This window comes from Somniosus microcephalus, chromosome 18 (assembly GCF_052327205.1).
Source record: "Somniosus microcephalus isolate GS21.2 chromosome 18, FLI_Smic_1.0, whole genome shotgun sequence".
Lineage (NCBI taxonomy): Eukaryota > Metazoa > Chordata > Chondrichthyes > Squaliformes > Somniosidae > Somniosus > Somniosus microcephalus.
In genome coordinates, this window is record NC_141004.1 from 39,579,122 (window position 1) to 39,723,300 (window position 144,179).

Consider the following 144,179-nt stretch of genomic DNA (forward strand, 5'->3'; position numbering starts at 1 on the left):
CCGTACGTTAATAGAGACACTGAAGACAGGAGTTGGTTTCACAGGTGTTTACTGAACAAAGTCTGGAGGGGAACTAACTGATACAACACAATATACAGGCTTATATAGCCCGAGTGGCCATTACCGGCATTACAGTACACAGGGGGCTCTTAAAAGGCACATACACTACACACAGATCATCAAAGTGAAAGATATCAGTGCTGAATCATGGAATACCTTTGCTACACAGTGTCAGTCTAGGTTATGAATAACAGGTTAGTGTTATGTATTGTGTGTTCTCCTCCCACCTGTGGTGGCGCTGTCACAGCAGATAAATGGTTGGGTGTTCTCTTGGTTAAGTTTAGCTCTCTTTGTTCGGAACACTCCAGAACTTCCCTTTCCCTTCGAATAAAGCACTTCATGGTTGAATCTCTGAGTTCGGTGTTCTAATTGTGTCTAGGTAAAAAAGATACCGACACACCAGGTTAGATCCACTATAAAGCCCTCTACTCTGTTCCAATAATATGGCTTAACCTCAGAAGAACATACACCAGTTGTTTTCATTTTCCATTAGCTTTTCTGAGTATTATTGCCAATTTGTATCAAGGTGAAATAGAAGGTTCTGTGTTGAGTCTGTATATCCTGTTGCTATAAAATTGTAGCTAGGTCTTTGCAGTGGTGTTTAAAATGGAACTATGTCAATTGCTCCTAAAGGAATTTATTTTGTCTTTGCCTTGGGTTTGGGTTTTATGCATCACGCAACACTGTACAGAGAATAGCTGGCTGTTAAAAAAAATTCTTAGGATGTGGGCGACATTAGCAAGGCTGTATTTATTCCTCATTCCTAGTTGCCCTGATAAAGTGGTTGTGGGTCATACTGTGCGGCAAAATATTGCAATAAAAGGAAAATTGTTGATCTGGCAACATTCTAACCCGTTCACTTCAATGCGTAAGATCATGATTTTTTTCTCCATTGGTCCCATAGGACTGCCTTGTGAACAGAGATAGGGTTGGAAACAAGTCTAAATTGGAGCAGCCAAGTTATGGGAATTTTGTTGTGGATCGGTCTCTATTAGAAACTATTATGTCCGTGTATAATTGAGACATGGACTGCAGGAGTTGATTATAACAAGTCTTTACTGAATGGAGACAACCTGGAAACTGAAACTACAGAAGCCTGCTAGGGCCTTTTATACAGGGGTGGTCACTGCCGGTACTGCAGTCTGAGACCAGTTATTCCCTTAAAAGGTACATACACAACAATTCCTCCCCTTTTAGATAAACAGTACATAACATTCATTTAACAACTAAATAATAACTAATTACAATTACAATTACGGTTGCTAGATACATTGGTTGAAGTTAAGCAATTATAAGTTCAGTCTTTGAGGAGGCTTCCTGATTCTGTCTGGATAACGCCTCTTTGGGATATCAGGTTCTTCTGGCAAGGTTGAGTCGGGATCAATGTCGTTGTTTGATTCGTCTGCTTCCAATATCACCGATTCTGCGGTAGATGCAATTGGTACTTCGGTTTCATCGTCAGGTGTATCAGATCGTGGTGTGGAGTTGACGTTTTCCAGTGACTCTAGAATCTGGTCAGCATGGCATCTTACAATGCTCTCCCCAACGTCCACAGTATACATTAGAGGTCCTTGCCATGTACAGATTGTTCCTGGCTGCCATTTCTCTGTGCGGTAGTCCCGGGCCAAAACTGGTTGGCCTATCTTAAAACTCCTGGTCGGCCTTTCATTCATATTCTGAAACTGCCTGTTCTCCACATCTCTTCTGACGTTTGGCTTAACCAAATCCAAGCGGCATCGTAGTCTTCGCTTGAAGATCATGGCTGGAGTTTGGTTGGTAACCGCATGTGTCGCATTCCGGTAGGCAAACAAGAAGTTATCCACCTTGTGTTGTAGGGGTATATCTTCATTACACATTGCCTTGATAGCCTTCTTGAATGTTTGAACAAACCTCTCGGCCAATCCATTAGTGGCTGGATGATGTGGGGCGGATGTGTAATGCTTAACACCATTGTTCTTTAAGAACCTCCGGAACTCGTCAGACACAAACTGTGGTCCATTGTCAGAGCAAATCTGTTCAGGCAGCCCATTCCTGGCGAATATGGTTCGTAAGACTGTGATAGTTTTTTCTGTGGTGGTTGAGGACATTTTTATTACCTCTGGCCACTTTGAATGTGCATCCACCGCAATTAAAAACATCGAGTCCATAAAGGGACCAGCAAAATCAATGTGCACCCTTTGCCATGGAGATGAGGGCCACTCCCATGGATGTAGAGGGGCTTGTGGTGGGGCGTTTTGGACCTTCTGGCATCCTGTACAGCTCTTGGTCATCCCTTCGATTTCTCTATCGATTCCCGGCCACCACACAAACGCTCTGGCTAAGTTCTTCATTTTTACCCCTCCCAGATGACCCTCATGAAGCTCATTGAGCACTCTATCCTTCAATTTGGGTGGAATTACTACTCTGGATCCACACATCAAGGTTCCTCTGCACACTGACAGCTGTTCTCTTCTCGGCGAGAATGCTGGCAGCAGTGGTTCGCCATGTGCTGGCCATCCCTTCACCGTTAAATCATAGACCCAGGAGTGTGTCGGGTCATTTCGTGTTTCCTTTTCTATGTTTGCATTCGTCACAGGGAGACATTCGACTATAGTCGAGTGGAATAACTCCACTGGATCCACTGCCAGTTCTTCTTCCACCGTCGGCAACGGTAGGCGCGACAATCCATCAGCATTCCTATGCTGTTTAGTTCCTTTGTACTTGATGTCATATTGGTGTGCCCCTAGGAAAAGGGACCACCTCTGTAGCCGTTGTGCCGTCATTATCGGTACGCCCTTCTGAGGGTTGAAAATGGAGACGAGAGGTTGATGATCAGTTAGTAGAGTAAATTTCTGACCGTGCAGGTAGTGATTGAACTTCTCACCCCCCACACCAGGCTGAGGGCCTCTCTGTCAATCTGGGCGTAGTTACGCTCGGCTGAAGTTAACGAGTGTGACGCAAAAGCTATCGGCCTCTCTGAACCATCAAGGAATTTATGTGACAGTACCGCCCCAATGCTGTAGGGAGACGCATCACACGCCAGTCTGATCGGTAGTGGTGGGTTGTAGTGAGCCAATACTTCTCTTGAAGTGATTAGGTCCTTACTCTTCTGAAAGGCCCGCTTGCATTCATCGCTCCATTTCCATGCTACTCCCGTTCGTAGTAGGGCGTTCAGTGGATGCAGAATTGTGGACAAATTCGGCAAAAACTTATGGTAGTAATTCACCAATCCGAGGAATGATCTCAGTTACGACACATTTTCAGGCGCTGGAGCCTTAACTACCGCTTCAATTTTGTCAGGGGACTTATGCAACCCCTCTTCATCAATCACGTGGCCACAATACGATATCTGTTTCTTAAAAAACTCGCACTTGGGGCGATTGGCTCGTAGCCCATGTTCACGTAGTCTAGTGAGCACCTGCTCTAGGTTGGCAAGGTGTTCACTGTCATCTTCACCTGTCACTAGGATGTCGTCCAAGTAACACTGAGTCCCCGGAATCCCTTGCAGGACTTGTTCCATCGCTCTTTGCCATATCGCCGGAGCTGATGCTACTCCGAATACCAGTCGATTATACTGGTAAAGACCTTTGTGAGTGTTTATCATGAGATACTTCCTAGAGGATTCTTCAACCTCCATCTGCAAATATGCTTGTGCTAGGTCAATTTTTGTAAAACGCTTCCCTCCAGATAGTGAGGCGAAGATATCTTCTATCCTTGGAAGAGGATATTGTACTGTGTGAAGGACTGGGTTCACCGTCACCTTGAAGTCCCCACAGATGCGAACCTTCCTTGGCTCCTCAGACTTATTGTTTAATGTTTTTTTCATGACAGGAACGATGGGTGTCACCCACTCGCTCCAGTCTACCTTAGATAACATGCCTGCATTCTCCAGATTCTCTAGCTCTGCCTCGACGGCTGGGCGAATTGCATATGGTACCGATCTTGCCTTGAAAAACTTGGGAATTGCATTCTCCTCTATTTTTATCGAGGCGGTTACGCCTTTAAGAGTGCCCAGTTCTTGTTGAAATACCTCTTTGGCGTCAGCTAAGATTGTTGACAATCGTTCAGGAGTGACGTCGTCATCCTTTTTACCAGCCACTGTCAGTGCCTGAATGGAGTGCCAGTCTAAACTTATCTTTCTGATCCATTCACATCCCAATAACGGTGGTCCACCATCTTGCAGAATGTAGAGATACAATTTCTGTATTTTCTTGTTGTTGTATTCGACAGGCACCCTTATTTTTCCTCTGGGGTATACTTTTTGCCCCGTATACGTCCTCAAGACAATGGATGTCTCTCTCAAGGGTATGTGTGAGAATAGCCGCTCGTAGTCTCGTCGATTCATGACGGTTAGAGCTGATCCTGTATCCAATTCCATTTTGACTTGGGACCCTGCTATCGTGAGGGTGACCCAAATGGTTCAGTGATCCTCTTTTGCGATTACGTTGTGAAGTTTGAGACAGCTTAGTCTCTTGTTCCCGGATTCACTATCGCTCATCTGGTCTTCAGAACTACTGTCCGTCATCTTTTGTACTTTCCTGTACGGTTCCTTAGTAGCCTTTTTGTTGTCGTTGGTCTTCTTCCCAGACCTGCAAACTCGTGCAATGTGTCCCATCTTTCCGCATTGCCTGCATATTTTGTCCTTGGACCAGCAGTCCTTCTGGTCATGGTTTGTTCTGCCGCAGCGATAACATTTTGCAAATCCCCGTGTCATTTCATGGGTGCCGTATTCCTGTGGCTTTTGTTGTATTTCCGCAGCTCCCCTTGCTGCTGCTTCGTATGATACTGCCACGCTGAAAGCCTTATCTAGCGTCAGCTCTTTCTCTGAGAGTAACCTCTTCTGGGTTCCTTCACTCAGGAGTCCACAGACAAATTTGTCCCATAAGGTATCTGCCAGTCCTGCTCCAAACTGGCAGTGCTTTGATAGCTTGCGTAGTTCCGTAAGGTAATCAACATTGCTCTCATTTTTATGCTGATTTCTCCTGTGGAATTTAAATCTTTCTGCTATCAGCAGCAGTGTAGGATTTAGGTGTTCCTGTAGGATAGCAACAATTTCGTTAAAACTCCTCACCTTCGGTTTGGCTGGAGTAATCAGGTCCTGCAATAGGCCGTACGTTCTTGCGCCCATTAAATTTAGCAATACTGATGCCTTTTTCTCATCGGCTATTTCGTTTGCCTCACAATATACCTCGACTCGTTCCACATACGTGGTCCAGTCTTCTATTGCATTATCGATGGCAGTGATATCGCCAGTCTTTGGCATCTTGAAAATCTAAGATGGCGCCTCCCGCGCTTTTCCTTCTTCCCTGCTGAGTTAAGATGGCGCCTCCCGCGCTTTCCCGCCGCTGCCGCCAACGCTGTTGCTGGCGATTATATTTATTTTACTATCCTGTAATGGCGACGCCCTATGGTCTTCGCGCCTCCCCGATCGCTGCTGCCAACGCCGCTCTCCGCGGTATTTTTATTTTTCTATCACGCTTCAATATTTGCTCCGTTAATTGAAGAACCGTTCCCGTCGTGGAGCGGACCCTCTGGGACACTTCCCTCCCTCTCCTTAGGTCCGAACGCTGCCCGGCTTCGAAGCACCGGCCGCGCCCTGTGTGCTCCACCCTCTCTCTTTTTGCTTCCCGACTCGCTGCCCGGCCCCGTTGCAGAGCCACCCGATCGAGCTCTAGCCCGCCGCAGCCCAGGAAGGATCAGTGCACTACCTGCCAGCAGCCCGATTAGCTGGGAAACCAGAGACTGGAGAACCAAGCCTGGCTCTCGACAGTCTCTCCTGCAACTTTTCAATTCGATGATTTGGAGGGTGGTTGCCCACGGTCGATGCCCGTTTCTCGAGTTTCTTTGGATTATTATTTTTTTTCTTTCTTCTGGCTCCGACCTTCAATAACGTCGTCCGAGGTGCTGCCGAGTTGCAGGTAAGTTCGTTTCTTACTCGTCGCCAGTATTATGTCCGTGTATAATTGAGACACGGACTGCAGGAGTTGATTATACCAAGTCTTTACTGAATGGAGACAACCTGGAAACAAATAACAGAAGCCTGCTAGGGCCTTTTATACAGGGGTGGTCACTGCCGGTACTGCAGTCTGAGACCAGTTATTCCCTTAAAAGGTACATACACAACAGAAACTGTTTCACCATTGCTGAGACAATCAAAAGCATACATCCAGAGAAATTACTTTTAAAGTTGGTATCTATCTGTACCTAAAAGCTAGTTAAACTTGAAAGCTGTTACTTCAGTAAATATGGTTCCAGCATCTCAGTGCTAATGTTAAAAGTCATTCCTTAAAAACTAAACATGCACTGCAGCAGTTATCTGAACAAGTCATATCCACCCTTTTATAAAATGTAATTTTTCAGTTTTGAGGCACAAAATACCCCATCTTATGTTGCACACAGGCGTCAACATTGTGGCTCAGTGGTAGCACTCTCGTCTCTGAGTCAGTGGATTCACTCTAGGGACTTCAACACACTCCAGGAATTTGAATACATAATCTAGGTTGACACTCCAGTGCAGTACTGAGGAAGTGCTGCACTGTTGGAGGCGCCGTCTTTCAGATGAGACATTAAATCGAGGCACCGTCTGCTCTTTCAGGACGAAAAAGATCCCATGGCACTATTTCGAAGAAGAGCAGAGCTCTCCCCGCGGTGTCCTGCTCAATATTTAGCCCACAACCAACATTACTAAAACAGATCGTCTGATCATTATCATAATGCGGCTCGTGGGGTCTTGCTGTGTCCAAATTGGCTTCTGCCTTTTCTATATTGCAACAGTGACTACACTTCAAAAGTACTTCATTGTCTGTAAAGCACTTTGGGGCATCCTGAAGTCGTGAAAGGCACTATATAAATGCAAATCTTTCTTTCTTTTCCCTAATGTCCACCACACTTACTCTTTAGCCAGCCACTTGGAATCGTTGAAAGCAGTCCAGGTATAGCTGCCCTCCTATTATTCCTCTCACTTGTTGAGAACCACTTGATTTTCACTTGGCAAATCCTCAATGTCAGAGCATGGTTTAGAAACTTATGGGGGTAATTATATACACCAGCCTCGTCTTGTCAAGTATATGTGCAGTACACGGAAACACCAACCTAGATCAAATTTGAACCAGAAAAACAGCCCATTTTCCTTCAATGCTCAAAATAAATTTGCACAAATACAGATCATGTGTTAAAAGAAATCTGTGTAGGCATTTTTGTTTCATTTTTTTTTTAAAAAGTAGATCTATTCTCAGCTGTGGCTCAGTGGCTAGCACTCTCACCTCTGAGTCAGAAGGTTGTGGGTTCCACTCCAGAGACTTGAGCATAAAAATCTAGGCTGACACTCCAGTCTAGCACTGAGGGAGTGCTGCACTGTCGGAGATGCCGTCTTTCGGATGAGATGTTAAACCGAGGCCCCGTCTGCCCCCTCAGGACAAAAAAGATCCCATGGCACTATTTCAAAGAGCAGGGGAGTTCTCCCTGGTGTCCCGCCAATGCTTAGCCCTCAATCAATGTCACTAAAACAGATTATCTGGTCTTTATCACATTGCTGCTTGTGGGAGCTTGCTGTGCACAAATCGACTGCCGCGTTTCCTACATTACAACAATGACTACACTTCAAAAGTACTTCATTGGCTGTAAAGCGCTTTGGGATGTCCGGATGTTGTGAAAGGTGCTATATAAATGCAAGTCTTTCTCTTTCATGTACAGAAAAATTTATTTCCCAAGATATAAATACAGTTTCTAATTCATTTCACTGGCTCCCTGGTGGCCAAGTGAATTTATCCATCGAGTACCTGAGCCACGCAGACAATAAGAGTCTCAGGCTCAGTCAGTCAGGGTGGCAGTACGAGTGCTGCAATTGCCTAAATTCTGATCTTAGCAAATCCATGTACCAGAATGCAGAAATTCAGGGTGTGCAGCTCATTCTGCACTAAAACATTCCACTGGTACCACAGCCAGAAATTACTCTTTCATTTTTTCTCTTAAGAGCTAGAAGGACAACACATAACCACAGATCCAGATGCCACTCTTCAAAAGACAAAGAAAAAGACCATCAGCATTAAAATTCAAAACCAGTTTTCCCTGGATTGGTTGCTTTTATTTTTTTAACTTTGTACTTCTGCCCAAAATTATGAGAATTCCTCGAAATGCAGATAACATTTTCCAAGAATATATACTGCAGCTTCAATATCAAAGGAAAGAACAGGAAACTTGAACTAGGAAATGTCCAACAGATTGACTACCTTAACTTTCAGTAACCAATGGGCCAATAAAACCAATGCAGTCACTGTGCTCCAAGTAACTAATGGTTTTAAGGCAGGTTGGGCATAGTCATCGTTGCTACAGTCAGTCACTTTACAGATTCCAATGGGCTATTTAACAACTTTAAAGTTATTTTTGGATAATGTTCTGGTTAAGCATCCCACTTTATAAATTTTACCACAACACCCTAAATTATGAATAAAGCATTACATTTATTATTAACCTATAGTACACATAATTTTAGGAAGACAGAAGCAAACATAGTCAACTGGACCAATATACAACAATCTCGTCATCTCAGACAAAAGAAGCCAAAACAAAATTTCCTCTTTTTCAAAAAAAAATGGAAACTTTAGAATTGTATATTAAGTTCAGAAATTGAAAAAGAAACCCATTTTAAATGATTACTCAGGATTATAGTTTCAATTAAAAAAAATTCAGAAATACTTCCTTCAAATTTGCACTAATCAAAGATCTTGTCTAATTGACTAGTCTTTCACGATGTTGTTTTCAAGTGAAATAGAAGATTTGCTAGAAGCATACACCTTGGAATTAAGGGACAGATTTAATACGGACCATGTCTACACCAGCAGTTAACTACTTTTCCATTGGCCAGTGTTTCTTCCAAGCACCTCCAGGATAGCACGAGAGGGTAGACAGTATAGTGTTCAGTTCTTGTACAGAAAGAAAACATTATCTGATCTTAATCCTTGTTGAATGGTTTTGCTAAATATATTGTTCCTCTTAGGTTCTTCGTCAAGTTTGGACTGCTGATGTCATTTAATAAACAAAACATAAACACCCATGACAAGGCAAGTCAGTGCCACTGGTACATGAAGCCTCGTTCCTATTACTGCAGCTGTAAGGAAACATTGTTTTATTTAGTAATCATTCATTTTTTTCTTTACAAATACAATAAATCTAAACACATGGCAATTTAAAATATCATGTTCAGGATCATCTCAAATCCCTTTGGTGAGGTGTCCCAATGTAATGATGTTCCAACATGTGGCACGGATGGGTAGTATTTGGGTTCATGGCTGTGCTTTACCACACAAATAATTCTCAATCTCTGCTATGCCATGGGGAGAGGCACAAGAGGACCTTGGGTGTTTCATCACAAAGTGGCAGGAAAGATTGGTGGGAGTCACAACGGGTTACTCCACCCGCCCTCTAATGGTCTGCTCAGAGGGACATTGCCCTTCTCCTTGTCTGAGAACTATATGGTGCAAAGAAGATCTAAAGTCAGTAAAAAAAAATTAAAATATTGCTGGTCTGGGGAAAAGGTCAAATTCCAATTTAATTTTTTTTTAAAGATGATTTTAGTCAATGATTATTTAAATCACATTCCTTGTTCTTTTGTACAACAGTAATTTGTTAACCAATACTGACTAGTTTTAATACTCAATATGTCATACAAATCAAAAGTCACTATGGGTGTTCTATAATTTCTCTCCAAGGATAATAGTGATTTTACCATATTTTAAACCAGATTAAAGTTTCTGTTCATCAAATCTAGTATGCATATTGGTTTACCTTTGTAAAATACGCCCCATACCCCTTTCTTTTCGGAAAGTAACCATTTATTTACTCGTGGAACTTTCTTTAAGTATGCACAGGTGCATATGAAAAGCAAGCCAAAAACCAGGAGCCCATCGAAAGAATATACTGCAAAACATGAGGAAATTTGGTTAAAACTGAAAGAGGCTTATACAATGCATTTAAGGTACATTCTTTAGATGTTAGCAAATTATATAAAATCTGTATAATGTATATTTGACAGCATTATAATATGAATTCTCATACACGAGTAGGCTGCTTTTACGTATTAAGTTTGCAACACCTGAGGGTGTAAAAAAGCATCTAAAACAGCACACAGGATGCCGCCTCACTCTTTTATTAATGCTGCTGACTTGTAACACTTGTTAACAGGCAAAAGCACAAGTGAGGCACCTTGAAGAATGATATCTTGGTACAGGAAACTTTGGTTTATCCGGAGGTTGTATGTCCGGAATACTCGATCTAACGGCAAAAATCAGGAGCCGTTTTCGATAAGTTTTTTTTAGTTCTCGTTCTTTTCCCCCCCCCCCCCAGTCAGGCACTGCAAGGTCTGTAGCTATAGCAACAGCTTCAGCTCGAGACACTTGCAGCTGCAGCCGACTCTTTAGAAGCTGTTGCTAAGCAACAGTGTTTGTTGTCAGATACGGAGATGAAAACCTCCGTATGCTTCAACATTAACTTTGTATCTCCGGCAGTTTTGATAGATTGGCAACAGCTCGGTCCCGTCGGTGCCGGATATCACAAAGTTTCCTGTAATACTGGCTGGGTTATAACTGCCTGAGGCAATGTTGCTTCAGGCTTCAGAGGAAACTGAAGTGCCAGGTAAATGTGCCCACTTCACCAATTGCACAAATAAAAATATTTATAGGTTTGAGACGCAGGCCTGAGGCAAAAGGGCTATGCATCATAGTGGTAATGAGATTTTTTATAAAGTCTATTTAATAATATAAAACGGTATGTCTGGGATGCATTTCCTCTCCGTTACACTTAAATTTCCATGTACAGTAATACTTCAAACAAGCGTAAAGATACAAAGGCAGTCATTTAAAATGTACAAAGAAAATTTCCAGGAAGAGAAAATTCCAGAGCCTGCAGCCTTTCAATTGACCTTAGGAATCACACTTAAAAAAAAAAGACAAAGCCAGGGCTGAAATCCAATTAAGCTCAGAATGAACTCACCCAGTCTTTATTAACAGCAATTAGACTGTGTGGTCTTAAAAGAATACAGTCAAGATTCCTGTGGGAGGTTACTGCTAGAGGTTGGCTCCTAGTTTTATTTATTTTTCTCTGCCATTTATGAGGAGGAACAAACGTATGGTTTAAAAAAAAGTGTATGTCAAGAGTTCTTGCTCAGTGATTTAAGAATACTGTCACTGTAGGATTTGGCTGCCTATTACCCTCTAAATCAGGGGTGGTGTATGATACGATGGAATAACTTGTCATGTAGTAATGTAATGAGCTAAAGTTATTAACTCTGTCAAAGGTGTTGAAAATGAAAAAATATTTCAAATTATCAGGCATTAGCAGTTCTGTACCAACTTTTTAATTTAAAAAGGGCAACTATGCCATTTGGTGAATTGGTCAGTAGGAGCAGGAAGCTAGTCTAAGCCGTCAGTGACAGTGCAAAACATGGTTGTGGATACAAACCAGCTACACTGTATTCAAAGAAGTCTAACAATTAATTATCGATGCAAAATGCACTGTCGAGCAGGAGCTTTTGTTATAGTTGTGCTCGTGAAGGCTAGGTTGACTTGTTTTCTGGTATTTATTGTTTTACATTGCTAGCTGATCACCTATGGGATGCTTACGGTAAATCAGATTACATGTTGAATTATAACAACAGCTGTACTATAACGTGTAATGCACAATGTATTAACAGCCTGCTAAAGTGGAACTATGTTTAAGATAGCCTGTGCCTTTATGGCCAGAAAGACTTATTGCATAAATAAACACAGCCTGTGGATATTCAGAGTTTTACTGCTGTGTGATTAGGGAACTTTTCACAAGGTGTTTGCCACTATCTAAGCATCCAACATTTTAAGATTTGTTTTGTAACTGAGTGTGCATGCTAGACCTAATGGCCTGGATTTTGTGGTAAGAATATTTAGGAGTAAATCGGACAACAACTTCTGGCATCCACACACGCGCAGTTAAATGTGGAAATCAGGAAGTTTGCTGTCCGAGTTACTCTGCTCCCCCACAAGCTTCACTACCCCGGTACCATTTCAGGCGTGAATTTGCGGTACTTACTCACTAGATACCCACCAAACTCACCAGAAAAAGTTAGGGCTTGTCCTTTCAAGTGCAAGTGAATTTTTAACACCGTGGTAAGTCTTAATTACTGCCAAACAACCTCTCTGGCACTGAAAATTTACTTTTAAAAGCGTTGAGTGTCATTCCTTCAGATTTTAATTATTGTTGGAGATTTTTTTTTTTTTTTTTTATAAATTAAAAAAAAAATTCCTTTCTGTCTCTTTTATCTCTCTCTTAATCCCAGCTTTCTTTCCCTCTCTATTTAGCTTTCTGTACATTTGACATTGAATTAAATATTCTAACTTACACTTCCTGGCTTAGACGGCGTGTCTTCCTTGCCCTGTTCACACAGGTCCCAGATCCCCTGTAGAGGGTGCCGCCTTGATTTCGCTCTCTAATCACTGCAAGTACCATGCAAAAGCCCACAGAAAGCCACTGACCGCAAAATCCGGGGCATTGCATTATCCTAGCAAATTTCTCATGACTGCTGCTCAAAGTCAGGGCTGTTGTGCTATGTAGAACACAATGTGTTACTTTTCAGCAGCTGTATGTCTCTGTAGGGCTACAAAGTCTAATTGATAAATAAATACTGAGTAAGTGCATTCAAAGGTGACTTAAAAAGGTGCAAACATTGTCCAGTATATTGCTTTGTTCCTGCAGTTGCTCTGTAAAATCCAAATGTTACCTGTGATTTATCATCATTTCCCCCCGCCCCGCCCACAGTGTGACCTGCAAATTTCTATTAAACAGTGTGTGACATCTGAAGTGTGAGACAGGAAGTGTGCACCTAAGTAAATAACATTTCTATAATAATATAGGTTGCTATTGGCAGATCTCATGGTAATTTGCATCAATGCTAGGACTGTTGCTTTTTACAATCTTTATTTAATGGCCTGGATGTAGGCATTGGGGGAACGGTCCACAAGTTTGCAGATGATACAAAGATTTCTAAGATTGTTTGTTAGGATTGTAGAGAAGAAAAAAAAACACTGCAGAGCTTGATGCGATAGGAGAAGTGAAGAGACATTAAGAGGTATTCAAAACGAGACGAGATGGTGATAGGACTAGTGGAGACAAAAGATGGCTCTAGATTAGGTGTGAAATGTTCTGGCAGAATGAGAGACAGCTGCCATGTGGGAGAGAGAAAAAAAGGGGGGGGGGAAAAGGGCCAAAACAAAGATGTGGATAAAATATAAGCAAAAATGTAATGGGGGCCGGGGTTATGATCTGAAATTGTTGAACTCGATATTGAGTCCGGAAGGCTGTAAAGTGCCTAATCGGAAGATGAGGTGCTGTTCCTCGAGTTTACGTTGAGCTTCCGTGGAACAATGCAAGAGCCCGAGTACAGTGAGGTCTGAGTGGGAATGGGGCGGTGAATTAAAGTGACAGGCGACCGGAAGCTCGGGGTCCCCCTTGCGGACTGAACGGAGGTGTTCCGCAAAGCGGTCACCCAATCTGCGTTTGGTCTCCCCAATGTAGAGGAGACCGCATCGTGAGCAGCGAATACAGTATACTAGATTGCAAAAAGTACAAGTAAATCGCTGTTTCACCTGGAAGGGGTGTTTGGGGCCCTGGACAGTGGGAAGGGGGGAGGTATAAGGGCAGGTGTTACATCTCCTGCGCTTGCACGGGAAGGTGCCGGGCGAAGGGGAAGGGGTGCTGGGCGTGATAGAGGAGTGGACTAGGGTGTCTCGGAGGGAGCGGTCCCTACGGAATGCTGAAAGGGGAGGGGAGGGGAAGATGCGTTTGGTGGTGGGATCACTTTGGAGGTGGCGGAAATGGCAGCGGATGATCCGTTGGTGGGGTGAAAGGTGAGGACAAGGGGAACCCTATCGTGGTTCCGGGAGGGAGGGGCAGAGGTGAGGGCAGAAGTGCGGGAGATAGAACGGACACGGTCGAGGGCTGTGTCAACCACAGTAGATGGAAATCCTCGGTTGCGGAAAAAGGAAGACATGTCGGAAGCACTGGTGTGGAAGGTGGCATCGTCGGAGCAGATGCAGCGGAGACGGAGAAACTGGGAGAATGGAATTAAGTCCTTACAGGAGGCGGGGTGGGAGGAAGTGTAGTCCAGGTAGCTGTGGGCTTGTAGTGAATGTTGGTCAATAACCTATCACCAGAGATGGAGACGGAGAAGTCGAGGAAGGGAAGGGAAGAGTTGGAGATGGACCATGTGAAGGTGAGGGAAGGGTGGAAATTGGAGGCAAAGTGAACGAAATTGTCTAGTTCAGGGCGAGAGCAGGAAACGGCACCGATATAGTCATCAATGTACCGGAAGAAGTGGTGAGGGAGGGGATCCGAGTAGGACTGGAACAAAGTGTTCCACATATCCCACGAAAAGGCAGGCATAGCTAGGACCCATGCGGGTACCCATAGCAACACCTTTGATTTGGAGGAAATGAGTGGAGTCAAAGGAGAAGTTGTTCAATGTGAGAACAAGTTCAGCCAGGCGGAGGAGGGTAGTGGTGGATGGGGACTGGTCGGGCCTCTGTTCAAGGAAGAATCGGAGCGCCTTCAGGCCATCCTGGTGGGGGATGGAGGTGTAGAGGGATTGTATGTCCATGGTGAAAAGGAAGCGGTTGGGGCCAGGAAACTGGAAACTGTTAAAGTGGCGGAGGACGTCCGAAGAGTCGCGGATGTAGGTGGGAAGAGACTGGACAAGGGGAGAAAAGATAAGAGTCGAGATAGGAAGAGATAAGTTCGGTGGGGCAAGAACAGGCTGAAACGATGGGTCTACCAGGGCAGTCCTGTTTGTGGATCTTGGGAAGGAGGTAGAAGTGGGCTGTGCGGGGTTGGGGAACTATGAGGTTGGTGGCCGCGGTGGGGGGGGGGGGGGGGGGGGGAAATCGCCAGAGGAGATGAGGTCAGTAACAGTCTTGGAAACGGTGGTTTGATGTTCGGTAGTAGGGTCATGGTCCAGGTGGAGGTAGGAGGAAGTGTCGGAGATTTGGCGTTCAGCTTCCGCTAGGTAGAGGTCGGTGTGCCAAACAACAGCACCACCCTTGTCAGCAGGTTTAATGACAATGTCAGGGTTGGATCTAAGAGAATGGAGTGCTGCAAGTTCAGAGGGAGGTAGGTTGGAGTGAGTGAGGGGAGCAGAGAAATTGAGATGGCCGATGTCACGGCAGCAGTTAGCGATGAAAAGATCTAGAGAGGGTAAGAGGCCAGGGGGAGGGGTCCAGGTAGAATGGGAATTCTGAAAGCGGGAGAAAGGGTCAGCCGTGCGGGGGGGGGGGAAGACTCCTGGCCAGAGAAGTGGGCACGGAGACGAAGGCGGCGGAAAAAGAGCTCAACATCGTGCCGAGCTCGAAATTCATTGAGGTGGGGGCGTAAGGGGATGAAGCTCAGGCCTTTGCTGAGGACTGATCGTTCAGGGTCAGAGAGTGGAAGGTCAGAGGGGATAGTGAAAACGCGGCAGGGGGTGAGATTGGGAGAAGGGGGGTCAGAGGAAAGTGAAGGGGAAGAAGGTTCCGGAGGGGCGTTGGTGTTCAAGAGTTGCTGAAGCTTGCGATCCTTGACATCGGAAAGGAAGAAAAAAAGTTTTTTGTTGAAGCGTAGTGTTATGCATGCGGGCAGGACCAACACAAAGTATACTTACAACCTACAAGGTACAGAACTGAAGTCTGTTGAGAAAGAAAAGATCAGTGTTATAGTACACAATTCTCTAAAGGTTCATGATCAGTACCGTGAAGCGATAGCCAAAGCAAATAGGGTATTAGATTGCATTGCCAGGACAATTCTATGTAAAATCAAACACATCATTTTGTCGTTGCATAAAACTTGTCAGGCCTCACTTAGAATACTGAGTCCAGTTTTGTCCCCTCACATGGTGGGTGATATAAAGGCTTTGGAAAAGATTCAGAACAAGGTTACAAGAATGATAGAGAGCTTAAAACACAGACAGCACTGCATATAAAAAGGTAGCTGGAATACTAAGTAAAATTAATAATTGTCAAAATGGTCTGCGGGGCTAGTTTTGATTACCTAAGGGGGTTTGGAGAGGAATTTTTCAGATTTATTTTTCCCTAAATTGGCTTCGGGTTTAAAAAGTTTTTTTTTGCCCCTCAGGAGAGAACAGGGGTTGGTGGGTGGGGGTTGTCGTGAATCAGGTTGCTTAAGGCATTTCAATGGACCAGCTGGTCTTCCGCTGTCCATTGTTTGCATTGGGTCATATGTTCCTTAAACAGTACATCACCTAAATTCCTAAGTAAACACTGGGTCATTTCAGTCAAAGGTTAATGGTGCATCAGGCTAGCAGTCAAAACCCTGGCTTTGTTTATTGAAGCTCAATTAAGAGTCAGCAAGCAATGTGGCTCCACTATTTTGTGTTCTTAGAGTTTTTCTGCTCCTTGTAAATTATTGCCTTTGGCTCTTTATACTTTTCAAAATTTTTTGATGCTTTAGACAGTGTGAGATATTTGAAATGTGAACAGAGAAACTGAGCACATACATAAAGGTTTTATAATATTACAGATCAACCCATCTCAATTTAAAAGAAATCTTTATTCCTAAGGTTATGCTGCAAGTACATTTATGGTGGAACACGCGTCACTTAGAAAAAAAAATGTATCAAAGCAGATGTGATCTGAAAATAGTATCACATGGTCTGAGTAAAGCAGCACATGGAACCTATGTGCACACACCTCTTTTTACTGGCATTAGTTTACACAAAGTCCTGATAATCAGCGGCAAATTTTTCTCTGATCAACATGAAAATCTTGTCACAATTACCAATTCTTTTGTATGAACATCACAAAGTCATAGAATGTACTCACCATTAGCACGGACAGCAATCGTCAGCACAAAACCAGTAATAAAAACGCGAGATTACAAATAACATACCATAGTTGATTTCAACACTGTAACCAGGATCTCTTTCGGAATGAGTTGGTTCCAGTTGACACACCCGACTATGGCAGGTCAATCCACTGTGGCTGACTCAATAATCCCAGAGGGGCAGGTAGGGTTAACCTTTCAGGTTGATGACCTTTCATTAGACGAAACATCGACCCAAGACGTTAACCCCATCTTCCTCCCCACATGGAGCCTATTTTGGAGTTGACCAATGAGGGAGACATTGGGTTGCTCCATTATCAACAGAGAAAACTATTCTACAAGTGGCCCTTTGAGCACAGGCACAACTAATACAATGATTTAAACAAAGTCCCAAACAAAAAAATCTAAATCATAATGTTATCTAGTGTCAACCAGACACTCGATTCCCTGCGGTGCCCACTGATGGCAGGAGACCTGACCTGTTGAGTGTTTCCAGCATTTTCTGTTTTATTTCAGATTTCCAGCATCTGCAGTATTTTGCTTTCCGTATTCCAATACTTGAGCCAACCTGATCTGCAATTCTCCAGGGGACTGTTGATGATTTACCAAACAGCCTGAGTCACTGAAAGGGGCCTGGAGGTGTAAACTAGTCACTGGAGGCTTAGACTCCATCCATTCAGCTCTAAGTAATTCTGCAATCTGGTATTTAAACCGCTGGGGTAATGCTAGATAATATGCACCACTAGGTGCAAGCAGACTGACCATTAAGTTGCATGGCTTTAGTCTGTTAAACTTCAACAGCATTCTTTGCACATTCAGGCCCCTAAATTGTTGCAATCACGGTGTGTTCCTACAGGGAAGAAACATAGAACATAGAAAAATAGGAGCAGGAGTAGGCCATTCGGCCCTTCGAGCCTGCTCCGCCATTCAATATGATCATGGCTGATCCTCTATCTCAATACCATATTCCCGCTCTCTCCCCATACCCCTGGATACCTTTTGTCTCTAGAAATCTATATCTCCTTCTTAAATATATTGGCCTCCACAGCCTTCTGTGTTGGTGAATTCCACTGGTTCACCACTGAGTGAAGAAATTTCTCCTCATCTCAGTCCTAAATGTCCTACCCCTTATCCTGAGACTGTGAGGGGAAACATCCTCCCTGCATCCAGTCTGGCTAGCCCTGTCAGAATTTTATACGTTTCAATGAGATCCCCTCTCATTCTTCTAAACTCTAGTGAATACAGGCCTAGTCGACCCAATCTCTCCTCATACGACAGTCCTGCCATCCCAGGAATCAGTCTGGTGAACCTTCGCTGCACTCCCTCTATGGCAAGTATATCCTTTCTTAGGTAAGGAGACCAAAACTACACAAGTACTCCAGGTGTGGTCTCACCAAGGCCCTGTATAACTGTAGCAAGACATCCTTTCTCCTGTACTCAAATCCTCTTGCAATGAAGGCCAACATACCATTTGCCTTCCTAACTGCTTGCTGCACCTGCATGTTTGCTTTCAGTGACTGGTGTACAAGAACACCCAGGTCCCTTTGTACATCAACATTTCCCAATCTATCACCATTTACAGGAAACTTTCGATTTACCGGCACCTAAATAACCGGAAATCTCGGTTAACCGGCAAAATTCAGGAGTAGTTTCAGGTAAGTTTTACTTCATATTGTACTTGACTTCCTCGATCTGTTGCTGTGCAAGGGTGTGGCTGCAGCTGTTGCTAAGCTAGAGACGCTTGGAACTTGTGGCCATTGTTCTGAACCTGTTGCTAAGCAACAGGGTTTGTTGCTTTATACGGAGCTCTCAGCTCTCCGTATCTTTTACTATAGCTTTCGGTTATCTGGAATTTTTGATGAACCGGCACCACATCGGTCCCGGATAAAAAAAAGTTTCCTGTAAATAACACTCTACCTTTCTGTTTTTCCTACCGAAGTGGTTAACTTCGCATTTATCCACGTTATACTGCATCTGCCATGTTTTTTGCCCACTAACTCAACTTGTCTAAATCGCCATGATGCCTCTTTGCATCCTCCTCACAACACACATAGAAACAGACACGATAGGAGCAGGAGTAGGCCATTCGGCCCCTCGAGCCTGTTCCACCATTTAATGAGATCATGGCTGATCATCCAAATTCAGTACCCTGTCACTGCTTTCGCCCCATATCCCTTTAGCCTTAAGAAATATATCTAACTCCTTCTTGAATATATTTAATGAATTGGCCTCAACTGCCTTCTGTGGTAGAGAATTCCACAGGTTCACCACTCTCTGGGTGAAGAAATTCCTCCTCATCTCTGTCCTAAATGGCTTACCCCTTATCTTTAGACTGTGACCCCTGGTTCTGGACTCCCCAGTCATCGGGAACATCCTTCCTGCATCTAGTCTGTCTAGTCCTGTTAGAATTTTATAAGTTTCAATGAGATTCCCTCTCATTCTTCTAAACTCCAGCGAGTACAAGCCCAATCGACCCAATCTCTCTTCATACGTAATTCCTGCCATCCCAGATACCAGTCTGGTGAATCTTCGCTGCACTCTCTCCATGGCAAGAACATCCTTCTTCAGATAAGGTGACCAAAACTGCACACAATACTCAAGGTGTGGTCTCGCCAAGGCCCTGTACAACTGCAGCAAGACATCCTTGCTCCTGTACTCTAATCCTCTCGCTATGAAGGCCAACATACCATTTGCCTTCTTAACCGCCTGCTGCACCTGCATGCTTACCTTCAGCGACTGGTGCACAAGGACACCCAGGTCTCGTTGCACTTCCCCTTTTCCCAATCTATTGCCGTTCAGATAATAATCTGTCTTCCTGTTTTTGCCACCGAAGTGGATAACCTCACATTTATCCACATTATACTGCATTTGCCATGCATCTGCCCAAATCATACTGGAGTTTCTCTGCATCCTCCTCACAGCACACATGCCCACCCAGCTTTGTGCCGTCTGCAAACTTGGAGATATTACATCTAGTTCCCTCGTCTAGATCATTTATATATATATATTGTGAATAGCTGGGGTCCTAGCACCGATCCCTGCGGTACCCCACTAGTCACTGCCTGCCACTCGGAAAAAGACCCGTTTATTCCAACTCATTGCTTCCCGTCTGCCAACCAGTTCTCTATCCAAGTCAGTACCTTGCCCCCAATCCTGTGTGTTTTAACTTTGCACGCTAATCTCTTATGCAGGACCTTATCGAAAGCCTTGTGAAAGTCCAAATACACCACATCCACTGGTTCTCCCTTATCTATTCTACCAGGTACATCCTCAAAAAATTCCAGTAGATTAATCAAGCACAAATTACCATTTGTAAATCCATGTTGACTTTGTCCGATCCCGTCAGTTTTCCAAGTGCTCTGCTATTACATCTTTCATAATGGACTCTAGCATTTTCCCCACTACCGATGTCAGACTTACCGGTCTATAATTCCCCGTTTTCTCTCTACCACCTTTTTTAAATAGTGGGGTTACATTAGCTACCCTCCAATCCACAGGAACTGTTCCAGAGTCTATAGAATTTTGGAAGATGACCAGCAATGCATCTACTATTTCTAGGGCCACTTCCTTTAGTACCCTAGGATGTAGATTATCAGGCCCTGGGGATTTATCGGCCTTCAATCCCGTCAATTTCCCTAACACCATTTCCCTACAAATACGGATTTCATTCAATTCCTCCCTCTCATTAGACCCTATGTTCCCCGACATCCCACCTAGTTTCGTGTCATCACAAACTTGGAAATGTTACATTTGGTTCCCTCATCCAAATCATTGATATATATTGTGAATAGCTGGGGCCCCAAGCACTGATCCCTGCAGTACCCCACTAGTCACCACCTGCCACCCCCAAAAAGACCCATTTATTCCTACTCTGTTTCCTGTCTGTTACCCAATTTTCAATCCATGACAGTATATTACCCCCAATCCCATGTGCTTTACTTTTGCACACTAACCTCTTATGTGGGACTTCATCAAAGGCCTTCTGAAAATCCAAATACACCATATCCACTGGTTCTCCCTTATCTATTCTACCAGTTACATCCTCAAAAAACTCCAGTAGGTTTGTCAAACACAATTTCTCTTTCATGAATCCATGTTGACTTTGTCTAATCCAATTGATATTTTCTAAGTGCCCTGTTATCACATCCATAGAAGCATAGCATAGAAGATAGGAGCAGGAGTAGGCCATTCGGCCCCTCGAGCCTGCTCCGCCATTCAATGAGATCATGGCTGATCATCCAAATTCAGAACCCTGTCCCTGCCTTCTCCCCATATCCCTTTAGCCTTAAGAAATATATCTAACTCCTTCTTGAATATATTTAATGAATTGGTCTCAACTGCCTTCTGTGGTAGAGAGTTCCACAGGTTCACCACTCTCTGGGTGAAGAAATTCCTCCTCATCTCTGTCCTAAATGGCTTACCCCTTATCTTTAGACTGTGACCCCTGGTTCTGGACTCCCCGGCCATCGCGAACATCCTTCCTGCATTTAGTCTGTCTAGTCCTGTTAGAATTTTATAAGTTTCAATGAGATCCCCTCTCATTCTTCTAAACTCCAGCAAGTATAAGCCCAATCGACCCAATCTCTCCTCATACGTCATTCCTGCCATCCCAGGTATCAGTCTGGTGAATCTTCGCTGCACTCTCTCCATGGCAAGAACATCCTTCCTCAGATAAGGCGACCAAAACTGCACACAATACTCAAGATGTGGTCTCACCAAGGCCCTGTACAACTGCAGCAAGACATCCTTGTTCCTGTACTCAAATCCTCTCGCTACAAAGGCCAACATACCATTTGCCTTCTTAACCACCTGCTGCACCTGCATACATACCTTCAGCGACTGGTGCACAAGGACACCCAGGTCTCGTTGCACTTCCCCTTCTCCCAATCTATTGCCGTTCAGATAATAATCTGCCTTCCTGTTTTTGCCACCAAAGCGGATAACCTCGCATTTATCCACATTATACTGCATCTGCCATACATCTGCCCAATCACGTAACCTGTCCAAATCATACTGGAGTTTCTCGGCATCCTCCTCACAGCACTCACGCCCACCTAGCTTTGTGTCGTTTGCAAAGTTGGAAATATTACATCTAGTTCCCTCGTCTAGATCATTAATATACATTGTGAATAGCTGGGGTCCTAGGACCGATCCCTGCGATACCCCACTAGTCACTGCCTGCCACTCGGAAAAAGACCCGTTTATTCCAACTCTTTGCTTCCTGTCTGCCAACCAGTTCTCTATCCAAGTCGGTACCTTGCCCCCAATCCCGTGTGCTTTAACTTTACACGCTAATCTTTTATGCGGGACTTTATCAAAAGCCTTCTGAAAGTCCAAATACACCACATCCACTGGTTCTCCCTTATCTATTTTACCAGTTACATCCTCAAAAAATCCTTTATAATAGACTCTAGCATTTTCCCTACTATTTTCCCAGAAGACTGTACACTCCATATCAGACAAAATTAACCTATGTGGATTTCTCAATCGTTTCATTTGGAGCTTCTGCAGCATAGTGTTGAGTTTCAGTGCTTGTCAAACATTTACTTGACCCAAAATAACTGCAACCTAATCCTCGTAGGATAATAGTCAGGCATGCCTCACGATTGACTCTCAATTCAGGGGATTATTTGCATTATGGAGATGAAACACACAGATCCTTGCTAGCAGTTAGATTATCAAGAAGGGTGACTGGGCAGGAAAAGAAGTCATTCAATCACTAACCTCATGCACAGGAGGTGTGTGTGTGTGCCTCTTCTGGTTAAGGAGCCTACCAACACTCACTGGACTGAGACAAACAATGGCCATTGAGAGGAGTGCTTGGCATCCATGGCATTGCACCCCAACACAACTGCAAACCTATTGAAGGAAACTGGCTGAAATCTGAGACAGACTCAGGCAGCTCTGCGCTCAACAGAGTAGGAGGGGGCGGGTTGATGATGGTTCAACTGCAACCTAACTTGACAGCAGCGCTCTTCCTGCGCAGCGATTGGCGAAGAAAACAATCGGCCGGAAGCAGCTGCTCGCCGATTGGAGGTCACCGCTGCCAATCAGCCGGCGTCGCGCGCTTCCTCAATCAAGTTTGCCTGCCTCGCGGCGCGCTGCAGACCCCGAGCGAAACCGCCAAGCCGGGGACGAGCGACCGTCACAGCGGACCGGCGGGGTAGACTCCCCGCCAGGGAAACCAGCGGCTCAGCCCGCAGCCGATACCACCAGCTTCCCCCCTCCCTCGCCGCTACCCAGCCCCATCCGAGGCCTAACTCTCCCGGGTAGCCACGTCTTCAGAGAAAAAAAAAAGCCACCCGGCTGGGCTCGTCGCCCGTCCAGCGGCGTTTCCGCAGGGCCGTCGATGGCTGAGGTGGAGAATTACCGTTGGTCATGGCGGCGGCCCGAATCCTCCGTCGCGCGCTGTCCCTCCTTCCCCCCCCCCCCCGCTCCTTTATGACGCGTTCATGATCCGGCTCGTGCCTCCCAGACCCGAGGTAAACACACACACAGGGAGAAGTAATCGAGGCCGGGCGGCATCGGCGCATCCATCCCAGTCGATGCTCGCTTGCTCATGCCTTCCGCGCAATCCATTCAGTCACTTGTCAGGTCTGCCACTCTCAGCCTCCCATTGCAGGCCTGCTAGGGGCAACTACGTTTTGATTTTTACAATGGGAGCTTTCTCATTCTTAAATTGTGACAAATACAAAAGCAAAATACTGCGGATGCTGGAAATCTGAAATAGAAACAGAAAATGCTGGAAACACTCAGCAGCATCTGTGGAGAGAGAAACAGTTAATGTTTCAGGTCGATGACCTTTCGTCACAACTATGGCAATGATGACAAATGTAAGGTACACAATACAGTAGAGAACCAAGCTGAACATAGAAGGTACAGAGGCAATCTAAAAAAAGGTGCAAGAGGGGCAAAGAGTATGAGAATAGATTAGTGGCTAACATAAAACAGAACCCAAAAGTCTTTTATAAATACTAAAATTATGTTATAAATACTAAAAGGGTAGTCAAAAGAAGGGTGGGGGCTGATTAGAGACCAAAAAAGAGCTCTTGTGGAGGCAGAGGGCATGGAATGAGTACTTTGCATCTGACTCTACTAGAGAAGGTCTGTCACTCTTAGTCACCAATGCAGGCCTGTTAGGATTTTACAATGGGATCTTTCTGAAAAATCTCCCGGGTCTCACGCTGTTAAGGTCAGTGGTTTACCACCTGCTTCCAGCTACAAGGCAATGAGAAATTGATTAGTAATAATAAGACTAGTGGAATATTCACCTGTTAATGTCATCATCAATGATGTACATTATCCTTTGAGCACCTCACTCTCTTCCATCTCCCACCTGTCATTCAAAATTGTTTCCTGCCATCCCAAGTCTCATGCCAACTGCCTCACTTGACATCTCCCTGCTTTCTTCCATTAGCCTCTGCACCAAGCGACTCCTTATGCTTGCTGATTTCAATCTGCACTTCAACTCCTCCTACTCCCTCTCCTCTAACTTCACCTGTCCTAGCTCAGTCTCACCCTTCATATAAACTCTGCCATCTATACCCATGGTCAGTCACCCTCTGGACTTTGCCAGCATTCGTGGCCGCTCTGCACTTAAGGTCACGAAACGTTGATAGGGACATCTCTGACCACGTGTCTCTGATACCACATATATTCCCCTATATATCCACAATCCCATAAACCTCAACATTCATCCAATTAAAAAAAAAAACTCTCTCGCCCTCGCCTCTGAGCCTTCAACTTTCACGACACCTCTGTTGTTGTTGACCTACTAAACCACAATTTCACCTCCACCTCCTTCAGTGGTGTGGCTTCACTTTTCACCCCCAAAACTGGTCACAAGAGGTTTGGCACCTGTATTTGCAACTCACATCTGCTGCCTGCGAGGCCGCACCAGCAACATGGTGCTTCACAAACTTGGGCCTTTACATTGAATCTACAGTACAGAAGCAGGTTATTTGGCCCAACTGGTCTATGGTGCACGAGCCTCCTCCCACTCTTAATTACCTGTTCTCACCCTGCCCCTCATCTCAATCTATTCCCTTCTCCCTCATGTATACTTCAAGCCTCACCTTAAAAGCAGCAACACTATCTGCTTCGACCACTCCATGTGGCAGCGAGCTGCACATTCTCACCAGACTTTGTGCAAATGTGCCTGTACAAATGGTATACAACTCCTTTATTATATGTGTGATACCTGCAGTACTGTCAGCTTTTATGCTGTGCGTACTTTGGATAAGAAAACTGGAGCTTTCACTCCAGTAATAATATGCCTACATAACAACAGTGACAGTTTGTGTTATTCCATGGATCAGTTGCCAGAAAGCTGATGTGACAAAGTGTCTGTTTTAATTCATAAAATATATATGACTTATAAGTAAACCCAATATCCAAAAAGGACTGAGACATGAATCAGAGAATTGCAGTCCAATCGGTCATCAGCAGTGGGGAAAATGCTCAGAAGCATTTTTCAGGATGGAGTCAGTGTTCATGTATAGAACACTGGACACTGACTCTTGCTTGAGTACAGTTACATGGCTACTGACAGCCCTCTGGTGCCTTGCCCAAGTAGCCATTCTTTAGATGAAAGCCCAAACAGTAAGTGTTGATAGTCTATGCCAGCCTAGCCTCACCTGATAGCCGCACACCCACATATTCCAGTAGGGATCACTTGATAGCAATCAGGAGCAATAACTTTGGCTGATTATTCCCATCTCAAGGCCAGGGATGCTAAGGTCAGCTGCCCTGGCTGAGATCAACTTACTTATCACAGACTGGTGATCCAACCGGAGACCCTCTGCTCAGTTTGGCTTAATGCAACACATTTCACCACTGCACCTTCAGGGGAGATAGTCATAATAACTTTAAATACTTTAAATTTGGTGCTTGAACAACTATATATATATTTGAAAAAAAAATCACTAATAGAATTTCAAAAATGATTGTCAAACAGCTTAGAAAGAGAAATAAGACACAAAATGCTACCGTGGAAATGGAATCTGTACTATCCTTAAAGAAGGCAAGACATTCACAGAAACCTATGCAGATGGAAAACGTTACTATACAAAAGTGGTTGGCAATGTAAACTGAAGTCAGTGCCATGAAGGCAGTATTTTATTCAGACTGAAAGATTGGTTTACACTATGTCAGTGAAATATTTCAATTCATGCTTTAACAGGAAAATTGTAATGTGAGGAAACTTGCTCTTGAATATATTGAAGACACAATCAACCTCTTGCAGGAATAATCCTCTTTACAAGATCACAAGAGGAAGGCCATTCACCCCATCTTAGTGCATCCATTCAGCAAAGCCCTGCAGTCCCTCCCTCTCCACCATTGTGGCATCCAATCGTTTCTCAAATCATTACAGGGTTTTTGGTCTGCACTACTTTACCTGGAAGTCCATTTCAGGTGTTGGTTACTCTTTGTGTGAAAACAAACTTGACATAAGTCCTACATTTGCATTTTACTAGTTTGATCCGGTGTCCCATTGTCCTAATATAGTTTAGTTTGAAATAAACTTTCTGGATCTATCTTTTCCATACTGTTTACTATCATATACTTCTTTAAGATCACCTTAGTCACCTTTTTTCAGACAGAATATTAGATAGCATTAAATGGCATAACACTTTTATTGTTATACACCTGATGATTCTCTCACTCACCTTGGGGGATCTGCTACTGTTATTTGAAAAATAATGATTATATATAGAAATACATAGAAGGTTCAACACAGAAACAAGCAATTTGGCCCAACCAGTCTGTGTCGGCTTTTACCCTCCAAGCAAACAAATCATTCTAATCATATTTACTCACCCTGTTCTCATATCCCTTCAATCCCTTTAGCTCCTTTTCCTCCATCCACCTATTCAATCTAATCTTGAATGTTGACATAGGTTCTACCTCGACCAATAACTCTCAAAGTGAATTCTATTGTCTCTCTGTGTAAAGAAGCTTCTACTGCCCTCTGTTCTAAATCTCTTACATTTAATCTTGTATCAATCGTTCCTCATTCTTGAGACCTTAACGACCAGAAACAGTCTTCTGTTATCTACCCTGTCCCATCCTTCATAATTTTAAGCACTTATATTATATCGCCCTATAATCTGCTAACAAAAAAAATACCATTTTTCAAGTCTTTCTTCATATTTGTGTTTGATTGTGCAGTCAATGGTTTGATTTATGTTCTGAATACATTGTTAATTAATCAAACTTTGACCTTTTTGTTAAATGAGGTTCATTGATTTAAGTTTTATTCACAGAAAGTGTGCTACAAATAACGTTACTGGTGTTTTATATCCTGACATCAACTTCCATTTTTTCATTTATGGCATTAATCTTCTTTTAAAAGAAACACCAGTTCTGAAGTAAGTGAAAATGAGATGAATGTTAAAAAGAACCAGTTGTGTGGTTTCCTTGTGATGTTGTATTATTGAGTGTTCAATGACTGAGTATTTGTACAGAATTTATCCATAGCCACTACAAGCTAGGGGGCTGACCTGTGAGAGTTTTGCAGTTGATCGCTTCAGTGCACCATGGTGATGTCTTGTACTGTCATGAACAATTAACATAATTCCAGTGTGTTTGTGCATCCACTGCCTGGAACAGATCTACTATGGAATGATGTAGACGAGCTGATGCGATTACAGTCATTACACAGCTATTACACAGCTGTCTATCAATAAATGTTGATCAGACGAAGGGACCTTCTAATGGGAAACCTGATCCATATCACTGAAAGACTACAACTTCAATGTAAACGCTCCATCTAACAGCTCACTTTACATTGCATGAAGAAATTGCTTTTATTATCGATTGCTGGCGATTCTAGGACTACTTTCAGATAACACTTGTTGCTCAAATTTTTGCCATATGAGTCACAGCCTTTTACCAGATTATGGATGGTTAACTACTGGATAAACATGTTGGAAACTGAAAAATAAACCTTTCTGTACAAGATTCTGTGTAAAAAGAGAAGCAAAAATACAGGTTTTAAACTCAACCTGTTCACCCTAAGCTATGGGAGGATCGCAAGGCAAAAAGGTAAGTTATGCGTGTGGAGGTTGTCATGAGCAAATACCCTTTCTGATATACAATGATTAATTTGACTTTTATAGTATTATCCTTGGGACTAATGCTACAATTTTATTGTCCCGGTTTTCTCTCATTTGTCGCCTACATTACTTTATTGTGGTGCTTTGACCTGCACCAATCCAGTAACTGAAAATGAACAGTTCATTAGCTATCTTGTTAAAGCTTGAGAGAATATAGGTAATTTTACTATACAAAAGGTATCCTATAAATAAATACTTAAAAATATGGCCACCTTTTTGTATCTGCTGCCGTTATATTTTTATTCAGAAGTACTATTTTCTATACTCTGCTTCAACGGAGCCAGCTCACTACAAAATCAAACAAGCTCTCCATTTGAAACCTTACAGCGACGTGTATGTTAAATCAACTGCAAAATGTAGACAGTTTTGTACAAAGCAGGGATCACGGAGATCTAAATGTGCAGAGAGTTACCAATGCCACATACACTGTTGAAATGGGTGCTCTAACCTCTAAAGGCAGAATATATTCCTAACATGTATCAATGCAATAAAATTGTGACGTTTTCACAGAATCACAGAAACCCCACAGTGCAGATAGAGGCCATTTCGGCCCATCGAGCCTGCACCGACACATATCCCACCCGATCCCCGTAACCCCTACACCAACACATATCCCACCCTATCCCCGTAACCCCACGTATTTAATCCCCCTAACACTAAGGGTCAATTTATCATAGCCAATCAACCTAACCCGCACATCTTTGGACTATGGGAGGAAACCCACGCAAACACGGGGAGAATGTGCAAACTCCACACAGACAGTCGCCCGAGGCCGGATTCAAACCCGGGTCCCTGGCGCTGTGAGGCAACAGTGCTAACCACTATGCCACCGTGCTGCCCTTATCTTAACATATAGTTTGGGGAAAATTTGTGTCATACTTTAAAGATTTATCAGCATTTTTATAATCAAATCATTTTAGAAGTATATTTACAAACAACAGTTAAAGACAATATTAACCCCTTTGTTGGCCCAATGATAACAACAACTTGTCTTTAATGTAAAAAAATGTGCCAAGGCACTTCATAGATGGCAGATGGGAAACAGACATTGAGACATGGGGTGATTAGGTGGGGGTGACTGAAAGCCTGCAGAAAGAGGTGGGTTTTGAGCCGCCTTTTAAAGACCCTGGAAGCCCACTCTGTTAAACCATGAACTGTGTCCTTTCACAAAAGCAAAATACTGCAGATGCTGGAAATAAAGACAGAAAATACTGGAACTACTCAGCAGGTTAGGCAGCATCTGTAGAGAGAGAAACAGAGTTAACGTTTCTGATCGATGATGGAATGTTAACTCTGTTTCTCTCCACAGTGTCCTTTCACTTGTGGAACTTTAGAGTGAATCAAACTCAGAGATTTGGCATGAAAGTCTCCTCTCTTTTGGTTGCTTTTAAATGAAACAAGTTTTGACAGCTTCAACCTTGTTCTCAGCAGACACGAGTCCTTGGAACAATGCTGTCTATAATTCCGCACAATCTGCTTTTGACCAGTCTTACTTGGACAAGGTGTAAAGACAAATAATGTGGGATAATGATGAGGTTGGAATGAAAAGCACTGGGCACCCTTTCCCCTTATGGGACATTTCTACTCTGTTCATGATTACAGATCTTATACATAACAGAAAAACAATATTTGTTTTCTACAATGCAGTTGCAGAATTTCTGCCATTTAACGTGTTGTCGCCTCCCAAATTTGTGCCCATCTTTCCCGCAATTCCATGTTTGAATCCCTCCAATCAGGTTTCCGCCCTTGCCACAGTACTGAAACGGCTCTCATCAAAGTCACAAATGACATCCTTTGTGACTGTGACAAAGGTAAACTATCCCTCTTCGTCCTTCTTGACTTGTCTGCAGTCTGTGACATGGTTGACCACTCCATCCTTTTCCAATGCTTCCCCACCGTCGTCTAGCTGGGTGGGACTGCACTCACCTGGTTCTATTATCTATCTAATCGTAGTCAGAGAATCACCTGCAACGGCTTCTCTTCCTGCTCCCGCATCATTACCTCTGGTGACCCCCAAGGATCTATCCTTGGCCCCCTCCTATTTCTCATCTACATGTTGCCCCTTGGCGATATCATCCGAAAACACAGCTTCAGTTTCCACATGTACGCTGATCACACCCAGCTCTACCTCAACACCACTTCTCTCGACTGCCCCCCCCCCCCCCCGGTCTCTAAATTGTCAGATTGCTTGTCCGACGTCCAGTTCTGGATGAGCAGAAATTTTCTCCAGTTAAATATTGGGAAGACCGAAGCCATTGTTTTCAGTTCCCGCCACAAACTCCGTTCCCTAGTCACTAACTCCATCCCTCTCCCTAACATCTGTCTGAGGCTGAACCACACTGTTCGCAGCCTTGGTGTCATATTTGACCCTGAAATGAGCTTCCTACCACATATCCACAGCATAACTAAGACTGCCTATTTCCACCTCCGTAACATCACCCGTCTCCACCCTTGCCTCAGCTCATCCGCTGCTGAAACCCTCATCTATGCCTTTGATACCTCTAGACTTGACTATTCCAACGCACTCTTGGCTGGCCTCCCACATTGTACCCTACATAAACTTGAGGTGATCCAAAACTCGGCTGCCCATGTCCTAACTCGCACCAAGTCCCGTTCGCCCATCACCCCTGTGCTCGCTGACCTACATTGGCTCCTGGTTAAGCAACGCCTCGATTTCAAAATGCTCATCCTTGTTTTCAAATCCCTCCATGGTCTCACCCCTCCCTAACTCTGTAATCTCCTCCAGCTCCACTGTGTCAATTTGTTTTGTCTTTTAACACTCCTGTGAAGCGCCTTGGGTAGTTTTGCTACGTTAAAGGCACTATATAAATACAAGCTGTTGTTGTAATAAAATGTGGACAATTATATTTCATGGATCTGTAAAGGCTTTGTGAATAGCAGTCAGTGTTAAGTAAACTGAAGAGGAAATTCTGCACTGGACAATTTCAAATACCGACCGCGAATTCAGGGCCAGTGTCTTTCTTTACCATAATGAGGATTTCAGATTTCCAGCATCTGCACTATTTTGCTGCTTGTAAGTCTATGGTTGTGTCAGTAAGAGAGGGATTTCACAGTCTCCAGTTCCCTTTAATTAGTTCTAAATTTTGCAGGAACAACTACAGGTATTATCAACAGTAAGTGAATTTAAAAAATCACCTTAGTGAGTGTATTATAAATGAAATGTTAACCAGTGTATAAACTGTTGATCTTATTCCAGCCTTGGAGCCTGAATGCAATGGCAAATCCCATCTCTGATCACTCCTCATCAATATTTTCCTTTTTAAATAATTTGTACTTTTAGACTATCCAGGACAAATGCAGAAAACACAGCACAAGATTCACTATATAAACACTAACATAACATAAAAGGAAGAATTGTAGCTACAAAATGGTTATAAATACAGTAATACACTGGCCTAATTCTGGAAGTGGTTTTACTGTATATTCCAATTACATTGATTCGGGGAGAAATCTGCTTTAAGATGATCACATTAATCTCAAGAAACAGCTGCTGTTTTTCTTAACTAAAGTTCAACCTAACAGAAATCCATCCAGTTAATTAGTTCACGTTTTAAAGGCTGACAGGTCCATAGTTAAAGTAATCTATTTAGAAATCTCTAAAGGTATCATCCTGGCATACATGGATTATAGTTGGGGGATAAGTCTGCGACCATTGCAGGCTGTTGCTTGTACTGCCACTTTTGAGTAAATACAAAGAGGTTTCTAAAGCAGAAATATAACTTGAGGAAATGCAAGAGCGATTCTAGGAGATAGTCTCACACCACTTAGACTTTAGATGTAAAACAAGTCCACTCCAGAATGAAGCCATGTTTAAAAGGTGCTCAGATGGCATAGTCTGGAAACATTTTAAAATTTATGCTGCAAATTTTCTTGGGGAACTTCCCATTGGTAGCCATACATAGAAATATAGGAATTGCTAGACGAAAAAAGAACAAGTCTATCTAGTTCACCTTGTACCATCCTGGTAGTCGCATGATACAATGATAATAGAGTTGTTGACTAATCACAGCAATCAATCTCTATCAACTAGTCTACAACAGACCCAGACATGAGGTGAAGAAAACCCACAGTGGTGGAAGCTTTGGGAACCATAGGCTCAAAGTCACCTGTTCCTCCCAAACATGCTACCCTTACCATATGTCATGTCTCAAATTACTCATACTGTATCCCAAAATATTATTTTCTGAAACAAATCCATCTAAATTGCATTTGAATGTATCAACATTGTCTGCTTCCACCATCTCCCTTGGGTGCCTGCTCCATAGATTTACCACTCACTCACTGAAATAATGTCCCCGATATATAGGGGGAGGGAGTGGGGACAACCTTTAGCTTTTAGGAAATATGGGGAATGCCAAATTTAACGGCAGGACCTCATTTGAATTTTTTTTCTCCTTGTCCCACATAGCAGCTGGCCAGATTGAGAAGCTGGCCGTCTGTCAGGCGGGAAGGCCGGTGGTAGAAGGCCGCAGCCGGGGACTGGAGAGACGGGAGGGAGTGAGAGATCGCGGGGGTGCTGAAGTTCGGGTCGTGGGGGGCTTAAGTTTGGAATGCGAGGAGCTGAAGATCGGATCGTGGGAGCTCGGCCAATTGTAGGGAGGGAGGCAGAAAGCGGCAGATAAGCTTAGGGGGGCCGGGGGGTGGGAGAAGCACTCCTACTCCTCCTGGCCTCCCTTCAGCTGCTGGGTATCCCGAGCCCTGGGAAACCCGGCCCACAGCCGTTAAACCCACACGCTGCTAAAACCTGAGGGATGTCTGTCCCACCTCTCGAGAGCAGGTTACTCACCCAAGCCCCAACCCGCCCCGGTTAAACAGGAAGTAGGTGTGTTCACTTAGGGTTGGGTTTCTCATTTTGAAGAATTTAACCACTACTCTCCCGCCCGACCTAGGTGGTTAAAATTCCCCCCAATGTTTGTGCAAATTAGTTTTACCTTTTAAGCGTAGGCTGTGTCCTCTGGTTCTACTGCAAGGTGAAACAGCTTTAGAATTATAAGTTCTAAAAACAACAATCTCTTTTCTAGTGAGAATATGCACAATTTGCAACGTCTGTACTCTAACTGATCCCAAGCTGAGTCTACGACTCAATAATCCTCTACATCACAAAGATTGCCTACTTCCATCCCTGTCTCATTGGCTGCCTCGGACCCGAACTCAGCCCATCTGCTGCTGAAACCCTTATGCCTTTGTCACCTCCAGACCTGATTACTCCAGAGGTCTTCTGGCTGGCTCCATAAGCTTCAAACCATTTACCCCAAATAAAATCATGTTTTAATTAAGTAACAGTCTACCCCTGTTAATTTTAATTTGTTTTGGCATTAAAAAACGTAATTATCCAATAACTAGAAATAAGCAACATAAATAACAAAGCAACAGGAATTTAGCCCTAAAAAGAGTTATCAGATAATTTGAATTAAGCAACTTTGAATTAAGAGGAGCAGATTGTATATGATTTTCTTTTTATTTTAAGTAAAATGAGAAAAATGCGCTGTACTATAAAGTATAAAAGGCAGCAAAAGAAATTGCAGGGATATGGGGAAACAGCAGGGGGCTGGGACTAACTTCGAAAGAGGTGCAGACTCGATGGGCCCCTTCAGTGCTGTACTATTCTATGATTCTATGAAAAGAGACTACAGCTTGGACATTATCTGATGCAATATTATCATGCGAGCACTAAACATGTTCATACCAAGTTCTTCTATCTGCTACTTTAAAATAATTGACTTAATCCTCTGTTTAAGCAGTGGACAGCTATCTTTGATATAAATGTGGTAAGTCTTCATATGATAATATTGCACAGTGTCATTTCCAGACTGATTTGTAACTTTTTCACCTCCCCACAGCCACTAACTTCAATCAAAACATGCACCTTTCTTTTTTTAACCTTAGTTTTTACCTGGATTGTGTTATTGAAATAGTGAAATTTCAGAAACATTGTAAAGGAAGAGCCCCACATCTTCTATAAAACTAGTGGAGAATATGGTTTCTTTGTTACCTGTCTCTTGTCTTCATGTTGTTGTTTGTTTCTGCCTCATCTTTCTTATCTATTTTATTTTTATTTCTCTAACTCTTTTTGCTTTTCTTTCTTTAAGTCTCCTGTTTCTCCCTCTGACTTTTTCTTCTTTCCTTTTGGGTGGGAGGCAATCAGTGGCAGGGTAAGGCAGTGCCGACCACATTTTCTGGTAGATGTTGGCCCGTATTTTCCGATTGGGGGCTTCCCGCATGCGGAGGCCTCTGATCTGGAAAAAATCTACGCACTTACCTGAGGGCTCCCGAGGTGTGTATAGTTCCGATGCTGGGCCTCTCCAAACTCCAAGTGCGCAGGGCCCACGTATCCCAGGGGCGCAGGCAGTTCGCAAGCGTCCCTGGGATCACGTGGGCCATGGGGAGCCAATCACAGAAGCAAATCTCCCTTCATACACTTGACAGATAGACCTGTCAAATATATGAATGGAGATCACCCCAAAAACACTGTAAAATATTTTTAAAAATTTTTTTTAATCACATTTTTAAAATGAGTTAAATAAATTAAATATTTTAAACAAAAATTTAACGTTTTGAAAAAAATAATTAAAGTTTTTTACGGGGCTAAAAATAAACTTACCTTTTTAAAAGTATTTTAAAATGATAAATGAGTGAAAAAAATGTTTTTCAATTCTTATCTTGGTAAAATTGGCCTTACACCTGCTTTTACCAGGCGTAAGAATTCTAAGGATTTTCTACGGGCGGAGGGTCTCCAGAAAGCGGAACTATCCGCCCACAGAGGCCCTTCTCCAGGGCAGCCGGAGGATCTGTCAGGAGCATTCTTGACAGATTGGAATGCCGGTTTTCAGCACATGCGCTGTGCATCACTGAAACCGGCATTTCCGATGTCCCTACGGGTGTGTACACATCTCGTACACACCCGTAGGGATATGAATATCCGGCCCGTTGTATATTTATAAATATATAAAACTGAAAATGCAAGTTTTTTCTCCCAGGGCAGGATCTCGCTTGGCTGAAGCACAGATTGGAGAACTGGGCAGGAGAGCAGCTCACCTGATTGATGGCACCATTAAAATCAATGACCGGAATGTTGGAGTATCACAAATTAGTCACAGTGATTTCAGTGCTCAGTTCTCCAATGTGCACTCTCATCGAGCGAGACACCATGCCGGGAGTGAAGTGTTACAATTTTGGGGCTATAACATACATTCAGGAGTGTTAAGGGGTTAAATTATTTAGCTTTGGATTTATCTTTTGCCAATACCTGTCATTATGGATTCCAACAGACAGAATTCTGTGCCATTGAAGCAGTTAGGCGAATACTCATCCTGAAGCATTAACGATTCTAATGTATTAGATAGGATTACTTCGGCTGGAATTTTGCAGGGAGTCAGCGGGCGCAATTGGTGGCGGGTCAGGTGGGAAAGTGTTTTTTGTTTCACACCGGGTTGGGACCCCGCTGTGAACCCGCCACCACGTACCTTTCCCAATGTCGGGTCTGTCAGCGCTGAGCAGACCCGACTCGCGGAGGTGGCGGACCCAATTCAGGTAATTAGTGGCTTGTTTAGAGCCACTAAAGAATGATTTTCAGCTTACTTTTTGCATTTGACAGCTCGCCCACGGGGCCCATGCTGGTCGTGGACCACGTCTGGCAAACTGAGGCAGGAGTTCAGTGGCCATTGAATCAATCAGCTGTTGAGTTGACAACTTCAAATGTAAAGTAAAAGCTCCCACCTTACAGAGATATCTTCCCTCAGCCACAAGCTCTTCCTCACTGCATCTCCCCAACAGATTCACCATGCTGCAGGTCTCCACACAAGTCTCCATCCAGTCTGACCACATTACCTCTCTCACCATTTGCTTCTGTCATCTCTACTTCACCTGCCATCTATTCCATCAGCATGGGTGCCCTTTATACACTCTCAGCTTGGTCCTCAGAATCCCACCACGATCAGCCCCAACACCAGCAGCACCAGGCACACCAGCAGCACCAACAACAACAACACTAACCTTCTCCGCAATCACCTGATGCTGCACAGGACAGAGGGCATCAGCACTCGAGCACATTGCTGCCCGGGAGGCCAGGGATGGCCTCACCATGGCCAGATTTACTTCACTTGACGCTGTACACTCTGGCTGCCACATGATGCACCAGGTTGGCACCACCCCACACCAACACCATAAAAAGCATCCCTACAATGCCCAAGCCATTCCTTTCACACTCATCACCATTGCGGGGGATACCGTTATGTCTCACCATTCACTGCAACTCACTAAGCCACTTCCAAAGGTGCACACAAATCTGTCCAAGAATGCAAAGTGTTGAAAATAAAGGTTTCAATGTTTGACACCACATTATCAGAAACTTTATGTGAACTTTACATGACCCTTGTGTGTTGTTAGTTGGTACGATTGCACTAGGATGAGGGTGAGTGTGAGGGGTGGCTAATGAGATGGGGATGTGATAATATAGATAGAGAGGGATGGGTGGAGGTGCAAGGTAAGTTGGTGTGAGTAAGGATGTGCAGGAGTAGGGTAGGGAAGGCAGAGTGATGGGGATGTGATGAGTGGCACAGCAGGATGAGGTTGAGTGTGGCTTTGTACTAACGTTTCGTGATCTACTGAGATCATTCAAACGTTTGCAGCACTGCACCCAGGTCCTCCTGACCACATCCCTGCTTGTGCCCTCCTCTGCAATGTGCAACCAGGCTGTGTTGATCTAGGGAGGTCACTTCCGCCCATGTGAAGGGAAGAGAACCTCCCTGGGTGCTGTGACTCCCTCCATAAGCATATGGAAGGAGTCATGGGAGAGCCTGCATGCAGCCCTGTGCCTTTGTGCAGTCATTGTCAGTGTTTGTAGCACCTCAATGCTGTGGAACTCTGACAGCACAAATGTCAAAATTAATTTGTACACGGTCCCTTTAAGGAAACCGGCTGATGACGTATCATGAAATCACGTCACCAGACCCGCTTCCTCTTATTGGCCGGGAAACGTGCTGGGCGGGCTTAACAAGCCCCATCAAGGGAAATTCATTTTACAGAGCGGGATGGAGCCAGCAGCGGGGTTGGGACGCCGAGGTCAGCAAAATCACGGCCATAATATTTACAGCACAGAAACAGGCCATTCGGCCCATCAGGTCCATGCTGGTGTTTATGCTCCACATGTAGCCTCCTCCCACCCTTCTTCATCTAATCCCATCAACATAGCCTTCTATTCCTTTCTCCCTCATATGTTTATCTAATTTCTCCTTAAATACACCTATGCTCGTCGCCTCAACTACTCCTTGTGCTAACGAGTTCCACATTCTAACCACTCACTGGATAAAGAAGTCTCTCCAGAATTCCCTATTGGATATATTGGTGACTATCTTATATTTATGACCCCGAGTTCTGGTCTCCCCCGCAAGTGGAAATGTCTACCCTGTCAAACCCTTTCATATTCTTAAAGACTGCTATCAGGTCACCCTTCAGTCTTCTCTTTTCTAACGAGCCTCAGCCTGTTCAGCCTTTTCTGATGGGTCTAACCTCTCAGTTCTGGTATCATCCTAATAAATCTTTTTTGCACCTTCTCCAGTGCCTCTATATCCTTTTTGTAATATGGAGACCAGAACTGTTCACAGTACTCCAAGGGTGGTCTGAGCAAGTTTCTATATACGTTTAACATAACCTCTCTGCTTTTCAATTGTATCCCTCTAGAAATGAACCCCAGTGCTTTGTTTGTTTTTTTATGGCCTGATTAACCTGAGTCGTTACTTTTAGTGATTTGTGTATCTATACCCTCCAGATCCTTTTGCTCCTCTGCTCCATTTAGACACTTATTTTCCAAGGAGTATGAGGCCTCCTTATTCTTCCTACCAAAATGTACCACCTCACACTTATCTATATTGAAGTTCATTTGCCAATTACTCGCCCATTCCGCAAGTTTATTAATATCTTCCTGTATTTTGTCGCAGTCCTCCTCTGTATTAACTACACCCCCCAATTTGGTGTCATCTGCAAACTTTGAAATTGTACTTTCGATTCCCGAGTCCAAATCGTTTATGTAAATAGTGAAAACAGTGGTCCCAGCACCGATATTTGTGGAACACCACTTCACACCTTTTGCCAGTCTACCTTTAACCCCTACTGTTTTCTGTTTTGTAGCCAGCTTGCCATCCATTCTGCTACTTGTCTCCTGACGCAATATGTTCGGACCCGAGTCATGAATTTACTATGACTTATCGAATATATAACATCTACTGCATTACCCTCATCTACCCTTTCTGTTACTTTTTCAAAGAATTCAGTAAGACCTTCTCTTTTGAAAACCGTGCCGACTATTCTTTATTATGTTTTTGGTTTCTAGATGTTTTTCTATTACATCTTTGAGTAAGGAATTCATTATCCTTCCTACCACTGACATTAAGCTAATTGGTCTATAGTTCCCTGGACTTGTTCTATCTCCCTATTTAAATATATACTAATCACATTAGCTCTGGCATTAATTTGTTGAGTGATAATCAACAGTTGATTATCAGGAAAACTTAAACAGCTTCTATATCTATATCTTGTGTATGTGCACACTTTCTGTCCAACTTCTGTTGTCACAATTTTTTGGTCATGTTTGTATGTCAGCACTTAATTTACAAACTGCCTAATTTGAAATGTAGTTTCCGGTGATGATGTAGATGCAGGCTCTGGCCAGTAGGTGGTGCTACAGAGCGGATGTCTTCCAATTCTGTCACTAGTATATTAAAATAGTTCTACAGTATTCATCAGCTGACTGTAGGCAATTTACTAGTTATAACATATATTGTTTAAAAGTTATTTTGCATTATTAAACTGGCAAAAGCAGAAATTTCACGGGGTGTTAGTGGGGGGGGGGCGAGACTTGTATCTATTTTGAGTATCACCTGAGAATAAATTGATGACAGTCCACTCCACACAATCCATCAGTTCTTTGCAGATGTAGTTTAGTGTCTGAAGCATATCCAGATCTTTATGGATACTGTTTTCTGCTTCAAAAATCAAGGTAAGAAATAGTTCCGGAGACAGGTGGCATAGCATGTGAGTGGCTCCTAAATCTGACCGCCAGAGAGCAATTTGCAATAATTGTACAGGAGAAAAATGTAATTACATTTCCCCTCATTTGTGCATTGCTGAAGAAGGCAGAATAGCTGGTTATGTAGAAGATTATCCTGTTGGACAAGTCTTTGCTAATTTGGTTGGAGATGTTACTCACATTTTTCTTGCAACCCAAATGGTGTCCTCGAATGGAAGCTCTTGAAACATCTTGCCTTTGCTTTTTGACACTATTATTGAACCAACAGCCGACGATGTTGTGGCATCATCAGAATGTACAATTTAAGCGAATGTGGAGCTGCAGGGCTGTCAAGGCAATGTTTTCACAGTTGTGGCGTAATTTTGTACAACTTGTGGTTGAGTTAGACACAGTGGGATCGAGTTTCCGCTTTGGGCGCAATTGGCAAACTAGGTGCAATTTGCACTTGAAATTGCGTTGGTTTTCTGAAGTGAAGTTATGGTTCAGGTTTCCACCCAAACTCATTTACCTAATCACAAACGTTAAATCTTCCATGAACTAGCCCAACGCAATAGAACGTAATTGTTTATGATTTTACCCTTGCATTAAAAAATATTCCTTGATATTTTAAGAGTGGTAACCTGCTGCAGTTGTATTAATATGAAAATGAGTTTATTACAAAAATTTGCATGTTTAATAAGAGAGTGGAGTCCATCACCTGTGAGTAACCCAATTTTAAATCACTGAAAATGACTGAAAAACACGATCCTAAACCATTTAATAGTTTCATTGGTCTACACTAATCAGTTTCTTAGTAAATTAAGTATTTTTTAATATTTAAAAACTTTTAAAATGTGTCTATTAGTGCCTTTACGTCTAAAAAAACAAACTTAATTTGAAGAGCCGTCTCGAACAGTCGCAAACGGGCACAACCGACAGAATCTCGCCATTCCCATTATTTTGATCTGGGGTTGTGGCCAGTTTTGTGGGTAGGACTGGCTTCCAGCTCGATGCTTTGTAAACCAGTGTTAAAGATTGTGGAAACTCGATTTACGCTCGACGTAACTTGGGTTTAAAATTCCGCAATCTTTTGCACTGCTGGGGCCGATTTCAGACGGTACTGACAGAAGCTCTCGGCTAGTATTTACAAGTATTTTAATCACTCTGACGAATTGTTTCTTTTTCTGTTTGTCAACTACCACAGGCTAGGGGCAAAGGTGTGCGAGATGGGGCGAGGTCAGGTAAGTAATAGTTTATGGTTTCCAAAAGTTTGTCTTCCAAGCCAAAGTAACAATGTTTTTCACCCTTTTTTAAAAACAGCTGATTCCAGAAAAGATTAGCTCTGATTGCTACACTTCACTATGAGTAGTCTATATTTGAACTCAAATTCCAAGGGCTAAATCCTCCTCAGGAATTGAATACATCATCCTGCCACACAGGATTTTCATGAAGTTATACTGTATTCACCCTTGTTGTAAGCTGTTGTATGAAATTTAGGCAAATAAAGTTTTATGTGCACCAGACTAGTCTTGATTATTGTTGCTTTTATTATTTCCCGCTTTATAAAGAAAGACTTGCATTTATATAGTGCCTTTCACAACCTCAGGACATCCCAAAGCGCTTTACAGCCAATGAAGTACTTTTGAGGTGTAGTCACTGTTGCAACATAAGAAATATAACAGCCAATTTGTGCACAGCAAGCTCCCACAAACAGCAATGTGATAAATGACCAGATAGTTTGTTTTTTAGTGATATTGATTGATGGGTAAATATTGGCCAGGACACCGGGGATAACTCCCCTGCTCTTCCTCGAAATGGTGCCACAGGATCTTTTACATCCAGCGGAGAGTGCAGGCGGGGCCTCGGTTTAACGTCTCATCCGAAAGACGGCACCTCCAACAGTGCAGCACTCCCTCAGTATTGCACTGGAGTGTCAGCTTAGATTTTTTTATGGGATGTGGGCATCGCTGGCAAGGCCAGCATTTATTGCCCACCTCTAATTGCCCTTGAGAAGGTGATGTTGAGCCACCTTCTTGAACCACTGCAGTCTGTGAGGTGAAGGTACTCCCACAGTGCTGTTAGGGAGGGTGTTCCAGGATTTGGAGCCATGGCTGACACTTTCCGTTTTATCGCAATTTGTGAGGCTGTCTCAATCAGTTGCAATGAAGTGGGTTCCACTGTAATATGTGTCTGTTGTAGTCACAGTACAGAAACATCGTAAAAAGAGTTGCATTTATATACCGCCTTTCACGACCACCGGACATCCCAAAGCACATTACAGCCAATGAAGTACTTTTTGAAATCTAGAAATGTAGGAAACCAGTCAGCCAATTTGCGCACAGCAAGCTCCCACAAACAGCAATATGATAATGACCAGATAATCTGTTTTAGTGATATTGATTGAAGGATAAGTTTTGGCCAGGACACCAGGGATAACTCTCCTGCCTGTCTTTGAAATAGTGCCATGGGATCTTTTACATCCACCCGAGAGATCAGACGGGGCCTCGGTTTAACGTCTCACCTGAAAGACGGCACTTCTGACAATGCAACACTCCCTCAGTACTGCATTGGAGTGTCAGCCTAAATTTTTGTGCTCAAGTCCCTGGAGTGGGACTATGAACCCACAACCTTCTGATTCAGAGGCAATGGTGCTACCAACTGAGCCATGGCTGACACCAGGCATCATTCTCTGTTCTAAACGATGTGTTGTTTGTAGGTAGGCTTGTATGTGATCTCTCTTTATTTTAAGTAACAGCAGATCTTCCATGGTGCTGCTCGCTAGTAGTCTGGGGTCTGGAGCACAGCTGTGAGTTTAGCTGCCAACCTGGCTGCCTCTTTAAAGTCATGGCGCAAATGCTTTGTATGAGAATTTGTGCCGTTGTAGTTGCTTGTCAGTTTCTGAGCTGAAATTGATTGTGGATTTTAGGTGTGTGGTAAACCACTGTATTGTATATTGCCACCTCTGGGTGGCGCTGTGTATGGAGGCATGCCTCAGCTGACTCCACCCACCACTGTGTGGGTTTCGTTCAGACTTGTTCAGTCACTCACGAAGAAGCATGGTCTCTTCTTAGCTAATAAAAGCCTTATTCATCTCTTCTTTCGACTCATCATCTCTTCTTCGACTCATCACCTTTTATGAAGTAATTGATAAGCGTATCAATTTTATTAGCTAAAAGTTAAATGGCGACACCTGAGGAGCAACAACAGCAACGGATACAGCAGATATTGCTGAGAGCCCTCAGACCACCACGCCTGGACCTCGACCCTCAAGATGTGGGTGCATCAGCCAAGTTTGAACACTGGCTGAGCTGCTTTGAATCCTTCCTCGCAATCTCACAGGTTACAGAGGAGGATCACAAACTGAAAATTTTGACCGCCCAGGTGAGCCATCAAGTATATATGCTAATCCGGGACTCTAATACGTACGTGGCGGCCCTCGAGCTACTAAAAGGGCAATATACGCGCCCAGTGAACACAATTTACGCCCGACACCTCTTGGGATCCCGCAGGCAGCAACCGGGAGAATCGGTAGGGGCATTTGCACGGGCGCTACTGGCACTCTGCAGAGACTGCGATTGTAAAGCGGTAACGGCTGTGGAGCATGCGCAGGGACTCGCCTGTGATGCCTTCGTCAGGGGCCTCCAGTCAGACCACACCCGGCAGAGACTGCTAGAAAGCAAGGAACCCGACCTGAAGACGGCCATTGCCCTTGCGCTCTCGTTAGAGGAGGCCCACCGAAACCTCGAGGCATACCCCCGTAACGGCGCCGAGACATGGCAATCGAAACCGTGGGACACGGGACCGCCGCCCCCGGCACCAACCGCTGCAGCGACCCAACCGAGACAGCAGCCTCCGGTAAGAACTGCTTCGATGCCCAGTAACCAGGCCCAAAAATGCTATTTCTGTGGCCAGTTAAAACATCCCAGAGCGCACTGCCCAGCTAAGACAGCTACCTGCTCGGGCTGCGGGAAGAAAGGCCATTACGCTAACGCCTGCAAGGGGAAGCCAGCCAGCAGCGCAGCGTGCGGGCCGTGGGAGCAGCCATCTTATCCGCCATTTTGTGTACCCCCGGCCGCATGGCATCCGCCGCCATCGTATCCAACGCACTCAACCGCCATTTCGTCACCGGAACCGACCACCGTCTCGGCGGATGACTATAGTGACTCACTAAGCCACATACTGGCCTCCGTGACGCTGGATCAAGGCCACCCTCACCATCTATCCAGCTCCATGATGGATATCGCGGTAAACGGCCGCGCCACCAGTTGCCTGATCGACAGCGGGAGCACAGAGAATTTCGTCCACCCCGACACGGTACGTAGCCACTCCCTCACGATTCTGCCAACGCACCATCGCATTTCTATGGCGTCCAAGTCCCAGTCAATGGACATCAGCGGCTACTGTGTGGTGACCCTGTCAGTAGGGGGCACTGAATATCAAAAATTTAAACTGCTAGTCCTGCCCCGTCTTTGCGCTGCCGTCCTGCTAGGGTTGGATTTTCAGTGCCACCTTAAGAGTGTCACACTAGCATACGGTGGACCCCTCCCCCCACTCACAGTCTGCAACCAACAACTTTTAAATCGCCCGCTGCAAACCACCTGCAGCCTTTCCACATTAAAAGTCCCCCCCCCTCCCCTGTTCGCTAACCTCACCCGCGACTGTAAACCCATCGCTACCAAAAGCAGGCGGTACAGTGCCGGGGACAGAGCTTTTATCAGCTCTGAGGTGGAGCGGCTCTTGAAGGAGGGCATTATCGAAGGTAGCACTAGCCCCTGGCGAGCCCAGGTTGTAGTCGTTAAAACCACTGCAAAACGCCGCATGGTAATCGACTACAGCCAAACCATAAACCGGTACACCCAGCTGGACGCGTACCCCCTCCCTCGCATATCTGATATGGTCAATCAGATTGCGCAATACAAAGTATTCTCCACCATCGACCTTAAGTCAGCGTACCACCAGCTGCCCATCCGCCATGAGGACCGCCAGTATACTGCCTTCGAGGCAAACGGCCACCTCTACCACTTCCTTAGGGTCCCCTTCGGCGTCACCAACGGGGTTTCGGTCTTCCAAAGGGAGATGGACCGAATGGTTGACCAGAACGCGCTGCGGGCAACCTTCCCCTATTTGGATAACGTCACCATCTGCGGCCACGACCAGCAGGACCACGACGTTAATCTAGCAAATTTCCTCCGTACGGCCCAACGGCTGAACCTAACGTACAATAAGGAAAAATGTATGTTTCACACCAAGCGCCTGGCCATCCTTGGCTGCGTGGTGGAGAACGGAGTCATCGGGCCCGACCCCGACAGAATGCGCCCCCTAATGGAGCTACCCCTTCCCCACTGCCAAAAAGCACTGAAGAGATGCCTGGGGTTTTTCTCCTACTACGCCCAGTGGGTGCCCCTCTATGCAGACAAAGCCAGGCCCCTCATCAAAGCCACCTCCTTCCCCCTGACACCAGAGGCGTGTGCAGCCTTCACTCTTATCAAGAACGATATCGCGAAGGCCGCAATGCACGCGGTGGATGAGTCCATCCCCTTCCAAGTGGAGAGCGATGCCTCCGACTTCGCCCTAGCCGCGACCCTTAACCAGGCGGGCAGACCCGTGGCCTTTTTCTCAAGGACCCTCCAGGGCCCCGAGACGAGACACTCCTCCGTCGAAAAGGAGGCCCAGGCTATTGTAGAAGCGGTGCGTCACTGGAGGCATTACCTGGCCGGGAAATGATTTACCCTGCTCACTGACCAACGTTCAGTAGCTTTTATGTTTAATAATAAGCAGAGGGGTAAAATCAAGAACGACAAGATCTTGAGGTGGAGAATCGAACTCTCCACCTACAATTATGATATCTTGTATCGGCCAGGGAAACTCAATGAGCCCCCAGATGCCCTATCACGTGGTACATGCGCCAACGCGCAGAGTGATAGGCTGCAGTCCCTCCACAATGACCTCTGCCACCCGGGGGTCACCAGGTTTTTCCATTTTATCAAATCCCGTAACCTGCCCTACTCCATCGAGGAGGTCAGGACCATGACCAAGAGCTGCCAAATCTGCGCCGAGTGCAAACCGCACTTCTATAGGCCGGACAGAGCAAGCCTGATCAAGGCCACCCGCCCCTTCGAACGCCTGAGCGTCGATTTTAAAGGGCCCCTCCCCTCCGCTGACCGCAATGTGTACTTCCTCAACATAGTTGATGAGTACTCCCGTTTCCCCTTTGCCATCCCTTGCCCAGACATGACCAGTACCACGGTCATCAAGTGTCTGAATGACATCTTCGCTCTGTTCGGGTTCCCCAGCTATATACATAGCGACAGGGGCTCATCGTTCATGAGCGACGAACTTCGGCAGTACCTGCTAACAAGAGGTATCGCCACGAGCAGGACCACCAGTTACAACCCCCGGGGGAACGGCCAGGTGGAAAGGGAGAACGCGACGGTTTGGAAGGCAGTCCTCTTAGCACTAAAATCTAAGGGCCTTCCGACCTCCCGCTGGCAGGAGGTCCTCCCTGCAGCGCTTCACTCCATTCGGTCACTGCTTTGTACTGCCACTAATGCGACCCCTCATGAGAAAATGTTCGTTTTCCCCCGGAAGTCTACATCGGGGACCTCGCTACCGGCATGGTTGACTTCTCCTGGGCCCGTCCTACTGCGGAGGCACGTGAGGACGCATAAAACGGACCCCCTGGTCGAGCGGGTGCACCTCCTACACGCCAACCCCCAGTATGCCTGGGTGACATACCCAGACGGGCGGGAGGACACGGTCTCCATACGAGATCTCGCACCCTCGGGTACCCCTGAATTACCACCGTTATCCCCCTTACCACCGTTATCCCCCTTACCACTGTTATCCCCCACCACCCCTCCCAACCCAACCCCTGCAGACGGCATGCCAAAGCCCCAGGAATCTTCGCCAACCACCCAGACACCAGACCCGACGTCGGATGCTGCAACACCACCGCCGCCACCACGACGATCAGGACGTCAGACAAGGCCTCCTGATAGACTTAACTTGTAGTACCCTTCACCCTGCCGGACTTCACATTAAACAAGGGGTGAATGTGGTAAACCACTGTATTGTATATTGCCACCTCTGGGTGGCGCTGTGTATGGAGGCATGCCTCAGCTGACTCCACCCACCACTGTGTGGGTTTCGTTCAGACTTGTTCAGTCACTCACGAAGAAGCATGGTCTCTTCTTAGCTAATAAAAGCCTTATTCATCTCTTCTTTCGACTCATCATCTCTTCTTCAACTCATCACCTTTTATGAAGTAATTGATAAGCGTATCAAGGTGCCAGGGCCTGATTTTCTATCTTTTTTTAAGATTGTTCTCTAACTGTAACAAAGGGGGAGTAACTGGTCAGTCCGTTTTTCGGAAGGAAAATTAGAGCTGGAGGGACCAATATCTGATCTTCTCTGGAATTGGCAGCCAATGACTTCCAAGTGTCCAGGGCCCCTGCCTAAAACAGTCATTCAGCCCTTTGAATATGCTAATCAGGGGTCTAATGCCGGTTTTAGGAGCCTGTTGCCGATTTTGGCATAAACTGAATGGAATACGCGCCGCGAATGCTCTGCTCAGGTTTTCCAGGCTTACAGTGGTCTAACCAGTGGTCATGAAAGGGGCTGCTGGAAGCGACTGACGGAAAGTTAAGTAAAAAAAATTCTACTTACATTTAATGTGGAACCAGGAGGAGCTGAGCCGCTTCTAAGGATAAGTGGTAAGCCATTTAGGACAGAGATGAGGAGGAATTTCTTCACCCAGAGAGTGGTGAACCTGTGGAATTCTCAACCACAGAAGACAGTTGAGGCCAATTCATTAAATATATTCAAGAAGGAGTTAGATATATTTCTTAAGGCTAAGGGGATCAAGGGATATGGGGAGAAAGCAGGGACAGGGTACTGAATTTGGATGATCAGCCATGATCTCATTAAATGGCAGAGCAGGCTCGAGGGGCCGAATGGCCTACTCCTGCTCCTATCTTCTATGTTTCTGGCCCAGGCCTGCTCCCTGATTACCTCCCCCCTTCCCCCTCCCAGGACGTACCTGTGGGTTGGCTCTGCGTTAGAGGCAGACGAATTTTCCAGGGCCCCGACTGGTGAGCTACATTGGGACGCCCGCTTGCCATCCGCAGTTCAGTTGTTTTATGTCGATGAGGCCCAAGGCCCAATTTGGAGTGAGCAGACATCTTCGGGGGCCTGTTCCGGGCGTCGGTTTCTGGTGCAAAACCAATTTCTTGGCCAAAATGTTTAGTCTAGAATGTGGCATCTGGAGTGCGACTGACATGCACTAGATAAATAAAGAAAAAAATTTGCATTTATACAGCATTTTTCACGGCTTCAGGATGTCCCAAAGCACTTCACGGCCAATAAGATATTTTTTGAAATGTGGTTGTGATATAAGGAAATGCAGCAGCCAATTTTCAGCACAGCAAGTTCCCACAAACAACAATGAGATGAATAACGATAGCAAAATACTGCAGATGCTGGCAATCCGAAATAACAACAGAAAATGCTGGAAAAACTCAGCAGGCCAGGCAACATCCGTGGAGAGAAATTAGAGTCAACGTTTCGGGGAATAATCTGGTTTTGGTGGTGCTGGTTGCGGGTTAAAAGAGAATTACCCATCTCTTACTTGAATACTGCCATGGGATCTTTTACATCGCTCTGAGGGCAGACATAGTTTGGTTTAATGTCTCATCCAGCACTCCCTCAGGAATTGCGCATGGGAGGGAAATTAGAGAAACTGAGACCCCCACCCCCCTTCAATGATGCTCTTAATTCACTGTTTTTGCTTTCTATTTTTTTACGTTTCTGCCTTTTCTTTATGCACAGTTATCTTCCTCAAGGGGATTGCCTCCCCCACAACATCTGATTTGCATCACAGTATGAGAGAATATTTTCCAGAGAGTTTTGTTTCGTGAGGAGGGTTGAATTCATGTGTAAATCCAGCTTCATAAAGGCGTAATCAGACAAAAATAGACACCAAGCCAAAGAAGGAGATATTAGGAGGGGTGTCTAAAAAGTTGGTCATAGATATGGGTTTTAAAGAAGGTCTTAAAGGAGCAGAAGGGGTTGTAGAGGCAGAGGAGTTTATGGTGGGAATTCCAGTCTGTGAGGCCTACTGGCTAAAAGCACAGCCACCAATGGTGGGGCGAAGGGAGGGTGGGATGCACAAGAGGCAAGAGTCAGAGCAACAGAGTTCTGAGGGAGTTGTAGGGCTAAACAGGATTCAGAGGTATGGATGGACAGGGTCATGAAGGAGTTTAAACATGAGGATGGAAATTTTAAATTGGAGGCACCAGGGGAGACTGGATAGGCACTTGAGGGAAATAAACTTGCAGGGCTACGGGGATAGAGCGGGGAATGGGACTGACTGGATTGCTCTACAGAGAGCCGGCACAGACTCGATGGGCTGAATGGCCTCCTTCTGTGCCGTTATGACTCTATGACACCAATGTAGATCAACGAGGCCAAGCAACCGCATGTAGATGAGGGAGAGGAGGGGACCAAGAACAAATCCTGGTAGGATTCCAGAGGTTAGAAAACCAAGAGTTATCACTCATAGAAACATAGAAACATAGCAGATAGGAGCAGGAGTAGGCCATTCGGCCCCTCGAGCCTGCTCCGCCATTCAATGAGATCATGGCTGCTCATCCAAATTCAGTACCCTGTCGCTGCCTTCTCCCCATATCCCTTGATCCCTTTAGGCTTAAGAAATATATCTAACTCCTTCTTGAATATATTTAATGAATTGGCCACTCCTCTCCCAGTTGATCCTGGAGTCATGGGCAGTTTAGGCAGAGGACAGTGAGACCCGGATGTGGTCCAGCCAAGCCCTGTGATGGATGACTAAGACACTTGTTCGCCAGATACACTCAAGCTTGCACCTCTTGGGCTTGAGGGAGTAAAGATTGGGGCCATACCAAGGGGAACAACTGAGATGGGAGAGAACAAATCGACAACTGCAGAAGTATCGTGGCGAATGGAGGGCCAAAGGCTGCACAGTTGGGAGTTTGAAAGTGCAGTTGTAAGGGGGAGAATTTTTTCCCAGGGCAGATGCAGAAGGAAGTGGGACTGGAAGAGGGTAGAGGGATGTGGGTGGGGAGGAGTACAATGTAGTGAACAGACATCGCCTTCAGTGAAAGAAATTCTCGCCCGTAACTTCACTATCAGTGCTAGACTTTGTAAACAATTTTGAGGTGGTAAAAACAATGATTTGGGATCGATTTTCATTGACCCGTGGAGTCGGGATTGGAGGCGTGCGGGGGGTTAAAGTCCCGAATTCGGGGGTCCCGACACCATCCCGCCCCCAACCCACTTCCATGTAAGTTTCAAAGGAAGCGGGTACCCGCCCCGCACTGGGACCTGCCTACTCGAGGCGGGAAGGGATTAGTGCCAATTAACTGCCTGTTAACAGGTAGTTAGCAGACAGTTTTTAGCCTAATCCCTATTTTTAAGCTTGAAGTGTGGGAATCCCGACGGCTCCAAACCACGCCAAGTTAGAGGAGTCGGGCCATCAGGTTGAAGGACTTGGAGGGGCCGAGATGTCGGTGTTCAGGTGAGTGATGGGTACATGAGTGTAAAGGTAAGTGTGTTTGGTGTGTCTAAAGTGTGTAAGGAAGTTTAAATCACCTGTACTTACCTTTACAGCCTTCCTTCCTCTAGGTTTCGGGAGTCCATCATCTAACCGGCACAGAAAGCAGAATGGCTGCGATCTGTCAAAAGTGACAGCCTGCAGCTTTCTGTGCCGGTGAGATTTATAACTGAATCTGTGTAGAAAGACTCAGGTTAGAAGTAAGACTGTCAGTGTTTGACAGCTTCAAACAGCTGTGAAACGTTGATATTTCATCTGTCAAAACATTTTGACAGATGAAATTTCAGTCTGTGACATCACCTGTTGCCAGGTGGCCCTTAATTGGCCTGCTGAGCCCGCTGGGTGGGCTCAACAAGGTCAATCAAGTTAAAATCGCGTGGATTGGCTGCATCTCGATGGAGGCGGGACTACAACCCCGAAAGTTGTAGTCCTGCCTCCTTCCCGACTTCTGAATGAAAATCACCCCCTATATCTTGATCAATTAAAAGTGCTTCCCTGATCCTTGCTGAGCTTTAAAATGTCATGTGTTGGTAGGTTGTTTGGTGACTGTGAATTTAAATGAGTTTAGCCACTGCTAGTGTCAGCCTGTTTTTAAATCTAAGGACACTTGTTCTTTTTCGGTGCGTTTAACTATGTAAGAAACAAGAGAGACGTGAAACAAAAAAAATAAAGCAGGGCTAGGTAGAATTAAATATAGTTAAATGTAAATTAAAATAAAGGACAGAACTGGAAATGAAACAATGAGTTCCTGTGATTAGTTGGGGTTAGTATACTGCCCAGTGCGGTAGTGGGCCATAGAAATAATCAAAATCCAAGGTCCGATGCCCAGTCAATGTTGAATTTAACGGCTCTTGGCTCTATCAGCGGTGGGGGAACAACAAAGGGTTGCTGTAATTGACCTCAGCTATGGATGAGAATAAAGGTTTCCTACTTTTGATCACTGGAAAGCACACGTGTGTATGTGATTTGATTAAAGAAAATGATATTCTGTACAAATATTTCTCACATGTTGGTGATATTATGACACTCAACCTATCCCTACAACCAGCCCAATGTGATTTGTATGGCTGTGCAGTCTCCACCGCATGAGGTGTCTGAGAATCACCTATTGGTCAACCAGTGTGTGCTCTCTGCTTTCCCACCTGCTTGTTGAGTCGATGGTGCTCACAAGACCTTGATGATGTTCTTGGCTCAATGATTTGACTTAGGATCCTGGTCTCTTGGTTGGGCAACCATACTCTTAAATCATCTTCACGAAATTATCTTTTACCATTCACCAAAAGTCGTTACATTCCCTCCACCTAACCACAATTTTGATACTTTTTTCATTTCTATCAATTTAATTCTCCAACCATGGTAAGACGTTCACCATAACATTTTACATTTATACCTGTACCTTACTGGCATGAACGCAAAAGCAGTGAGAATTGTTTGTTTTAGTTAATCATAATCTGCACTGTCCATTGGATCTCCACATGAAAATGCAATAAGTACCTGACCACTGAGTGACAGTGAAGGGATAATTACTAGTCCTAGCCCCTTTAGGGCTAGTACAATAGCAAAATACTGCAGATGTTGGAAATCCAAAATAATAACAGAAAATGCTGGAAAAACTCAGCAGGTCAGGCAACATCCGTGGAGAGAAATTTGAGTTGACGTTTTGGGTTGAATCCTTCTTCAAAACTGGAAAGAAAAGAAAATAGATCGAAGGCAGGGCTGCGATCGGACAAAAGAAGTGAAAGAAACAAAAGAAGTAAAAGAGCTAGACGAGATGGTAATAGGCTGAGATTGGGTGTAAAGTGTACTGGCAGGGCAAGAGATAGCTGCCAGGTGTAAGAGAGAAACAAAAGGAAGGGGGGGGAGGGAAAAGGAGTGGAAAAATTACAAGAAAAAATGTGTAATAGGGGCTGAGGTTATGATCTGAAATTGTTGAACTCGATATTGAGTCCGGAAGGCTGCAGAGTGCCTAATCGGAAGATGAGGTGCTGTTCCTCGAGTTTACGTTGAGCTTCCGTGGAACAATACAAGAGGCCAAGGGCGGTGAGGTCCGAGTGGGAATGGAGCGGTGAATTAAAATGACAGGCGACCGGAAGCTCGGGGTCACCCTTACAGACTGAACGGTCACCCAATCTGCGTTTGGTCTCCCCAATGTAGAGGAGACCGCATTGTGAGCAGCGAATACAGTATACTAGATTGCGAGAAGTACAAGTAAATCGCTGTTTCACCTGGTGCCCTTTAGGGCTACCCCAGATCAGGCGTATTTCTCAAGACGTTCACTTTCAACTAAAGTTTGAGGTAGCCGAATCCTAAAGATGCTTAATTGGGTCTAAAGGTCCGGACTATCTCTTCCTAAAGGAAAGGAATAACCTGAAAATGTTACCGTCCTCCAGATAGCACTTTTAATAAGTTTAGCTAGACTGTAACGTTCCGGATATTATGAGGGTCCGGAAAACTCCCCAGAATTCTGCAACTCCTCACCAAAGAGTGTACAGAAATTGAGTTTGCGAGTTTTTGATACAGAAGCCTTATGTGGGACAATTCTAAAAATATATAGATTTATTAAAGAACCGACATGTAATTTACAGTTGGTGAGTCAATTGCAAGATTAACAGTTCCAAAAAGAGAAAGCTTACAATCTTATTATCAGAGAACCTTACTTTCAAATCTTAACTTTGCTACAGTTTTACAGTTCTTAGTGTTCTACAGGATATCCACCAAAATCAAATACCTTTTGATCCCCGAGGTACAAAGAGTTGGAGACTTACAGAGCTGCCTCTGAAGCCGAGAATCACTTTGCCCGATTAAAGCGAATCTATTATCCCATTTGAGGATTCAATATTTATACCCTTTTCCAGTGGTATTTCCTTTAAGGTTTTCTGATGATGCAAGCTAATTATCTCTAGTCATTTTTCTGCTGACTTCTGCAATTCTTACTGCCAGACTCGTGTCTCATCTCGAGGTGTTCTAAGTTTACCATATAAAAAACGATGTGATGGCAGGTGTTCCTTACTTTATGTCATCTTTACGAGGGCAGATGTTCCTTACTTTATGTGCTTCTTTATGAAGTGTAAATTAAAACACCTTATCCAGGGTGAACCATTTTATTCCCCAAAGGTCAGCCTGTCGGAGCCCTTCACCTTCTGTTTCAATGAGGTTATTTATTCAGGGTCAACAACTACCTTATCTCAATAGCCAGAATGCTTTCACAGCTTTTTCATAGTTCGGTTTCTAAATTTCCAAACCCAGTTTGTCATGTTTTAATAAGGCCAGAGTTCTTTCATAAGATGGTGTATTTTTCTGAATAGGTTATATGGCTTATTCCTTCACACCAGTACCAACCTTTTAACTAATACCTCTTTTCTCCCATCTATAACGGCATGACAACAATTCAAATACCCTTAAAAATCCGTCTATATCATCCCCTTCCTTAGAATTCAGCACTTAATAAAGTTAGTTTTTGCAGAACTATGACTGAATCAAGTGGCTCCTCATGGACTAGTTTTGTAGTCACAAAGCCCCTCTCTGCCAATTTGACGGCACACTGGTTCTGTTTCTCCTGTTGCTGCTTGCACTGCTCTGTTTTGTGCTCCTTCTAGTTCAGCATCGGAAGGTCCTCTTGTTCCTTTTGCTTCAGGCTCATATCTGCAATGCTCCTTTTCTTCCTCTGACAATTTATGCATTTCAGTTCCATGTCAGCACTGCTTTCCTCCGGCAGCGGACTAAACCAGTTCCATCTCTCGTGTTGGTAGCATTTGTTCACTGATAATTGACTTTAATTTAAACATTAAACAGTCTGTTTGGTCTTTATGTGACAGTTATCCCACTTTAGCTGACACTAGTTGTTACAGTTTAGGACTTCTCTTCCACCCATTCCCCCAGCATTGATGATCACGGCCAGATGTTCGTATCCATAAATCCCTTATGAACTGAAACTTGTGTCTTTATTCTCCACTGTGTTACCATGCCTAGGTTTAACAATTTAATGATATGTTGTTCTCTGGGCAATAGATAAGATGGTTATTCTTCCATCACTTCAGAGCCTGAAAAATAACACACCACCAGACACCAGTGCATATGGGGTAAATTTATTTACAGGCCAAATAATTTACAGAAGCAAGAAGACATAATAAAATTCAGTTGTTTGCGCCTCCCGTTAGTGCCTTAAGAGGGCTCTAATGGGGTGCAAAACAACTAGCGCCCAGGCGCGGTGATGTTTGCGCCGCTCGCGAAATTAACTAGACATTTTGCGGCGGTGCTAAACACTACCGCCACGATCTCCTGCGCTGGCAGATCATGACGTCAGTCGAGTGCGCAACGCCCCGGTAGCACCCCGGACCGGATATTGAGTGGTGCCCCCGCCTTACCACCTGCCGCTAGCAACGACAGGTTGAGGGGAGCGTTTTGCAGTCGGGAAGGGACTAGGGGAGCGCTATTTAAAGGCGACCACTTCCTGCCTTTTTTTGTTGGTGAAATTTTTGCACCACGCATTCTGAGAGAGAGAGAGAGAGAGAGAGACTTCTGGAGAGATTCAATGCTGTGTGAAGGAGTTTTGGGTACTGAGCAGCACTATGCAGGTTCATTTTGATTTGCCCTTCCTTGCTTCGCCAGCGCTCTGAGGTAACGCCTCGCTCCTCGGCCTTTGCGCCTTAAGACAGGTGTGAAGCACCTGATTTAGCGCTCGAATCACCTCCAGGGGTGATAAAAGCCAAGTTTGCTGTCAGAGGCGATAATTAGCGCCAGGCGCTAAACTTTGCGCACGGCCGCTAATGGCGCCCCAAAAGGGAAGATACTGAATTTCTCCCCCAATAGATATTAATGCAGTACAATAACCAAATTAACACAATATATAAGCTATTTAAAAACAAGCTGAATCATTGCACTTCTTTTCAGTCTCTGACAGTTATCATGGGAAGAAATCTTCTTGGAGTTCCTATTTACATTCCACATGAAAGGACAAATGGCGTAGATAATGGAGGCCACAGGACTATCCTTGGATTATATGGGTTTCCTTGCTTTGATGTAAAAGCAGACTCTTTGAATATCTGAAAGACATCCCAGCAAACAATATATTGATGATTCGGGAAATGGATTTTACTCTGTGGCATTCACACCTCCCCAGTTGTAATGGTTCTTCACACTTGAGCAGAGAGGAAATTACACTTTACATTTGCTCCATCACCCTAGGAGGGAGGCAAGTCAGAGATCAAAAAGAGCTCTCTAGCTGCGAGCCACATGAAATACATTTGAAACACATCAACACAACAAAATGTTCTCTCACAAGGTCCAATCCATTTCAACTCAAATTTGCCCCATCAAAAATAAAGACAGAAATCCCTTCTTCCTGATATTAAGTGTTGGACATGGACTGCCTTGTGAGTCTCCTATAGTGTGGCCCAGCATAGCAACATTGCCAGGTTTCTTTTTCAATAAACTGAAATGTTTCTCTTCCCAGATCAATTTGTATTTACACTTTATTGCAGGACCTGTTCAAAGAGGGCTCAGAAGCATAGATATTTTGTTCTAATTTCTGCAACATTGTTCCTTCAGAATATTTTATATGCAAATTTGTAGGGACAAACAAGCGATTATGATTTGGAGCACCGCAGATGCTTTTTCTTGTGCCCAGAGACGCTGATGCTTCTTATGAGCTTACGGACAAAGTAATCTGGGAGATGGTATGCTCCAGGTGGACAATAAACCTGTTCACTTCAATACGTACACTAAAAACAGTAATTCCCAACCTCTGACTGATGGACAAATAACAATCTGACAGACAATATTTCTCAGACCACAGCTATAAGTTAGGCTATTAAGAAATAAAATCAGCAAAAGCAAAAGTCAAATCACAGTAGCTCGATAAATCACAGTGATTCACTTAATGGAAAATATATTACAAAATGTTCTCTGCAGTAACTATTTGCATCCTTGGTAAACAGCTTTTATGTGAGAAAAACAAGTTTACAGAATCCTCCATTTGCCTTTTCCCATTGGTAGACTAACAAAATACCCTTATACCCAGTCTAACACCTTTCTGCTGGGGAATTGTCAATGAAACTGGATTTCAAAGGTACTTAGGCAGAGCCTTCAGAATCTGATAACCAAGGCCCTTGGTGAGACAGCCATCACAGCTGGTCGCCCTTCGAAGACTTGGTACAACGCCCATCGACTGCAAATCAGGGAAGATCCTAGCCCAGTAATCCATATTTAAATACTTCTATCACCTAAGTGGGTTGTGAGTCTCAACTGTTGAATAGGACAAATTAACTTTCATTCCCCATAGCTGGTCCCAATCTTATATCAATCATCAAATGTAATAAAAGACATCAGAGAGAAAAAAACAAATATAAATATAGAGACAAACATTTGCATAGATATGAATCATAGATAGTGGCGTCCTGGTCTCGGTAATATGTGCACTCCATTTAGGTTAGCTGCTCCCAGAAAGCAGTTGCTAATTTCAAGTGGCTACCAAGCTGATCAGGCAAACGTTTACATGAAGAATTAATGAAAGTAGAGTGGCCATTAAATAGAGTCTGGGCACAGCAGCATTGGGTCTCCTGTTCTTTGGGCACTGACTGCTACTGCACTCCAACTTGATGCTACGCAATACTGCAAGGTTTGTTCATTTAAATGTATTTTTGGTGCTTCTGGTGAATAGTGTGACACACTGAGAGCACACAGGGTTCAGCGGGCGGGCGATCTGATGCCAGCAGCTGTGAAAGGGGGACTGGGAAAAATGGCAGAAACAAGTCACAGATGCTGAACAGCATCGCTGTAAGATGTTGCTTTGGTGGTGCTTGTGCAGGAGGTGTGGCAGAGCAGACTCGACCATTTCGGATCTGAGGACTAACCTTCAGCCAAGCGTACCACCAGAGCAGCCTGGATGGGGGTGACCGAGAGAGTTAATGCGTCGTACCTGTGGCCCAAACCTGGGAACAGGTGAGGAAGAAGTTTGCTGGGTTTCTCAAGATTGCCATGGTAAGCGTGCTCACACCTTGGCGCAGCAGCACAAGGGAACAATTCCCACTTCTCTAGCAACTGCTCGTCTGCTTTCTAAATGCATTGATATTCCCATGTTTTACCAGAGCACTCTGCATCGCTCTATCACAATACATTTGTACTGTGGCCCACTAAATGTGGTAAGCACCAAACCTCAAGCATGCTACCCATACAAAGCACCTGTATGTTGACCCATGGACATAAGGTGGCTGGCTGGTGGCCTGGGCAATTGGGTCCCACACATTTTCTCTCATATTTCTTATTTCAACCTACATCCCTGTTCTGGCTACTTGCAGGAGAAAGCTGCATATAACTGGTTCCAGTAAATGCAGACAGGAAGAGGGTTGCCTAAGCTGCAATTCTCAACTCCTTATGAGGAAAGGATCTGGAGATTCTAGGTGTGAAGGCAATAGAGAGTATAGGAAAGGGTGAGTGTGGAGGCCTTCCCCAACTTAGGCTAGTCTCATCCTTTGCTTTTCATGCTTTTAATCCTTATCCACTCGTACACCGCTTAACAATATCTTCCCATGTAAAGATGGTTCATGGAGTTCCTTACAGCAGCATTGTTAAATAAGTTCTTCATCTGTTCCTTTATATACCCCAGAGAAGAGGTGGCATCAACTAATGATGTCACAGCACCCTGCATCACACGCACTCTGGGGGTAGGGGTTGGACATTTAATGAGTTGCAGGAGGGAGCACTTGATGAGGAATCACAAGTGCAAGAGAAATTATGGCAGGGGCAACCTGCTGGCTGGAGGGTCACCTCAAGGGTTTGAACAGCTAGTGCGTCCAGGGATTTGGAGTTCATGGGGCTTGCTTCTCAATGTAGCTTGGCCATCATGAATGTTCTGATTCAAGATCTTGGACTCAAATCTACTGCAATTTAATCTTCTCTGGATTCATCACATTGGGGAGTCAGATCGAGATAGCCCTTAACAGGATTTCAGCAACCTCATTGCCTCCTCGTGCAGATTTCTGCAGTGTCCAGCAGAAGGGGAACGGTTGCAGCTGGTAGAACTGATGGAAGCACCTCTCAAGCCAATGCCATATTTGTAACACCAATGTGTAGCTCAAATGAGTTACATGCAGGTTCAGGCAGCCATTATGTTAATACCCATAGTACCTGTCATTATAGGGCCGCTTACAGATCCAGCACCTGGAGCTACTCCATCCCTAGACATGCAGCAGCTATTCCCCTCACTTCCTTCTCCCACTGGGGAAGCACTAGGAAGGAGCAGACAGACGGGGGAAGTAGAAACACATACCACGCGGCCAGTGGGGGTGTTCGCTCTCGCGGCAGTGTCCCTGCCCCAGTGGCCCTGGAGAAGGAGCAAGCGGTGCCCGCTGGTGTGCTTGTGGCCTTCCTCGACCGGTGGGCACCGCAGGTGTATAGTTGAGACAACATTATGATTTAATTTGATAAGTTTCCTTTTTTTTTATGATTTAGTTTTCTATTAGTTGTGCCCCTTTAAAAAGGGGGCACTTTTGTTAGATTATTTTTTAATTGGGTTGATGACACTGGAGCAATCCAGTGTCCTCCTTATTGGTCAGTTAAAAAGAGTAGACACGCATACCATACACTGTCACAGGGCTCTCTACGCGGGAGTCCTCCCTTTATCTATTGGGGACTTGGCCTGGAGGGTGTTGCACGGAGCAGTCCCGTGCAATAGTTTTAAACAGGTTCACAGACTCCCAGGCCGCCTGCCTTTTCTGCGGCCTGGAGGAGTCTGTTTTTCATGTGTATATATAGAATGTGAGAGGTTGCAGCCCCTCTTCCATTATTTGAAGGGGCTGCTCCTCGATTTTTGGCTGCAGTTCAGTCCCACGCTCCTGATCTTTGGTCACCCGGTGCGGAGGGGAGCAGGCAGATTGGAGGACCTCCTCGTAGGACTGCTCCTGGGCCTGGCCATAAAGGCCATTAACTGGTCCAGGCAGTGGGCGGTCGAGGGGGTTGCTCAGCCCGATTGCCTGCCTCTCTTCCGTGTTCACGCCCGGGTGGCCCTGGAGATGGAGCACGTGGTGTCCGCCGGCACACTTGAGGCCTTCCGCGACCGGTGGGCGCCGCGGGGACTGCAGTGCATCATCACCCCGGCCAATCAAATTTTAATTTAATTTAATTTATTAAAAATTATTTTAGTTACAGGCTATTTGTTTAATCACCAAAATCAGAAGAGAGCACTGTCACAAGGGGGAGTAATTAAGGCAAAACACAGGCACACCTTTCACACAAGGTGAAAAGACAATTGAGATAACTCATACTCTATTATGTCCTGACAGCTCTACTGCCATAAGGTCAGAAAAGGTGATTATGTTATAGTAATTCATGACAATTAAAATAGCATCTCTATTTGACATTTGAATGGATATTTGAAAGCTGTGCTGCACCTATGCTAAATTGCATTTTTGCATAATGTGATGATTGCCACCTGATAAAGATGTTGTTCACTCATGGTCTTGTAGTTTGTAATAGGATTAGTGTTTAGGATTAATTACAAACCTTCAGCCTGATCATTTAAACAATGAGACAGTAGGGGCTCGATTTTAACGCAGCCGACAGGCGGGCTTTTAGGTGTGCGGGGGGTTAAAATCGCAAAACCTGGGGGCCGGGACCCCCCCCCCCGCCTGGTTCCCGCCTCCACGCCATTTTAACCTAGGTGTGTCTGATTGACCCGAATCTTTAGGGTCCTTAAACAGCTCTGATTGGCCTGTATAATTCCATTTTAACAGGCCTTGCCTGTTTACAAAAGGTAAATCATGCTTGACTAATCTACTGGAATTTTGAGGATGTAACTGGTAAAATAGATAAGGGAGAACCAGTGGATGTGGTGTATTTGGATTTTCAAAAGGCTTTCGATAAGGTCCCGCATAAGAGATTAGCGTGTAAAATTAAGGCACATGGGATTAGGGGCAAGGTATTGACTTGGATAGAGAACTGGTTGGCAGACAGAAAGCAAAGAGTTGGAATAAACGGCTCTTTTTCCGAGTGGCAGGCAGTGACTAGTGGGGTACCGCAGGGATCGGTCCTTGGACCCCAGCTATTCACAATATATATTAATGATCTGGACGAGGGAACTAGATGTAATATCTCCAAGTTTGCAGACGACACAAAGCTGGGTGGGCGTGTGTGCTGTGAGGAGGATGTCGAGAAACTCCAGTATGATTTGGACAGGTTGGGTGATTGGGCAGAAGCATGGCAGATGCAATATAACGTGGATAAATGCGAGGTTATGCACTTTGGTGTCAAAAACAGGAAGGCAGATTATTATCTGAACGGCAATAGATTGGGAGAAGGGGAAGTGCAACGAGACCTGGGCGTCCTTGTGCACCAGTCGCTGAAAGTAAGCATGCAGGTGCAGCAGGTGGTTAAGAAGGCAAATGGTATGTTGGCCTTCATAGCAAGAGGGTTCGAGTACAGGAGCAAGGATGTCTTGCTGCAGTTGTACAGGGCCTTGGTGAGACCACACCTTGAGTATTGTGTGCAGTTTTAGTCGCCTTATCTGAGGAAGGATGTTCTTGCCATGGAAGGAGTGCAGCGAAGATTCACCAGGCTGATACCTGGGATGACAGGAATGACGTATGAGGAGAGATTGGGTCGATTGGGCTTGTACTCGCTGGAGTTTAGAAGAATAAGAGGTGATCTCATTGAAACTTATAAAATTCTAACAGGACTAGACAGACTAGATGCTGGAAGGATGTTCCCGATGGTCGGGGAGTCCAGAACCAGGGGTCACAGTCTAAGGATAAGGGGTAGGCCATTTAGGACAGAAATGAGGAGGAATTTCTTCACCCAGAGAGTGGTGAACCTGTGGAATTCTCTACCACAGAAGGCAGTAGGGGCCAATTCATTAAATATATTCAAGAAGGAGTTGGATATATCTCTTAAGGCTAAAGGGATCAAGGGATATGGAGAGAAGGCAGGAACAGGGCACTGAATTTGGATGATCAGCCATGATCTCATTGAATGGCGGAGCAGGCTCGAGGGGCCGAATGGCCTACTCCTGCTCCTATCTTCTATGTTTCTATGTTTCTATGTTTAAACCTTTTCTCACGTAAAACGCGCCTGGTGGGGATCACGCCTGTGAAACCTGGCGCGAACACTATTGGCTTGCTGACTATCAGCTGCAGGTCCAACATTAAAGAGGATATTTGATCAGTCAACATTTGCAAGTGGCAGGACTTTGTTGTCTCAGGTCTGGGGCAACTTTTACCAGGCCTAACCACACCTGTGGAAGGTTGGAGCCTCAAACACTTCTCCAGTGTGACCTCCTGCGAGACCCCTCTCGCCACCCTCACTCAGCGCTTCCTCAACTGAGACACCTACCAGAAGCATGGGAGGCCTTTTTTTCCTTCCCCTCTTGGCATTGGAGGACCTCCAGCCCCATTTGTGAAATGACACACGCCACAACTGCCGAAGTTGCCATCAGAATTTTTATGAAAAACAAACAACTGATGGCATTTTTACAAAATACACAGCATTTCACCCAAGTGACTACCCTTGTGACTATTTGTGCTTTATTTTCCTCTTTCGCATGCTCCTACATAGTGGTTCCCCTGTGGCTTCAGCAGATGTGGAGGCTCCTTGCTCACTTTCCTGCTGCTCCTGTCTCGACACCTTTGGTGGGCGTCCTCTGGGGTGGCGAGCCTGTAAGGGCTCGCCAGCAGTCTGCTGCTCCTGCGGCTGTGCAGGGGTTGAGACCTCTATCTCCGTTGGGTGTGGACTCCGCCGGGGCTCTGACCAAGGGCTCTGCAGTGGTATGGGAGTGTGAGTGCTTGGAGAGGAGCCCCCACTTCCTTGAGGTCTGCCACCAACCTCCCTCTCATGGGTCAGGTCCCCCTCAGTGCCTGCAAGTGGCTTGAGAGCAGCTTGCAGCACATCAGGGGGGCCATGGGGACCCGTATCTACAATGGCAGTCCTACTCAGAAGGACTTCCATGAAGGTCTGGTTTCTCTGTTCAATAGATGCCCGTCACTCCTCAAGAGATGTCATTCTATTCTGAACACTCACCATGTTTTCCATACCCTGGCGACTAACCTCCTCCATGGCAGTGTCCCTCCTCTCCTCTACCGTTGCCCTCCTCTCCTCTACCGTAGCCATCCTCTCCTCTATGGTAGCCAGCCTTACCACGGAGATAGCCATCCTTTCCGTGTTGATGCGTTCATGCGCCAATGACTCCACAAAGGCTCTGCTCATGTTCGCTATGGACCCCTCCATTCGCTCCACACTTGCAGCGACCCTAGAGACAAAACCTGCCAGAGACTCCTGCATCTGTGCATGGAGTTCCATCACCTCTGATCTTGCGGATGGACCCAGAGGCAGAGGGTCGACATGCAGCTGAGCCGAGTTGGCAGAGTCCTGCGCCCTCCGACGAGGACTCTCCACTGCTGTCCCTGTCTCCACAACCTGCTGATGCTCACTTGTGAGCTGTGATACACCAGGTGACAACTCTACTCTATGTCCCGAAGATCCCACCGAGGTGTGAGTGTCTGCGCTGGTGTTGGGTGCGCTTATTTCTGCTGTCGCTGCGCCCTCAGAGGTTGCAGATTCCTCTGAGGAGTCTGGCTGCTCAGGCTCTTCCTCCTGCACACTGGGGACGGGGGCTCTCGATGGTCCTGTGGGGGAGTCAAGGAAAAAGTTAGAGATGTGATGCCAAGGTTACATGCACATTGCATTTTGCAGATGATCATAAGTCCATATGATGTAGCTTCAGAATCATTATCAGTGACTCATGCTATGCCAATGAGAGAGATGGAAAACTATTCTGTCACCAGCTTGCGGGGATGCTCCTGTCTGTCCTTCCCCAACGTCCACATCTCGGTCAGCCCCGGCAATTTCCAGGACGCCTTCCTCCCAGGGGGTGAGCTGGGCTAATGAGGGTGGCCCTCCTCCTGTCCTGGCTCGCTCTCTCCTGTTGTGAGCTCTCTTTTCCTGCAATGAGGGAGACAAGTGGAGGTTGAGTGAGAATGAAGGAGTGAGTGCAGAGATTGCATAGCATAGATACTTAGAAGGAGACAAAGATGGAGTGAGGTTGCAATACCAAGGGTCCTCCCTGTGTGTTGTCAGTTGTGTTCAAAGCATCAGAGTGAGAGGGAGTGTGAGGGCTGCATGGTGGCATAGTTCTGTGAATGTGAGCATAGAGAGAGAGGGAATGGGTAAGGGTGCATGGATGTGAGTGTCTAGTGGGATGTGCAGGAAGAGATTGCTAAAGCCGAGTGCTGGTGAGGAAAGGCAATGGGGATCAGATTGAGGGTGATGGAAACTTCATACAATTCTTACTTTTCCAGTGCAAAGGTGGTCATGGAATCTTTTCCTGCACTGCAACCACGTTCTTCATGTGAGCCCCAAGCAGTTGGCTTGACCTGCCACCTGTAGCCACACAGCCTTGGTCTGTCTGGGAGGCCTCTTCCTCTCTGAAGAAGGGAACAGGACCTCCCTGTGGGCCCTAGCACCATCCAGTAATGCCTGGAGTGAAGCCTCATCAAATTTGGGGGTAGATCTGGCCCTCCCGCTGGCCGTTGCTCCTGCAGGCTCCTGTGCCATCTTAATGGTGAAGTTTGGGAGCCTGCAGGGGAAGCAAGGCTTGCTGTGGACCTTAAAAGCAGCAGCAATGATGACGTCATATTCTGCGACTTTCTGACTGGAAATACTCAATTGCCAAGGCTTTCCACACGTTGGAAATCAATTGGCCAGTTGAGTTAAAATTGCATCAATCTCGTAGACCCATTTAGAATCATGTGGGATTCACTAAATTCGGGGAACCCGCCAATTCCCCGCACCTGAGATAAAATCGACCCCATGGTTTGTGGCCAGGGTCACATCTCCCTGAATATCCTGTGGTATGAACTCAAACTTTGGAGATGAGTGTTTTAAATAGTCTGGATGATTGGGGTAAGGGTCTGAACAACAAAAACAGCAACAACTTGCATTTATATAGCTCCTTTAACATAGTAAAAGAGCCCAAGGTGATTCACAGGAACGTTATCAAACAAAATTTGACACCGAGCCACATATTAGGACAGGTGACCAAAAACTTGGTCAAAGATAGGTTTTAAGGAGCATCTTAAAGGAAGAAAGAGTGGTGGAGCGGCTTAGAGCCTAGGCAGCTGAAGCCCTGGCTGCCAATGGTGGAGCGATTAAAATCGGGGGTGCGCAAAAGGCCAGAATTGAAGGTGCGCAGACATCTTGAAGGGTTGTAGGGCTGGATGAGCTTACAGAGATCTGGAGGGGCGAGGTCATGGAGGGATTTGAAAACATGGATGAGAATTTTAAAATTGAGGTGTTGCTGGACCAGGAGCCAATGTAGGTCAGCGAGCACAGGGGTGATGGGTGAATGCGAGTTGGATTCGGGCAGCAGAGTTCTGGATGAGTTCAAGTTTATGGAGGGTGGAAGATGGGAGGCTGGCCAGGAGAGCATTGGAATAGTCAAGTCTAGAGGTAACAAAGGCATGGGTGAGGGCTTCAGCAGCGGATAAGCTGAGGCAAAGGCGGAGACGGGCAATGTTATCGAGGTGGAAGTAGGCAGCCTTGGTGTTGGAGTAGAAATGTGGTCGGAAGCTCATCTCAGGGTCAAATAGGACACCAAGGTTGCGAACGGTCTGGTTCAGCTTCAGACCAGGGAGAGGACTGGCGTCAGTGGCTAGGGAATGGAGTTTGTGACGGGGACTGAAGACAATGGATATTTAGTTGGAGGAAATTTCTTCTCATCCAGAACTAGATGTCTGACAAGCAGCGAAACAAATTCGAGACAGTGGAAGGGTTGAGAGAGGTGGTGGTGAGGTGGAGCTGCGTGTCGCCAGCGTACATGTGGAACCTGACGTGTTTTTGGATGATGTCACTGAGGGGCAGCATGTAGATGATAAATAGGAGAGGGCCAAGCATAGATTCTTTGGGTACTCCAGAGGTAACGGTGCGGGAGAGGGAAGAGAAGCCAGTGCAGGTGATTCTCTGGCTACAACTGGATGGAACCAGGCGAGGGCAGTCCCACCCAGCTGGATGACGGAGGAGGATGGTGTGGTCAACCATGTCAAAGGCTGCAGAAAAGGTTAAGAAGGATGAGGAGGGATAGTTTACCATGGCCACAGTCACATAGGATTTAATTTGTGACTTTGATAAGGGCTCAGTGCTCTGGCCGGGGTGGAAACCTGATTGGAGGATTCAAACATGGAGTTCTGGGAAAGATGGGCACAGATTTGGGAGGTGACACCATGTTCGAGGACTTTGGAGAGGAAAGGGAGGTTGGAGATGGCGTGGTAGTTTGCAAGGACAGCGGGGTCAAGGGTGGGATTTTTGAGGAGGAGGTTAATGATGGCAGATTTGAAGGGAGAGGGACAGTACCTGAAGAGTGGGAACAGTTAACAATATCCGCTAACATAGGGGCCAGGAAGGGAAGTTGGGTGGTCAGCAGTTTGGTGGGAATAAGGTCGAGGAAGCAGGAGGTGGGTCTCGTGGACAAGATGAGCTTGGAGAGAGCATGATGGGAGGACTGCAAATCGATTTAAAGAGCAGTGGAAATTAGCACTGGTAAGGCCAAATAGAATACCTCCAGAAACTTCTGAAAGATAACTTAGTTTTGAGAACCCATAATGAAAGACCGAGGTTAAAAGTACAGCAAAGTTGAAAGGGTGATTTTAACTCTACTCACTGAGCAGAAACCTGGCGGGTGGGCAGTTAACATTACCCTGACTCTTACCTGTCCGAAAGCTGCCATGATTGCAACATCTGCAATTTTAACCTGCTCTCCTGAGCAGGCTGCAAGGACACGCGCCCGGAGCCAACAGGATCCTTCTTTACATATGTATGTTGTGGCCCGATGACATCATTGAGACCTGCCTGTAATTTTAACTCAGGCCTGAGCGGGGAATCCACCTGGAGTTAAAGTCGGGGCCAAATGGGAACACTAAGCTCTTCTTCCTTCTGGAGTGGAGTGATGTCCATTGTAGTGTCAGTAAAGAAAATAAGAATTGCTGTAGTGGGGTGGGTTGGAGACTAGAGGTGAGAGAATACAAAGATTACTATTACAGTATACAGTCCCAGTATAGTAATGCATAAACCTATTTTAAAAGACAGCTATTTCTGAAATGATCTTTTAATAATATTAGATTATAGTGACATTTGTGGGCCAAACTTAGGGGCAAATAATTTTCCCTAGTGGTAGTAATAATGTTTTTTGGCCTCAATTATTTAACCTTCATTTGTGGGATATTATTAGAAAAACATTTACCCAAAAGACCTTAAATGTAAACTTGGTTTTCACCTAATCTTAAAAACTGTAAGACAATAATTTATTACTTTGCTGTGGGTCTCGTGACACTTCAGTGCCAACTCTAGCTGAGAAACTTGGGGGTTGGAGTATAAAAGTAGGGAAGTCTTGCTACAACTGGTGAGACCACACCTGGAGTACTGCGTACAGTTTTGGTCTCCTTATTTGAGGAGGGATATACTTGCATTGGAGGCAGTTCAGAGAAGGTTCACGAGGTTGATTCCTGAGATGAAGGGGTTGTCTTATGAAGAAAGGTTGAGCAGGTTGGGCCTATACTCATTGGAGTTTAGAAGAATGAGAGGTGATCTTATTGAAACGTATACGATTCTGAGGGGACAAAAGCAAAATACTGCAGATGCTGGAAATCTGAAATAAAAACAGAAAATTCTGGAAATACTCAGCAGGTCAGGCAGCATAGAAACATAGACATAGAAACATAGAAGATAGGAGCAGGAGTAGGCCATTCGGCCCCTCGAGCCTGTTCCGCCATTTAATGAGATCATGGCTGATCATCCAAATTCAGTACCCTGTCCCTGCTTTCTCCCCATATCCCTTGATCCCTTTAGCCTTAAGAAATATATCTAACTCATTCTTGAATATATTTAATGAACTGGCCTCAACTGCCTTGTGTGGTAGAGAATTCCACAGGTTCACCACTCTTTGGGTGAAGAAATTCCTCCTCATCTCAGTCCTAAATGGCATACCCCTTATCCTTAGACTGTGACCCCTGGTTCTGGGCTCCCCCGCCATCGGGAACATCCTTCCTGCATCTAGTCTGTCTAGTCCTGTTAGAAATTTATAAGTTTCAAAGAGCATCTGTAGAGAGAGAAACAGAGTTAACGTTTCAGGTCAATGACCCTTCATCAGATTCTGAGGGGGCTTGACAGGGTAGATGCAGAGACGATGCTTCCCCTCGTGGGGGAATCTAGAACTAGGGGGCATAGTTTCAGGATAAGGGGTCACCCATTTAAAACGGAGATGAGGAGGAATTTCTTCTCTGAGGGTCGTGAATATTTGGAATTCTCTACCCCAGAGAGCTGTGGAGGCTGGGTCGCTGACTATATTTAAGGTGGAGATAGACAGATTTTTGAACGATAAGAGAGTCAAGGGTTATGGCGCACGGGCAAGAAAGTGGAGTTGAGGCCAAGACCAGATCAGCCATGATCTTATTGAATGGCGGAGCAGGCTCGAGGGGCCAAATGGCCGACTCCTGCTTCTATTTCTTATGTTCAACATATTATTAAGAGTTCTTGATGATTTAAAAGCAAGGGCTGGGTTCTGGTTGAAAACAATATCGAGTAGAATTGGTTAATCTGTAGAGTAAATGAGAAACCAGTCTTGAATGCTGAATTCTATTTTGGAAACAACAGAAGGTAAACTATTTCAATAAGGTACAGGTGTGTTTACTATAAATTAAAGGTGGAATGTAGTTACACACTAGCTCTAAGCTGATGCTGACAATATAGGTTTAGTTTTCTGGCAGGAATTTTATAAAGGGATTATATTCTCATCATAAACATCCCATTCATGAAGTATCCTTAGAAAAACAATAGGTAAGTTGGAAATTTTCTAGTATTTAAAAGTGGTGATGATAGTAGATGCCTGGGAGCAGGTCGCTCTGTCTCAGTAAGGGAATTACACATTATGTAGTTTACTGCAAACTCAAATATTTGTGTAAAATTCTGGGATTTCTTTTCTCCACAGCAAATTTGTTTCCGTAAAGAGAAAATATTTAGAAAGATTTGATTGAAATGCATGCACGAATATAGGTAACGTGGAAGTTAGTGATCTTTAAATCCTGCTCAAGAAGATTTTCCACTTCAATTCTTGATCTTGTACATTTTAAAATGACAGTTTTCTCCCCATCTTCCTGAAGCTAATAACCTCTTGCTTCGTGTATGGTTCCTTATGCACAGACACCTTCCAGTACCTCCTCCAGCTGGCCATTATTTGTAAACCCTGACGGTGAGTGCCAGCGGACTATTTAACCATTGGGGTATAACAGCTGAGCCCAATCTTGTCCTCATGCAATCCCAGTAGGACCCCCTAGATCAAATCAGAGAAACTTGCAGCACAGAAGGAGGCCATTCAGCCCGTCATGCCTATGCTGGCTCTTTGAAAGAGCAGTCGTGCTTAGTCCCACACCCCCTGCTTTTTGTCCGTAACCCTGTAAGTTCCTCATCCTCAAGTACCTGACCAAATCCATTTTTAAAATTATTTACTTATGGAATCGGCTTCCACCACCTCTTCAGGTAGAGCGTTCCAGATCCCGACAACTCTTGAGTGGAAAAAAATGATCCTCATCTCCCCTCTAGATTGTTCGCCAATGATTTTGAATGTACGACCTCTAGTTATTGACCCACTCGCCAGAGGGAAGAGTTTTTCTCTATCTACTCTATCAAAACCTCTGATCATCTTGGAAACCTCTATTAGGTCACCTCTTAACCTTCTCTGTTCCAAGGAGAACAGTCCTAACTTTTCCAAACTCGCCCCATAACGGAACTCTCTCATCCCTGGTAACATCCTGGTAAACCTCCTCTGCACCCTTTCTAAGGCCTTTACATTTTTCCTGAACTGTGGTGCCCAGAATTGTCCACAACACTCCAGCTGAGGCCTAACCAGTGATTTATAAAGTTCGAGCGAGATCTCTTTTACTGAGCAGAGTGAGAATATTATTTTTCTTTCCTTCTGTCCTCTCCCCTTCTTCTTCCAACCCAGGGACTCAGCCTAACTAAAGAGAGTACAACACCACCACTGGTTGAATAAACTCACTGACCAATTTGGAGGCACAAGCACATACACGATGGGCAGGATTTTCATTGGGTCGTGGAGGCAGGATTGGAGGCGTGTGGGGGATTAAAATCTTGAAATCGGGGGGCACGAACCCAGCCCGCCCCCAACCCGCCTCCATGCCAGTTTCAAAGGAGGCGGATACCCGACCTGTGCTGGGACCCGCCTCCCCGAGGCGGGAAGGGGATTAGTGCCAATTAACTGCCTGTTAACAGGTAGTTAACAGGCAGTTTTTAGCCTAATCCCTATTTTTATTGCTGAAGTGTGGGATTCCCGATGACTCCAAACCACGCCAAGTTAGCGAGGCAGGCCGTCGGGCTGAAGGGCTTGGAGGGTTCGAGATGTCCGGTGTTCAGGTGAGTGATGGGTGCATGAGTGCAAAGGTAAGTGTGTTTGGTGTGTGTAAAGTGTTTAAATAAGTTTTACATACCTTTACAGCCTTCCTTCCTTCAGGTCTCGGGAGTCCCTCATCTTACCGGCACAGAAAGCAGAATGGCTGCGAGCTGTCAAAAGTTGCAGCATTCAGCTTTCTGTTCTGGAGAGATCTCTAAATCAGCTTGAGAGGAAGGAATTAACTTGGAGTACAGATTGTCAGTGTTTGTCAGCTTCAAAGAGCTGTCAAACGCTGATATTTCATCTGTCAAAAGCTTTTGACAGATGAAATGTCAATCTGTGACATCACCTGTTGCTGGGTGGCCCTTAATTGGCCTGCTGAGCCTGCTGGGTGGGCTCAACAAGGTGAATCAAGTGAAAATCGCGTGGGTTGGCCACAACTCGATGGAAGCGGGACTACAACCCCGAAAGTTGTAGTCCCGCCTCCTACCCACCTCCTCAATCAAAATCCAGCCCTATGTATTTCTAATATTGTGGACCATTTAAATTACATAAGATTACAGAGGACATACGGCACAGAAACAGGCCATTCAGCCCAACCAGTCCATGCCGGTGTTTATGCTCCACTCGAGCCTCCTCCCGTGTTTCCTCATCTAAATCTATCAGCATAACCCTCTATTCCCATCTCCTTCATATGCTTGTCCAGCCTCCCCTTAAATGCACCTATACTCCCTGTGGTAGTGAGTTCCACATTCTCACCACTCTTTGGGTAAAGAAATTTCTTCTGAATTCCCTATTGGATTTCTTGGTGACTATTGTTGAGTCACAACTATCTTATATTGATGGCCTCTAGTTATGCTCTTCCCCACAAGTGGAAACATTCTCTCTGTATCCACTCTATCAAAACATTTCATAATTTTATAGACCTCTATTAGGTCACCCCTCAGCCTTTTTTCAAAGAGAAAAGAGACCCTTTCATCCTTTCCTGATATGTATACCCTCACATTTCTGGTACCATCCTTGTTAATCTTCTCTGCACCCTCTCCAGTGCCTCTATATCCTTTTTATAATATGGCGACCAGAACTGCACGCAGTACTCTAAGTGTGGTCTAACCAAGGTTCGATACGGGTTTAGCATAACTTTCTTACTTTTCAATTCTATCCCTCTAGAAATAAACCCTAGTGCTTGGTTTGCATTTTTAATGGCCTTGCTAACCCGTGGCGCAACTTTTAGTGATTTGTGTATTTGTACTCCGAGATCCCTTTGTTCCTCTACTCCACCTAAACTCGCACCCTCCAAGTGATAAGTGACCTCCCTATTCTTCCTACCAAAATGTAATACCTCACATTTGTCTGTGTTCACAGAATCACAGAAACCCCACAGTGCAGATAGAGGCCATTTCGGCCCATCAAGCCTGCACCGACACATATCCCACCCGATCCCCGTAACCCCTACACCAACACGTAACCCCACGTATTTAATCCCCCTAACACTAAGGGTCAATTTATCATAGCCAATCAACCTAACCCGCACATCTTTGGACTGTGGGAGGAAACCGGAGCACCCGGAGGAAACCCACGCAAACACGGGGAGAATGTGCAAACTCCACACAGACAGTCACCCGAGGCCGGATTCGAACCCGGGTCCCTGGCGCTGTGAGGCAACAGTGCTAACCACTATGCCACCGTGTGTTGAACTTCATTTACCAATTATTTGCCCATTCTGCAAGTGTGTTAATGTCCTCCTGTAATTTGTTGCAGTACTCCTCAATATTGACTGTCCCCCCTAATTTGGTATCATCCGCAAATTTAGCAATTGTGTTTTTGATTCCTAAGTCTAAATCGTTAATATAAATTGTGAACAGCAGTGGTCCCAGCACTGGTTCTTGTGGAATACCACTACCCACCTTCTGCCACTGTGAATAGCTACCCTTTACTCCTACTCTCTGCTTTCTGTACTGAAGCCAACAAGCAATCCATTCTGCTACTTGTCCCCTGACTCCACATTCTCTGCCCTTGTTCATCAGTCTATTATGGGGTACCTTATCGAAGGCCTTTTGAAAATCTAGATAAATTACATCTACTGCATTACCATTGTCTACTCTCTCTGTTACCTCTTCAAAAAATTCAAATTGGTGACACCTTTACCATAATATGGTTTGAAATAGCAATGATGTTATAATATTGCATTTAATAAAAAATGTAATTGCTTGCCATGCAACTTTTAAACCTTTAGTTAAGACCAAGGTATTCCTTTTCCAAACTATTATTGTCTTGAGGAGTTTTAGCTTGCGTTTACAATAGAACTCCACCATCACCAATAGAGTTTTCGCATTTTGATTTCGGCACCTGGTCAAATGGAGGGAAAGCTGAGCTAGAACCTACTACACCTTTTTATGTTGAAATACGGTGATTGATGGCTGGGGCCATCGCCAATAGGACGGTAAGCAAGTGCCCCCTTTTAACGGGACACAACCAATAAACCGCAAGTTAAACCAAATTTAAATGAAACTTAACAAATCAAATCAAAATTTTGTTTTCTGGGGGTGATGAAGCACTCCAGTCCCCCTGGCGTCCAACTGTCACAGAAGGCCTCAAGCATACTGGTGGACACCGCGTGCTCCATCTCCAGGGACATCCGCAGAACCTATTACAGTGTCATTGAAGCATAGATGGGCAATGAGCAGCATTGACCGTATTCATGGAAATATCTGTAGGTTGGGCTCTCTGACCCTCCTAATTGAAGAAAGCTGGATTATTTGGGGAGGAGGAGAAATAAGAAAAAGCTGTTCACCTCAATTTACTTTAATGTACATAACCAATACCTTCATTTAGTCTCACATGAGACATTGGGGGTGGTTTTCATTCAGAAGTCGGGAAGGAGGCGGGACTACAACTTTCGGGATGCAGCCAATCCACATGATTTTAACTTGATTGACCTTGTTGAGCCCGCCCAGCAGGCTCAGCAGGCCAATTAAGGGCCACCCAGCAACAGGTGACGTCACAGACTGAAATTTCATCTGTCAAGACATTTTGACAGATGAAATATCAGCATTTCACAGCTGTTTGAAGCTGTCAAACACTGACAGTCTTACTTCTAACCTGAGTCCTTCTACACAGACTCAGTTAGAAATCTCACCGGCACAGAAAGCTGCAGACTGTCACTTTTGACAGATCACGGTCATTCTGCTTTCTGTGCCGATGAGATGATGGACTCCCGAAACCTAGAGGAAGGAAGGCTGTAAAGGTAAGTACAGGTAATTTAAACTTCTTTAGACACACCAAACACACTTACCTTTGCACTCATGCACCCATCACTCACCTGAACACCGACATCTCGATCCCTCCAAGTCCTTCAACCCGACGGCCCGACTCCTCTAACTTGGCGTGGTTTGGAGCCATCGGGAATCCCACACTTCAAGCTTTAAAATAGGGATTAGGCTAAAAACTACCTGTTAACAGGCAGTTAATTGGCACTAATCCCTTCCCACCTCGGGTAGGCGGGTCCCAGTGCGGGGCGGGTACCTGCCTCCTTTGAAACTTACATGGAGGCAGGATGGTGTCGGGACCCCTGAATTCGAGACTTTAACCCCCCGCACGCCTCCAATCCCGACTCCACGGGTCAATGAAAATCGACCCCATTAACTCAGGTGTCCAGGTGAAAGTAATTCGACATTGCACTTATTGTTGTACTTTAGTTCTGATGGCATAGCACAATATATCGGATTCCAGAAAATAAAACTCTGGTGTTTGCTGGTTATATAAAACACCATGGAGGTTAAATTGGCTAACCCCTGAAAATGGGCATGGGGATCACAGTACACAAGTAACCCGCGCCCGTTCATTGTGTTGCAGGCAGTACATTAAATTTGTGCTGCCTGCAGTTTTAAATGATTGCTGCGTGCAGCCAGTGCTCCCTGTGCTGTTCACTGGCTGCACACATTAGTGGGGGGTTCGATATCGTGAGTGGCTTGTGCTACTTAAAGGCAGCCTGCACCTCTTAAAGGGGAGGTGCATTGTAGCTGCAAGAAATGATGGGAGTTTTCTGAAAAGTGAATCTGGGCTGTGATACTTTGAGGAATGGCTGAACATGCAAGAGAGCAAGCACCAAAGTTTTCTGACAATGCACTGGAGGCCTTGGTGCAAGACGTGGAGAGAAGGAGGAGACATCCTGTATCCACAGGGGTCAGGAGGTCCTCCAGACATATGCTCGAGACAGTGGGAAGAAGTAACGGTGGAGGTCAATGCCAGGAGTGTTGCTCCAAGAACATGGATGCAGTGAAGGAAGAAGTTTAATGATCTGACATGAGTTGTCAAGGTGAGTGAATCCATCTTCAAATGGCATATCCTACCAACTGTGCCACTGCTCAATTCACTACACCACATCACCAATCTACCAACAACCTTTATATCAATCAGTACCCAACCCTTCAAATCATTTGCTTTACCTCACCCTCACACACTTCGCACTGTTGTAAGCCTAGCACCCATAACTCACAGTTTGCACATACTGGCAGCCCTTCAACCACGGCAGCCACATCACCCAAACATATTGCAGGACACTCACTGACACACTTCCCTCTTTCTTGCAGCAGAAGGTGGCGCTTAACAGGAGGCAGCAGGAAAGAATTGGAGGAGGACAAGTGTGCCCGTATGTTTTAACCCCCATGGAGGAGACAGTGCTGGCCATCATGGGAAGGGGCATCACTGGGGTCGTGGCCACTGGAGGGATCAATGATGAGGGTATCTGCATACTTAATCCTCCTTCTTTCTTCCCACTTCTCCCTCATCCTAGTATCTCTTCTGACTCACAAGCTGTAACTAGTGTAAGCATGCACTTCTTAATTTCTCCTCTCCCCTCACCACAACACATCCATTGTCCCGTTTTCATTTCAGATACCCAAAAACTAAAACCTTCCCAGTCAGAAGAGGAAGAAGACAGTGAAGATAAAGAGTCACCATCACTCGATCTTACACTTGCAGGCACCAGTATGTTAGAGGCTAGGATACAGGAGGGATCTGCACGTGGTGAGACACTGGGCACAAGTGTGCAGGAGCCAGGGCGGGGGGTAAGAAATGCGCAGGTGCCAGCTTGCCGGAGAGCGAGGTTGCACACTAGTTCTGCTGCAGAGGACTTGGATGAGGACTTCGGCCAGGCGACAGAAGAAGGCTGATGGATGTACGTAACCAAATGCTTGGTGCACTGGAAAGCCTGCCAGAAAGCCTGTGCACAATGTCAAGGACCAATGAGGAGCCCAGCACCAACTTGGCACAGGGCTTTGCGCAGAGCTTGGAGCCTATCTTTTCCAACATGGGAAGGGTAGTCACCTCCATCAGCACACCCATGGAACACACTATGATGCAGCATCTGATGGCTGATGTCACAGCTTGCATTGCAGCACAAACAACTTCCATGAAAGGTCTGAGTGCTGCCTTGCAAGCTCAGACTGCTGCATTGTGGCTCTGAATACCACTGTTCAAAGGGGTTTCCAGGGTGTCACAGCCGTCCATCAATCTGTTCTCTGAGATCAGTAGAATTACTGAAGCGCCACCCCGGGAGAGTGGCAGTGGCTCCATGCTTCCCTCTCTCGGGATGACTGCATTCCTGCTCCCACCCCTGTCACTCCACTAGTGCCCTTGCTGTTGCTTGTCAACCAGCCAGCCCTGGCTGCTGCAGCGCAGGCCGAGATGGTGCAGTCTGAAGCCAGGCCCTCAAGGCCCAGAGCTGCTCGAGGTTGCCCTCCAAGGCCAACTGCAGTCTACTCAATTGAAGGCCAGCAGCCTTCCACCCATGCTGCAGCCAATGGGGAAGCACCTCATAGGAGCATTAGGATAGGCAAAGGCACATGGAAGACAGGCACTAAGGAAATGCACAAGGGTGATTAATTTTCGTATGCATTATGTAATGATTTTATTTATAAAATTGGATTGGAATGTACTTTTTCTGGTGGTTTTTATTTTTGTGTTGTCAGAAAGAGGACAATGTGATGGTCAGTGATAGAGGAAAGGTAAGGAGTGTGGGACTGATTGTGAATGGGGAGGTGTGGTTCAGGTTACTCGTATCGCTCATGAATTATTTGATCATGTTGAGCCTGGCAGAAAGGGGCTGTCTATGTTGTAGCCTCCCTTCCTCTTCCTGTTCCTCCACTTCCTGTTGCACTTCCTCTTCCTCCTGCTCCTCAGCTTCTCGCCTGATAGGTGGTGGCAAGGGCTGTTCCCTCATAATGGCCAGATCGTGCAGCGTATTACCACAAATGTTGATACTTGCTCAGCTGAGTACAGCAGGGCTCCTTCAGAGCGGGCCAGCCAGTGGAAGCGTTGCTTGAGGATGCCGATGGTGTGCTCTATAATGTTCCTTGTGGCAGGATGCCTCTCATTGTAGGCCTGCTGTGCACGTGTGCATGGGTTCCAGACCGGAGTCATGAGCCATGATCTTATTAAATGGTGGAGCAGGCTCGAGGGGCCATATGGCCTACTCCTGCTCTTATTTCTTATGTTCTTATGTTCTTATGAGCCATGTCATGAGTGGATAGCCCTCATCGCCCAGTAACCAGCCTTTGACTTGCCATGTGGGTCAAATATTGGTGGCACAGAGGACTGCTACAGAATGAAGGAAACATGATGGCTGCCGGGACAACGGGCCTTCACTTGCATGATGCGCTGCCTGTGGTCACACATCAGCTGCACATTGAGAGAGTGGAAACCCTTTCGGTTCATGACAATGGCCGAGTTCACATGAGGTGCACGCAAGGCAATGTGCGTGCAGTCAATGGCACCCCGCACCACGGGGAAGCCTGCAATCTGTGCAAACCCTCGTGCTCGCTCCACCTGCTTGTCTCTGGCAAGAGGGAATGAGATTAAATTGTTTCTCTGTGTATAGAGAGCCTCAGTGGTTTCCCTTATGCAGCAGTGCACAGCAAACTGTGAGATGTTGCTTCTATCTCCAGCAGCAGCCTGGAAGGAGCCAGACACATAAAAATTAAGAGCCACAGTCACCTTGACAGCCACAGGCAATGCTGTCCTTGCACTGCTTTGAGGTGGCAGTGTGGCTGCAGCAATTGGCAGATTTCAATCACAACCTATTTTGTGAAGCAAAGACGTCTCAAGCATTCCACCTCGTTGAAGTTGAGGTAAAAAAATTGCTTCCTAAAGACACTCGGCGGATATGGCCTCCTGTTGAGAGCCCTTCTTCCCCTCTTCCTCCCTCTTTTAGCTCTATGTCGTCTCTCTTCATTCTTCCAGTCATGCTCAATTCCCAGAGGAAGCCATACCAGGCCACCCATGTCTGGAAACAACTTGTTTCAGCATGAGCTTTTAAATGACCAGAAAAATACTTCAGCACCAGCCAGACCACTCCCTGTAAACTATTAAAACTTTAGCCAAGTATAGGAAAGCTCCAAAAACACATACAATTGCACCAGCAGCCTGAAGAGATAATCCAGTAACTAACCTGTAAATAGTTCATGATCCCTTCTAAATAGCACTCATGGGGGGACCTTCATTCCATTTAACGTCACATTCAGCTGTGCGAGGTTAAGACAGCGCATTAGCTAGAGTGTGCAGTTGGAAAATGGCGGTGCTGGCATCAAATCGGCATTGCATACTGATTCGCTTCATGATCTGCCTGCTCTGCATGCTGCCGGCGCTTGTTAGGTGTGCCCGCGCAAACCCCTTTACCAAGATGGCGTCCTGCATACTTCCCATAGGAAGTGTGCACACGCATCTCGGACCCCATTTTCGCGTGTTAGGTGGCTGCGTAGTGCCTTAAAAAATGCCACTTCACAGCCCAATTTAGCCCCCCACAATACCTCTACCCTTGGAGGAGCAGCTCTAGTTCTGTATTGTTTTTCTGAACTGCTGTAATGCCCACTGCAGCCTCCAGTTTGAGAAAGCCAAAAATCTGAGCATTTACACTTTATTACTCTTCCAAAACAAATATTTCTTATCTTATCAAAAACGGAAAATGCTGAAAACATTCAACAGATCAGACAGTGTCTGTCGAGAGAAGAGAGAAATTAACATTTCAGGTGTAGAACCGTTGCTAAAACTGGAGATATTGCCAATGAACAGCATTTAAAAAGGAACAGAACAAAAAGGGGGGGGGGGGAGGAGAGAAAACATACACACTTCCTAAATAGCTGAAAGAGGTGGGATTAATGAAGTTTCAACCTGCCTATCTCCCATCTCTTTAAGCTATTCATACACATGCTGGGTCTCGAATATATGCTCTGTCTATTTTATTTCTCTCATTATGCCTCCTATTTTCTTTGCTAATATCACTTCTGCCATTTAACCATTTCCTGTTTACCATTTAAGTAATTTACAAGTCTTTCTTCTTACAGTGTGTGTGTATTATTTTCCCCCACCCTTTCTTTGTTCTGGCCCTTTTAAAATGCTGTTCATTGGATCTTTCAGTTTTGAGAAAGAGTCGACACTTGAAATGTTAACTTGTCTGTCCCTTCTACAGATGCTGCCTGACCTGCTAAGTGTACCCAGCATTTTCTATCTGTGTTTCAGATTTCCAGCATCTGCAGTTTCTTTGCTTTCTATCTTTTAACCCTTCTTTGTATGGGTAGAACGTTATGTCTTCATCATGACAATACTGGTAAATGCTATTTCAGGGACTTGAGCACATAACATAGGCTGACTCCTCAACGCAGTCAGCATGGTTGGAGGTGACATCTTTTGGAATGTTAAGCTGAGGTCCCATGTGCTTGGTCAGGTGGACACTATTTAAAGAGGAGCAGGGTTGTTCTCCTAGTGCCCTGACCAATATTTATCCCTCAACCAACACCACCAAAAACAGATTATCAGGTAATTTAATTCATTGTGTTTGGCCTGTTCGAGGACATAACAATGGCTGCCCTTCAAAGGTAATTCATTGCCTGAGGACGTGAAAGGCACTATAAGTTATTTCCTCTTTCTATAAGTGATGCATTTTTCATTAAGTGTGTTTGTAAGTTTGCTCAAAACCTTCTCATAGTGGTGGCCCTTCAGAAGTTCTTTGGTTAGATAATGTTCAAGGTTTATTAATTCTTTCTGTAGCACTAAGCTGGTAAAGGAATTTTCATTTTTCATATTTACTAGTCCATTCATATTAAATATGAGAAAAAACAATTTTTATACACAAACTTTAACATATTTCATATATATATATTTCATATATAAGGTTAAGCCTTCCATCTTATTTAATGATTTTAACTAAATATATAGCAGCCAATGTTCAATAGTAAATACGTTTTATGTCTGCATAACACTGGTTCTCTGCTGCAGGATATGCCTGGGCTGGTAACAAGGAGGCAGTACTGGGGTTAAAGAAAGCTGATCTGGCTCAGCCAGATGGCAATACTGAGCTCATTAGGCCCAGAAAGCTAAATAATCCTGTGAAAGATTCTAAGAGTTATCGAGATCTCCATCGTGAATTAGTGTTACGCCACAAGAGGTGAGTTGCATTATAAAGAATGGTTTTCAAAATAAACCTCCTTACAGAAGCTGTAAACTTTACTTTTGTTCTAAAGATTTTTTCCAGTTAAACATAGCGAAGACTAAAACCATTGTCTTTGGCCACTGCCACAAATTCTGTTCCCTTACCACTGATTCCATCCCCCTCCCTGGTCACTGTTTCAGATTGAACCAGACTGTTCACAACCTCAGTGTCCTAATCAACCTTGAGCTGAGGTTCCATCACCTTATCATAACTAGTGAAGATAAACTAGAATTTTTTTTTTGACGGGCCAAGAGATAGAACAGCAGTGGGAAATATTTAAAATGGTGATCAATAGAGTTCAGGAGGAATATATTCTGCTAAAAAAACAAGAACAAACTAGCCAATCATGAAACACCATGGATGAATAAAGAGAGATGGGTAAACTTGAAACTAAAGGAAAAAGGGATATACTAAGTACATAGACAATAAAGGAGAGGATGACAAAATGGAATATGAAGAGGTTAGGAAAGAAGTCAAAAAATATTTAGGAAAGGAAAGCGGAACTACAAAATTAAATTATCAAGGAATATAAAAAGAAATAGTAAAGAATTCTACAGACACATACATAACAAAAGAAAAATTAGGATAGAGCTAGAACCAGTAAGGGATGTACAAACTAAACTCACAGGTACTGATAGCGAAATGGCAGGAATATTCAATAGATACTTTGCCTCAGTTTTTATCAGGGAGACTAACAGTGCGGACATGACATTAGAAGAGATCAAAAAAAATAAAGACATTTAAGTTGGAAAAGGCGGAGATAATTGATAAATTAATCAAACTTAGAGAGGATAAAAATCCTGGTCCAGATGGATTGCATCCGCAAATATTAAAAGAAGTTAGGGAAAAGATAGCAGAGGCACAATTACAGATATATAACAATTCATTAGAAAAGGGAATAGTGCCAGAGGACTGGTGGACAGCTAATGTGATTCCTATATTTAAAAAGGGAAATAGAACAAGTGCAGGGAACTATAGACCAATTAGCTTAACGTCGTTTGTAGGAAAGATATCATCTTTCTATTACTCGAAGATCGAATAGAAAAACATCTACAAACCAAAAATGTAATGAAGAATAGTCAGTGCGATTTCAAAAGGGACGATCATGCTTAACCAACCTTACTGAATTCTTTGAAGAAGCTACCAAAAGAGTAGGCAAGGGTAATTCAGTAGATACAATATATTTGGATTTTCAGAAGGCCTTTGATACTAAGTCATAGTAGACTCATGACTAAGGTCAGAGCATGTGGAGTCAGGGGACAGGTAGCAGAATGCATAGAAAACTGGCTACAAAACAGAAAACAGAGAGTAGGGGTTAAGAGCAGCTACTCAGACTGGCAAAAGGTACGAAGTAGTGTTCCACAGTGATCGGCACTGGGACCACTGTTGTTCACAATTTACATTAATGATTTGGACTCTGGAATCAGAAGTACAATTTCTAAATTTGCAGATGACACCAAATTGTGGGGTGTAGTTAATACAAAGGAAGAATGCGACAAAAAAGAAGCGATTAATAAACTTGTAGAATGGGCATTTTGTTGGCAAATGAATTTCAATATAGATAATATAGATACTACAAGTATGTAAAAAAGAGAGTAGCAAAAGTAAGCATTGATCCCTTAGAGGCTGAGACAGGTGAAATTATAATGGGGAATAAGGAAGCGCCAGAGAATTTAAACAAATATTTTGTATCTGTCTTCACAGTAGAAGACACAAAATCCATACCAAAAATAGTGGGAACCAAGGGGCTAATAAGTGTGAGGAACTTAAAATAATTAATATCAGTAGAGGAAAAAGTACTTGAGAAACTAATATGACTAAAAGGCCGACAAATCCCCTGGACCTGATGGCCTACATCCTAGGGTTCTAAAAGAGGTGGCTGCAGAGGTTGTGATCTTCCCAAATTCCCTAGATTCTAGAACGGTCCCAGCAGATTGGAAAGTAGCAAATGTAACCCCGCTGTTCAAGAAAGGAGGGAGAGAGAAAACCGGGCACTACAGGCCAGTTAGTCTCACATCAGTTGTCAGGAAAATGCTGGAATCTATTATTAAGGAAGTGGTAACAGGGCACTTAGAAAATCATTACAGTATATGATTAGGCAGAGTCAGCTTGGTTTATGAAAGGGAAATCATGTTTACCAAATTTATTAGAATTTTTTGAGGATGTAACTAGCAGGGTAGATTTCCAAAAGACATTTGATAAGGTGCCACATAAAAGCTTGCTGCGCAAGATAAGGGCTCATGGGGTTGGGGTTAATATATTAGCATGGATAGAGGATTGGTTAACGGACAAAAAACAGAGAGTAGGGATCAACGGGTCATTTTCCGGTTGGCAGGCTGTAACTAGTGGGGTGCCGCAAGGATCAGTGTTGGGGCCTCAGCTATTTACAATCTATATTAATGACTTAGATGAAGAGACTGAGTGCAATGTATCCAAGTTTGCTGACGATACAAAGCAGGTGGGAAAGTAAGCTGTGAGGAGGACACAAAGAGCCTGCAAAGGGATATAGACAGGTTAAGTGAGTGGGCAGGCAATAAGGTGGCAGATGGAGTAAAATGTGAGGTTCTTCACTTTGGTAGGAAGAATAGAATAACAGAATATTTTTTAAATGGTGGCAAACTATTAAATACTGGTGTTCAGAGAGATTTAGGTGTCCTCGTACAGGAAACACAAAGTTAGCATGCAGGTACAGCAAGCAATTAGGAAGGAAAATGGCATGTTGGCCTTTATTGCAAGGGGGTTGGAGGACAAGAGTAAGTAGCCTTACTACAAATTTTGCAGGGCTTTGGTGAGACCGTACCTGGAGTACGGTGCACAGTTTTGGTCTCCTTATCTGAGAAAGGACATACATGCCTTAGAGGCGGTGCAACAAAGGTTCACTAGATTGATCCCTGGGATGAGAGGGTTGTCCTATGAGGAGAGATTAAGTAGACTGAGCCTGTACTCTCTGGAGTTTAGAAGAATGAGAGGTGATTTCATTGAAACATGTAAGATTCTGAGGGGGATTGACAGGGTAGATGCTGAGAGGTTGTTTCCTCTGGCTGGAGAGTCTAGAACTAGGGGACATAGTCTCAGGATAAGGGGTTGGCCATTTAAGACTGATATGAGGAAGAATTTCTTCACTAAGAGCATAAGAATTAGGAGCAGCGGTAGGCCATACGGCCCCTCGAGTCTGCTCTGCCATTCAATAAGATCACAGCTGATCTTCGACCTCAACTCCACTTTCCGCCTGATCCTCATACCCCTTGATTCTCCTAGGGCCCAAAAATCTATCTACTTCAGCCTTGAATATACTCAATGACTCCACTTTCACAGCACTTTGGGGTAGAGAATTCCAAAGATTCACAACCCTCCGAGTTAGGAAATTCCTCCTCATCTCAGTTTAAAATGGCTGACCCCTTGCACCGTACTGCTCACTCAGCTCCCTGTCCTTGCAGATGCACGTTTTCTCCTTGTCCTCCAATACCTCCAATTTAAAATTCTTATCCTTGTGTTTAAATCCCTTCATGACCATGCCGCTCCCTATCTCTAACATCCTCCAGCCCTACAATCCCCCAGTACTCTCTGTTCCCCTGACTCCAGCTTCTTGTGCATCCCTTCCTCCCTTGGCCCCTCCACTGAGGTCCTTGCCTTTAGCCGCCTAGGCCCCATATTCTGAAATTCCCTCCCTAACCCCTCCACCTCTCTACCACCCTCTCTTCCTTTTGACATTCCTTCTAACCCAACTGTTTGACCATGTTTAATCACACCTCCTAATATCTCCTTTGGCTTGGAGTCCATTTATGTCTGATTATACCTGTGTGAAGCACCTTGGGTCATTTCTCCATGTCAAAGATGTTATATAAATGCAAACTTAATGATTATTAAAAATTTCTAGCTGTCAATTCCGCAAAAGAGAAGGTATAGATTTAAGATGCAACAACACTTTGGAGAGGAAAAGGGGGTTGGTGATAGGGAAGCGGTCCTGTTGTTCACCCTGGTATGGCCTTAATCTTCACTTACTCAAGTCCAAGGGGCACAGATTTGGCACACAACTGGTGTAGCCATCCATCAGCAGATGTGGTTGGACCACATTTGTTCTCCTCTGCCAAAACTAGAATCTTATGTGCGCGTACAAGCAGGACGTCAATGTTGCTGTTGACAGCAGCTTGATGGCTCCCAGCCCGGCAACAGATCCCGCGACCTTCAACCAATGGCAAATGTATTCAGTTGCAACCTATCCCCCACTGCCCCACTCCTCCTCGCTCCAGCTGCTGTTGTCACCTCTCAGGAAATGGGCTACCAGTGCACAGCTAACTAAATTGAGTGTGCGGGTGGAGGTTGTTACTCAGTCTCAAATGAAGTCGAAATAGCAGCCACACAATAAGTAAACCCGCTGTTTCTATATATTAAATGGAGATTCACAGCCTGTGCTTTCACATCAGTGGAGGGGCCAAGGGAGGAAGGGATGCCTAACATCACCCCACTATCAGGATATGGGAAACTAACCTGCAATCATTTTTAATATAACACACTGTGTCAGAGCTCCAGGGTGGAACCTCTGATGGCAATGTAAGTTGTTGTAGTATTATGCTCCAACCAATTTCAGGAATTTGAAAAACAATGACCACTGATCTGTAACTGTCACTGTACTTTAGACAGCTCTGATCTGAACAGTCTGGTGATACTTCAGTTCGTTTTTTTTCCTACTAAGTTTAAGGTGCTTTTTTAAAGTCCAAGAATGGATGTAAAGATTTAAAAACAAACAACCGCTGAACAATGCAGTTAGATAAAGATTTAAAGTTGGTGGTGGGATTCCACAGGAAGGCCCCGTTGCCAAGGTAACACAATGACTTGGTTAGGCATTTATAACGGTTCCTCACCTGTCAAAGGTCACCGGCCACCACTGATATCTGATTATAAGTCATATAATTCTTGCAAAATGAAGTTGCTTATCAAGCAGAATAGTAAAAACAGAATTGTCATAAAAGTAGCCCTTAGAAACATGATGACACTGGTGGAAAAGAGTGGTTGATTGCATGGCAACAGCATGTATCTGAACCATCATCTGGTACAACTGGGTGCGGCTCTGCCTTTGTAGAGGTTAATCATCTATGAAGAGTAAAATAGATTTATAATGTACAAGTATTTTACGAATGAGCTGTACTTCTAGTGCATCATGAAATATGTAGTCAGTCTATGTTATTGCTCACCATTTAAACACCCTTCTTTAAAAATTAAAGCAAACTTAGCAGCTTTAATATGTAGCTTAAACTTGATTTAGCAAATTGAATTTTGGCCTTTAAGTGTCCATTGACATAGAAACTACTGATAAAAAAGTCCTAAATTAGACAATTTCTTCTTTCTCCCTCTCTTAGAGGCTTTGTGCTGCAGAATAAGCCTGAACTTCAACGGGTGATGGAACAAAGAAAATATGACTTATTAAGAGAACAGGAAATAGCCCAGCAACCAAAAACAGATTTTGAGCAGGAACTTAAGAAAAGGCACCAGAAACTGGAGCAGGTATGCGTTGACCCTTTTGCACTATTTCATAAAATCTGATATCATTAATTCAGTGTCCACTATCCACAGTTTCCACAACAGTGTTGTCCAATAGAAATTGCTGACAAGCCAAAGGTGTGGCTACAATTACACTGTTTTCGGCACATGCACTAACTTGGGTAGAAAACACCTTGTATGCACTCACACAATACAGATAAATGTATGTCACATGTGTATATTCACTTAACATTGACCATTATTCACTAACCAATGAGGTAAAGCAGTAACAACAATCACAAAAAACCCTCGTACACTCTGCTTTTCATCTTGCCATTTTACCAACAAATGCACAATAAAGTTGAAGTACACGGGATCAAGTTTCCGCTTGTTTCCGTTAGTTATATCAGTGTGATCCGGGCGAAATCGGCCGAATCAGCATAAAAGATCGCGTAATTATAAACGTAAGTGAGTTACGCCCAAAACCACTTAAGCTCGTGTTTTCCGCAATCTTTTGTGTTGGTTCAAGATTCAATTCACCCGAATCAGGCCCCATCCACAAAACTGGCCATGCCCCAAGTGGAAATTGGGAGGTTCCGCCGATTGCGCTGGTTCAGGAAGGCCCCTCAAATTGCGTTCATTTTCTTGGGCACGTTTTAAAAGTTTTTTCAAATAAAAAAAATGTATAATTTACTAAGAAACTAGCATACACTGGAAAATTTAACGTTTGTGCTTATCAAATAAAATTTAGCAGAAACTTGAAGCGTGACCTAACAAGCGCGATTTCAAGCACATTTTGGGCGTAAATTCCTAATTGCGCCCAAAACGGAAACACTACCCCACATGCTTATGCCGTGTAAATATAAGTATTGAGATAACATGTCCAATGATGGTGTCTATTACTCATTTTTATTTACTAATCAGAAATGCAATTAGCCATACGTGCCTCATGTCTATCGTATTGGACAACACGGATCTACAATATATCTCTATGAAAAGTTCTCTGTATCATTGTATGTTTCTCGTGTGCCTTCAAAGTTGCTCACTGATCCATGCCATGTGATCATGGAGCCATTACAAGAGCATGAGCCCTACTTCACCATTCTTTGTTTTAAATTGGTTTTAGCATTCCTTTGGTAATTTTCTCCCTCCTGGTCAGGCCCAAGCATGTTCACTGTCTGTTTTGCCCGACTCAAATCTCCCCTCCCTTCTGCTACAGGCGCAGCTTCTCAGCTTCTTTGCTCAGCCAAACCCATACATCCCTGCCGCACCCCTTCAAGTACCTGTGTAGCTTTGGTTGGGAAATCTGAACATTAATGCAATGAAATTAAGCTCTTTGAATATTAGCTGATATGTGAAATTCTTGCTGCTATTTTAACTGAGGCATGAAATCGAGGACAAAGGAACTTCACGCAAACATGTTGGGCTCTTCAAATGGTAGCCAAAGCCTAATTTCAAGTCAAAAATGTACAACTAATTGTAAAAGAGAAGTGGATTTGCAGGAAAATAGAGAGTGAAGAGAAAGAGGATCAAAGAAATTAAAAGGTTTTAGAGGGGGAAAGGAGTGAGACATATGGATGAGGAGGGAGAGACCTACAGAAAGATTGAGAAAGCTTTGGAGACAGACAAACACAGGAATGATGAACAATTGCCTTGGTGCCATACAAGCAGAAAGAGGGAGCCAAAAATGGAAAGAAAAATAAGACAGCACATGGAAGATACAAAGAATTGGAGAATGCGAGACCAGCAGTCAAAATGGGAGAAAGGGAGATGGGCAGTGGATGACCCTAAGAAATGCAGGGATTGAAAGACTAGTAGGGCGATAGTTGTACAGCACACACGCACATACACACACTTTTCTTTGTCAGTGCGCAACCACAATTTTGATCAGTAGTTCAGAAGCCCATTTGGGCCTTACCAAATCAATGGAATTTACACTCTGTTATTCTGTTTTTGTAACTGAAATTGTGAAAACAGGTTGTTAAGTCTGTGTGTTATAGTGATAATTACTACACAGACTACAAGAGTAAATTCAACAGGTCTTTACTGGTTGGAGGTAGGGACTATACTGAATACAATATTACCACACAGTGCTTATATACCGGTGTGGTCACCACCGGTATTACATATACAGCAGCCAGAGAAAGTAGTACATCTCTTAAGGTGGAACAGGCTTAAGTTCTCTTAAGGTGGAACAGGTTACATACACCACAATCCTCCCTTTTTAGCTTAACAGTCATATCCCCATTTAACATAACATAATAACATATATACATATATAACTTCAGGTATAACAGTTCAAAGATAGGGGGCTAGATTTTCAGTTGCTTGCGCCAGCAATTAGCGCCTTAAGAGAAGTGATTTTCGGGCGCTATGCGTGTAGCGCCCGGGCGCAGCGCAGTTTGCGCTCCGCCCCAAATTAAGTTGCCCGTTAGCGCCGGCGCAAAGTTTAGCGGCCGCCCGGATGCGCGCGCAGAAAATGACGTCACATCCTCGTGCAACGCCCTTTGGCCGCCCCGAATCCAAACTTCAGTCGGACCGCCCCATTGTGCGGCTGGCGTCCAGAGCGTTCGTAAAATGGAACGCAACACACCCTGGGGAGCGCAAATTAAAGGGCGCTCCTCCTGCACTATAACAGGCACTCTGCATGTGTTGTGTGGAAGGCTCCAGTGTGTTGTTGTGAACGGTGTATTTATGTTTCCGACCACCACCACCACCACCACCTCCTCCTCCTCCTCCTCCTCCTCGTCTTTTTCCTCTTCTCTCTTGACCTTTCCCCCCCAGACTCTGCCTTTGAAAAAAACACATGCACCCTTCCCCTTTAAGAGCTCACTGGCACCAGAGTGTCTGCCGTGCGCTGCGCCCGAGCTCGGGCGCTGCGCTCTGCACCGCCGGCTTAGCGCCTAAAGATAGTAGTGGAACGCCTCTTTTAGCGCTCCACCAACCTCTTAGGGCGAAGCCACTGAATTTCCGGCAACGGGGCGCTACTTTGGGGCGGGCGCTAACTGCGGGCGGGCGCTAAGGTTAGCGCCCCAAAACTGTCTATACTGAAAATCTAGGCCTCAGTCTCTCAGGAGGCTTTCTGATGCGGCTTGGATAACGCCTCTCAGTAGTCTCTGATTCTTGTTGTTGAGGTGCCTCCTCTATTTGGTTTCCAATGTATTGGGTGTCATCATCATCAAGTACATTCCCTGCCGAGGTAGATGCTTCAGGTTCATTAACGTCTTCCCCAGTTGTCTCTGTCACAACCATGGGTTCGACCCTTGCTCTCGACTCTACCAGTTGATCCGCATGACGCCTTATCACATTATGACCAATATCTACTGTGTACATCAGAGGTCCTTGTCTGGCCCGAATTGTTCCGGACTGCCATTTTTCGTTTCCATAGCCCCTTGCCAACACTGGTTGTCCTGCGTCGAAAGTTCGAGTGGTCTTGTTGTTAATATGCCGAAACTGTTTGTTTTCCACTTCCCTCCGCACATTTGGTTTTAACAAGTCCAACTTGGACCGCAACCTCCTGTTATAAAACATCATGGCAGGACTTTGGTTAGTCACTGCATGATCGGCGTTTCGATATGACATCAGGAACTTGTCGACCTTGTGTTGCAGCGGAATCTGATCATCGTTCATGGCCTTAATTGCCTTTTTGAATGTCTGGACAAATCTTTCAGCCAACCCGTTTGTCGCCAGATGATATGGGGCAGAGGTATAATGTTTTACTCCATTCTTCTTTAAGAATTGTCGGAATTCTTCCGATACAAACTGTGGTCCGTTGTCCGAACAGATCTGTTCTGGCAATCCGTTCCTTGCGAATATTGTTCTTAACACCGCAATTGTCTTTTCTGAAGTAGTGGTATTCATCTTGATGACTTCTGGCCATTTGGAATGTGCGTCCACCGCGATTAGGAACATGGAGTCCATGAATGGACCAGCAAAGTCAATGTGTACGCGGTGCCATGGGGCTGAAGGCCATTCCCATGGGTGTAGCGGTGCTATCGGAGGTGCATTTTGCACTTTTTGGCACCCAGCGCAGCTTTTCGTTAACTCCTCAATCTGTTGGTCAATACCCGGCCACCATACATAAGCCCTAGCAAGACTTTTCATTTTAACTCCCTCCAGATGACCTTCATGCAGTTCGTTTAAAACTCTTTCCCTTAACTTGGGAGGAATAATCACTCTTGTCCCATACATCAAGGTACCATGGCAGACGGACAGCTGGTCTCGCCTTGCCGAAAATGCCGGTAACAGAGGAACACCCCGTGTTGGCCATCCTTTCACTGTCACCTCGTAGACTCTGGACAGTGTCGGGTCGTTCCTGGTTTCTCTTTCAATACTTGCATTGGTGACTGGTAAACACTCGATGATGGTCGAATGAAATAACTCAACAGGGTCAACTTTCGGCGTGTCTTCTTCTTCAGGTAGTGGCAGGCGCGACAGCCCATCAGCATTGCCATGCTGTTTCGTACCTTTGAATTCTATTTGATATTGATGTGCCCCTAGGAAAAGAGACCATCTCTGGAGACGCTGCGCTGTCATCACCGAAACACCCTTCTTAGGGTTAAAAATGGATATCAATGGTTGATGGTCTGTCAGAAGTGTGAATTTTTGGCCCTGCAGGTAATGATTAAACTTCTTCACTCCCCATACAAGGCTAAGAGCCTCCCTATCGATCTGCGCATAGTTGCGCTCAGCGGAGGTCAATGATCTGGATGCAAACGTGACTGGCCTTTCCGTGCCATTTGGCAACTTGTGTGAGAGTACTGCCCCAATACCATATGGAGAAACATCACAAGCCAACCGAATAGGCAGTGTCGGGTTGAAGTGAGCCAACACTTCCTCTGAGGTGATCAATTCTTTGCTTTTGCGAAATGCCTTCTTACAGTTTTCGCCCCATTCCCATGGTACCCCTTTTTGTAAAAGAGCATTTAACGGGTGCAGTACCGTGGATAGATTTGGCAGAAATTTATGGTAATAGTTAATTAATCCTAGAAACGACCTCAACTGAGAGACATTCTCCGGAGCGGGAGCCTTTACAACTGCCTCAATCTTGTCAGGAGACTTATGAAGCCCCTCCCGGTCAATGACATGGCCACAGTACGAGATCCGCTTCTGGAAGAACTCACATTTCTGCCGATTTACTCTAAGTCCATACTCTTTCAGTCTGTTGAGCACCAGTTCCAAGTTTACGAGATGTTGTTCATCACCATCACCTGTGATCAGAATATCGTCCAGGTAACATTGTGTGCCTGGAATTCCCTGTAATACCTGCTCCATGGCCCTCTGCCAAATTGCTGGAGCCGATGCCACTCCAAAAACCAGCCTATTGTACCGGTACAACCCTCGATGCGTGTTGATCGTGAGGTATTGGCGTGACTCTTCCTCAACCTCCATCTGCAAGTATGCCTGCGCCAGGTCTATCTTGGTGAAGTGTTTCCCGCCAGACAAGGAAGCGAAAATATCCTCAATCCGTGGAAGCGGATACTGCACCGTGTGAAACACCGGATTAACGGTGATTTTGAAATCTCCACAGATGCGAACCTTCCCTGGATCTCCTGGCTTGTTGCTCGCAGGACGTTTCATAATGGGAACAATGGGCGTAGCCCACTCACTCCAATCTACCTTAGACAGTACACCTGAACGTTCTAGTGCTTCCAGTTCCGCTTCAACAGTAGGTCGTATTGCATAGGGTACCGGTCTGGCTTTAAAAAATTTTGGTTGTGCATGTTCATCAATCTTGATGTTTGCCGTAATTCCTCTCAGTGTTCCCAGTCCCTGCTGGAACACCTCTTTAGCATCATCCAATATTCTGGACAATCGTTTAGGTTTGACATCTGTTTCCCCGGAATCTACCGTTAGTGCCTTCAAGGAGTGCCAGTCCATATTCATTTTCCTAATCCACTCCCGTCCTAGTAGTGGTGGACCTCCTTCAGGTAGCACATATAAGTCCATTACTTGGCTTTCTTCGCCCTTGTGGACCACTTCTACCTCTATTTTTCCGATGGGGTACACTCTTTGCCCCGTGTATGTTTTCAATATAATCTCTGTATCCTGTAGGGGAATATGTTGGAATAACCTTCTGTAATCTTTCTTATTCATGACCGTCAATGCTGAACCAGTGTCCAATTCCATTTTTACTTGGACTCCTGCTATCTGAAGAGTGACCCAAATTGTCTGGAGACCTGCATCCTTACCAACGTTGTGTACTCTTAAGCTATCCAGTTCATTACTGCTAGCGTCTGAATCTGACTTCTGTTCGGTCAAACTGTTCTTTGTCACCTTGTGTACCTTTGCGTATTTTCCTTGCGGTGACTTTTTGTTGCTGGTCTTCTTTCCTGACCGGCATACTTTAGCTATGTGGCCAAGCCTGCCACACGTTCTGCATTCTTGGTTTTTAAACCAACACTGGTTCTGATCGTGCGTTGTCTTTCCACAACGATAACATTTGACAGAACTCAAACCCAATTTGTTTGTACCGAGTTCCGGTGACCGTAGCTGCATTACTGCCGTGCCTCTCGCTGCGGCTTCATGTGCTGCTGCCATAGTGACCGCCTTCTCAAGCGTCAGCTCATTCTCCTCGAGCAGTCGCTTTTGTGTATCCTGTTTAAATAAACCACACACAAATTTATCTCGTAGTGCCTCTGTCAGTCCCGTTCCAAACTGACAATATTTTGCTAGCTTATGTAATTCCATCAAATATTCAGCATTGCTTTCATTCTGCAGCTGCCTTCTGTCGTAAAATTTAAATCGTTCCGCTAGCATCAGCGGCGTGTGGTTTAGGTGATTTTTCAGGACAGTAACAATCTCCTCGAACGTCTTATCCGCCGGTTCATCTGGTGATACAAGGTGTTTCAATTGCCCGTATGTCTTCGCACCCATTAAATTTAATAATGTTAGTGCTTTATCTGCATCAGGAATTTTATTTGCCTTACAATAATTTTGTATGCGTTCTACATACATGGCCCAATCTTCGATGTCACTATCAAAGGTATTAATGTTCCCATGTTTAGGCATCGTTGCAATTTATTGTATTTTTATGTTATCCAAGATGGCGGCTTCCCGCTCTTGTCGTCGTCCTCCGCCCACAAAATGGCGGTTTTCCCGTGCTTGGCGGTCTTCAACCGTCCCCCGACGCTGTCTCCGCTTCACCACGGCTCTCGCGCCTTCAGTTTCCCCAGACGCTGCGCCTTTTAGCCCGAATGCGGCCCTTATCTCCGGTCGCGATCGATGTCCCCGCGCTGCGCCTCTCGCTCGAAAGCGGCCCGGCCCTTATCTCCGGTCGCGATCGATCTCACCGCCCTTATTCCTCCGTCTTCCCAGCCCCGTCTGTACAGCCAACGCGGTTGACTTTCTGTCGCGTCGCTGCCCGGCTTACCCACCACCGAGGTAGAAAGAAGAAAGCTGACAGTCGCTGATGGAGGCTTCGAGGTCAGGATGTCTTCTGCACTCCGGTTTCTCGATGCCTGCCGCTCGACGTGTCTTCCAGTAGGGTGATGAGGGTGGAAACCTCTCTTCGACGCCCTGTCTGTGGACGAAGCCGCCGTGGAAATAACTGCCGCAGGGTAAGAATCGGACTCGTCGCCACTGTTAAGTCTGTGTGTTATAGTGATAATTACTACACAGACTACAAGAGTAAATTCAACAGGTCTTTACTGGTTGGAGGTAGGGACTATACTGAATACAATATTACTACACAGTGCTTATATACCGGTGTGGTCACCACCGGTATTACGTATACAGCAGCCAGAGAAAGTAGTACATCTCTTAAGGTGGAACAGGCTTAAGTTCTCTTAAGGTGGAACAGGCTTAAGTTCTCTTAAGGTGGAACAGGTTACATACACCACACAGGTGAAATAGAATTAATGACTGGATCTATTTTTACATCATCTATGGAAGGAACAGGCTGGATGAACTGAATAACCTTTGCTCTCTCTGTGCTTTGTTCTTTTACCCTAAGACTTGCATGAAGTTGGCAAAAGGATTCAAAGAATATTTTTGGGTTCTCTCTGATGGAGGATATGGAGAAATTGCTCTAATACTGGCGTATAAAATTACATTTTTAAATGCCTTTTGTCTAGGGATTATATTTTCTTTTTGACTTGCGTAACCTCTACTGGACTAGTAGCACCTACTGTTGTGTTTCTACTGTTACCAGTATACAAAACTTTTGATTTCTGATGAGACTCCCCCTGATTAACCTGCCGACAGTACTTTCATCAAGAGGAAGTGAAGCAGAAAGCTGAAGTTTAGTATTGTTTTCTTCATGATTAATCACTGATTTGGAAGCATTTTATAATTTTCTATAAAAAATTGCTCCATGGACGAAAAATAATTTCTAATTTTGTTTGTAACTTTGAGGCTCACTATTTTGTTATGCAATATAACTGTCAAAATAATAAACCATCTTTAATAGTAGAATGTTCTATGCTTCGCAGATGATCAAACTTCTAATTATAAAGAAGACAGTGATCAAGTGACGTGTTATTCAACAGATTGTTGCTGCCTCTGGGGCTTTTTACACAAAATTGCAGTACTTTGCAACAAATTATACTACACATGGTTTGCGTAGAAATTTGCAGCATGTCCTGCTGTTTGAAATCACTTACCCTAACTTGAACTTAATTTTCTATTCTGGAATTGAATAAGTTACTGAATAATTTTTTTATAAAAATAGCTTCAATATACGAACATTTAAAAAAAAGTTTGACAGGAAAACTGTCCCATAAAGTTGTGATGCCTGATGCATCAGGTCAAGAAAGTCCATATCCCTAGGTGCCACGTAGTCTCTTGGGAGACACAAAAAACAGATAAAAAAAACCAAGGCCAATCACGGGGGAAAAAAAATCTGGAAAATTCCTCTCCAATCCCTCGAGCCAATCGAAATTAGTCCAAGAGGCTATATTGACCATGGCATTATTATTTGGTATCTACCTCTTTTATGATGCGATCACTGCCCCAGCCAGGAACCAGTCGAATGGCCTACTCCTGCTCCTATCTTCTATGTTTCTATGTTTCAGTCCAGCTCACTCTTGAATGCACACAGTGAATCAGTACTCCGCACAAGCTAGCAACCTGTTCTGCAGGTCTACTACTCTCTGGGAAAAGAAGGAAAGCCTGACATCAAACATTTTTTCATTGTATAATATAGATGCATGACCCCTGGTCCTCCCCAGCCTATCAAATTGAAATAATTTGTCCGTGTGCACTGTAATAAGTCAAAATATTTTGCACTTTGACTTTGAGCCAAAAGCTACCAAGAAAGTTAGATGCCATATCAATGCAATGCCACCTTCTCCCAACTAACCAGTTAGATCCATGAATTGTATAACTGTCACATTTCAAGATCTTTGACTTTTTGGCATAGGAGGAATTGCAGGTAAATTTATGTAAGATGTTGCTATGAAGTTAAATTTAGTACCCAAGAAGTGAAAGCATACAATGCACAAGTTATCTGGGACTACATATTCAATCCAGTAGTCAGGACTAAACAAAGTGGCTGAAAGAATTGTGATTCTTGCATCCTATATCAGTTCATTGGTTGTTGGAATGGCCTCATTCATTTGAGCCCAGTGCAGAACAGAAGGAGGCCATTCAGCTCATCGTGCCTGAAATAGCTACCAATTAGTCGCACTCCGCTGCTCTTCCCAGATAGCCCTGCAAATTGTTCCTTTTAAAGCAGAGATTCAATTCCTGTTGTTCATACAATGCTCCTCTTCAATATCTGCTGATCATTAGAAAAGGTACAAACAGCAGCCTACAAAACTTACCCTGCACTCCACTATAATCTATACACAGTTTCACAGGCTGGAATTTTTACCTTGGAGTCGGGTCAGGTGCGTACGGGCTGCGTAGCGGGTCGGGAACACGATGTTTGGCTCAGCGCGTTGTTCAGAGCGACTTTAACTTAATGGCCCCAAAGCAGTCATGCGCATTTCCCGGCCCAAGTAAATGGAGCGGGTCTGATGACGTCATTGATGACTCGTTTCCAGCGCCGATATTTAAAGCAGCCTTGCACTCAACTCATTTAAAGGTTGCTAGAGGAGTGTGCAAGGTGAAATAGAAATGTCTGAGTACTGTTCCAAACTTTAAATGATGGATACTCAAAGGCAGAGGCTGTGCCCAGATTTAGTGATGCATCCCTGCATATTCTGGTGGAGACAGTGAGAACACACAGGGTGGTCCTGTTCCCTGCAGATAGGCACAAGAGACCTCCCAAAGACACTAAGAGAGCCTGGTTGGAGATAGCAGAGGAGGTCAGCAGCAGGGATGTGATCAGGAGGACCTGGATCCAGTGCAGGAAATGATTCAATGATCTCATGAGGTCTGGAAAGGTGAGCACAATACCACACTCAGCTTCATCCTGATGTGCCTGTCACCACATCCCCATCACTCTGCCTTCCCAAGTCTACTCCTGCACATCATTCCTCACACCAACAAACCTTCCAGTTCCACCCATTCCTCTCTCTCTATGTACATACTCTCATCCCCATCTGACTAACCACCCCTCACACTCACCCTCATCCTAATGCAATCTTATCAAGTAACACCACAGAAGGAGGCCATTTGACATTGTCACCCCACTCCCTCAGTCACTCTCTACAGATGTAACCCATCCATTCCTTACACTCATTCCACCACTCTCACTCAAAGTTCTCTTCTTTCCTTCCTTGCAGGAGAAAAGAGCCCAGAACACGCGGGAGAGGCAGAGAACCGGAGGTGGCCCTCCAGCATTCACGCAGCTGACTCCAGCAGCGGAGGAGGCCCTGGAGGTGTCGAGAGTTGCTGGGGGTGGGAGATGGAGAGAGAGGGGGACACCCCAGCAACCTGGTAACAGAATTAAATCTCATACAGCCACATGGCATACAGTGGTCACTCATATGGCGACTGATGTCAGCAGCCAGTGAATTTTCATCATGTGCATTATGGTAACGTTACCCATTCTTATCATTACATTTCTAAATCATCTTTTTATTCTCCCACAGGTCCATCAAGTGCCCCCCCCCCCCACGACACTCTCCAGCCAGAGGATGACGATGACTACTCAGAAGAGCCTCCAGCCTCTGAGGTGCACCGTCAGCAGACCTAAGCGCACCCAGCACCAGCGCAGAGACGCACACCTCGGTGGGTCCTATGCGAGCTAGAGTAGTGTTGTCACCTGGTGTTTCTCACATCACAAGTGAGCAAGAGCAGATGGTGTTGACAGGGACAGCAGTGGAGACTCCTCGCCGGAGGGTGCAGGATACTCCAAGCTCTGCTGAGCTGTATGCAGACGCTGAGCCTCGGGGGCCATCGAGAAAGCGGGTGATCTTGGAGAGGCAGCAACAATTGCATGAGGCTCTGGCAGCTTTTGCAGCCGCTATGTCAGCAACTGTGCAGAGAATGGACGAGTCCATCTCCAACATGAGCACCACCATGTCGCAAGCGATGGCGATGATGTGCTGCTCCATGGAAAGGATGGCCACCTGCATGGAGCAGCCAATATGCCAGCCACATGAGCACATGCTTGCTGTGGACAACAATTGGCAGATGCTCATAGACCTCATCGCTAGGACGGAGATAAACGCAGACTTGGGTGTTCATCACCCCACTGCTGTGCAGCAAGGTTCTCTCCAGCTCCTTGCTAGCAGGGAAGTGTGGATGGCCCATGACAGGGATGATGCTGAGAGTGGACATGGAAGTGGGGGCTCTTCTCAAACTGCTCATACGTCTCCCCCGTTGCCTCCCCCTCAGCCAGAGCCCCACCTGCTTCCTCGGATACCGATGGCCAAGTCTGCCCCTGCACAGTCGCAGGAGGAGCAGTGTTCGGCGGGGCCATCACAGGCTCCAAAACCCAGAGGACGTCTGCCAAAAGTGCCTAACCAGTTGCAGCAGAGAAGTGAGCAGGCTGCCTCTACATCTGCTGAAGCCACAGGGGTTGCACCTCGTAGAAGCACTTGGGAAAGAAAAAAGACACAAAAGTAGATGCACAAGGGTATGCACGTGGATGTATGAAAAAATGCTAGTGTTGTGTTTCAGTTATTTTGATGACGCCGATAAATGTATTTCTTTGCACCACTTTCCGGTCATGTCCGTTTTTGTCTGCTATGTTGGAAATGGCTTTGTCACTTGGAGCGAATGGTGAGACATTTCTTAACCTCGAGCAATGGGGGTTTGGGTGAGAAGAATGGCTTGGTCATTGTAATGATGCTTTATGGTGTTGTTGGGGGGGTGTGGGGGGGGCAAGGGGGGAACTTAGTACAGCATGTGGCAGCCATATGGGTGCACTGAAGCAAGTTAAGTAAATCTGGCCATGATGAGGCCATCTCAGGCCTCCTGGGCAGCAGTGTGCACTGCTGCTGGTGCCATCTCCACCTCAGGTTCTTCCTCCTTCTCCTTGTCTTCCACCTGCTCCTCCTCCTCATCCTCTGAAGAGGCTGTGTGCTCTGCGCCTTGCTCCTCCTGCAGCTCCAATCCTCGCTGCTGCATTAAGTTGTGCAGCGCGCAGCAAACAACGATATTCTGGAGACCCTGGCTGGTGTGTACTGAAGGACTCCTCCAGATCTGTCAAGGCATCTGAAGTGCATCTTCAGCATGCCTATTGCTTGCTCCAAGACACATCTGGTGGACATGTGGCTTTCATTATAACGCTTCTCAGCCTCAGTACTTGGCGTCCTCAAGGGTGTCATAAGCCACATCTTCAGTGGATAGCCCTTGTCTCCAAGCAGCCAGTCGGTAATTCTGTTTGGAGGTGCAAAGAGCTGGAGGAGGGGGGTGGGGCACGTGGGGTGGACTGGTACAACATGAATGAGTCATGACAGCTGCCAGGGAATCTGGCGCACACATGCATGATGATCTTTTTATGGTTGCAGACGAGCTGCACATTGAGAGACTGGAAGCCCTTGCTGTTCACAAATACACCTGGGTGATGAGGAGATGCCTTCATGACCACATGTGTACAGTCGATGACGCCCTGCACCTGTGGGAAGTCAGCCAGAGCCGCAAAGCCGAGCGCCTGCTCATTAACACTGGCTTCGTCACTGGCATCGGTGACCTGTGTGATGCATCTGTGGGCGGTCAACTGCGAGATCCTGTAAATGTCTGCTGCAGATCCCTGGAAGGAGCTTGAGGTGAAGAAGTTGAGGGCAGTGGTGACCTTGACAACCACTGGTAAGGCATGTCCACCAGGTCCTCTGGGCAGCAGGTCTTGTTCCAGCAGGCTGCAAATGTCTGCAATGACTTGGCGCGATAGCCTGAGCCTCCTGAAGCACTGCTGCTCAGACATGTTGAGGAAGCTTGATGTGCCTCAATAATTCCGAGACTCGATGTTAGCGAAACAAAACAAGGCTTTTATTAACTTAGAAAGTAACACGTAAGAGAGAGAGGTATCTTCCTTCTGGAGACTGAGGCCAGACTGAGCTAGCTTACAAAAGGGGCCAGGTATGGGCGGAGCCCTACACACAGCACATTCCAGCACATTCCAATGAACAATACAATGAGGACTGGGGGAAGGGCAATTACACTGAAACCGACCACAGTCACAGGCAGTGATGAATGGAATATTTCATCACATTCACCCCTTCTATAGATTTAGTCTGTTCGGGGGTTTGATAGTCCTCTGCGACCAACGTGGCTGTTGTGGTGCCACGGGTGTCGGCTGGGTGTCCCCGGTAGCCTCCTGGGTCTCTGCCGGGGGTGCCGCCAGGGTTGTTGAAGGGGTAGTTGGTGGGGGTGCCGTTGGTCGATGTTCTTCCGGGGGTGATGAAAGAGTAGTGGGTGGGTAAGAGTTGCTGTGATCGTTGTTGCTGCTATTGCCGTGGTTGTTGTCGATGCCAGCTGGGGCGACGTCTTTTATGGACACGGTGTCCTCCCTTCCGTCGGCGTGCCGGACATATGCGTATTGGGGGTTGGCGTGGAGTAGGTGTACTGGCTCCACGAGAGGGTCCGTCTTGTGGCCCCTCACATGCCTTCGCACGAGTACCGGACCTGGGGTGGAGAGCCATGATGGCATGGATACGCCTGAGGTGGATTTCCGGGGAAAGACAAACATTCGTTCATGAGGCGTGGCATTAGTGGCCGTACACAATAGCGACCGTATCGAATGGAGCACATCCGAGAGGACTTCCTGCCAGCGGGAGATAGGGAGGCCCTTGGTCCTTAGAGCTAGAGTGACTGCTTTCCATACTGTCCCGTTCTCTCGCTCCACTTGGCCGTTACCCCGGGGGTTGTAGCTGGTGGTACGGCTTGTGGCGATCCCCTTGGACAGCATGTACTGGCGTAGCTCTTCACTCATGAAGGACGCCCCCCTATCCGTATGGATGTAGCTCGGCATACCGAACAGGCAGAACAGGCTGTTGAGGCATTTAATGGCCGTGGCGCTGGTCATGTCTGGGCAGGGGAAGGCGAATGGGAACCGGGAGTATTCGTCCACAATGTTCAGGAAGTAAACATTGCGGTCGACGGACGGGAGGGGGCCCTTGAAATCTAAGCTGAGCCGCTCAAAGGGCCGTGTAGCTTTGATTAAGTGGGCTCTATCTGGGCGGTAGAACCGGGGCTTGCACTCAGCGCAAGTGCGGCAGTTCCTGGTCAGAGACCGAACTTCCTCAATCGAGTAGGGTAAGTTACGGGACTTTATGAAGTGGAACAGCCGCGTGACCCCTGGGTGGCAGAGGTCGTTGTGGAGGGTCTGTAGCCGATCCCCGGTGGCGCTGGCACACATCCCTCGTGAGAGGGCGTCAGGGGATTCGTTAAGGGCCCCTGGCCGGTAAATGATGTCATACTCGAAGGTGGCGGATCGAGCTCTCCACCTAAGAATCTTATCATTTTTAATCTTCCCCCTCTGTTTATTATTGAACATAAATGCTACCGACCGCTGGTCGGTAAGTAGGGTGAAGCGTTTGCCGGCTAGGTAGTGGCACCAGTGGCGCACTGCCTCCACGATGGCTTGGGCCTCCTTTTCCACGGAGGAGTGTCTGATCTCGGGCCCTTGGAGGGTCCTCGAGAAGAAAGCTACGGGCCGCCCCGCCTGGTTGAGGGTGGCCGCCAAGGCGAAGTCAGACGCATCACTTTCCACTTGAAATGGAGTGTTCTCGTCCACTGCCTGTAGCGTGGCCCGCTCAATATCCTGCTTAATGCTTTTGAAGGCGGCGTGGGCCTCAGCAGAGAGCGGAAAAGAGGATGCTTTCAAGAGGGGGCGGGCTTTGTCGGAGTAGTTGGGGACCCATTGGGAATAATAAGAAAATAACCCCAGGCACCTTTTCAGGGCTTTGGGAGTGTTGGGCAGGGGCAGCTCCCATAGGGGGCGCAATCGGTCGGGGTCTGGTCCGATTTCCCCATTCTCCACCACGCTGCCTAGTATGCAGAGGCGCGTGGTGTTGAAAACGCACTTGTCCTCGTTGTAGGTGAGGTTGAGTTTTTGTGCGGTTTCCAGGAACCTCTCGAGGTTCGAGTCGTGATCCTGCTGGTTGTGACCGCAGATGGTGACGTTGTCGAGGTAGGGGAAGGTTGCCTGCAAGTGGTGGTCATCGACCATGTGGTCCATCTCCCTCTGAAAGACCGAGACCCCATTCGTCACCCCAAAGGGGACTCTGAGGAATTGGTAGAGGCGTCCGTTCGCCTCGAAGGCAGTGTACGGGCGGTCCTCTGGTCTGATAGGGAGCTGGTGGTACGCTGACTTGAGGTCGATGGTGGAGGACACCCGGTATTGGGCGATTTGGTTCACCATTTCTGATATGCGGGGTAGCGGGTAGGCGTCTAGTTGGGTGTACCTGTTGATCGTTTGACTATAGTCGATCACCATCCGTTTCTTCTCGCTACCCCTTACCACTACCACTTGGGCACGCCACGGGCTGTTGCTGCGTTCAATAATGCACTCTTTCAGGAGCCTGTCTACCTCGGTCGCGATAAACCGCCTGTCCTCCCAGCTGTACCTCCTGCTTTTGGTCGCTATTGGCCGGCAGTTAGGGGTAAGGTTCGCGAATAGCGAAGGCGGCTTTACCTTCAGGGTAGCCAGACCGCACACTGTGAGGGGCGGCTGGGACCCACCGTACTTGAGCGTGATGCTTTGGTGGTTGCACTGGAAATCCAGGCCCAAGATCACGCTCGCACATAGGTTCTTCATGATTAATACTTTAAAATTATCGTATACAGTTCCGTTAACGCCCAATTGTACCGTGCAGTAACCCAGAATGGTCGATGTCTGGGTTTTATCAGCCATAGAGATGGTACCCTGAGCAGGGACCACCTTCAGGGAGAGTTGTTGTGCCAGTTCAGGGTGGATAAAACTCTCCGTGCTTCCACTGTCAATTAAACATTTAACCCGGCACCCGTTTACCTCGATGTCCACCATTGATTTGGATAGCGGGTGCGGCCTGGTCTGGTCCACTGTGACCGATGCCACTGTAGGGCCCTGATCGATACAAGATGGCGTCCACGCTGTCTGCTCATAAGATGGCGGACCCCACGAGGTCGGGCAAGATGGCGTCCAAGATGGCCACTCCCACGGCGCACACGCGGCGGTGGCGGGTTTTCCGGCGGTTGGTTTTCCGGCGGGGTTCCCTCTGCACACCTTCCCGAAGTGCCCCTTCTTACCGCACTTAAAGCAGGTGGTGCCTTTTGCCGGGCACAGGTTTCTGGTGTGTTTTGGCTGCCCGCAGAAGTAGCAGTTGGGTCCCTGACGCGTCGCGGCTGTCGTAGGGCTTCTGGGGGGAGAGCGAGGCCCCGCCGGTGTCGGGCTGCCGGGCGGGGAAGATGCCTTCCAAGATGGCGGCGCCCTCGGTGCACACGTGGCGGCGTGGATGGCGCGGGCTGAAGAGTAGGCGTCCGAGTTTCTCTGGGCCACATCCAGGGATCGCGCAGTGTCCGCAGCCTGTTTCAGGTCCAGCCCCGTTTTTTCCAGCAGCCTTTGCCGGATGTAAGTGGAGCTGAGGCCTGTGATGAAGGCATCGCGAACAAGCTCGTCAGTGTACACTGTGGCTTTTACATCTCGGCACTTGCAGTCTTTGCCAAGCATTTTCAGGGTGCTTAGGAACTCCTCCACTGATTCCCCAGGTCGCTGTGCGCGAGTAGCGAGCAGATGCCTAGCATACACCTCATTCGTAGGCTGCTGGTAATGCGCCTTTAAGATGTCACAGGCGGCCAGGTACGTATCGGCGTCTTGGATGAGGGGGTAAACCCGGTGGCTTACCCAATTCCGCAGAATTCCGAGTCTCATCCTCGCAGCGTCCGTAGCGTCTTTGACGGCTGCGGAATTGTCCAGGAAGAATTCCATACACTCAAACCAGTGTCTGAAGCGTGCTGATGCGTCCGGAGCATGTTGATCCAAATCCAAACGTTCGGGTTTCAGGAGTTGATCCATAGTGTTGAAAAATAAGTTAATAAAATTGATGTGCCTCAATAATTCCGAGTCTCGATGTTAGCGAAACAAAACAAGGCTTTTATTAACTTAGAAAGTAACACGTAAGAGAGAGAGGTATCTTCCTTCTGGAGACTGAGGCCAGACTGAGCTAGCTTACAAAAGGGGCCAGGTATGGGCGGAGCCCTACACACAGCACATTCCAATGAACAATACAATGAGGACTGGGGGAAGGGAAATGACACTGAAACCGACCACAGTCACAGGCAGTGATGAATGGAATATTTCATCACAAAGCTCATCCTTTGCCTGTATACCCTGTGTTGTGGGTATCGCCTCCGGCGCAGTGTAGCCCTGCGCTGATCCCCTCTCTCCTGTAGAGTATCAGGTCGTTTAGGAGAAGGCTGGTGTTGTGGCTGCTGCTGGTGGTGGGGCTCATCTTGGTCCGATTCTGAGGACCAAGGTGAGACAGTATAAGTGGCACCCGTGCTGATGTAGTAGATGGCAGGTAAAGTGGAGATCAGAGGGACAATCCGTCAATGTTGTGATACTGAGTAGCAATGTGGTGAGAGTGGCTTTCAAGGTTTCAAAAATGACTTGCAAACTGCTGACACCTAAATCAGTGGACAAAATGGAGTCAGCAAAAGCCTTTCCATGAGGCAAGTAATGAGGTGTAATGTGGGATTATTTATGTGCTTCTCCCAGCTCTCAATGAATGCACTCGCCAATGGCCACTGAGCTTCTGCCTCCCCTTCACAGACAAGGTTCCCGAGCTGCGTGAATCCCGTGCTCCTGCAGTAAAAGTCAAAAGCTGGCATTAAAAGTCCTCTTAAGGGTCTCTCAACTAGCCATTAATGACTTTAATGACTTGAATGAGGTCGCCCGCCTCTGCCAATTGGGTCTGTCGCGCTTTCAAAGCTGCCCGAGTTAAATGTGTGAGGCAGCGGGATGATGGTGGGTTCCCAATGCACTGGCAATTTCGGGAATTTTTACTGCCGACCCGCCCCCAAACCCGCACGCTAGGCAACGGAAAAATTCCAGCCTCATGTTTTTTTTTGTTAATGTGTTGGAAATTATTCCTTAGCAGTGCTGTTTTAATGATGCCACGAGGAGGTTAATAGCATCTTGTAAATGTCATAGCATTGACCCTGGAATTAGTTTTGTTGGTAACAGTAAGAGAAGGAAGCAATAATTTTCAGCTTTCAACAATTGAAGTGTCAGATATGAAAAGCTGTGATTTAATGTCATGGTTGAGATTTTGGTTATAAACCACTGTACTCTCATAATTTATGATGTCTGAGCCCTATACAGCCTTTTAACTCATTTCTGTTATTCAGTGGCATTAACTAGAAGTCCCCTGCTATGGTTTATTTTTAAGAATGACCTAATAGGAAGAAGTAAATTGCTGGCATATTGAACGACATTGATATTCCTAGGGGGAAAAATGTGGTTGCTTTGCGCCTCCCGTTAGCGCCCTAAGAGGGGGGGGGGGCCTACCTGCGGCTGGGGCGGCGCTAATTAAAGGCGAGGTGCCGGGCGGCCATTTTTGTTGCTGGCCGCCTGCCATTACCTGCCTCCTCTGCCGTCCCCGGCCTCCTCAGCAGCACCCTCACGGAGTGTCGGCTGCGCTCCGTGAGCCCGGCACTTCTCTTGAGTGCCGGGCTGTTTTGCCGGCACTCCGATCCCTGGTGGCTCAGCTGGGCCCCGGATCACGCTACGCAAGGCCCTCCCCTTTAAGAAGGGAAGGAAGGCCTGCAGTACCGCGGCACAACATGCCGCAAAGCATGGCGTTGCGGCATGTAGCGCCGCGATATTCTCTCTCAGCACCCCAAGAGGGAGGTGGGGCGCTTCCAGTAGCACCCCACTTCCCTCTTGTGGCGCTACCAATGAATTTCAGCCACGGGAGTGCTAATTTTTTCGGGGCACTAAAAGTAGCGCCCCAGCGAAGTTAGCGCCCCAAAGGGGGCGCAACTTAATTTTCCCCCCCTAGTGTTTATGGTGCAAAATCTTTCATTTTTTTCTGCCTGAAGTTAGAATCATAGAAATTTACAGCACAGGAGGCCGCCATTTGGCCCGTCGTGCCTATGCTGGCTCTTTGAAAGAGCAGTTGTGCTCAGTCCCACATCCCCGCATTTTGTCCGTAACCCTGTAAGTTTCTCATCCTCAAGTACCCATCCAATTTCATTTTTAAATTATTTATGGAATCAGCTTCCACCCCTTTTTCAGGTAGAGCGTTCCAGATCCCGACAACTCACTGAGTGAAAAAAATTCTCCTCATCTCCCCTCTAGATCTTTTGCCAATGATTTTCAATCTATGATCTCTAGTTATTGACCCACTCGCCAGAGAGAAGAATTTTTCTCTATCTACTCTATCAAAACCTCTCATCATCTTGAAAACCTCGATTAGGTCAACTCTTATCCTTCTCTGTTCCAAGGAGAACAGTCCTAACTTTTCCAATCTCTCCCCATAACTGAAGTCCCTCATTCCTGGTAAACCTGCTCTGTACCCTTTCTAATCGCTTTACATCTTTCCTGAAGTGTGGTGTCCAGAATTGTCCACAATACTCCAGCTGAGGCCTAACCAGTAGTTTATAAAGCTCTAGCATGATCTCTTTGCTTTTATATTCTATTCCTCCATTTATAAACCCAAGCAACCCATTTGCTTTTTTAAGCACCATATCAACTTGCCCTGTCACCTTAAAGGATTTGTGTATATGGACACCAAGGTCTCTCTGCTCATCTACACTTTTCAAAATCGGGCCATTTATAGTATATTGTTTTTCCATATTAGTCCTCCCACAGTGCATCACTTCACGCTTCTCCGCATTGAACTCCATCTGCCATGCTTCTGCCTATTTCACCATCTTGTCTGTCATCCTGAAGTCTAACTATCTTCATCACTATCTACTACTTTGCCAAGCTTTGTATCATCTGCAAACTTTATAATGCTGCTCCCTACACCCGAGTCTAGGTTGTTTATAAAGATTGAATTGAGTAATGGACCCAAAACTCACCCTTGGAAACACCACTGCAAACTACCTCCCAGCCTGAAAAACATCCACCCACCACCACCCTTTCCTTTTTGTCACTGAGCTGATTTTGTATCCATACCGCCACTTTCCCTTTAAGTCCATGGGCTTCCATCTTCTTACTAAGCCTCCTGTGTGGCATTTTGTCAAATGCTTTCCGAGGCAATTTTAACCCTACTCGCTCAGCAGAAACCTGGCAGGTGGGCAGTTAAAATCGCCCTGGCTGTTACCTGTCCGAAACCCGCCATGATCGCAGCATCTGCAATTTCAACCTGCTCTCCTGAGCAGGCAGTAAGGACACACACCCGGAGCCAACAGGGTCCTTCTTCATATGTTGTGGCCAGATGACATCATTGAGACCCGACTGTCATTTTAACTTAGGCCTGAATGGGGAATCCACCTGGAGTTAAAATCGGGGCCATATACAACATCTACTGAATTACCTTGATCAACCTTCTCTGTTACCTCATCAAAGAATTAAATTAATTTAGTCTGACACAATTTGCCTTTAACAACTCCATGCTGGTTCTCCTTGATTAACCCATGCCTTTCCAAATGGAAGTTTATTTTGCCCCATATAATGGTTTCCAATAACTTCCCCACCAACGATGTTAGACTGACCGGCCTGTAATTTCCTGGTTTATCCCCCTCCCCTTTCTTGAATAGTGGTATAGAAACATAGAAACATAGAAGATAGGAGCAGGAGTAGGCCATTTGGCCCCTCGAGCCTGCTCCGCCATTCAATGAGATCATGGCTGATCATCCAAATTCAGTACCCTGTCCCTGCTTTCTCCCCATACCCCTGGATCCCTTTAGCCTTAAGAAATATATCTAACTCCTTCTTGAATATATTTAATGAATTGGCCTCAACTGCCTTCTGTGGCAGAGAATTCCACAGGTTCACCACTCTCTGGGTGAAGAAATTCCTCCTCATCTCTGTCCTAAATGGCATACCCCTTATCCTTAGACTGTGACCCCTGGTTCTGGACTCCCCCGCCATCAGGAACATCCTTCCTGCATCTAGTCTGTCTACTCCTGTTAGAATTTTATAAGTTTAGCAACCCTCCAGTCCTCTGGCACTACTCCTGTATCCAATGAGGATTGAAAGATTGTGACCAATGCCTCTGTTATTTCTACCTTTGCTTCTTTCAGCAGGCTAGGATGCATTCCACCTGGATCAGGAGACTTACCAACTTTCAATAATGCTGATCTTTTAGCACGTTTTCCCTATCTATTACTATCCTGTCCATAACTTCCCTCTCCTCTTTTAGTGTAACCTTCACATCATCCACTTTCTTTGTGAAGACAGATGCAAAGTACTCATTTAATACTTTAACCACATCCTCAGCCTTTACATGAAGAGGATAATAATAGGCCCAACTTTTTCCTGAGCTAACCGCTTACATTTATGCTTTTCAAATCTACCTGTGCTAGGTCCCTTTTTAAATCATTGAAATTAGCTCGTCCCCAGTTGAGCATTTTTACCTTTGATATTTTCTGGTTTCTTTCCATAATTACTTTAAACTGAATTATGTTGTGGTCACTGCTAGCAAGATGATCTCCGACTGTAACACACTCCACTTCCCTACTTCATTTCGCAGAACCAGATTCAACACTGCTTCCTTCCTTGTTGGACTAGAGACATATTGATCGAGAAAGTTCTCTCCATATAAGAAATTCCTCTCCTTCCCTACCTTTAACATTATGTTTATCCCAGTATATATTAGGGTAATTAAAGTCTCCTAATATTACTACTCTATTTTTGTTACACTCTTTTGAAATTTGCTGACAAATTTGCTCATCTATCTCCTCACTGTTTGAAGCTCTATTAAAAAAAACTCCCAACAATGTAACAGCTCATCCTTGGTTCCTCAAGCCAAATAGATTCAGTTTTAGAACCATCTTGGATAACATCATCCTTAATCAATACTGCCATGCCCCCTCTTCTTTTTCCTTCTCTTATTCCTGAATACTTGGTTACCAGGAATATTAAGAACCCATTCCTGGCCTTGTTTGAGTCATGTCTCTGTTAATGCAACGATGTCATAATCCCATGTAGGTAGCAATGTTTGCCTGCAGCTCACCAACCTGATTAGTTACACTCCGGACATTGACGTACATACGATTTCATACCTCCTTCATCACTTCTGCTATTTTCCTCAATCTGGTCCCAGCAATTTTTGGGATATTTCTAATTTTACTGCTGTTTATATCTCTCCGGCCTCTGTTCCTTTCTGCTATTTTCTGGTTCCCCTCCCCCTGCCAAATTAGTTTAAACCCTTCCCAACAGTATTAGTTAAACTCTCAGTGAGAAAATTCACCCCAGCTTTGTTCAGGTGCAACCAGTCCATCTTGTACAGGTGCCCTTCCCCCAGAACCAGTCCCAATGCCCCAAGAAGCTGAAACTCTCCCTCCTGCAGCACTTCTCCAGCTACGCATTTACTTGCACTATCTTCCTGTTTTTATACTCACTAGCACGTGTCACTGGAAGTAATCCTGAGATTGCTACCTTTTGAGGTCCTGTTTTTAAATCCTTTTCCTAGCTCCTGAAACTCTGTTTGAAGGACCTCGACACTTTTTCTACCTATATCATTGGTTCCAATACGGACCACGACTTCTGGCTGTTCCCCTTCCCCTCGCAGAATGTCCTGCACCCCCCCGGTGATATCCTTTACCCTGGCATCAGGGAGACAACATACCATTCGGGAATTAGGTTTGCGGTTACAGAAATACCTGTCTATGCCTCTAACTATCGATTCCCCTATGACTACTGCATTTCTACTCTCTTTGCCCTGTGTGAAATCTCCCATGGTGCCGGGGGCTTTGATTCTTATTGCATTCCCCCAAGGAGTCATCACCCTCCCCGGTATTCAAAACTGAAAACCGGTTAGCGAGTGTCACTGGCTTGGGGGATTCCAGCGCCTCAGAATTTACTTAAGAATTTTGAAGTGTTTCTATATTTTGTATTATGAAATTAAATATCCTGCTTTAAGATGTGCTTCCTCAATGAAAAGCAGGATTTGACTAAAGTTTTTGATGTAAATCCACAATTTATGAAGACTAGATGAGAATTCTTGGGGGAAAAATTGAGTCGCGCCCCCTTTGGGGTGGTAACTTCGCCAGTAGTGCCCTAAAAAGATTAGTGCCCCTGCAGACGAATTTGAGTGGTAGTGCCCCAAGAGGGAAGCGGGGTGCTACTGGAAGTGCCCCGCCTCCCTCTTGGGGCGCTGTGAGGGAATATCGCAGTGCTACGTGCCATGGTACTGCAGGCCTTCCTCCCCTTCTTAAAGGGGAGGGGACTTGCATAGCGCGACCCGGGTCCCAGCTGGGCCACCGGGATCGGAGTGCCGGCAAAAGAGCCCGGCACTCAAGAGAAGTGCCAAGCTCATGGAGCGCAGCTGGCACTCCGCGGGAGGGTGGTGGGGTTGCTCAGAAGGCCAGGGACGGCAGCTGTGTTAGGTGCTGGCAGGTGCTAGCAGGCAGCCAGCAACAAAAATATCCGCCTGGCACATCGCCTTTAAATAGCACCTCCCCGCCGCAGGTAGGCCCCCCTGACCCCGTCGGACATAGCGTCAGGGGGCGCTACCGAAGATCGCTGCCGGGGCATGAGCGTGGCGCTGCGCACGGTGATGACGTCATCGCTGGCAGCGCCGCGGGGAGTTAACGATTACCGCCGCCGCTAACCTCCCGCTGAATTTCGTGGGAGGCGTTGGCGGCGCTGCGCCCGGGCGCTAGTAGCTTAGGGCGCTAATGGGAGGCGCAAGCAACCAAATTTTTCCCCCCTTAACTCTAACAAATTAGAAACCAAAATGTATTTCTCTAGTTTCAAATTACTTTTTTTAAAACACTGAGGGAATCTGCGTTAAGTACACAAATAGTTTGGCTAATTTTTTATCTATTTAAATTTAGATTATGTGGTAAAATTCCTTTCCTGCTCAGTGATAATCCACACAGATATATATACTCAAAAATTAGGCCATTACTTTCCTGATTGAAGCAAAATTGATATTTTGAGCTAATGTATTATCCCTCCTTGACCTCTCTCCAATCATAGCTAGAGCATCTCTAGCAATAGCATCTCTTCTCAATCCCTTACCATTTCCTCAGGAATCCCCAAGGATCCGTTGTTGGCTGCCTCCTCTTCCTCATCTACGTGCTGCCCCTTGGAAAAATCATCTACAGACATGTAACTGGCTTTCGCATGTACACTGATGACACCCAGCTCCACCTCTCCACAACCTCTCTCAACCCCCTGTAAGACTGCTTGTCCACCATCCAGTCTTCAATGAGTAGCAATTTCTTCCAGCAAAACATTGGGAAGTCTAAAAGACTGAAGCCACCACCTTTGGCCCCTGCCACAAACTCTGTATCCTTGTCACCAACTCCATTCTCCTCTCTGGCTGAACCAGGCTGTTTGTAGTCTCCGCGTCCTTTTGACCCTGGGCTGAGCTTCTGATCGCATACCTCCCTGATCACTAAGACTGTCTACTTCCACCACCATAACATCGCCCGCCTGCACACTTACCATAGCCCATCTGCCACTGAAATTGTCATATTCCTTTGTCACCTCCAGACTTGATAACTCAAGTGCTCTTATTGTCGACCTCCCATTCTCCATAAACATCAGCTTATACAAAACTCTGCTGCCTGTATCCTCTCCCAAATCATGTCCTACTTACCAAAATCCCTGCCCTTGACAACCTATATTGGCTTCAAGTCCACCCGAAAGCCTCAAATTTTAAAATTTGCAATCTTGCGTTTAATTCCCTCAACAGCCTCACCCCTCCCTTTGACTGTAACCTCCTTCAACCCTCCTATGACACCATGCCTGGTTTTCCTGATGCGCCGTGGGATATTTTCTGAGTTAAAGGCACGATAAAACTCAATACAAATACAAGTTGTTGGCGGTACTGTTGGTTAACTGTTTACTGAAACTATGATGACTGAAACATCACACCACACACTCCCAATGAAGCAAAGTATTTTGCTTTGTGGTAAATGTGTATCCTTTTTTTAGCTACTGCAAGTAATGTGAAAGATGAAGTGAGATTTAAAAGGTATCCTGTCAAGCAGCTGTTTTGTTTTTGGGCTTTTACTTCAGCACCAAAGACTATTCCCATTAATGAGCCCTCACCCCCTACAAAATAGAAGGGCATTTGTTTACACAATACAGTATCATGTCACATGCCCAGGGGTTGAACATACACTGGTGTCACTGTGCTGTCTTCAGCTTGTTGAATTACTTACAAGTCCTGTGCTGATATTTGTGAGCCCTGCGGTGATGTAGACTTTGGTAGAATAAACTCGAACACAATGGCTCAGGCTATAACTACAGAATAGATATATTAACGACAAATACTACTTAGTGAAGAAAAACACCAGATTCATGGTAATATTCAGAACATAACTATTATCCTTGAATGTGGAAAATAATAGATGCCACCTTGTCATAAAACTGAGATATAGTTCCTTGACAATAACTTTGAGATTTGAAGCCTATGGATCAATCTGCATCTCTTTTTCTCTTTCTCACTCTGTCTCGCTTTGTCTCTCTCTCTTGCTCTTTGTCTCTCTCTCTCTTGTTCTTTGTCTGTCTGTCTCTCTCTCTCTATCTGTCTGTCTCTCTCTTGCTCTCTGTCTGTCTCTCTCTTGCTCTCTGTCTCTGTCTCTCTCTCTCTCTCTCTTGCTCTCTGTCTGTCTCTCTCTTGCTCTCTGTCTCTGTCTGTCTCTCTCTTGCTGTCTGTCTCACTCTCTCTCTTGCTCTCTGTCTCTCTCTCTTGCTCTCTGTCTCTGTCTGTCTCTCTCTTGCTGTCTGTCTCACTCTCTTGCTCTCTGTCTCTCTCTCTCTTGCTCTCTGTCTCTGTCTGTCGCTCTCTTGCTGCCTCTCTCTCTCTCTCTCTCTCTCTCTTTCTCTTGCTCTCTGTCTCTGTCTCTCTCTTCTCTTTCTTATAGCCTCAGAGGGTACATGCTCCCTGCGATATACCCTTTGAATTTTGACCAGGATCAAAGGAGATCAAAAAATGTATCTTTCAAAATTCAATAAAACTGACAAAGTATATACACAACAGAAACAAAAGCAGAAAATGCTGGAAACGCTCAGCAGGTCAGTCAGCATCTGTAGAGAGAACACAGATGTTGCGTGTATCCAACATTTTCTATTTTTGTTCCAGTTTCCACCATCTGCAGTTTTTTGCTTTTGTCATCGACCTGAAACGTTAACTCTGTTTCTCTTTCCACAGATGCTGCCTGACCTGCTGAGTGTTCCCAGCATTTTCTGTTTTAATTTCAGATTTCCAGCATCCGCAGTATTTTGCTTTTGTTTCTAAAAGTAAAACATATAAATAGTAAAAGGGTAGTCAAAGGAAGAGTGGGGCTGATTAGGGACCAAAAAAGGAAATCTTCTTCTGGAGGCAGGTACATGGCTGAGGTCCTAAATGAATACTTTGCATCTGTCTTCACTGGAGAAGAGGATGCTGCCAATGTAGCAGTAAAGGAGGAGGTAGTAGCGATATTGGATAGGATAAAAATAGATCAAGAAGAGGTACTTAAAAGGTTGGCAGACCTCAAAGTAGGAAAGCCACCCGGTCCGGATGGGATGCATCCTAGGATACTGAGGGGAGTAGGCGTTGAGATTGCGGAGGCTCTGGCTACAATCTTCCAATCCTCGTTGGATATGGGGCTGGTGCCAGAGGACTGGAGGATTGAAATGTTAAACCCCTGTTTAAAAAAGGGGAGAGGGATAAACCCGGCAACTACAGGCCAGTCAGCCTAATGTCGATGGTGGGGAAACTTTAGCGACAATAACCCGGGACAAAATTAGTTGGCACTTGGAAAAGTATGGGCTAATAAATGAAAGTCAGCACGGATTTGTTAAAGGTAAATCGTGTTTGACGAACTTGTTCTTTGATGAAATAACAGAGAGGGTTGATGCGGTAGTGCGGTTGATGTTGTGTACATGGACTTTCAAAAGGCGTTTGACAAAGTACCATATACAGGAAACTTTCTGGTATCCGGCACGGACGGGACCGACGTGGTGCCGGTTCATCAACAATTCCAGATAACCGAACGCTATAGTAAAAGATACGGAGCTCAGAGCTCCGTATAAAGCAACAAACCCTGTGCTTCAAAACAACCGGCACAAGTTGCAAGCGTCTCTGTAGCTTAGCAACAGCTTCAGCTACACCCTTCCACAGCAACAAATGGAGTAAAAAAAGTAATAAAAGTAAAAAAAAGTTACCTGAACCGACTCCTGAATTTTGCCGGTGGATAGAGCGTTCCGGTTATTTAGGGGCCGGTTAATCGAAAGTTTCCTATAATAGACTTGTTAGCAAAATTAAAGCCCAGGGGATTAGAGGGATAGTGACAGTGTGAATTCATTCATTCATGGAATGTGGGCGTCGCTGGCAAGGCCAGCATTTATTGACCATCCCTAATTGCCCTTGAGAAGATGGTGGTGAACCGCCTCCTTGAACCGCTGCAGTCCGTGTGATGAAGGTACTCCCACAGTGCTGTTAGGGAGGGAGAGCCAGGATTTTGACCCAGAAAACAAAATTGGCTAAGGGACAGAAAGGAGAGAGTAGTGGTGAATGATTGTTTTTCAGACTGGAGGGAAGTATACAGTGGTGTTCCCCAGGGGTCTCTATTAGGACCCCTGCTCTTTTTGATATATATTAATGAGCTGAACCTTGTGACATGGGTCAGTAATTGGTTGGGAGGTAGGAGAGAGAGTAGTGATAAAGGAAACATTCTCTGATTGGCAGGATGTGATGAGTAGTGTTTCCCAGGGATTTGTACTGGGGCCTCCGCATTATCCTGGAATGTAAAGATAACGTCCTGTGAAGCGCCTTGGGACATTTTACTACATTAAATGGGCTATACAAATGCAAGTTGTTGCTGTAGATGGGAACTGGAAGTTACAAAGGGACATAGACAGACTAAGTGAGTGGGCATAACTATGGAAGATGGAGTTCAATGTGGGGAAGTGTGAGGTCATCCACTTTAGATCCAAGAAAGACTAATCAGCATATTTTGTTAATGGGAAGTACCTAGGAGCTGTGGAGGAATAAGGGATTTAGGTGGCCATGTACGAAAATCACTACAGCTAGTGCACAGGTACAAAAAGTAATCAAAAAGGCTAATGGAATGTTAGCCTTTATCTTAAGCGAGTTGGAATACTAAAGTGAAGACGTGATGCTTCAATTGCACAGTGCCTTGATCAGACCCATTAGGAGTAGTGTTGAGTTTTGGGTACAGATCAGCCATGATCCAATAGTATGGCAGAACAGGCTCAAGGGGCTGAAATGCCTACTCCTTTATGTTTACCCATGATTGCAGATTTCTTTCAGTTCAATGCAACAAATAAACCACCATGAGATGTTCCACCTTCCCCCTGGGCTGGGGAGGAAGGGGACAAGGTTTCCTCCCACCGTCCAAAGATGTGCGGGTTAGGTTGATTGGCTATGATAAATTGACCCTTAGTGTTAGGGGGATTAAATACGTGGGGTTACGGGGATAGGGTGGGATATGTGTTGATGTAGGGGTTACGGGGATCGGGTGGGATATGTGTCGGTGCAGGCTCGATGGGCTGAAATGGCCTCTATCTGCACTGTGGGGTTTCTGTGATTCTGTGTGATTCTGTGAAGGTTTGATTAGCTACTAATGTATACCTTAGAGGATTTTTCCCAACTACTACAAATTTGGCAAAGGTTATAATGACTTGTGTATTGGTTCCAGGTTAGCTACGTGGTGCTATTTTTTGCACAACATGTGCATAATGTAAGCTAGGTAAATCAACTAATCTGGAAGAAACCGCATGGGTGAGACCACCCCATTTGTGATAGAGAATCTGGTATACATTCATCTAGCATCTTTAATGTATAAATAAGACAAATCTGCACAACGATGCAAACTGCACTTGTTATATAACAACAACTTGCATTTATATAGCGCCTTTAACATAGTAAAACATCCCAAGGCGCTTCTCAGGAGCGTTATCAAACGAAATTTGACACCAAGCCACATAAAGAGATATGAGGACAGGTGACCAAAAGCTTGGTCAAAGAAGTAGGTTTTAAAGAGCGACGTAAAGGAGGAGTAAAGAGAGGTAGAGAGGCAGAAAGGTTTAGGGAGGGAATTCCACAGCTGAGAGCCTAGGCACAGCCGCCAATGGTAGAGAGAAGAAAATCGGGGATGCGCAAAAGGCCAGAATTGAAGGAGCGCAAAATCTCGGAAAGTTATAGGGCTGAAGGAGGTTACAGAGATTTGGAACGGCGAGGCCATGGAAGGATTTGAAAACAAGGATGAGAATTTTAAAATCGCGGCGTTACCAGACCAGTGAAGGTCAGCGAGCAGAGGGGTGATGGATGAACGGGACTTGGTGCGAGTTAGGACATGGGCAGCAGAGTTTTGGATGAGCTCAAGCTTACAGAGGGTGCACATATGTTATATGCATACTAATGTTGTTTTTTAAGTGTGTTTCATAAATTAGTTTCATGGTACTATGAAACAGCATTTCTTATGAAAAATTGTTTCATTTTTCTTCAAAAGTATGAACAGGAACAGCAAAAGTTGGAAGAATGGGAGAATGTGCCAGAGTTTGTCAAAGTCAAGGAAACTTTGAGGAGAACAAATATAGCAGAAGATGGCCAGATGTCTTAGCCAAGAATTATTGTGATTATCAATATGTGCTGTGCCTCTTTGATACTTGTACCAGCCTATGTAGTGATTAGAAAGGTGGAACTTGTAGCTTTCAATAATGAATTGATTGATTTATGTCAATGCGTGGCTCATTTTTAATTTAAAACACTCTATTGCTCTCTGAATTGTACAGTGATCATTTTTACTACATCTTCACTTCTGCCAAGTCTTTCACCACTTTGGTTATTCTTGACTTTCTAATAGTCTGTTCAATCACAGCAGTGTACAATCCTGTAATTTTTTGGTCAATTTAACCTGGCATTAACCAACTTCTTGGGTCATAATCTAACGTGGTCTGAAGTGACAGTCACTAAACTAACTGGTAAAGATTGAGTAAATCTATATTTTATTCCCTGTCCTAACATCCCAATGATTTCCTGGCTATTTGTGATGGTAGTTTGCCAAACTTAGGTTTACCTGAGCAACAGAGCGGTATAGTATTCAGTAACTTAGAAGGCAGATTAAATGCTATGTAAGTTAAAGAAAAGAAAAAAAACTCGTATAGCACCTTTCACAAATTAGAATAACTTGCTTTATTAGCTGGTTTCCAATATCTAATCATGTATAGAATTAAATAATAGACAACCTGTGGGTAAGGGCTGGCAGAAGCAGCAGTGTATTTGAAATATAGAATTGAGATTTAAAAAATCTTATCTGATGAAATGAGTTTGAGTAGTTTCAATCCAGTTCCCAGTTTCACAACACTATCCTCAGCTGGACACTAATTAGCACTAAATTGCCAATCTTGTTCACAGGCCACAAGATGGCTGGTAATGGAAAAATGGCACACTGGCACAGCAGCTGTTAAGATTAGGGCTAAAGTACATTGTTGGGGCAAAGTGGAAGGAGCTTTACTTTGCATCTAACTGTTCTGTACACCTGACCCTTGTGTTCCTGACGCTGACACTGAATGCCCGAAACAGAAAGTGTTCATTGCTCCCCTTGGTGAATACAAAATTCATCTTCAAACATTTGTCACCTTTAATATGATCTTTTATTGTAGATTTTCTAATGACAAGTCAAACAATTTGATTTCAGTTAGTATCCTCTGGAATGTGTATGGGGCTAGCCATAACTAGGCCTGTGTGCTTCCATTTTCAGTTATGATTTACCAAGAGTTAATTATGCATACAGTTGTAATCTGTGTTTGATCAATGTATCACTGTACGCCTGCATGCAGGCACTTTGAATAGGCGACATAACCTGATTTGGTGTATGTCTAGATCTGTTTTGCTTACTTTGTACTGTTATTTAGCTACTTTTTATATTAAAGAAATTAAAGCCTCACATATTCATTACACTATGGGAATTTTGAATCTGTTTATAACATTGGATTCCTAAAAAAGTGGCGATTCATCGCAGGGAAATTTCCTGATTTTGGTCCTGACTTTGAGAAACCAGGAATTTTTCTGGAGTCAGAGGAGAAACCCAAGGATGAGTCAAAGTTGGGGAAAGACAATAAAAGAACTTGCATTTATATAGCACCTTTCATGATTTCAGAATGTCTCAAAGCCCATCATCGCCAATGAATTATCTTGTAATGTGGTTACGGTTGTAATGTAGTAAATTGTGGCATCCAATTTGTGCACATCAAGGCCCACGAACAACAATGAAACAAAAGATCATTCCCATCCACTTGAGAAGGCAGCTGGGGCCTTGGTTTAACATCTTCAATGAAAGGTGGCAAGTCTGACAGTGTAGCACTTCCTCAGAACTGCATTGAAAGTGTCAGCCTAGATTATGTGCTCAAGTCTTTGCTGTGGGGTTTATGAACTCACAACCTTCTGACTCTGAGGTGAGAGTGCTACCATTGAGCCAAGCTGACACTAGAGATGGCTATTTGCACATCTACTGCTCCAAATAAGTATTGGCCCATAATTTCCGATGCCTACGGGTGTATACAAGCTGTGTACACATCCGTAGGGACCTCACAAGTGCCGGTTTCAGGCATGCGAAGAGCATGCACTGAAAACCGGCACTTCCGATCTGTCAAGAATCCTCTTGACAGATCAGACGCCTGCCCTGGAGAAGGGCCTCTGCGGGTGGAGAGTTCCGCTTTCTGCAGAACCTCCACCCGCTGAAATTCCTTAAAAATCTTACGCCTGGTAAAAGCAGGGGTAAGGCCTGCTTTTGCCAGCATAAGAGTTTAAAAAAGTAAAAAAATGTTTTTTTCCCCACTCATTTATAATTTTAAAATACTTTTAAAAAAGGTAAGTTTATTTTTAGGCCTGTAAAAAACTTTAATTATTTTTTTCAAAACCTTACATTTTTGTTTAAAATATTTAATTAAAGTAATTTTAACTCATTTTAAAAACGTGATTTAAAAAAATATATTTAATGTTTTGATGTCTTTTTTCAGTGATCCCCATTCATACCTGTCAAAAGTATGAAGGGGGATTCCCTTCTCCCATTGGCTCGCCTGGCCCACGTGATCCCAGGGACGCTTGCGAACCGCCTGCACCCTTGGGATACCTGGGCCTTTGTGCGCGCGCACCAGGAGAGGCCCAGGATTGGAAATGGTCAAACCTCGGGAGCCCTCAGGTAAGGTCGTAGATTTTTTCCCGATAGGAGGCCTCCGTACGCAGGATACCTCCTATCGGAAATTACGGGCCATAATGTTTCTGGTTTGCTCCTAATACTCGGCTCATTCTCACCTGATGCAAGCCTGGACTCCCTATCATATATAGGATATATTATGCCATAGGACAAGCAATACTGCCTTTTATTGTAAGATTCCACTACAATACGAATCACTTTAAAGATAGATAGTATCAGTCTTGTAAGATAGATTTTGTAACAGACTAAACTATTAAACTACTTTATTCACAAATTGAGTTATTTGCAAAAGCAAGTACTATAGCTGAGATGTGAACCATACAATACTGTACTCGGGGTCCAAGTGGTTAATCAAAACAGATGAATCCCTTTGAATGCTTGCACTCAATTCATGCCCATGCTCCACAGTTAGACAAACAAATTTTCTAACATACACAATATTTTTTTTGGAGTGATCAACACTTTCAACCGCGATAGATGTTTGAAATCACACCTGGTACAAAGCACTGATCAAAAGCCAGCAGCCTTCCTCCCACAACCTATCCAAAAGGAATTACAGGGAGTGTTCTTGTGGTATACGGTATCATCTCTTAACATCATTGCACTCAAGACCTTTGCGTGGAAAAATATTTTGTCCCCCTTCAAAGAGCTATTATGCCACTAAACCAGGCATTTTGTTTCTAAGCAAATATGCTTACGTTTAATGAAGGTGCCATGTCTATTTTGAGGGCTGTGGCTAAAACTGCTATTTAAATCTAAAGAAAAAACAAGAGCATTTCACTTTTTGCCCCAGAGCGCTTGCAGAGCTTAAAGGTAAATTGTGAGCTGGCACACAATCAGGCTAATAAATGGGCTGTTCTTATTGGGGGCCGTTCAGCACAAGGAGTGACGCTGACTCAGCTGTGCAATTGGGAAATAGCTTGTGATTAGTGGTTGACTAAGCACAGCTCACACCCAAAATGAAACTGCTCTTTAAAAGGATCAAGTTTGGATTTCTGGGTCCATGCTGCAATGGCACTCTTATGGCTGTGGCCCATTACTTCACAGGGATCCTTTTGTCACTTTATTAAATACAGAGAATGATTTTAAGCTTCCTTTTACTGATCTGCTAACTGGTTCAGTAGTCAGTTGCAAAATGTTTGCAGTGAAAATGGTATACATCGTAAATTAATATGGATCTATGTATAATGTACAGATATGCATTTAACTTTAGATTGATGAAGATGCAGATTTCCTGGAAGAAGCAATTACAATAAATTATTTGGCAATTAACTGTTCAAATTTTGCTGATTATGACTTCACAGCTTTTTCAGGGAGCTGCAATTAAATGAGTCTAATAGCACAAGAAAATTATGAAGCATACATATGCATGACAACTATTTTTTAAATATGGGAAGTTCTGACTCTTCAGATAATGAAGCAGTCCATGCCCACATACAACAAGACCTGGACAACGTTCAGGCTTGGGCTGATAAGTGGCAGGTAACATTCGCGCCACAGAAGTGCCAGGCAATGACTATTTCCAACAAGCGAGAGTCTAACCACCGCATCCTTGACATTCAATGGCATTACCATCACCGAATCCCCCACCATCAACATCCTGGGGTCACCATTGACCAGAAACTTAACTAGACCAGCCATATAAATGCTGTGGCATCAAGAGCAGCTCAGAGGCTAGGTATTCTGCGGTGAGTGTCTCACCTCTTGACTGCCTAAAGCCTTTCCACCACCTACAAGGCACAAGTAAGGAGCGTGATGGAATACTCTCCACTTGCCTGGATGAGTGCAGCTCCAACAACACTCAAGAAGCTTGACACCATCCAGGACAAAGCAGCCCGCTTGATTGGCACCCCATCCACCACCTTAAACATTCACTCCCTCCACCACCAGCGTACCGTGGCTACAGTGTATACCATCTACAAGATGCACTGCAGCAACTCGCCAAGGCTTCTTCGGCAGCACCTCCCAACCCGCGACCTCTTCCACCTAGAAGGACAAGGGCGGCGGGTGCATGGGAACATACACCACCTCCAAGTTCCCCTCCAAGTCACACACCATCCTGACTTGGAAGTATATCGTTGATCCTTCATCGTCGCTGGGTCAAAATCCTGGAACTCCCTCCCTAACAGCACTGTGGGAGTACCTTCACCACATGGATTGCAGCGGTTCAAGAAGGCGGCTCACCACCATCTTCTCAAGGGCAACTAGGGATGGGTAATAAATGCTGGCCTTGACAGCGACGCCCACATCCCATAAATGAATTTAAAAAAATGAAAAGTGTTATTAGAAAATGTGAAGCTGAGGAAAAGGAGTGGGGATTTAAGTCTGCATTTATAGTGTAACTACTGGCTATGACCAGCAGCTTCAATATGGGTTCTAGCCAGAAAATACCCTGTTCACAATGCCTGCCACCTGCCTTGCTGGAACTCCAATTGTCCTGCTTAGGAATTAAAATGTAATATTCCCCTCCAAATATTTAAATTAACTTCAGATGGGTTTAATAAGTGCCCAGCAGGTCCAAATGACTTTGCGATGGACCTTATAGGCAGTAGACTGAGGTTTGACATGGCACTAGATTTATGTGGTGTCAAATGAAAGTGTTATGAGACTCTCCACTCCAGGGAATCTTGCACAGCAGCAGCCTGGAGTCAGGTTGGGTCCAGGCTGCGATTTCCACTGCAAGTATAAACATTGCTTTGCATCGACGCTAGGTTGTTTTTATACTACAAATTTAAAGTAAAAAATGACAAAATCAGCTAAGTGCAGTGTGCTGTTGAACAATTGTGATGGCATAACCTTTGCTTACGGAAATGCTGCAGTGACACACCCTACTCCCGCACCTGGCAGGTTCAATTCACAATTGTGCTTCAGGTGTCTCCCTTTCAGGCACTACATGAAATGTCATCTATATGAAGCCACACCAGATAGAAGTAGTATAGAGGTGAGCTGTCACCTGATTTGTTGGCCCTGAAAAAGATTGAACTGGTCCCCAAAACATGACCTACTCATTGCTCACTGATCCCTAGTATTCATATTGATCTCTGATTAGCAATTACCAGAAAAAAACTTAGATGTTTTATAATCTTTTAGCAGATTGTTATAGTGAAATTTAATTTACTCACACCATATTCGTAGAGAACTATCACTTCATTTAAACTTTTAAAAGAAACTCAGTTTCAGTGCAGTGTTCCTTCTACCCCTTAATTGATTTTTCTATAAAGCACTTAATGTTTTCCTCTTTCTGCACACAGTTTATTTCCAAGTCCAAAATCTACAGGTTATAATCTGTAAATGCTAATTAAATAATATTTGCCCAGGTGCCTCGCGAGTGTCTGTTTTCCACGTGGCAATCCTTTTGTTTTCGTATCTAGAATCTGTTTCTGAACCTCACTATGATAAAATCTGAGTGTTTCATGCGATGTGTTGGAAATGTTGCCATTCCAGGAAATTCATTGAAATAAGAAGATCCAGGACTACAGTTTAGTGCAATAGGTTGTGGAGCCAGAAATATTGAAATAGTGAAACCAGCAGATAATATACTGTTACTCGATTGGGCTCGCAATCTGTGACACGTACATATTTACAAAGTCTCCCTGCTCATAATAAGAACATAAGAACATAAGAAATAGGAGCAGGAGTAGGCCAATCGGCCCCTCGAGCCTGCTCCGCCATTCAATAAGATCATGGCTGATCTGATCCTAACCGCCAATCCACTATCACAGAACCATCTCCTGAATCTAACAGAATTAGACACATGAAATAGGAGCAGGATCAGGCTACACGGCCCCTGGGCCCGCTCCGCTATCCACAGGGCCATGACCATTTCGAACCTAGACTCATGTCCAAATTCCTGCCCGCTCCCCGTAACCCTTAATTCCCTTTACTTCTAGGAAACTGTCTATTTCTGTTTTAAATTTATGTAATGATGTAGCTTCTACAGCTTTTTGGGGCAGCATATTCCATGGACCTACCATCTTCTGAGTGAAGTAGTTCCTCCTCATCTCAGTTTTGAAAGAGCAGCCCCTTATTCTAAGACTATGCCCCCTAGTTCTAGTTTCACCCATCATCGGGAACATCTTCCCCGCATCCACCCGATCCAACCCCTTCACAATCTTATATGTTTCAATAAGATCGCCTCTCATTCTTCTGAACTCCAATGAGTAGAGTCCCAATCTACTCAACCTCTCCTCATATGTCCATCCCCTCATCCCCGGGATTAACCGAGTGAACCTTCTTTGTACTGACTCGAGAGCAAGTATGTCCTTTCTTAAGTATGGACACCAAAACTGTACGCAGTATTCCAGGTGCGGTCTCACCAATACCTTGTACAACTGAAGCAATACCTCCCTATTTTTATATTCTATCCCCCTAGCAATGAAAGCCAACATTCCATTGGCCTTCTTAATCACTTGCTGCACCTGCATACTAACCTTTTGAGTTTCGTGCACCAGGACCCCAGATCCCTTTGTACTTCAGTACTTTCCAGTTTCTTGCCATTAAGATAATAACTTGCTCTACGATTTTTCCTGCCAAAGTGCATAACCTCACACTTTCCAGTATTGTATTCCATCTGCCAAATCTCTGCCCACTTACTTAGCCTGTCTATGTCCCCTTGCAGGTTTTTTATGTCCTCCTCACTCACTACTTTCCCTCCCATCTTAGTATCATCTGCAAACTTTGATATGTTACACTCGGTCCCCTCCTCCAAATCATTAATATAGATTGTAAAGAGTTGGGGACCCAGCACTGACCCCTGCGGAACACCACTAGTTACTGATTGCCAGTCTGAGAATGAACCATTTATCCCAACTCTCTGCCTTCTGTTAGATAGCCAATCCTCTATCCATGCCAGAATATTACCCCCAATCCCGTGATTTTTTATCTTAAGCAATAATCTTTTGTGTGGCACCTTGTCAAATACCTTTTGGAAGTCTAAATACACTACGTCCACTGGTTCCCCTTTATCCACCCTATATGTTACTTCCTCAAAGAACTCCAGCAAATTTGTCAAACATGACTTCCCCTTCATAAAACCATGCTGACTTTGTCCTATTAAATTATGATTATCCAAATGTCCTGTTACTGTCTCCTTAATAATGGACTCCAAAATTTTACCTACCACAGATGTTAGGCTAACCGGTCTATAGTTTCCAGCCTTCTGTCTACTGCCCTTTTTAAATAGACTGGAGTTGGCTGTATAGCAGTCAATAGTAATGGAGGTGTGCACTTTTTAAGCTAGACATAATGTTATAAATCTCATCATCAGGAAGAGACGACTCATGAAATAACACTGGACAGCCAGCTGGTGGCGCCGTCCAAGGAGTATAAATACTCGGGCGTGGGCCCAGCTTGCCCAGTGACATTTTGTAAGACAGGAACTAGTGAAGGACAACTAGACCTCCATGTTCTGAAACAAGTTGATTAAAGCCTTGCTTTATACTCAAACCAAGTGCGTAGTGAGTTTTATTATGTCACATACTCTGTAGAATGATTTGACAGCAACAGCCTTTGAAAGGAAATGGGCCTAACGTGAAGAAAGAAAATCGAGGGGGGAAAAGGTGATATTTCAGTAAATGGAGGACACCATATTCCCACTGTTTTAAAGCAAAATGATTGCAATGTGTTGGAAATGCTGCCATTCCGGGAAATCCATTGAAATAAGAAAATCCAGGATTACAGTTTATTTGTAAGAAGTAGTTATCTCTAAGCTTTAGCACTAAATGAATCTAAAACTGTTAAAACATAGTTATCCTTTTTAAAAGGTAAAGATTGTTCAAGTTAAATGCTATGTTGTAATAGAATTTCTTAACTAGTGATGTGGTATATTGGGCCATAAATGCAGTCCTCCACCTAGTGCTAAGATCCAGGTTTGAACCCAACAAAGTCCCCAATCTTAGTTATGCACAGGCACTGAGTGGAAGCCAGGCATATCCTCTGAAGGAAGAAAGGAGATTCACATCTTTGCAGCCACTTTATGGATAGTCAGGGAGGAGCTCACACCCCTAGCCACAGAAGGTGCATAGATTAGGCAGAACAACGGGGGAAGTTAGATATCTTTATAGCAAAATAGACCCGATATGTCACATAATTTTAGATAGGATCAATCAGATTTAAAAAAAATCTTCAGCTAGCTGAATCTGTAAGGGAAGCTCTTGGTTTCTGTGGCATTGTTAGTCAATGCACATAATTAGCCTGACCTACTTATCTGGAGCTTCTGCTCAGTTGCATTGATTTTTTCAGTGTAATTCGGCCGAAATCAGCGTAACTGACACAAAAGATCACGGAATTTTAAGCGCAAATTACGTCCAGCGCTAATTGAGTTTCCGCGATCTTTTGTGCTAGTTTAAAAAACATCGTGCTAAAAGCTGGCCCCGCCCACACAAAAAAAAATCGACCACGCCTCAGATCGAATTAATCACCATTTGGAGTTTCCGCTAAATGTGCTCGTTTGCAGGCCTTTGAAGAGGCTCCAAAAATTAAGCCTGTTCTTTTGGACGCAAGGACACTAATAGGAATGTTTTCAAAGCTTTTGAGTGTAATTTCTTTTTAATTTACTAAGAAACTGATTACTGTACCTCAATATAACTAGCAAATGGTTCTGTATAGTTTTTAAAAGGCATTTTCAGTCATTTAAAATCAGGTTACTCACAGGTGGTGGATTCATACTGCGATTAAAATGCTTATTTTTTTATGATAAACCCATTTTCAGCTGTGTTAATCAAACTGTTACCACACTTAAATATGAAGGAATATTTTTTAAAGCAAATTTTAAAAATAAAGTTACATCTTAAAATGCCGCCTGATTGCGCTGGTTCATGGCAGATTGTGCAATCAGCGATATTTAAATGAGTTTGAGCGGAAACTCGAGAAAAAAAAACTTCTCAAAACTAGCGCAACTTTGAGCACAATTTGCACCCGTTTTGCCGACTGTGCCCAAAGTGGAAACTCTACCTCTCTGTATTCAATAAGGGATGGCTGTCTTGGACTTTTTTTTGAGTCTATGCCATTGTTCAGAAATCAACAATAACAACAGCAACTTGAATTTATATAGCATATTTAAAACAGAAAATTATCCCAAAGCAATTCACAGAGGCGAAATCAAAACAAAAATGGATGCCGAGCCAAAGAAGACGATATTAGGAATGGTAACTAAGTGCTTGGTCAAAGAGGTAGGTTTTAAGGAGGGTCTTAAAGGAGGGGAAGAGATGTGGACAGGTGGAGGGGCTTGGAGACTGAAAGCATGGCCGCCAATGGTGGGGCAAAGGGAGGGGTCTGCACAAGAGTTTGGAGGGAGTTGAAGAGCTGGGGAAGATTATTGAGATAGGGAGGGGCAATGCCATGAAGAAATTTAAACATGAGAGAAAATTTTTTCAATTTGAGGTGTTTTGGGGGGTGGTGGGGGAAGCAAGAACGAATGTAAATCATCAAGGACAGAGTGATGGGTGAATGAGACTTGGTGTGAGATAGAATACAGGCAACAAAGTTTTGGATGATCTGACATTTACAGTGGGTGGAGGATTGGAGGCCAGACAGCAGAGCATTGGAATAATTAAATCTGGAGATAACAAAGGCATGGATGAGCCTCAGCAGTAGATGAGCTAAGGTGTGGTGGAGGCGGGCGATGTTGTGGAGGTAGAAGCAGCTGTTCTTTGTAACGGTCAGGATATGGGGTCAGAAGCTCTGCTCAGCATTAACTAGGACTCCAAGATTATGAACAGTCTTTAACCTGAGAGGGAGATAGAATTGGTGACAAGGGAAAAGATTTTTGTGATGGAGGCCTTACCAAATTTCAACTAGAGGAAATTGTGGCTCATCCAAGACTGGATGTTGGACAAGCAGTCTGAAAACAGAGGTCACAAGAGGTGGTGAAGAGGCAGAGGTGATGTTGTCAGCGTACATGTGGAAATTGATTCCATTTCTGTGGATGAGGTAACCAAGGGGCAGCATGTAGATGAGGAAGAGGAGGAGGGTAAGGATAGATCCTTGAGGGACACCAGAGGTAAAGGTACGGGGGTGGGAAAAGAAACCATTGCTGGGTTTCTCTGGCTATAATTGGATAAGTAAGAGTGGAACCAAGCAAGGGCAGTCACACTGAGCTAGACAACAAAGGCGAAGCATTTGAAGAGGATGGTATGGTCAGCTATGTCATAAACTGCAGACAAGTTTAGAAGGATTGGAAGGGATAATGCACCATGATCATAGTCAATTCACATGGTCAAAGACAAAGCTTATTTTTGTGGCTGCAGAAACTTAAGGGGAATGTTAATGTCTGTGAATTGAGACTCTGTGGAATAGAAAATTCATTTTCTCAGATTATTAAACTGGTTTGTTCATTTTTTTTTACATTTTCCAACATGCTTTATAAACTCTGCAAATATATGGCTAGCTCTGTTTTGTTTTTATAAAGTGTAATAATGTTTATATTGTGAAATCTAGGTAAATGGTCAAGTACCACCTAGGTTGAAAAGATACAAAAGAAAAGGCAAGGCAAGTCAGCAAGTCGTGATTAGGTGGCACCAAGCTTGAATGTAGGTTATTACAAAAGGAACACGAATGCTCGGAAAAGAAGGCAGTTTGGCCCATCAGGCATGCTCCATCCAAAGACAATTAAAGCCATAGACTACATACACTCAAATACACTACTTTCACAAAAACACACCATATGCACTGAAACATGCTGCATGCACTGATTCACTAAATAAAATTGTCACCTTTCATTGTATAGAAAACAACCATAACTTTTTTTCAAACTGAACACATAACAGTTCGTTGCCAAAATAAAGTGACCAACAGTTCCCTACTTTAAATGTGTTCTATTGAAAAATGTGGCCAATTGCAGAGCACAGTAGAAGCAGCAAGCAACGAGACCCTTCTGAACCCGACTTCCTGCCTGGAGGAACCAGTCTGCTGCCTGTGGTTGTCCGCTGGTCTTCCATGCCTTGCTGCTGTTTATCCTTCAAGTCCATAATAAGGTTGCTGTCCACAGCAACATTCTGCAGGATGCAACATGCTGTCACAATTTTGCCCATCTTCATAGGGCACAGTGTAAAGCCTGCTCTGCTCCAAGTATCTGAAGAGTAGCGGCAACACCTCAAATATTTGGTTAACTTTCATCAACATCTTTTAACATGGGAACAAGATCTAGAGTAGCAGTAAAAGGGAAAGAAAGTCTGTTACTTCTTTCTTCTGGTCTTGCTCATGTGTTTGAAGACAAAGACAATTATATGGTATTGTCAAAGTGGAATGATCAAAAGCCATTCAACCCACCAAGGCTCCTACAGACCGTACTTGATTACCCATATCACGGACTTCATCTTTCTCCACCCAGAACCCCACCCAAGACCAAAGGCAATAGCAATTGGCAGAGCCATCCTGGTCATGGGACTTGTCTGAAGGTCTGGCTTGAGGAGACAGCACAATTCCATGATTGCCTGCCTAGTGAAGGCAGATCTCCTCAGAGATATTCGGGCACAGGTAGCTGGGTAAGCATGGGTGCAGTTTTAAGCACATCATCGTTCCCCAAGTCATCTTCTTCAAGCAGATGGGGAGAGAGAGGTATACTGAGCAAGAAGCCTATCTTCAAAATTGTGGTTTTCAAACTTAAACTGCTGCTGTCTACAACCCACAGATAGAACATAAGGGGTTGCAAATAAATCAAAAAAACACAAAAGGTGAGACACAACCAAAACCAGCGGCAAATACAATGAAAAAGTGCAGATACCCTGAAAGAGCAAGAGTACTGCAGCAAAACAACACTCCTCAGCAATAATGGCACTTCCTTTTAAAATTGTAATCTCCAAAATGGCTGAAACTGCTTTCATTGCAATGCCTATTTTAAATGGGAATTCAACAACTGCCTTCGTTGGTGCCCATGGACATGCACCTCAGCAAGATTTAGAATCTTGATGAGTAAAGGGGAGAGTGGGAACAGCAAACATTTAAAAGGACAACACTGACATCCCGTGCAAAGATGAAATTGACACAAGCTAAGAATGTCCAACAGAATAAAAACAACCACACAAAAATATGGAAATAATGAAAGTAAAGATAAGGCTTCAATGTGTCCTTTCCGATACCATTTCCATCAGAGCACTGTATATCCTGATTCAAACTTGAATATGCTCTCTTCTATTCCCAAATCTGCACTTGTCCCATTTTTCTCCATACAGCCAGGATCAGTTACACTCTCTGATTTTCCACCCATAGTAGTTCGGTCAAAGTCTGCCACACAGTCAGGCAAACATCCCACTCTAATTGAGAAAACTTCGACCGTCCCACACTCAATCAAAATTGGACCTCCTTTGACAAGAGTTCAAAATGCCAACAATTGACTGGTTACGCCCATCTCCACTGTGTATGCCAAGTTCAACACATGCAAAACCCTCAAACAGTAAAGAACGACCCACCCATAGTTCTGCAAACACAAGATGCACCCAATGCACACAGCACAAAATAGGATAACCCCCCCCCCCCCCAAACTGAGCATAGATCGCCCCCCTTCCCACACAGGATAGCATCCTTCCCCTACCCAGTATTGAGGTCAGGACAACACCCCCTCCCTACTGAACATTAGCCCAGGTTTAGCTATTGCAGGGCATCTAACAGCGTCTGCTGTTAGTTCAACTTACCCTTGCACATTTAGGTTTTTAATTTTTTTGCATGGCAAGTTGCTGAAAGTGCGAGCTGATAACATCGCAGCGAAGGAAACCGAACATTTGGCACCTGAGTGAAAAGGACAAACAAGTATGTATCTCCTTAACCAATCAGATGAAAGATTATGAAATTAACCATCTTTATCAATGCAAGGACTGAAACAGAAGTATAAATTAAAGGGGGTGAATTCAACATCAAATCAGGTACAGAAGAGAAATGAAGAGAGGGAAAGAAAGATTGGATTAAGAGAGAGAAAAAAGTGACCAAAAAGTTTTTTAAAGTTTTACATTTTAAATTTGAATTTTTTAAAATCCCCAATAGCAATGAAGGAATGAAATTCAACACTTGTAATAGTTAATTTTCAGTGCCAGAGAGGTTGATTGACAGTAACTAACAATTATCACTTTGTTAAAAGGGTACTTACACTTGTAAGACTTAACAAAGACAAGAATTAGCTTTCTGTGGCGAGTTTAGTTCGCATCTACCGCACATATACAGCAACTTCACGCCATTCAATGCATTTCAATGGTGAGGCAGACAGCGAGATGCTGCTTTTACAAAGCTAATGGCGGAGCAGCGCAACTCAGAGAGCAACCTTTGGATATTGGCATTTAACCGCGCATCACCTCCTCACCTGAAGTTGCTGTACCATTTATGCATAAATAACGGCAAGCTCCATTAGCCTCACCTTTACTTTGACAGCATCTTTGGCCCATTGTTTTTTCAATACCCCCACTCCCACTTGTGCATACCGGTGACAACACCCACATAACCACAAAATAGTAGAGACGGACCCCCACCCATGGTTCTCCACCCACACATTAGAGTAATGGCCTCCAGTTGAGGCAAAAATCTGATGCGTTTCCTTCTCTCCTCATCCATCTCTCTCTCTCTCCCCTTCCCATTCCCCTCCCTCACTTTCCATAGGTGTTTTAGTAAACAGCTTTCACTGTACACTGGTAATATCACCTCCACATCATTTGGGAAACAGATTGCATTTACAACATGGTCGCCCACTCCATTCATGCACAAACAAAGTGGATGGAGGTGCATGCTTGCTGTTCCTTACAGGGAATTGGCATTTCCATCTAGGTTCCAGGGGAAGATGCTGTGTGGTAGCATTTCCCCAGAGTGAATGAGGGAAACACTGGATAAACTGCCAATCCCTATCACTCTGGCACATGTCCTTGAAGCTGACTGCAGAACAAACCTGGAAGACACCTAGAACTCTCTAACTTTTTGATTGGGTCATGATGCACATAACCTTACTGGGAAAGATTTTTTTGAAGGGAGAAAATAAATAGAGGTTACACACTGGAGCCCTCAATATTTTTTCAGTAGACAGACGTACAGAATAATAAAGATGTGATGTTACCTCCAAGAAGAAAATACGTCCTCACTTTGGCAGTTCTTTGCAATACCTTGCAACATGTCTTTGTGGCTTGATCTGTTTCTTCACCTAGAGTATTTTTGTTTGTCTCTATTTTCTTCTCTTTTTATATATTTAAGTCCTTCACATTTTTTGCTCCTGTGTGAAATCTCCTAGTCATAGTTTTATACTTCTAATAACAGTGGCTACAAAATCTTTTCTTAATAACATGGCTCTAATTTAGAGTCATTTTTTTTTCACCATTTTTTATCCTCCTCTTCTCTCCTCTGCTGATGGTGTTGTCTCCTTATTCAGACACATCCAGATTGACAATTCTTCTAGTGTGAGCCATAATCATGAGTGTTAGCAAGTTATTTGATCTGATGGTTCACATATGAATTATTTTTCTCTTCCTAACCCAGTCGGACCAAGGCTATTTGCAACACCCTCACCACAACAACAGCTGAGATTAGCTAACTCACCATAACCTGGGAACTTTGCTGTCTGAATGGCTCAACAATCATAAAATAAAATTGCTGAGAGTTAAAAGTCTTGTGATGATGTTAATCACTGAGTATGGGATGTGATGTGCTAACCTGTCATCCTTGATAGCTGCCTCTGTATATTCCTATAGTGTGGTGATGTGTCTGCAATTTTGTGATTGTTTTTTATTTGGTAAAAAGGCTTTGGAATCCTCATTTTGAATTTATTTTTATTTACTTCAGCATGCTGAAGTATAAGTAAGCTTATATTGTATTCTTCTTCTTAGGCAGTCCCTCGGAACCGAGGATGACTTGCTTCCACATTAAAAATTACTTCTCAGGTGACTGATGAGTCCAATGCGGGACCTACAGTCTCTGTCACAGGTGGGGCAGAAGGTGGTTGAAGGGGCGGGTGGGTGGGGTGCTTGGGTTGACATATTGTATTATGCTGTATTTAAGGGTGGGTACTTTCTGTAAACACCTTCTGAACTTTATTGTTTGTTTTTTGTCCCTGTTTCTGTATTTGATTGTTCATTTATGGGAAAGTTTCTGGTACGATGCTTCATTTAAAATATTCTCAAGATCCTCAGGTCCTTGTTTATACTAAGAAACAAATGCCCCAATGTTTTTTATAGCCTTGTACTGTCTCACAATTAGGTCGTTTGTCAGTTGTGTTCTTTTCACTGGTGCTAACATTTTAGTTATGTCGATGACAGTAGGAACCAATTTAAGTCATTAGTTTAAGTTTCCTGTTTATTGATGGAAGTGTGCTGACGAAGGAAGACTGAGAGTGAAGCAAGGAGAGTGAAGCTGATGTACAAAAACTGAGATCAAAGCACTAACAATCAGATTGAAGGAGGAAGGATTGAAGTAAGAGTAATGAGATTTAGGCAGAGAACCAGAATGAAAAGGAAGGAATGGAGCTGGTGAGACCGAGATTAATGGAGAGCAAGACTGCAGTAGTGAGAAAGAGATTGAAAATTCAGTTGAAAGAGTGGTGTTGAAATGGAAGAGCAAGAATGGCATGAAAAGAGTAAGATTGAAGTAACAATTCTGAGTTCAAAGAAGAGATTAAAATAAAGCATTGGTCTGAAACAGGAAGGGTAGATTTGAAACAGGAACAGTGCATTTGATGCAAGAGCTAAAAAAACAAGCTCATTTGGGTGCAATTTCAGCACCAAGAATTTAAACTATAGACACCTTAAAATTTTAATAGGGTATCTACTACTTTGAAACTTTTCAGTTGGTACAGACATTTCAATGTTAAATATGTTAAATGTTTTGTATTGTTTGCACTTTATTATTTAGTAATGAACGATTCAAATGCTCTTTTTAATTTGAATCTATTTTGCTTTATTGAAGGAGATTATGTGACACATTTTCTCCACAAATAAGTTAAGAAAATAATTTTGCTATAATACAACTACTGTATGGTTGCAGTTCTTTTAAATGCATAGGTTAAATCTGCTTATCATTATACTTTTAGAATATGAATACTTGTACAAATAACATTTATATATAGCTGTAAATTGAAGTCTGCTTATGATCATATTCCTTTTTTCAGATATAAACTTGCGTTACAGATTATTATAATTATAAATGAAGAGTAGCAATAAATCAATAAGTGAAGGCGTAGCATTGAACTAAATAGATCCACTGTGATGAAATACCGAATTCTTAAAATAGAAACATAGAAGATAGGAGCAGGAGTAGGCCATTCGGCCCTTCGAGCCTGCTCCACCATTCAATGTGATCATGGCTGATCATCCAAATTAAGTACCCTGTCCCTGCCTTCTCCCCATATCCCTTGATCCCTTTAGCCTTAAGAAATATATCCAACTCTTTCTTGAATATATTTAATGAACTGGCCTCCACCACCCTCTGTGGCAGAGAATTCCACAGGTTCACCACTCTCTGGGTGAAGAAATTCCTCCTCATTTCAGTCCTAAATGACTTACCACTTATCCTTAGACTATGACCCCTGGTTCTGGACTCCCCATCCTTCCTGCATCTAGTCTGTCCAGGCCTGACAGAATTTTATAGGTTTCAATGAGGTCCCCTCTCAATCTTCTAAACTCCAGTGAGTATAAGCCCAATCGACACAATCTCTCCTCATACGTCATTCCTGCCACCCTAGGTATCAGCCTGGTGAATCTTCGCTGCACTCCTTCCATGGCAAGAATGTTCTTCCTCAGATAAGGTGACCAAAACTGCACACAATACTCAAGGTGCGGTCTCACCAAGGCCCTGTACAACTGCAGCAAGACATCCTTGTTCCTGTACTCGAACCCTCTTGCTACGAAGGCCAACATACCATTTGCCTTCTTAACTGCCTGCTGCACCTGCATGCTTACCTTCAGTGACTGGTGCACAAGAACACCCAGGTCTCTTTGCACTTCCCCTTCTCCCAATCTATTGCCATTCAAAAAATAATCTGCCTTCCTGTTTTTGCCACCAAAGTGGATAACCTCACATTTATCCACATTATAGTGCACCTGCCATGTTTCTGCCCAATCACCCAACCTGTCCAAATCATACTGGAGTTTCACGACATCCTCCTCACAGCATACCCTCCCACTCAGCTTTGTGTCATCTGCAAATTTGGAGATATTACATCTAATTCCCTTGTCCAGATCATTAATATATATTGTGAACAGCTGGGGTCCTAGGACCGATCCTTGCGGTACCCCACTAGTCACTGCCTGCCACTCGGAAAATGACCCGTTTATTCCAACTCTTTGCTTTCTGTCCGCCAACCAGTTCTCTATCCAAGTCAATACCTTGCCCCCAATCCCATGTGCCTTAATTTTGCACGCTAATCTCCTATGCGGGACCTTATCGAAAGCCTTCTGAAAGTCCAAATACACCACATCCACTGGTTCTCCCTTATCTATTTTACCAGTTACATCCTCAAAAAATTCCAGTAGATTAGTCAAGCATGATTTACCTTTTATAAATCCATGTTGACTTTGTCCGATCCTGTCACTGCTTTCCAAGTGCTCTGCTATTACATCTTTTATAATGGACTCTAGCATTTTCCCCACTACCGATGTCAGGCTTACCGGTCTATAATTCCCCGCTTTTTCTCTACCACCTTTTTTGAATAGTGGAGTAACATTAGCTACCCTCCAATCCATGGGTACTGTTCCAGAGTTTATCGAGTTCTGGAAGATGACCAGCAATGCATCTACTATTTCTAGGGCCATTTCATTAAGTACCCTAGGATATAGATTATCAGGCCCTGGGGATTTATCGGCCTTCAGTCCCATCAATTTTCCTAACACCATTTCCCTACAAATGCTGATTTCTTTCAGTTCCACCCTTTCATCAGACCCTATGTTCTCCAGCATCTCTGGGAGGTTATTTGTGTCCTCCTTTGTGAAGACAGAACCAAAATATGTATTTAGTTGGTCTGCCATTTCTTTGTTCCCCATTATAAATTCCCCTGATTCTGACTGCAAGGGACCTACGCTTGACTTCACCAATCTTTTTCTCTTCACATATCTATAAAAGCTTTTACAGTCAGTTTTTATGTTCCCTGCAAGCTATTTTCCCTTTCTTAATTAATCCCTTTGTCCTCCTTTGTTGAATCCTAAACTGCTCCCAATCTTCAGTATTATTGCTTTTTCTGGCCAATTTATATGTTCTCTCCTTGGATCTTATGCTATCCCTAATTTCCCTTGTTAGCCACGGTTGAGTCACCTTTTTTGTTTTATTTTTATGCCAAACTGGGATGAACAAATTCTGTAGTTCATCCATTCGGTCTTTGAATGTTTGCCATTGCCTATCCACCGTCAACCCTTTGAGTGACATTCCCCAATCAATCCTACCCAACTCGCTCCTCAGACCATCGTAGTTTCCTTTATTCAAATTGAGGACCCTAGTCTCTGAGTCAACTGCTTCATTCTCCATCTTAATGAAGAATTCAATCATATTATGATTGCTCTGACCCAAGGGGCCTCATACAACAAGATTGCTAATTAATCCTTTCTCGTTACATAATACCCAGTCTAAGATGGCCTGACATATTGGTCCAGGAAACCATTCCGTAAACACTCCAGGAATTCCTCCTCCACAGTATTGTTACTAATTTGGTTAGCCCAATCTATATGTAGATTAAAGTCACCCATGATGACTGCTGTGCCCTTATTGCACGCTTCTTTAATTTCCCTTTTAATGCCATCCCCAACCTCTGCCTTACTGTTTGGAGGTCTATATACCACTCCCACTAACGTTTTCTTCCCCTTAGTATTTCTCCATTCTACCCATACAGATTCCACATCATCAGAGCTAATATCCTTCATTACAATTGTGTTAATCCCTTCTTTAACCAGTAATGCTACCCCACCTCCCTTTCCTTTTTGCCTATCTTTCCTGAATATCGAATACCCCTGGATGTTGAGTTCCTAGCCTTGGCCATCCTTGAGCCACGTTTCCGTAATCCCAACCAAATCATATTCGTTTACCTCTATTTGCGCAGCCAATTCAACCACCTTATTACGAATGCTCCTCGCATTAAGACACAAAGCCTTCAGGCTTGTTTTTTTTAACGCTCTTAGACCTATTAGAATTATTATTTACTGTGGCCACTTCTGATTTAAACCGTTGATTTCTCTGACTGCCACTTTTGTTTTCCCTTTCCTCTGTCTCCCTGCTCAGGTTCCCAACCCCCTGCCATTTTAGTTTAAACCCTCCCCCAGATCACTAGCAAACACTCCCCCTAGGACATCGGTTCCAGCCCTGCCCAGGTGCAGACCGTCCGGTTTGAACTGGTCCCACCTCCCCCAGAACCGGTTCCAATGTCCCAGGAACTTGAATCCCTCCCCCTCTAGCCACGTATTCAGCTGAAATATCCTTCTATTTCTATTCTGACTAGCACGTGGCACTGGTAGCAATCCTGAGATTACTACGTTTGAGGTCCTATTTTAAAATTTACCTCCTAACTCCCTATATTCCGCTTTTAGGACCTCATCCCGCTTTTTACCTATGTCGTTGGTGCCTATATGCACCACGACAGCTGGCTGTTCACCCTCCCCTTCCAAGATGTTCTGCAGCCGCTCGGAGACATCCTTGACCCTTGCACCAGGGAGGCAACACACCATCCTGGAGTCTCGTTTGCGGCCGCAGAAACGCCTATCTATTCCCCTTACAATAGAATCCCCTATTACTATAGCTCTCCCACTCTTTTTCCTCCTGTGCTGTGCAGCAGAGCCACCCCTGGTGCCAGGAAGAATAATTGGCTTAAAGTCAACAGGTAACATTACAATGGAAATCAAATTAGATGCATTTGTTACAGGAACTAAGGGGATTACCTATAAAGTCATATAAACATAGGAACAGGAGTAGGCCAATCAGCCATCTTAAGCCTGTTCAATTAGATCATGGATGATGTGTACCTCAACTTCATTGAGCCGCTTTTGTTTTATATCTTGATACCCTTGTGGAGGAATAAGCCATATTCCTTTTTCAGAAAAATACACCATTCTATGAAAGAGTTCTGGCCTTATTAAAACATGACAAGCTGGGTCTGGAAATCTAGAAACCTAACTATGAAAAAGCTGTGATAGCATTCTGGCTATTGAGATAAGATAGTTGTTGACACTGAATCAATAACCTTATTGAAACAGAAGGTTGAAGGCTCCTGACAGTCTGAACCTTTGGGAACAAAACAATAGTTCACCCTGTACAAGGTGTTCTAATTTACACTTCGTAAAGAAGCACAAACATCTGCCTTTGTAAAAATGACATCAAGTAAAGCGCACCTGCTGTTACACCATTTGTTATGATAAACTTAGAACACCTAGAGGAGAGACATAATTCTGTAATGCTACCAGCTGAGGTGACTGTAAGAATTGCAGGCGTCAGCAGAAAAATGACTAGAGATAATTAGCTTACATCAGCAGAAAACCAATTGGACATTCTAAGTACATGTTGTTTCGCTAATTGCATGACAATATACCTATCATCATTTTAAATTATGTTCAATTTAAAATAAGGCAAAACATTGTCCTAGGATGACTTAATGGGAATTTTCATGTAGCACATGGTTGTGAATCTCATTAAATTAATGTGCTATTGTAACCTTATTAGTAACATTGACCAAATTCTGTCTTGATGCTGCAGTTCATTTTTTGGTCAAGAGGGCGGTGTGAAGGAATAAGCAATATACCTATTCAGAAAAATACACCATTCTATAAAAGAATTCTGACTTTATTAAAACATGACATACTAGGTCTGAAAATCAAAAAAAACTAACAATGGAGAAGCTGTGAACAGCAGTCAGGCTATTGAGATAAGATAAGTTGTTGACACTGAATCAATAGCCTTATTGAAACAGGAGGTTGGAGGTTCCTGATAGTCTGAAGCCTGGGAAAGAACACAATGGTATACCCTGTTAAGGTGTTTTAAACCAACACTTTGGAAAGGATCACATAAAATTAAAGAAACATATGCCTTCGTAAAAATGACATCAAATGAAACACGGGAGGCACGAGTCTGTGTTACAACCAGTTGAGGTAACTAAGAAGACAATGGTGCACCCAGTTGAGGTGTTTTGAATTTACACATCGTAAAAAGACACAAATAGAAGACTTTGGTAAGAATGACATCAAATAGATTCACCTGCTCCACACCGTTTTTTATGATAAGCTTCGAACATCTAAAGGTAGAGACATAATTCTTAATGCTACAAGCTGATCTAACTATAAAAATAGCAGGGGTCAGCAGAAAAATGACTAGAGATAATTAGCTTACATCAGCAGAAAACTTCAAAGGAAATACCACTGAGAAAGGGTATAAAAATTGAACTTTCAAATGGGATGATAGATTCACTGTAAAGGGGCAAAGCGATTCTCAGGCTTCAGAGGCAAGCTCTGTAAGTCTTTAACTCTTTGTATCTCGGGGATCAAGGTATTGTATTTGATTTTGGTGGATATCCTGGAATAAACTAAGAACTGTAAAACTAGAGAAGTTAAGATTTGAGAATAAGGATCTCTGATAATAGAATTGTAAGATTTCGGTTTTTGGAACTATTAATGTTGCGATTGAATCACCAACTGTAAATTATATGTCGGTTCTTTAATAAATCTATATATTTTTTAGAATGATCTCACATAATACTTCTGTATCAAACTCGCAAACTCAACCTCTGTACGCTCTTTGGTGAGGAGTTGCAGAATTCTGGAGTTTTCCAGACACTCATAATATCCAGAATGTTACAGTCTAGCTAAACTTATTAAAAGTGCTATCTGGAGGACGGTAACATCTTCAGGTTGTTCCTTTCCTTTAGGGAGAGATAGTCTGGACCTTTAGACCCAATTAAGTGTCTTTAGGATTCAACTACCTCAACTTTATTTGAAGGTGAATGTCTGGGGAATACGCCTGATCCGGGGTCGGACTAGTAATTATCCCTTCAGCTGGCGCTCAGCATGTGTGTTAATGAGTTGATACAGAACCTATACCTATATTCATATCTATATCCATCTTGTAGATTATTAAGTATAGAAGGAGTGTTTTACTGACAGTGGTACTAAGACCCAGATTTAAGTCTCTAGAGATGACAAGTCCCTGATCAGGCCTTGTAGAACTTAAATCAGAACTCCCTCAATATACCATTGAGGTCGAGAAATTTCTTATAAAGTTCATATTAAACCCTAACCAAGGTTAGGTTCTGACAAAATGGCAAACCCTGTCGGAATTGGCCAAGTCTTTTTATTAGGAAATTTAAACGATTGCTTTATTAGGGGAAATAATCCTATCTCTGTACCTCCACAAAACCAAGTGATAAGTTTTGAAATAGAAGGCTTTGGTGCCGGCGGAGCCGTTAGAACTCATGGCACAATTGATATTGATCCCCAGAACCAGGGGATACAGAATATCCAGTGGGATAATCAAACAAATACTCCAAATCCACTAAATTCCTTAATGAAAAGGTGCACACCTGCACAATTGGGAGGCCTAATGAATGGTGCCCAACAATGTGGTGCCAACCACGGCCGAATAGTAGGACCTGGAGCAGCCTATTCTCCTGGGGGCCATGGATTCTGGTTAAGGTGGCTAGCTCATGATGAAATAAATGACCAGAATCTTCGAGAAAACTATATACAGCTTAGAATCCATTATAATCAATGCCAACAGGCACTAGCTCAATCTTATTTAAATGCTGGAGGTGCAATGATTACTGGTCCAGTAAGTCAACCCCAGCAACCACACATTGCGCCCCTAGGTCAAGTAAACCTGAGCTCTATCTACACAATGTGTGGTAGACCGGGAAACACCAGCCAGGAAAAAACCTGCTGGATTCTAACTAACCTTGATAAATTGGAAACCTGTTGCCAAGATTGGAATGCCCAACACCTGAGACAACTACTGCAAATGATACTAAGTTCAGACTTAATTCCCCCATTAAACCAGTGCAACAACTGTGTTCAAATGTACGCTTATGTTCTCACAGCAACTCAGGGAGGGCATGTAATGGGTTCCATCAAGGAAATACTCACTAATACAGCCACAACTAAAGGGTTGGTAGCTGCCTACAGATTAGGCAAAGTACTTACACAGGATAACTGGGACATTGTCCATGGTTGCCTGGCCAATCAATACCAAAATACAGCCCTCAAACTTGCCTGTGAGGGTGCTCTAAATGATTATCGAGCTAACCAACAAAGATGGGATAATGTCAATTGCATTATCCAATTAAATCATGACCTCTTAGGACTACCCCCAAACTAAACCTATAATGAGATCAGAAACTAGGGATAAAAAAAACAGAGAAGGTACCTTTGGTACTCAGAAGCAAGGACTGGAAAGACCCAAGTCTCAAGTCCACCCCGCCCAGACACAAACTGGTGGCTCGGGACCCCCAAGAGGGTATTCCAGAAGGTTTACACCCCCAACTCGCCCACAATACGAGAAAGATTTTGCCCCAGAAAGATAGGATAGACGAGGGGCTAGACCTCGAAAGGAAAGCGATGGACAGTGGACTCCCTATGGGGACAGCTTTTACACTGGCCAAAACTATCAGAGAGCCATGGGAGGATACCGGGAAAACCAAAATGGGGATCAAAAAGATTCCCGGCAGAACCAACGTCCACCCCAACAGGAGGATCGTCAAGATAATAAACGGTCTGACAAACCCCCTAAGGGATCTGGAAAACATGATACCCCCAAGAGGGAGGAACAAAAATTAGTTAAAATAATTAAAGACAAAGCAGCAAATGAAACTCAGGATCCTGAGGATGAACAATCCCAGGATGGAAGTCCTGGCACCCAGCCATGGCCTCTTGAATTCCCATATTCCTTGGCAACCTTGCCCACAAACACACACGTGAAGGCCTTGTTTGATACGGGAGCTGATTACACTGTAATAGATCCTGCAATTATAAAAACTAAGTGGACAGATTTGGGGTACCCAATTTGTAAAAGATCATTAGGGGGATTCACACAAGACAAAACCAAAATAATTAATTTTTACAAAATACCTATTACCATATATGGAATCACGGTGACCCTAGCTGTAGGACTGGTACCACAATTGGCCTGTTCCCTCATTATAGGATAACCAGACATGAAACATTACCGTACAATCTCAACCAGACCTGTAGAAGCATCCACAGACCAGGATGACAGGGGAAAAACATGTTCCGACACAGCTTGATCGAACTTGCCTAGAGGGGGGAGGCAAAGACCTCCTTGAGCAACTCATTAATAGATACTACCCTTATCTACAACGCCATCCAAATCAATGTGGAAAGATAGACATCAAACCCCACCCACCTGATGCTGGCTGGCACAAACCTAAAAAACAGTGGCCTATTCAAGACCAGAAAGGAAAAATAGATCTCCTAACAACGCTCAAAGAACTAACAGAACAAGGTGTCTTAATCAAAATGGCATCCAGAACTAATTCACCATTGTTTGGTGTTGCTAAACCAGATGGGAGGTGGAGATTAGTGGTCGATTATACAGCCTTAAATAAGGTAATGGCCCCACATACTGCACAACAGCAAAATTCCACAGCCCTTCTCTCTGGAATCACGAGGGAAAAATATAAATCTTGTATTGATCTAGCAAACGGCAAGCAGTATGTAACTGAACCGACCAGGGGGCAAGCAACCTTAGATCTGGTCCTGTGTAACGAGACAGGATTAATTAAAAAAGTCCTAGTAAAGGATCCCCTTGGAATGAGTGACCATAACATGGTTGAATTCCATATTCAATTAGAGGGTGAGAAGGTTGGATCTCAAACAAGCATGCTAAGCTTGAATAAAGGAGACTATGAAGGTATGAGAGCGGAATTGAGTAGAGTGGATTGGGAAAATAGATTAAAGGGTAAGACGATACATGATCAGTGGTGTACATTTAAGGAGTTATTTTACAACTTCCAAAAAATATATATTCCACTGAGAAGAAAAGGATGTAAAAGAAAAGACAGCCATCCGTGGCTAAGTAAAGAAATTAAGGATAGTATTCGACTAAAAACAAGGGCATATAAGGTAGCCAAATCTAGTGGGAGGATAGAGGATTGGGAAAACTTTAAAAGACAGCAAAAAATAACAAAAAGATTGATTAAGAAAGGGAAGATAGATTATGAAAGTAAATTAGCAAAAAATATAAAAACAGATAATAAGAGTTTTTATAGTTATATAAAAAGAAAGAGGGTGGCTAAAGTAAATGTTGGTCCCTTAGAGGATGAGACCGGGAAATTAATGGTGGGAAATATGGAGATGGCAAAAACACTGAATGAATATTTTGTATCAGTCTTTACAGTAGAGGACACTAAGAATATCCCAACACTGGACAAACAGGGGGCTATAGTGGGGGAGGAGCTAAACACGATCAAAATCACTAAGGAAGTGGTACTCGGTAAAATAATGGGACTCAAGGCGGATAAATCACCTGGACCTGATGGCTTACATCCTGGGGTCTTGAGGGAAGTGGCGGTAGGGATTGTGGATGCATTGGTAATAATTTTCCAAAACTCCCTGGACTCAGCAAAGGTCCCGGCAGACTGGAAAACTGCTAATGTAACACCCTTATTTAAAAAGGGCAGTAGACAGAAGGCTGGAAACTATAGACCGGTTAGCCTAACATCTGTGGTAGGTAAAATTTTGGAGTCCATTATTAAGGAGACAGTAACAGGACATTTGGATAATCATCATTTAATAGGACAAAGTCAGCATGGTTTTATGAAGGGGGAGTCATGTTTGACAAATTTGCTGGAGTTCTTTGAGGAAGTAACATATAGGGTGGATAAAGGGGAACCAGTGGACGTAGTGTATTTAGACTTCCAAAAGGCATTTGACAAGGTGCCACAAAAAAGATTATTGCTTAAGATAAAAAATCATGGGATTGGGGGTAATATTCTGGCGTGGGTGGAGGATTGGCTATCTAACAGAAGGCAGAGAGTTGGGATAAATGGTTCATTCTCAGACTGGCAATCAGTAACTAGTGGTGTTCCGCAGGGGTCAGTGCTGGGTCCCCAACTCTTTACAATCTATATTAACGATTTGGAGGAGGGGACCGAGTGTAACATATCAAAGTTTGCAGATGATACTAAGATGGGAGGGAAAGTAGTGAGTGAGGAGGACATAAAAAACCTGCAAGGGGACATAGACAGGCTAAGTGGGCAGAGATTTGGCAGATGGAATACAATACTGGAAAGTGTGAGGTTATGGACTTTGGCAGGAAAAATCGTAGAGCAAGTTATTATCTTAATGGCAAGAAACTGGAAAGTACTGAAGTACAAAGGGATCTGGGGGTCCTGGTGCACGAAACTCAAAAGGTTAGTATGCAGGTGCAGCAAGTGATTAAGAAGGCCAATGGAATGTTGGCTTTCATTGCTAGGGGGATAGAATATAAAAATAGGGAGGTATTGCTTCAGTTGTACAAGGTATTGGTGAGACCGCACCTGGAATACTGCATACAGTTTTGGTGTCCATACTTAAGAAAAGACATACTTGCTCTCGAGTCAGTACAAAGAAGGTTCACTCGGTTAATCCCGGGGATGAGGGGATGGACATATGAGGAGAGGTTGAGTAGATTGGGACTCTACTCATTGGAGTTCAGAAGAATGAGAGGCGATCTTATTGAAACATATAAGATTGTGAAGGGGTTGGATCGGGTGGATGTGAGGAGGATGTTCCCGATGATGGGTGAAACTAGAACTAGGGGGCATAGTCTTAGAATAAGGGGCTGCTCTTTCAAAACTGAGATGAGGAGGAACTACTTCACTCAGAGGGTGGTAGGTCCATGGAATATGCTGCCCCAAAAAGCTGTAGAAGCTACATCATTACATAAATTTAAAACAGAAATAGACAGTTTCCTAGAAGTAAAGGGAATTAAGGGTTACGGGGAGCGGGCAGGAATTTGGACATGAGTCTAGGTTCGGATCGGTCATGGCCCTGTGGGTAGCGGAGCGGGCCCAGGGGCCGTGTAGCCTGATCCTGCTCCTATTTCATGTGTCTAATTCTGTTAGATTCAGGAGATGGTTCTGTGATAGTATATTGGCGGTTAGGATCAGATCAGCCATGATCTTATTGAATGGCGGAGCAGGCTCGAGAGGCCGATTGGCCTACTCCTGCTCCTATTTCTTATGTTCTTATGTTCTTATGTTCTGGTCACATCCAGTCAAAAAAGCTGATTGGCCAAAAACAGCGATGACTGGACCCGATGGTTATCAGTACTGCTGGACCAGATTGCCCCAGGGATTTCAAAACAGTCCCGTTATCTTTTCAGCCCACATCATTGACCTTTTAAAAGACCTGCCAAACATCAATTCTTATGTGGACAATATACATCTGTCACATGACAATCTGCAAGAGCACTTGAAAGCCATTGATAGTGTTTTATCCAGACTTGCAACTGCTGGGTACTTACTCAACATAAAAAAGTCAACTAGTTAGGGAAGAGGTAGATTTTCTGGGCCTGCGAATAACTGGAAATGGTAGAGGATTAACTCAATCCTATGTAACCCCTTCACGGTTCTTTAGATATATCTGAGATGTGGTCTCTGTTGTAGACAGTATTCTATAGTCCAGTAAGGAGATCACTACTACAATGGCTTAATTCTAACTATCTTACTTTATAGTTTTAACATCAGACAGTATAAGAAGATTACAGGTCAATGAACTAAATTAGACATTTGCTTACATTAGAATGACTCTAGACATAATAAACATACATTCTCCATTTACATGGATTCAAAGGACTGTCCCTGTGTCCAAATTTGAGTGCATTCTTTCGTTGGCGCGCTTAAGTTGGAGCTCATGGTATGTATAATGTCTGCAAGACTTACGACTCCGAACCCCTTCGTTGAATTCTCTTCACGATCACTGAATCCCACTTTGAGTTGTGGATGCAGAGCACACAACAGCAGCTGGAGTTGGTAACTCTCTCTCTCTTTCTCTGCAGCTTTTCCAAGTAGCTCCCCATCAGCACGAGGCAAGCAGCTCCCCCCAGACCTCTGCTTTGCAGATCTGGGTTCAGACGACGATCCCCCGGTACTGGTGACTTGCAGCCAGCCAGTTCAGGATGCAGTGCTACTAATACGAAGGGCGGCGGCTGAGTTTGGAAGCCCGGGACGGGATGCGGCAGCCATTTGCCTCCTGAGCACTCTTTTCAGAGCTCCTGTCCTCTCCTTTTCCAGTCGCTCTCCTTTCCTGCTCGAAAAACCCGACTCCACCCCTTCCTCCTGGGGTTTCTGCCTGGAGACTGCGCAGCCTCACTGTCTGCAACAGTTGATGCTGGTGCAGAATTATGGAAAGTCTGCTCTTAGTCACATTGGCCTAGAAATTGGGTTTTGGCTTAGCCAGGGCTTTAGCGCCGGAAATTAGTGCCGGCGCTAAGTCCCCTGCGCGCGCCAAAAATTCAGTGGCGCCGCGCCCAAACGGCTGCCGGCGCTACTGAAGGGTCTTAGCGCCTGGAAAAGGGCGCTAACTGCCGTTTCGCGCCGCAATTCCGGCGCTGCGGCACCCGATGCGGTGCGGCAGGCTGGGGAAGTGCAGGCCTCCTCCTTCCGTTAAGGAGGAGCTGCCTGCACCCGGCCGCAGCCCGCGCAAATCTGCTTAAAAATGAGCCCGGCACCTCGGACAAGTGCCGGGCTTGCATCTGTTCCGGGGGGGGGGGGGAGAAGTCCGGGGAGGGAGCTGCGGGCAGGCGGCCGGCGGGAAAGCGGCCGGCCGCCGCGGGGCCTTTAATGCGCCGGCGCTAACTGCAGTAAGGCACCTCTGACAAAACGCTGGTTGCGGCTGCCACGGGCGAGGCGGCCGCAACTCAATTTCGGAGTTCGGGTGGGTTACCACGGCAACCGGGACGCTGCGCACACCGATGACGTCATCGGTGCCGGCGCAGCGCTACCGGAGCAACGCCGATTTAGGGCCCCAGGGAATTTCACTACTGGCCATAACTCCGGTGCAAGGCCCTCTAGCGCCTCAAATGAGGCGCTAAGGCTACTGAATTTTCAGCCGATAGTGTCCTTAAAAGTTCTTGCCGTACCTTCACATGGGCAACTTTAACCCAGGGATTTATAACAATGATAATACAGTGTCTAAGTTAAAGATTGATAACCATACTTAGCGTACATAACATTTCCAGTGGGTATTACACCTATAAAGAAAAATTAGCCACCATTCAATATCCTAAAACGCTGAAAAACCTGCAAGCAAGTTTAGGACTCCTGAATTTTGCTCGATCCTTTATGCCAACCTTTGCCGAGCTCTCAGCACCCCTGTATGCTAGAGTGAGTGAAGCAGCAAAAGGACAATTCATATTTTCACCAGACGATTACTCAAAACTGCAACAATTATGCTGAGAGGTACAAAAAGCCATAGACCTGGAACAGAGGGACCTACAAGTTCCCCTCAATATTCATCTCAGGTCATCACCTAAAGTGGCAGTTGCAGTTTTCTATGATGAAAAGACCATCGCGCCCATTCAGTTCCATTCTTATAACTTTTCCAATGTCGAAAGGAGGTACATTAAAAAAGAAAGGGTCATGACTATGGTAGTCCAATGCCTCATCAAGGCACGAACCCTTCAAGGGAAATACCCCATTACCATTTATACTGAGATTCCCGATTTAAGATCAGTATTGAGGATGGCCTCTGATGAAAAAAGAGCCACCC

General features: G+C 44.7%; 2 protein-coding genes across 4 annotated transcripts; one reads left to right on the forward strand and one right to left on the reverse strand.

The window, feature by feature from the left end:
* Positions 1-8,083: 8,083 nt before the first annotated feature.
* On the reverse strand, positions 8,084-23,349 carry tmem167b (transmembrane protein 167B). Of its 3 annotated transcripts, none has more exons than XM_086011362.1 (4): positions 23,243-23,267; positions 15,702-15,719; positions 9,823-9,954; positions 8,084-9,145 (listed from the first exon to the last, which is right to left on the reverse strand). In XM_086011362.1, exons 1-4 carry the CDS (start codon positions 23,250-23,252, stop codon positions 9,063-9,065), a joined length of 243 nt encoding a protein of 80 aa, XP_085867488.1. In that variant the 5' UTR covers positions 23,253-23,267; the 3' UTR covers positions 8,084-9,062. The 3 variants fall into 3 exon arrangements, with proteins under 3 accessions (XP_085867488.1, XP_085867490.1, XP_085867489.1); XM_086011364.1 differs by lacking the exon at positions 23,243-23,267 and adding an exon at positions 22,597-22,783 and having other exon boundaries at positions 15,695-15,719; XM_086011363.1 differs by lacking the exon at positions 15,702-15,719 and having other exon boundaries at positions 23,243-23,349.
* Positions 23,350-23,446: 97 nt separating this feature from the next.
* On the forward strand, positions 23,447-115,641 carry LOC147105220 (protein FAM107B-like). The gene is made up of 5 exons (XM_086011361.1): positions 23,447-27,918; positions 40,217-40,253; positions 78,255-78,423; positions 83,826-83,970; positions 113,848-115,641. Exons 1-5 carry the CDS (start codon positions 27,895-27,897, stop codon positions 113,956-113,958), a joined length of 486 nt encoding a protein of 161 aa, XP_085867487.1. The 5' UTR covers positions 23,447-27,894; the 3' UTR covers positions 113,959-115,641.
* Positions 115,642-144,179: the final 28,538 nt, after the last annotated feature.

Excerpts from the sequence above, each read along its gene's own strand:
- tmem167b (XM_086011364.1), bottom strand. The coding sequence starts at position 22,680 with ATGGCCATTGTTTGTCTCAGTCCAGTGAGTGTTGGTAGGCTCCTTAAC. Across the intron at positions 15,720-22,596 it reads ACACACCTCCTGTGCATGAG|ACTTCAGTTCTGTACCTTGT; the intron begins GTTAGTGATTGA and ends CTTTCTCAACAG. Across the intron at positions 9,955-15,694 it reads AGTTCTGTACCTTGTAGGTT|TATATTCTTTCGATGGGCTC; the intron begins GTAAGTATACTT and ends CATGTTTTGCAG.
- LOC147105220 (XM_086011361.1), top strand. The coding sequence starts at position 27,895 with ATGGGAGGATCGCAAGGCAAAAAG. Across the intron at positions 40,254-78,254 it reads GCGAGATGGGGCGAGGTCAG|GATATGCCTGGGCTGGTAAC; the intron begins GTAAGTAATAGT and ends TCTCTGCTGCAG. Across the intron at positions 83,971-113,847 it reads GGCACCAGAAACTGGAGCAG|TATGAACAGGAACAGCAAAA; the intron begins GTATGCGTTGAC and ends TTTCTTCAAAAG.